The sequence below is a fragment of the Coloeus monedula genome, assembly GCF_965178545.1.
Source record: "Coloeus monedula genome assembly, chromosome: Z".
Classification (NCBI taxonomy): Eukaryota; Metazoa; Chordata; class Aves; order Passeriformes; family Corvidae; genus Coloeus; species Coloeus monedula.
In genome coordinates, this window is record NC_138822.1 from 71,202,098 (window position 1) to 71,346,276 (window position 144,179).

Here is a 144,179-nt window from a genome sequence, read left to right on the forward strand (position 1 = left end):
ATCAGACCTGATTAAACAAGACTCATAAGAGATTAAACTTGTCCCTTGTCTAGCAGATTCCTAACAGTTTTAGAGTCTGTGGTCAAAATTGTGTTTAAAGCTAACAAGGATGGTATCATGGGTGTTACTACAGATGTATTCAGCTAGTTTAAGCTTGAGTTTGTAGCAAATAAAGAAAGTATAACATGCTTCAGGTCCTGTAGAAACTGGCAGAAGTTATAAGACTGTATTTGGTACAGCATCTTAGAATGACACTGAATTACTATGATTTCAAAAATATATGCCCTTATTTTGCAAGCATGAATAATTAGTTGACGAGTATAGGAAGTGTAGGTTATAAAAATACTTGAGAGAAACTAAATTTATTAAAATGTGTTGCAGAATATTTGGTCTTCCACCTGTCTTTCATCACTGTATTGTTTGAGGTAGATATTTCTGCTCTTGAATATATGCAAAATAAATATTTGTATTTATGCTCAGAAAATATGAAACAGAGGTCTTTATTTATTGTATGTGAGCTTCATGCATTTGTTGTAGCTAATAATATCTGTAATAATATCTGATGGTCAACAGTATGGTAATCACCTGTCAGACATTCCTCAAGTTCAAAAGAGGAGATGTACGTTCTGCCTCTTTCACTTTGTCACTTTACAGTTACCAGGGAAGGGGAGTAAAACTGGAAATTATTCAGAGTAATGCTAAAACAGTGGAAAATAGTTACCAAAGATTTCCTTCTTGTCTGTGGGATTAAGGACTATGAAATGATTTCCAGAATCTAGAGTCATATGGAATAATGTCATGGCATTATTCATAATGTCATTATTCAGGACATTATATAGGACAGTATCAAATTCAGTCAGCCCTCTTAATATTAGGCTGTGTATTTACTCAGAAATGTATTGAGTTCAGAGCATTTGATATCCATGTTTTCAATGCCAAATGTAAATAAAGAGAATAAGTGTGATCTGTAATGGAATTTTAACTTTGTTGTCAATATATGTGAAATGTATTTATTTTGGAGAGGTATGTGAATGCCAATGATTAGTAGAAATTGCAGGTGTGTCATATTTCTGTTTGCCTGATCTTATATGGATGTTCTTTGTTCTACCTGCTTTCTACTTTGTTTATAGTTCAGGTGGTGCCCTGACAAAATATAAAACAGCTGCTTTCTTACAGCCTGCTACTGGCACAGCGTGGTACCAGAATCAAAATAGGTTCTGAACATAGAAGGTGATTCAGCAGTTTGATTTCTGGTTATTAAAGTGGCATTCACTGAACTTTGATGTTGGAACTGCTCTCTGCTAAAGTGATGTCCTTAGAGGAGGGAAGCATTAAAGACTGACTTACAGGAACTTCTTACTGTTTGAGGGAGATCTGAAGCAAGTTCTTTTCAAAAAGGAATAATAAACCTTCTGTACAATCTTCTATAAGTAATGAAATGGTTTACTTTCAACAGGCAAGGAAACCTGAGTTTTTCTATTACATGGTTAATGAACGAAGAATGGTGTGTACTCTGTATGCCTTCATCCAGGGGAATGCTGTGCCAGCCACATCATTTATTGGCTTCTATCAGTGTTGCTCTGGGAGAACTTGCATACATCAGTCTTCATCCTAGCCTCCAAATGTTACAGATCACTGCGTTTGTAATTTATGGTATTATTTCCCAACAACTTAAAGCAAACACAGAAGTAACGTTCTTTAGTCAAACAGACTCTTGTCAGTTACTGCATGTTCCCATCTTTAATTGTATTAATTCTAGAGTCATGTGCTAGTTTGGTGTGCAATGTCAGCTCACTTATTTGGCTGAATGCTGCCCGTTTCTTGCACAGACCTAGTATGCAGCTGAATCATCAAGCTGATCTGAATGCCTGTAAAATTATACTGTAGCTTCCTTCTGAAACTGTTCTGTGTAGTGCACCCTGAGAGAACCTTTATTTGGCTTTTACTGAAGTTTTTTTGCCTCTGTAAGAGGTTTTGTACAGTTAATTCCCTTGGATCATAGCAAAATTAAATCCACTAAGTGGGGTATTGTATTAACCTACATAGCACTTAGCATTAAAGTTTTTATTGCTCTTCTGGGGTTTGTCTTGAGGAAAAAAAAAAAGAACAACAAACCAACCAATCAACATTCTTGAAAAGATCATGCAATGGCTAAGAAAAAATGTGTACCTGAGGTATACACAAGACAGGTGTCATGCCTTAGTCTGGCAAGCATTACTCTTGGAAGAAAATTAGTTTAATCAGCTGCTCTGCTCTCTTGCCCCTTCTTCCTACTTTGAAGTTGTGCTTACATGATTGTATCTTTCACATGAATGTGGCTGGAAGGCTCATCTGTATTAAAAGCCTCCTTACCCTTTTTCCAGTACTGCAGTTGGATGTTCAGCCATGCAAATTGATGCACTGCTCTTGCTTGAGCAACAAGTCCCTGTTTGTTGTACGTTAAGTGTGGAGGAGGATGGGAAGTGTCTGTGGTGTTCTGGTTGGCTTGCTGGAAATCTGCTATTTGTAAGTGTGACTGCCAAGAGTACCCTCTTGAGCCTATGTTCAACTAAATACCCCATCTTTCGTAGTCATGAGAAAATAAATATAAAACTACTGATTTTGAAGACCTAATCTTGTCACAGGTAATTCCTCTGTTACAGTCCACAGCTGCTGAAGTGGCAAACTATGATAATGATAATCAAAGTTTTACCCTGTGAGGTAAATGAAAAATCCAATATTGTTGACAAATTTTCTGATTGCTGTTGAGCATAACTTGCAACCTAAGTGAAATTCTTCAAGTGCTTGCTTGAACTTATTAACAATATAAATGTGCTACGGGCACAAAGCATCATGTTTATCACTTGGATAAATGATCTAGTTATGTGAATTATACATTCTAAAATTAGGTGGGACTCTTGAGACCTTTTTGCCATTCCCATAGTAATTAGTTTCTATCCATTTTTGCTGGTTACCATTGCTACTTAATGTTCTCTATGCAAAACTTGGTACAGAGGTAGCACTTTATTGGGGCCTGCTAGTCTTAAGTGAGGACAGGCATTGGTGCTGAGAAGACAAATGTCAAAGACCTTGAAGCCGTTTGTGTTAGAGTTCAGCAGGATGTCACGGGGTGTCACCAACGCGCTCAGTACAGTGCAGCTTTTAACCAAGACGTCTCATGGAAGTGATGTCAGTGTGAAATGATTGTGTGTACTGAAGCTCTGCAAAACCTGAAAACCAGAGCATGGAAGTCTTCAGTGAGCAGTTACGGTATGGCTTCAGACTGCCTGAAACAAACTGTCAGGATCTCTGATGACATGTTTGGACATGGTGAAATTGAGAGCAAGAAACCCAAGAGCTTTGCAACAAGCAACTGTGTGCTTGTACATGCAGGAAATCTGCTGCTTAGTCTGAGCAGGCTTCAGAGCTCCTTCTGAGTGTGTATTTGTAGAACCAGTTTTAAAATCAGACAGATATACTTTACCAAAACCAGGAGATAGCTGAAAGAAAACATAATACTCTAAGACTAATGGATTCTAAGAGGCCTTTTAAAATGATGGAGGAGTGAATTGTAGGAGTTCATTTTAAATTACCTTCCAAAAAAAATTAACAGCAAAAGTTTCATATTTTGCCATATATCCTGTGTGAAAGTTGTTATATTCCTTACTAATTCTGTTAATTTGCTTGTTACTGAGAAATGAAATGTCACAGTAAAGGACTGTCTGCTTTTAGATGTGCAAGTTTTGGACTGTTGAGAATACTAAGCAAGCCATTGATGAGCTTCCCACTGTAAGGGGGAAGCTGTTCTGGACTCCAGACAGCTGCTCCTTCTGCAGTTGGATGGACCAAAAGAATCAGGCAAAAAAATTAGCATCCAAAGCAGATGGAAGATGGATGGCACTTGGTTTTGTCAGTGCATGCATAGAATTGTCTCCCTTGTCAGTAGATGATAAAGTAATTACAAGGGCTTAGATTACATGCATGAGTTTGAGTGCTAGATTCTTGCAGACAAAATGGTGCTTTCCAATTAAGCTCCACACCCATAAAGTAGATGGCAAAGTCCAAGTTTCAAAGAGGAAACCACAGTTGCAGGTGAAACCTGCCAACCAGGCAGGTGTTGCCTGTCTTCATTTACAGCTCTGGCAGCTTGGCCCTGTAGTCTTATTGTACAGCACTAGCGAGGTGTGGGATAGGCTGTGTGCATGTGAGCTATTTGCTGTGTACAGCCTCTGCAAAAGAATACCTGCATAATCTTACTAAGGCTCTGTATTTGTTTTTATATGTTGTGTATCAAACAGAAGGAATAAAATTGCTTTGGTAGCAGTTTTACAAAGTCTTCCTTGGTTCTGTTTTTATGGTACATTTTGTTGCTCTTGAGGTTTGTTTGAAGGAACCCACTGCAGCTTATTAATGTTTGCATTGCAGAATCCAGAAAAGCCTGTTACAGCAGTGCTACCAAACATGAATGGACTGGCCCTGTGACAGCTGCTCAGGATTCCTGTTTACAGTTTCTTGTTTCCGTAGCCACTTCTGCTATGTTTACCCTTACAGCACCATTGGTATGGAGTGTAAAAACCTCATTCTTTCAGTTTTACTAGAGGGTGTGGGGAAAAAGACTTTTCTGTTCTCTTGTGTTCTTGCAGCAGAAAATTCCTGGCAAATGTGAGGGGTTAGAGGGTAGTAGCATTTTCTGAATAGGAATTTATGCCATCCTCCATAAATATCAATACACAAACATATGGAACTTGTGCAGCTGATGTCTGCAAATATCTGCTGAATAAGCATTTTGGGTTTTCCTCAGTCCTGCTGTAAAGGAATGATAAGTCACTTATCCTTTCTCCAGAACTATTAGACATACCGACTGTCACTGTCAAAGGTTATTTCACTTAACTTATTCAGACAATATTAACATCAGTTACTAAATGAGGAATATATAAATGTGAATAGAAGTGCCAAGGATCATGCTGAGTAACAGACTTTGTGGTTCTACTTAAAGAAAAATGACACCTTAATTTTAAGTGCTGTATAATTAGACCTTGTAAATGCTGTGGTTTTGAATTGAGATGCAGCATTTGCAGTGGGGAGAAAGTTTGAAGTTTTGTCATTTTTTTTAAGACTACCAAATTGCAGTAACAACTCTTTATTTAACTGCTGCTATTTCAGTGGCTACTTCTCAAGTGCTGTCAAGGTTAATAATTTGCTGCGGTAACTTTAATTCTCGAATTTTGCCCAACTATAAAATATTCTGTGGCTTCTAAGAAGTTCTTCATAGTTGCTTGTCTTAGCTTGTAATAATGATATGATAGTCTGACAAGATATAGAAGCTTCTGTATAATTTATATGAAAGTAGGACATTCTACCTAAAATATGAGTCTAGTATAAGGAAAACTGGACAAGTACAAAACAAACAAAAAAAAGTCCCCTAAGATTGTTTTTCACAAACCTCATCCAGTTAGGGGGGTTTTTTGTTTGGTTGGTTTGGTTTAATTTTTTTTCAGTTTTATTTTAAATTTTTAAATTAAAAAAAAATCTTAATTAGATGAGCTCTAGTATTCTACTACAATATTCACTGTAACAAAAATGTTTGAGGACTTAATATCTGCTCAAGAAGTCCTTCAGGGATAAAGAACTGCTCTTGCCAAAGGGATGTTGGTTCTTCCTTATTATGTAGCTTCACTATCCTTTCAAAGTTTGGTATTCCTCTTTACTTTAAGATTAGGATTATAAAAGGAAAGTTAGCAAAGATATTCCTCAACAGGTCCAAGTGTTGTTTCCTTCAAAAACCTTGGCTCTGTGCTTCTCTCATTTGCTTTACATTTCCATAACCATCTAGAAAATGGCTTTTAGGGTTTGGGAGGTTTTGTTATTGCTTGTTTGTTTTCCAATTGAATTTTGCCTTTGGTGTTTTTATTTAATTATGTTTGAACTTTCATTTGTCAAATCCCTTCTGACTTTTAACATGTATAGTTTTAGTAAGACTTGTAAATATTAATTTTTCATTGTAATGACCTTCCTTTCTCTGAAATCTTGTTAATAAGTTGAAAATTTAAGTTTTAATGGCTTGCTAGTGTGATCATTAGTCATGTAGGTAGCAGCCCTTTTGTCTTCCCCTAGTTACTTACATATCCTGTAAGTGCTATGAATTGATCCTAAAATTGTTGAATGTATTGCACGGAGCTCATAAGTGTTTTCATATTCTCACCATATTTATAATTATTTAATGCCTTTAGATCAGTATCATAAATTTTATATCCTCCCTTTGTTCATTTTCCCTGTAGCACTCTATTGTCACAGGAATGTGAGGATGCCATGAAATAGTGCTTCAGTTTTCTTTGACTTGCCATCCCATATCAAGGGAATCAAGTTCATTGCACTTTTCAAAGATGAGTTGCAAGTGCTCTTAAATTAATAATATAAAAAATACTTTAGTATTTTGAGTAGTAATCAAAAGTACCGAACCACCAAACTCTTGTTTCAGAACTGGGACCTATTAACATGTTGAAGGTAAGTTTAGGTGGTGTCTCTGTGTTCTAGTTGCTGCATAGTTAAATGAGCTTTCCCTTCTCTGTGGCTCCATATATGGTTTTCATGCCTCACTAACTGAATTTTCCTGCCAAGTTCCAGTGGGTCTGAAAGAAAGGTAAATTTAGCTAAAGCCTAGGTCAAGTACAAATGAATTTAAGAAAAAAAATAATCTAGAAACAAAGTTCTTTACCTCAGAATTCCGGTTTCTGCCCCTTTGCAGGTAAATCGAACCTCCGAACTATCTGCTAACTCTTTGATGGCTTCTTTGGGCAATATTTTTTCACCATATTGGTGTGCTGACTTTGACATCTTATGCGTAGTAGTAGTATAAGTAAGCTGGTGTTATACAGTGTATATAATGATTAACCTGTAGTAGCTCCAGAATGTCTACCTGCTGACTTGTTTTGGGCACCAAGGGCTCAAAACTCTCCTCATTTGTAAACGCTGTTGACTTTGGAAAGTGTTTTGAGTCACATTTACTGCAGTCATGTGACTTACTTCGCTAAAGAAAATAAGATACTGAAAAAGTCTTGATCATTTTAGAGACTTGTTTCGCATTGGGTGCTTAGTTGTAGTTCTTGTTGTGTGAAGAGCTTTAAGACATGTTAAAGAAAAAGTTGATGATCTACTCTCCTTTCTAAGCTACTCCAGAACAAATTATTTTATCTACTCTTTCAGTCATGTTTGGAGCTTTTCTAAGCCAAAATAAAATGCTTGCAGTCCAAAGAATGTAAACTTTGCAATTTTTTAAAAAATTAGTTTTACATAATCTGTAGTACCTGGTGAGGAAAATTTAGTTCATAAACTAATTCATGTAAGTAGAATAACCAGTTTTGCATAATAGATGTTCCAAGGAAGTATTAGTACTCATCACTATACCTACTGCATGCAGTTAGCCGCCTTCCTTCAGTCTGCAAGAAGGAACACTATTGGAATCCCAAATAGTGCAAACTCTATGCAAAATAAGTGCTAGCTGGATATATAACAAATACTCAACACTGAACTCTTTGGTAAGTTCTAGAGTGCACACTGTTGGTTCAAAGAAAGATAACTTACTGAACTGAAGAGAATAAACTTTCTTTAGACAAGTTTTTCTTAAGGAATTTACTTGTTAATATGAAATTTAGGTAGAACCAAGGTTCAGAAATCCAGTCCTGTGAAACTTTTCTACTAATGCTTAGTCCTGGAAGAATACAAGCTTTTATTTTGGTTTTAGTTCATTATGCCCCTGTAATTTGTAGCTTTTTTCACTTGGAACTGCCCCAGACTTAACTGACTAGCTAAATATGGTGAATAACTAGAAAAAAAACCCCAAAACAACTGAAAACCTTCATGACAGTGAAGGTGTCCCCACCACACTTCACTGGTATCTGCAAGGTTTGCCTGTTACGTGAACTGTAAGTACAGGAACCAGCACCTTTTAAAATGGTCGTATAAGAGAATGGCATGCCACAGGCCACGGATCACCACCGGGTAGGCTCTGAATAAAATGGACAGGTTGTGCAAGAACACTTTGTAGACAAAGCAGCACAATCTGAAGGCCTTGCTTTCCTTGTAACTTATCCTTCTGCATGTTGATTACCACAATGGTAAGTTAGTGAGGCTGGCAGCTGCGTTGGAAACAGCCTGGAAACAAGACAAAGGTCAGCATGACCTGGCAGAAGTGTGACCTCCTGTCATGTGTGTGAGGAGAATTTCTCTTTTCCTGTCTCTAAACAGCTTCTCACATTTTTTCTGTGAATTCTTCTGTTGCATTGGGCATCGTTAGGGCATGCACTGATCATGTGGGGTATTTTTAGAAAGTGTAAATAATAGCAGAGGCATGCTTTGAATTTTCCTTCTGGCAGCAGCAGAAGGGCCAGCAGCTCACATCATGTGGCTGCTGCTTCAACAAGTATACATCTATTCTAGTAACATTTTCCCACCCAAACATAGCATCCCAGAGCTCTTTGGAGACCATGTGCTTACTGGAGTCTGGGTCACCCTGAGGACTATGCACTGGAAACTTAACCACTGAAAGCCTCTGCCTTTTCCTTAATTCCCGTGATGCTAGCCCTTGGTCACAAAGTGACAGCACAGAAATTTAAGCCACCTTAACTTCACAGGGGAAACAGGTGAGATTGCACATCTCAGTTGTCCATTTGTGGAAATCGTGGAAAGGAAAAGAGGGAAAAGGAAAGGAAAACAGGAACAGCTCTTGTTTTCTGAAGTGATTGTAGCATTGTAACACTGAAGCGCCGCTGATTGATACATTTTGCCCACCTGTGTTTTGCGCGGGTTCTGAGGGATTTTATGAACAAAACCGCTGACGATGGAGCGGGGTATCACTGGTAGCTATCAGTGGGGGCTGCTCCCTCCCGTGGGACAGCGCCCGGGACGGGCTGCGTGTGCTCGGCAGCCGCGGGGCGGCTGGACAGCTCTCCCCGGGCCCGGACAGGGCCGGTGGCCGAGGGGAGCCGAGAGCCGCTCAACCCTCCGGTCCCCCTGGGTTGGCGGCCCCGCCTCGGGCGCACCGACGTCAGCGCACGTCAGGGCCGAGCCCCTCGCCCTCCCTCCGCCCGCGGGATCCGCCGTCCCGCCGCTCCTGCTCCCCTCGTCCCGCGTTGGGCTCCCACAGCCGCCGCCCCGGCTCGGCCCGGCCCGCGACCCCGCTCCGCTCCCCGAGAGCCGCGCAGCGCGAAGATGGCGGCGTTCAAATTCCTCCTGGCGCCCCTCGGCCGCCGCATCCTCCTCCCCGCCGCGCGCAAGGCTGAGGTAAGGGCGAGGGGCGGCGGGGAAGGCGGGTCCGAGCCCCTCCGCCTGGCCTTGCCCACCGGGAGACCTTGGCGGGGAGCCCACTCGCGGCCGTCCGCGCCGGGATCGGCCTGTGTCGCGGGGGGTGACCGAGCCCCGGGTGGGCGGCCGCCCTGCGGCCCCGCGGGAGAGGCTTCCCGCCCCGCGGGGAAGCGATGGCTTTGTTCTCGAGGGGTTTGTCCCGCGGGAGTCCCGCGGGCGACGGGGGCGAGGAGGGAGGGCAGAGAGCGGCCCCGCTGCAGGCCCGGGCCCGGCGGCGGGTGGGGATGCGGTGACCTTGAGAGGCGGCATGGAGAGTTGACTATGAGGTTTTTTGTCTTGTTTTTATATATATATATATATATATTTTATTTATTTAGTTTCCCATCATTTCAGAAGGCGGCATAGTTACAGTGTGTTACTGTGTATTCCCATGTTGCTCTCACCGCCTCCTCGCCCGGAGGTGGGGAGCAGGTGTGCGGAGCTTGCTGGCAGCCCCGCCATCTACCGCTTTCCATAAACGTGTGCTGTGCAGCCGTGCAGCTCCCTCGCTCGCTTGCTTTGCCCTTCCTGTAGGAAGCTGCCGCCAAACCTCGCAGATTTAATGGTTTCCAGCCCACATGTAACCATAGCAAAGTTATTTTTTGTCACTTCGTCCAGAAGTGTCTCTGTGGCTTTTCTTAGTTTATTTTAGTTGAAAAAGCTCACCTTCTCTTGCCTGTGTTTGCTGCTTCTGATATCCTTACGTACAAATCTTAACACTTTCAGATTTTGTTTTACTAAGTCATATTTTTGCTTTTCCAGATAATTTACTTTAATTCTGTTGATTATTCTAGGAGCTCATCTGTCTCCATGTTACTTTCTTAAACCTACCAGAATTGCTGCCCATTCCTGAGATCTTAGCTTGCTGCTTTGGTGTGCAGGGAAGCATAGGTGATCCCTGGTGCCTCAGGTCCCCGAAAGCCCATTGCTCTCAAATGACAGGGTGGGTAGGAAAGGGACTGAGAGGAACATATTTAGGACAGAAGGGCAGATACACTCATTAGAGGCATCCAACCTGCGAATGCATGCTTTTGTAACACATGCTGCTCTGTTCACCAGTGCTGCACACGGGAAGATTAAAGAAAAGGTACCACGTGGCCTCTGGAATATTCTATGCATGGGTACAGGGACACAGCAGAGGCCTGGCCTCCCTCCAGCCCTGGCCCTCGAGCCTTCTTGCAGCCCTGTTGTACTGTGATTCCCAAGGCTGCCAGCACTTAACACTCCTCTGGACCTGCTCTAATAGGTCCATGTCTTTCCTGTTCAGAGGACCCCAGAGCTGGATGCAGTGCTCCAGGTGGGTCTCAGCAGTGTGAAGCAGAGTGGCACAATCCCCTCCCTCCCCTGCTGCCCACGGGGGGCTCTGGATGCAGCCCAGGACACATTTGGCTCTCATGGCTGTGAGTACTCATGGCTAGGTCATGTCCAGCCTCTCACCCACCACCAGCACCTATGAGTCAATGAGTTCTTCTCCCAGTCTGTACTCAGGCCTGTGATTTCCCTGATGCAGATGGAGCACCTTGCATTTGGCCTTGTGGAACCCTGTAAGATTCCTATGGGCTGACTTCTTGAGCTTGTCCAGGTCCCTCTGGATGGCTTCCTGCCCCTCAGGGTGTCAGCTGCTCTGGTTAGCTGGGTGTTACCTACAAACTGGCTGAGGGTGTACTTGATCTCTCTTTGTCATTGATGAAGATACTAAGCAGTTGCGGTCCCAGTACCAGTCCCTGAGGGACACCAGGCATCACCAGTATCCATCAGGACTCTGAGTCATTGACCACTCTGCTCTGGATGTGGCCATCCAACCAATTCCTCATCCACCAAATCCATGCAATCAAATTCATCTCTCTCCAAATTAGACAAAGATGTTGTGGGGAACCGTGTCAAAGGCTTTACAGAAGTGCAGATGAATCTGTAGCCCTTCTCTTGTCCACTGATGTGGTCACTCCCCCACAGAAGGTCACTAGGTTGGTCAGGCAGGACTTGCCCTCAGTGAAGCTGTGTTGGCTGTCCTAGATTACCTCTTTGTCCTCCATGTGCCTTAGCACAGCTTCTAGGAAGATCTGTTCCATGATCTTCCCAGGCACAGAGGTGAGGCTGACAGGTTGGTAATTCCTGGGATCCTCCTTTTACCCTTTTTAAAGATGGGCACAATGTTTCCCTCAGGGAAGTCTCAAGGGACTGCACCTGACTCCATGACTTTTTGAATGCCATGGATCAGTGGTGAAACATGCATAGTATAATTTAGCATGCAGAAGGCTGTTGTAGTTTTTCTCACATGACATTGTTTCTTATGACCCACATACTGACTTCTTATTGAGCGCATCAAAGCAGAGCAACATCAGTGTTTCCACTGGGAAGGAGGTAAGCTTCCATTCAGAAAGGTTTACTTAATATTCAGTATAAACTCTTGCAGGTTTAATTTTATAAAGAGGACAGCTTGTGTAATATTGAAACTGAGCCAAAGATTGTTGCCCTGATTGTAACTGTAGGTAATTCTTAAGGTAACTCTTCAGGGAAGAATTGGACTATTGTCTTTAAAATGTGTAGATTACCTTGCTGATTTATTAATTCTTCTCCCTCTTTCACAATATAAATTTTTCACTTTTGCTATCAAGCTAGAAGTTGAAACACCAGTAGGTAGTACTTTAGCTTCCAGATTTTCTGAATTTATTGAGACTGTTTCAACATAGTGACTTAAGTGTCAATTTTTCTTTTGGTGCCTGAACAAATGCTTGTGTAGTATTAATGCATTAATTATTAGTGGCAAATACTTAAAGAGAAAAAAAGGTAGCTGTGACCTAAGGACATCATGGTACATGCATAAGTTGTGATGACTACTGTGTAATGGCTTTGCACTGTAAGGTCCAGGTTTGGGGGTGGGATTTGTATTGATTTCCCTCTTGTCCTCCATAGTTCATGCATTCCTTGGAGTCTTCTTGATTCTGAGCTGTTCTTCAACAACACAGGGAGCTCTAAGACTGCATGAGGAAGCTGGGGGAGGGTTCACTGTGTGGAAGGGTGTCCCTGCTTACCATACTGCCAGTACAATGCTGTCCTTCCTGTTGTTCCTTGGCTTCCACTCAAATTTTGTGGCAGTGTTGTCGTTCTTTCAGCAGTTTATGTTTAGTGTCTGGATGTCTTTGAAGCTCATGTAGCAATGTATAGGTTTAAGAAGTCTGTGGATGGCTCCAACTCGTGCTGAGGAATTGCATTTGTAAATCTGTTCTCAGAAAGCCACAATTTGTCAGTAATTCGGGATGAAATTCTCTTGTTTTGGAGACCTGCACCGTATTTCCCTCCCTCCTCCCCACGGCTCCCCCCCTTCCCCCTCCGCTTAGTATTTACAGTAGCAGTATTTCTTTTTATCTGTTTCCTCCCCTATCTAGCTAGAGGAATGGTCTTCATTACAAAGCTACTGTATAATGCCTTTTGTTCATTCACTTGTTAATTTTATTGTTGTTGCAGATTTGTGGATGCTATTTTTCTACCAGCTGTCATCGCAACACCAAATTTTACACTGATCCTGTTGAAGCTGTAAAAGATATACCCAATGGGGCAACTATACTTGTTGGTGGTAAATATTTAAATTCTTTATGGAAGCAATCATGTTATATTAATAAGATGCTTTTTACTCATTTACCTTCTTTCTTTTACTATTAACTAATTTGAGAATCCATGGAATTCCATGTTTTTTTAAACAAGTGGTTTCCTACTCCGCTCATGAGGGGTATACTCTTTCAGTGAGAAAATTCAGGTTGTGTCACAGGGGAAGAAGCCTCAGAAAAATAATTAAGTTTTTTTTCCCCACTAGCAAAAATTGGACTCTATTTGTTTGAATCCAGAAAATGAGCTTGGGTATTTTCAAGATAACATTGTTATTTCACATGGTGAATAAATACAAGTTGGTTTGATTATTTTATGTTAGCATTTGCTATAGCCTTTGTCTGCCGCCTTTCTGGGTCCCTGTGACCTTGAACAAATTACCTAACCTGTTTCTGTGTTAGGAAGTGAAGATAATACTTACCTATGTTACACTTAATGCTTATGTGAGGCATTTCCAGAAGAGTCAAAAAGTTGTGTCATACTAACTTTCACTGTGACTTGAGCTTTTGGATATTGTAGATGCTTTCCACAATTTCATGCTGTTCAGTCTGCATTAAAAAAAAGTGATTTATCTATTTATTAGGTTGTTTTAATATTGCAGAAGTAATTAATTGTAAAACATGGGAAACTTCAATGGAGATATGTAATGAGGCAAAATTCCTTCTGCAGGAATTTTGAGTTTTTGTTTGTCTCTTTTTGTTGTTGTTATTGCTTGAAGAAAAGAAGATTTGAGGCCAAGGTAGGTTGGCCTTGATCTCAGGGGTCTTTTAGAACCTAATTGATTCAGTGGTTCTGTGAAAAGGTAGTGCTTGTAGTGTGACAGTGTTTCATTTTAGGTGTACTGGATTCTCACATAATAGAGTGTGGCAATTGTGCCTCTGTGGAGATCTAAATTACTGTGATTCCAGTTAGACATCTTCCCAAGGGTGTTCAGACTCCCAGATTTTTATCACCTAATTACAGGCTAAGGTGTATGGGATGTGCAGCAAAGATAGGAAGGTTAAGTTGGTAGAAAGAGAAGGAGGAATAATGAATACAGGGTTGAGGACACACATTAGGAGCGCTTCCCCAAAGGCCCACTCTGGTGGGTAAACAGCTTTCATCCAAATTGGGAAGTATCTGGTGAGTGGGAGATTTCAGTACTAGGGGTAACTCTTTCCAGAAATGCTGATTTATTTAATTGACTAAAGAGCTTATTCTACTCAGAAAGGATTTTTAATTCCCATACTTCTGAACTATCTGTGTTCTTTCAAACACTTGTTACATAATCAATTTTCTTGTATTTTGTGTAGGTTTTGGATTGTGTGGGATTCCTGAAAACCTCATTGGAGGTTTACTGAAGACTGGAGTAAAGGGAATAACAGCAGTCAGTAACAATGCAGGGTAGGTATTCATATGTCTGTGGTTTAATAAGTAGAGACTAAAGATTCCAGTTATGTGAAAATACTGATATATATGAAAAAAATCTTTCTTTTTACCATCATGATTTTCATATTAACAAGACAGCTTGGTTTGAAAGTGTTATTTTTGGAAGGAGCCCAGGAAGTTCAGTACTATATGATACTCAACTTTTTCAGGGACCAGTTGTCATGCTGTAGAGAGTCGCAATTATGTTACTATAAGTATTTATATTTAAATTTATATATATTTAACTGGTTGACTGCAACTGGAAAATCTAACTTAGATACTTTAAATGTAGTATCAATGATTTTGTGTGTATGTGTGTGTTTTTATGAAGTTCCAAATAGGGATATATTTTTTTAAACTCAGATTGGTGCTTTCTGACCCTCTTACTGTATTTCTGTTACTTTAAAAAAACTCCAGGCAACACAGAAACAGTGGAGAATATCTGCAATGAAAAAATGGAGAGTCTCTTTAATGGGTCTTGAAATTTTTGATTTTTTTTTTTTAATGTTTGCCTATTAAGAAATTCCTGTGGGATTGGCAGTGAGAATACTTCTTTCACGTATAATTTCTCAGCTTCTCATTCAGGCTAGTTTTTACACAAACTGTTCATAGTAAACTCTACAATACCTAATGATCTCCATATGGAGAAATAACTACAGCCACTTCCATTGAAGTGCATTGATAAAAATATAAATGAAATTGAAAGAAATATTAATATGCAAAATATGAATTGCACATTCATTGGATAACAGATGATTTGTAGTGGTATTTGGTACATACACAGTCAAACTTAAGCTCCTTAGAATCTTATGGGAAACAATTTCTGCTGGATGATAAAAAGGAGAAAGAAAGACAAATAATTTTGAGTGGAAAGATCAAGCACTAGAGTAGAGATCATTAACTTTCCTCATAGCCTTATTTTTGAATAACATGCATATATTTGCAGATAGAGAGATTGCAGAGGTGTTCCTGAGGGGGGGGCAAAAGTTTGAAAATGAGAAAAAGTGAAAAGAGGACCACTGTGGAATAGGATGAAAAAGAAGACATTTCCTATTGTATTCTGAGTATAGTTGGTGATGTTATAGGTTAGAATTAATTTTTATTGAAATAATGTTAGCTTTCCTGAAAGTTCTTTGGATTTTGAGGCTGAAGTGATTTCTGTAAAACTCCTGGTTGCTGGCAGAAAAGCAAAATTTAATTCCTGTTTTCTTGAAACTAGTTTTCCATGAACATTCATGAAAACCTGGAGAGTTCCTCACAGAACAGTGTAACAATTTGAAAATGCTTAAGGGCATCTAGAGTTTTTTTTCAAGTCTAGTTTGTAAAAATACAAGTTTTACTCTCCTGTTGAACACTATAATTTAGTTTGAAATTTAATTAACAATAAAATAACTGCTTCATCTATCTTTTTATTTACTGTATTACTACTGCTATAGTTTGGTAGTGTTTGGGAACCAGGTTAAAACACAGCTGTTGTCAGAAATAGAGTAAGAATTCTCATCACAGCAATTGATACCATTTCTAGTCTTCTAATCAGCATGTCAAAAAGCATGCTTTTCTAATACCATGCATCTTCTTAGCATCTTCTAATACCACGTCCAAAAGTATAGTGGTATTATCAAGTATTGCAGCACTAATAAATGCCTTTACGACTGAAGTAGCACAACAGCAATATACCCTGCAGCAGTCGTATTCAAAGGGTGAATTGTTCTTGTAACCTTGAGGTGTCAGGCTCTTTGTGGGATGAGTAATTTCCCACTTTCAAATTGCCATATGGTTTAGTGTGCTTTTCTTTGGTGACCTTGTGCTGGAGTTGATGCCTAGCTGTGTTTCAGCTTCTTCACTGCAGCTGCTTTCTTTTCTCCAGCTCTTCCAGCCAATAGGAGGTAATTGGTTGTGGTCAGGTTTTCTCATCCTGCAGTGGGGTTAGCTTGTAATTGGAGCAGGGAAGAGCCAAGTACATAGACAGACAGCCTACTCTGGACAGCAGTGCAGCTACATGGATTAAGTCACATGCCTTTCAATATGCAAGAACCACGGAATGTGCTACAGAGCTATCTGTTTATAACTAAAATAGCAGCAATGGAGACAGTGGTTCACTTACATCTAAGGGAAAGCAGTAATTAGGAAGTCCTGAAGCATTCTTGCCAACTTTTCTAGCTGGAAACAAGGTTCAGCAGAGCCTAGAAATGCTTAGCAGTGTCTGGAAATAACTTTAAAGGAGTAGGATGTTCACAAGTTCACATCCTACTTACTGTTCTGTGCTACAGTGTAATTGGGAGGAGATTCCTCCTTCAAAAACTTGTTCAAATCATGTCATTGCTGGCAGGTGAAGTCCTGTCTTTGGCCTTTCTAAGGCTTTTCAATGGCAGGTTGTACAGTAGTGTATGGGGTGCTCCTTGTCACACTGCTCAGCTTGCTGTCTGCTGCTGTGCTCATGCTGTGTGCTAGCCAGTGAAACAACAGCTTTAAGAGCAGTTACTCTTTTGCCAGGCCAAACAAGGCAAAGTGTTTGAAAGTGAAGCAATTCAAATATCCAGGCCCTGTGGTATTTACACAACTTGCTGCAGGGGAAACTGAAGCTTGTGAACCAGGGCAATAGTGAAAGATAACTGCGACAGATAGGTGTGCTTCTAAAATACAGCCTCTCACAGCTTCCCTTATAACTTGTTTTGCTTATATTGTTCATACTGTAAATACTTTCTTTACACTGTTTTTGTAAGCCCTTTAAATTGAGAGTATTCTCAGTAAGCTACCAAAATCCATTTTATTAAAGATTTTCTTCCTTCTTGTTTAAATTTGGTTTGTTCCACATTTGCCAGTATTAAAATTAATAAAAATATATAAAAATAATAAATAAATGAAAATGAATGAATGGATAAATAAATAAATAAAATTTTAAAAGCTTATTTTAAACATTGATTCAGTAAATTCCCGACATAGTTGTGATTAGTATACAGTACCTTTTTGGCTGTTTTTTCACCTCCATGTAACTTCATGGTATCTTGTTGCATACTGATTTCAAGTTACTTGGAACTTGAGACTTGGATGTTTTGGATCAGCCTATGCTAAGGCTTCCATAATGCAGGCTGTCAGACCTGTTGTTTCAGGACCTGTGTTGCAACGGAAGCTATCTTCTTGTCAGCACAGCCAAATATTTAAAATGAAAGTTAAAAAAAAGTGCATTAAATTATTATTTTTAATTAGTTGTGCTTAATAAAATGTATAAATAGTTTTGGCTATAATCACATTCTGAAATCAACATTTCATTCATTCAACCACACCAATAGGCTGAATTTGTGCAGAGTGAAAATGAAGCCCATTACTTGTGATAACTGTATGTGTGATCTGATTGCTTTATCAACTTTGGGCTTTGTCTGCTTTTGAGACTTAAAAATGCATCCTTTTGGAATGCAGTAGTCTTGAACAAAAGCCTTTCACTTACAGTAAAAATAGAGAAGTCACAGTTAAGATCTTAATTGCTTATCACCTGGGTGATCATCTGAAAGGAGATGGACAGCATATATCAGTTTATCACTGGTTCAGACTGTTCTTATGAGGCATTACCAGCTTTTTGAACCTTTGGTCTCTGTACCCTTTTTGAAGGTCTTTTAATGTTACAGTGTTATACATTAGGAAGGAGAAGATGACTTTGAGATAAGCATTTCCACTTCTAATCATGATACCTGAGTGTCATTACTTAGCTCTGTGAAGCATAATACCCTTGCTTTCCTAATGGGCTGGGCTATTTGTGGTTCCCAGATCTCCAAAAAGCAGTACTCTATGGGATCTGATGCAGTGGTAAACTTACTGCACCCCTTATTCTAAAGCACAAAAGGTATCTTTATATTAGCAATTAAATATTTTGAATTTAAGACAGGTTTGATAAATGTTATGTAAGTTAAAGGTTGTCTGATTTTTCAGTCATTTCTTTGAATGGTATGTTTCTGTTGAAACCAAAATGCCATCTTCGCCACAGATTCCCTGTTTTTTCTTGCATGTAACTCATTGGCTTAATTCCACTGTTATTGTTATTATAATATCTGTCTATCTATCTCTCTATCTATCTATCTATCCATCCATCCATCCATCCATCCATCCATCCATCCATCTAGCTATTTATCTATTTATCTGTCTTTGTATTACTTACACTTATTAAAAACATATTCAAATGTAAATGTGTATATACCATCATGTGGAAATCACATTCCAAATTCACAGAAGGTTGTGAAGTTTTTCTGTATAGTGTTAGGTATCAAGTGGTTTTAGTGGAGCAAATTTGATAATCTCTTGATTCAGAAAGTTAAAATGTAAGTGAAAATGTTTGAGGGACTGGCAAGGAGGCGGGTATGTGCACAAAGATGGGATCAAGGTGATGCTCAGAGTGTCTTACCTCATGTGTGTCATTTTTGTATATCCATAAGAAATTCAAGTATCTCAAATTAAATATACTTTCAGAAATGAAATACAAGGTCAGCAGTGACTCTTACCTCTCTTGGTAGAGAGAGAAGAGTGGAGTTATGTAAAATCCTGCACATGGCAAATTACCAAAATCAGGAGACAAGGTATATATTTTCAGTGAATTTAGTTATTTGACTTTGATTTTTTTATTTTTTATTGTCTGCATTCTTTATAAAGAATCTAATCAGATGCTTTGTTACAGCTGTTAAATTGGTGACACTGTGTGAACTGCAAATCCCTGAAAATCTGCCTAGGTCATCTAGCTAATTTTAGTGTGAAGGTTATTTAGGATTTTGGCAGGGAAAATTGTACTAACTTTGTACTATGTGGAACTATTGAGAAATCAGCTGTGGAGATAACTTTCTGGTTGTGATTGCAAATGAGAAAAAAATAGGTCTAGAACTCAACATGGTTGAGGAATTGGATATAGAACAGTGACAGTGAAAGTTAAACCTATCTTTCAGCTAGGTGACTTTTGAAGTATGATGGTTTCATGATCAAGTTAAAATATTTATCAGATTACTTCTATAACATATAACTTCTCTGTGAAGGAAAAATAAGGTACATTTTGAAAGTTCTGAATAGAGTTGTTTTACTTGTCATAAAAACACAGGATGCCATTTCGTACCAGAAAGGTATATGAAGAGAGGAGACCTTGCTGCTCATGTAACAGTGCAATGTACAGTATTTCTTCTCTTCAGAAATTATCTGCATGTATGGACTTGGCCTATCTGCCTGCACCCATCATTCTCAGATGAGAAGAGCATCATTTTTGGAGGAGGATGGTGGTGGAACAGTACTGCCGTTTTGCTGTGAGACTTGAGATGAAGTTATGAGAGCAGAGAGGACAGAGATCCCATGAGAAGACTTCGGTAGCAGAGGGACAAGGGTGCAGTGCACACTTCAGGGAAAGAGTAGAAGGAGATTAAGGCTCAGGCACACCAGTTTGCACACAGGGCTTTGTGATGTTCTACAACTGTGGCCTTCCTTCCTGCCTTCCTTCCTGTCTCCCTCCCTCCCTTCTTCCCTTCCTACTTTCCTCCCTCCCCTCCCTTTCTCGCTACCTTCATCTCTTTTTCTCCTGAACAGGACTGCCATAGCATATGGCAGCACCCATATTTTTCTCTTCCTCCTCTTTTCTCAGTCTTTAGAGAGCTTCAGCCTCTCTTTTTTGCTTTCCGTTAAGCAATTTGCAATCAGATATATGGCTATGTAAAGAAGGTGCCTGAAGACAGTGTCAAGACATTTGGCTAAGACAAGAAACAACAAGGCAAATAAGCATTATATCTCTGAATAATTTACCTTTCTGTGAGCTGAATCTGTTTTTCTGTCTCTGTTAGGTAACTCCTACTCCTCATCTTGTTCTCATTCTTTGTACCCTTATGGAAGTGGGGGACAGAGAAGGAGAAACAGAATATCATCTGAGCTGGCTCTTTAATAATCTTCCAGTGTAACACATGGAGAAAGTATTGTGGGACATAGTCTCGTTATGAGCCAGCTGTACGACTGGGGAAGATGAGTTATGAAGAGCTGTTATATGACTGGTTGTCTACATTAATTTTGCCCTGGGTATGCCTTCCCTTTAGTCCAGTGTCTTTTGGCAAACACCATCTAGTAGGCATTTACTCATTTTCTAACAAAGACTGTTAAGGATCTCTTTCTGGGGCTGCCAGGATTACACTTTATTTTTGTGGATCTAAGAATGTGTGTCCCTAAGAACTCAGGTGGTACCTCTATCCATATAACTTTCATGTTGGTAAAGTTTCATGTTATAGTCAGGCACCCCTGTGAGCCTGAAAGTTTAAGACTCTGCAACTAAGAAATGCCAAGCAGGTAGTGATTGATGCATTCCTTTTAGTTGGGAAGCATATCTACTCTTCCCTAGGAATTGTGGATCTGTCAGAAGACATAATTGCATGTAACTTGGAGCAAATCCTTTTGAAGACTGAAAAGCTGATGTTGCAAATAAAACCAGCCTCTCCTCTTCTATGTAGAGAATGTCAGAGGAAATGATTTCCTTTCCCCACTCCTAGCCTATTGCCAAGAAAATTTCTAGCTCTGGAACAGGTCCATTTGTTATCAAGTTTCATGCTTCGTTATGTAACACTTGGAGCTTATGAATGCCTAAAAAGACTGCTCGTCTCTCTCCAGAAGGTGACAGGTGCCTTTACATAAAACGTTTTCCAGGAGTAGGACCAGCTATTAATATGCATTTTTTTTCAGCAACAGCTAGCTGCAGAAACTTCAGCTTCTGCCTGAGGTGGAGCCTTGCCCCAGGATTCTTACTGGATTCTTTTCCTTCTCAGGGGTGATGTAGTTACCCCCTTATCTTTCCAGTCTCCATATTATGAGAGGAGAAAGATCAGGTGGTATATCATGTTAGCTCCTTGGCCAACGTTTTAATTCTCCAGATCTCAAGATATTCATGTTAATATTTCATAATCAAGACTTCTGGTCTTGTGTAATCTCCCAGGAATATCACCTTCTGGAGAATCTTTGGACAATGACTGTAGGGGAAGCTATCTCTTTAAGAAATCTAGAAGGAAACTCTCATTCTAATTGATGCTGCTTGCCATCCAGTAAGGGCAGCCAGTCTATTCTGACCACACCCACTTTTTTTAGAAACAAATAAATGTCTTTACAAAGGCAGAGAGAGAGGAAAGTTGTAATTGTCCTATAATGTCTCCTTTTACTCAGAAAACCCCCTAACGATAAGCCATTGTATGTTTTGTGCCAGACTGTGTGACATTCCAAGTATCCATTTTTTCTGCATGAGAATGCAAATTTCTATTTCCTGCCTCATCAGGCTGTGCAGGGCTTGTTGGTGTGTGAGGCTTTTACCAGCTTGGAAACTTAGGTAATCTCTTCTTCACTGTAATGCTGGATGCTAGAATGTGTTATGCTTGAGCCACCAAAGAAGAAGGTCTGAGAGCTTCAGATTGTTGTTTATCTGCAGTGAGATACTGAAATGTTGCCTTTGACTCCTTCCAGTATACTGGAGATGTGTGGGCTAGATCTGTCTAGGAGTCATCTTTGGCTAATTTTTTTGATTACAAAAGGCCGACATAGTTTTTGACAGGAAGGTTTTGTGGGTCTGGCAGGGACAAAACAATAGGAGGCAGTGTATTGCTAGACAGTCAGACCTCCTTAATTTTTCTTGTCTGCATCAATAATTTGGGGAACTTGGGTCACCTATGTCCTTGATGAATGCCTAGTTAGATCTCTTTTCCTATATATGTTTCATGTATTCTGTTGATTCACTTTTCATCCTAATACAGAATGGGGAAATTTCTAGACATCCAAACAATTCTGAGGGTAAAACAACACATTCACTGTCTAGCACTAATGTGCCAGCACACGGAACAACTGTGTCAACTTCTGTCACTCCTTCTTCCTTCCTATCTAGAGCAACATATTTTTATTGCATTTACCTTTCTTTTAGTTTTTAAAGGACTGAATCCAACTTTTGAAATAGGTGTACGGGATGTATTCTTTTCATGCACTCAGTAAAGGTTCTTTTTTTCTTTCTATGGTTGCTGTTTGACAGACAGAGTGTTGCCTACAACAATGCCTGCAGTATTTTAGGGGTAACATTTTGAGGGTAAACATAATTAAAGCTGAAAAGTTCAAAAAGCCCTTGTGCTTAAAACAACACAATCAAGAAAGCAACAAAATATGGAAAGGGAGAACAAGTAACTTAAAATTGCCATAGAATTGTTATATGGAAAGAATTTTCTGTAAACCAGAGGGTTTTGAAATTTGTAATCTGGGATAGAGACATCACATGAAAATCAAAGCGTAGGGGAAATAGGAGTGAGGACAGTGTTTTCTATGTGAAATGTTTGTTTCTTAGGGTATTCAGATATAAGAGAAAAACATAGGAAACAAAAAATAGGCTGAAGTGCTCAAAATGGGTGTTGGGACGGAGATGAAAACTGATGCGTGTGAGTGCAAAAGGGTTATTTTAGCTGGAAACGTGAAGATTGCAGATTGCACCCTCAAAAAAGATGGATGGCAGTCTATTTCTTTAAAGAAATTTACATCTAAAAAAAACGCATATGAGTAATGGCAACAGGATTTTGTGACATTGCTCTGAAGATTAAATGCACGTGGGAGTTGAAGTAATTTTGTGTTACCAGGCAGGCAGAGCCTCCTGGTACAATGACTTTTGAAAGGTGAAATTCCTGTTCTCATTGTGCTAGGGAAATAAGGTTGTATGTGACCTGTGTGCACAGTAACAGATCCTCACAGCAATTTTGTTTGTGAACAAATTGGCTGCATTTGAGGTGAAGAGAAAGAGTGACTTAAGAAGTGAAGAACAGCTTGGCATGACAAAATAACCTTTGACGTCTGAAGTGGCCACCTAAAACAGAGACTAGACAAGAATAAGGGAATAAAGGTAGGTATTTATTTGAAGGGCCTTCAAAGGTACACTGTGGGGAGCCCAGAGGCTGTTGCCAAAATGGACCCCAAGATGGACAACAGGTCACGAATTCTTCACGCTTTTATAAGTTTGGTTCATTAGCACATCAGGGTTAATTCTCCAATTAACGCTTCAGTTAATGATGTAGTTTCCCACAGCTTGCCCCCCTTAGAGGCTCTTTGGTTTACACATTTTGGGCCTACAATGGTCTGAGTGTCCTTGAAGAGCAGGCCTGGAGAGGCTTTGTTATGTCTACCTAGCATGAGAGAGCAGAAATTAAGAGGCTACAAGAAACTTCAGAGTTACACACTAAGCACTACAGGATTTGAAAAATATTAAAGTTAAAACCTAAGGCATCATCTTTGTGCAACTTTCTGTTTAATTTCTTCATAACTACTGAGTTTCTTTTGAGAGAACATTCCTCACAGCAGTAGATCAGGGAATCAAGTGTATCCACATGGAATCCTGCAGGATGATACACAAAGTCCCGTTAAGGACAATATGCTTCAGTAGCTGCTTCTGAGAATGTAGGAGGAAGGATTATGGATCTTAGTGAAATGAAGCAGAAATTCCTTTAACCATTACAAATCTGACCGTCTGTTGCCATCCTTTCTTAAGTGAATGCACACTCAGTATTTCATTGTTTGCATGCAGAAGTGCTTGTTTCTATTTGGTAACTTCCAAGATTTGTAATGATCAGAGCAGTGTTAACCACCTGAATGATACACAGAAATTGTAAACTCTGGCTTGCAAGCAGTTCAGGAAGCTTCCCCTTGTTCTTGCACTAGAAAGCACAGCAGAATTTTGTTTAAATTCTCTACTTTTGCCACACAGTGCTGTAGTTATACCAACCTGTTTAACAGCCATCAGATGTTGGCTGCCCTGTTACATTCGTTTACTACCTTTTATAATGAGAGGTCAGGGTTTGATGGTTTTCATGTGAGAGGAATTGCCTTGCTTTAAATTAACCTATACAGGAAATTCTGGCTTTTTTATTTTTATTCTATTTTGTAATCCCTTTTGCCCACAAGACTCCTCTTTCTTCTCTATTCTCAGCTCTTCTAGTTTCAAACTGCAGGATTTGTTTTCTTGCAGGGAATTAGAAACACAGGTTGTTTCTAGGCAGCGCACATTTTAGTCCCAAGGCTTTGGCACCACAGCTCTTTGGAAGTTGCATCACAGTTAGATTTTTAGGGTTTTTTTAGTAGGTCAGAGTTGGAGAGTAGAGCAAGCTTGTATAATAAGTCGCTTTCTTTGGTATCTAGAGAACATAGAATAAATTCAGAGAACCAGATGAGAGAAGCTTGTTTCACTTCCTCTCATCCAGTTTCCAAAATGCTTGAGTATGCACTGAAGTGAACCATCTTCTTAAAATAGGCCTAACCTTAAAATAGTGCTCATGATGCATGCAGTCGTGAAGGCATTGTGACTGCATGTCTGTCCATGCAACTCTTGGAGCATTGTGGTTGGAGATGAGGAACTGGTGCTGGTCCTGCTTGCTCAGCCCCTCTCCCTTCACCTGCAGCACTGCAGCCTGTGCTATGGCTGGCAAGCATTACTACTTTTATATTAGAAAATGGATACTGCATAATAGTAAAGTTGTTGAACCTGGTCCTTTTTTGGAGCTCTTCTTCAGGAATGGTGTTTTCAACAGGATTCATATATTGTAGGCATGTGTGTGTTAATTACAAAGTGCTGAATACTTGACATCTTAAAGGATTATTGTAATATTTTTCTATATTTCTTATCCTGAAATGTCAACCCGTTGTGTGGATAATTAAATAATATTGAATCGACCCAACTAATGGCAGATATACATCATTTTTTGTGAGGTTATTCTGGATCATGGCATCTTTTCTATAGAGGGACTGGAAGGTCTGAGCTCTCTGCTTATACGATGCAGAGACCAACATAAATGTGGAGGAGCTTCACACACGTACCACTGTACTGGCATGCTGCATAATGTGCTGGAAAAGTGAAAGAAACATGTCTTTATCATATCTATGTTTATTTCCATATTTATATATTAACCTTGTATTTCCTGGAATTGAAGTAGCATTTTTTACAGAGCATCTTGGTTGCAGGAACTCTTGAAAAATGTTCCTAATCTAATAGTACACAATATAGCATGACAAACATCACAAAGGATATCAGCATTTTAGAAGCCCTGGCACAAGAAAAGTGTTGTATAACATCTCTGGCATTCAGTGTCAGCTGACATGGACAAGAAAATCTTGTTTGTAGTGCCCAAACCCTTTGTTGGAGTAGGTGGTTATTTAGTAAGAAATTAAATTATTTACTATAATAACAAAATTTAAATACAAACATTCTCTTACCTCATACAGAAATTAGCATTATAAATAAAAATGTGCCTTTCTCCTTGGGCTGCTAAGCAATCACTTGCCTTTTTCCTGGTGAGCAGGAGTGTAAACAAAAATATATCTGTATTCACTCAAAGCCATGTCTGACTTTTTATTAATTTGGTAAGGCTTTTAAAAGGAGTAGATACGTAAAATAACGCCACTTGTCAAGCTGTTACTTTTAGCTGTTAACATGTGAAATGACTTTAAAGGGAAGTTTTGGACGTATTCCATATCTTGGAGGAGACGAGGTCTGAACACTGAAATCTTAGATTTTAATTGTAGCTTTGATGCTTTTCCCCCCTAAAAGCTGGAATTTGGTTTTTGTCTTCAATTCCTTATGTGTGGGGGAGATAACTTTGTTCTTTCTTGTTAAGTCATTACAGCTTATCAAGTGCTTTGTTAACAACAAAACTCTATTGTCTGATTTTTCTACACAGTGTTGACAATTTTGGACTTGGTCTTCTGCTTCAGACAAAGCAGATAAAGCGCATGGTGTCATCGTATGTTGGTGAGAACGCTGAATTTGAACGCCAGTATTTATCTGGTGAGCTTGAAGTTGAGCTTACACCACAGGTAAGGAGTGTCTCTAAGAGACTGATGATTTCTTTCCATCTAAAATACTGAGTAGAATAATGCTTAAGTGCTCTTATGAAATTGTTTTGCAATCCAAATGTTTTGCTTGTGTGCAGAAGGCACTTGCCATCTGTGGTAGGCTCACCCTGACTGGACTACAGGTGTCCACCAAAGCTGCACTCTCACTCCCCTCAGCTGAACAGGGGAAAGAAAATATAACAAAAGACTCATGAGTTAAGTAAAGGGAGAGATCCCTCACCAGTTATGATCATGGGCATCACAGACTCAGCTTGGGGAAATTAATTTAGTTTACACCAATCAAATCAGAGTAGGCTAAGAGAAGTAAAACCAAATCTTAACATGTCTTCCCACTACACACGCTTTGCCCCAACCCTCCCTTCTTCCCAGCTGTAACTTTATTCACAGTTTACTCTGCCTCCTCTCTGCTAGTGGCACCAGGGGGAGGAGGGAATAGTGGGTTGTGGTCAGTTCATGACACATTGTGCTGCTCTTTCCTGCTCAGGAGGACCCCTCATGCTCTTCCCCTGTTCCAGTGTGGGTCCCTTCCACAGGATACAGTCCTTCAGGAGCAGGCTGCTGCAACATGAGTCCCCTGTGGGGTCACAAGTCCTGACAGGAAACATGCTCCAGCGTGGGCTCCTCTTTCCATGGGGCCACAGGTCCTGCCAGGATCCTGCTCTGGCATGGGCTTCCCATAGGGTCTCAGCCTTCTTTCAGGCCTTTGCCTGCTTAGGCATTGGGTCCTCCAGTGGCTGCAGGTGGATTTGTGCTCCCATGTGGCCCACCATGGGCTGCAGGGGCACAGCTGCCTCACCATGGGCTGCAGGGTAATCTCAGCTCCAGCACCTGGTGCACTTCCTCTCCCTCCTCCCTTACTCACCTTGGTGCCTGCAGAGCTGTTCCTCTCACATATTCTCACTTCTCTCTACTCTTGGATGCACTTACATCTCTGTGAGAAGTTCTTTCTCCTTCAATATGCTGTCCCAGAGGTGCTAGCACTCTTGATAATGGACTCAGCCTTGGAACCAGCTGGCACTGGCTCTGTGGACATTGGGGGAAGCTTCTGGAATCTTCTCACAGAAGCCATCCCTCTAACTACCAAAACCTTGCAAACCCAATACACCATCTTAGGGTCCAGCATCTGTTAAGAACTGGCTGTCTGTGTAAATTCCTTTAATGGAATTAATTAATTAATAATAAATTATATTCATTTGAAGTTTTTATATATATATACACACTTATGTATATTTTATTGAAGATTGTAGAAGAAGGCATAAAGTATACTCAGCACTGTGGCCGCATATAAAGGGAAGGAAGTCAAGGAGCTGCTCTGTTCCCATCCTGGTGGCAGGTTTTGGGTATGTTGGGTGTGCAATGCCTGCCATCTAGTGGGCAGGAATCAAATTAGGAGATACCGTTCCTTGGGAGACAAAACCCTTTTTGGCTTGCTCATTAACTCTTAACGAAATTAATATTTGCATACTGTTATGAGCCAATTTACAACTTTACTTTTTAGCACCATATTTTTAATTATTTTAGCTCTGCTCAGCTACTCAAATAGCATGAATGCAATGAGATCTTAAAATCATCAGTATCAGTTATGTTCTATAGAGATCAACTTTTGTGAAGTTGGTGCTCTAACTTTGAAGCCTACAGCATGGTAGTGTGTAGCACTTTCAGAGGTGACACACAACCTTTGGGCTTTAAACAGCTATTCAAGTTTCTGGGAAAAACAACTGTGGTAAGTTTGTATTGAGAATAGTCTCGAGCTCCCTCTTTTGTGAATCACAGAATCACAGAATGGGTCAGGTTGGAAAGGGCCTACAGTGGGTCATCTAGTCCATCCTCCCTGCTCAAGCATCTGGTCCAACCTCCCTGCTCATCCCAGAGTACACGGCACAGGATTGTGTCCAGGTGGTGCTTGGGTATCTCCAGTGAGGGAGGCTCCGTGACCACCCTGGGTAACCTGTTCCAGTGTGTGGTCAGTGTCACAGTAAAGAAGTTCTTCCTCATGTTCAGGTGGATCTTCCTAATGCATCTGGTTTTGCCCATTGCCTCTTGTCCCATTGCTTGGCACCAATGGACAGGACCTGCTGCATCCTCTTGGCACCCCTTGTTCAGATACCTACAGGCATTGGTGAGGTTCCCTCTCAGTTGCCTCTTCTTGAGGCTGAACAGGCCCAGCTCCCTCAGCCTTTCCTTGTAAGAGGGATGCTCCAGTCCCTTGATCATCTTTGTTACCCTTCACTGGACCCACTCCAGGAGCTCCATGTCTCTCTTGTCGTGAGGAGCCCAGAACTAGGCATAGCAGCCCAGACACAGTCTCACCAGGGCTCAGTAGAGGGGCAGGGTCAGCTCCCACGACCTGTTGCAAATGCTCTTCCTGATGCACCCTGGGATACCACTGGGCTTGACCACAAGGACACGCTGCTGGCTCATGGCCAGCTTGTTGCCCACCAGGAGCCCTAGGTCGTTCTTCACCAACCTGCTGACCAGCAGGTCAGCCCCCAGCCTGTACTGGTGCATGGGATCATTCCTCCTCAGGTGCAGGACCCTGCATTTTCCCTTGCTGAATTTCAGATTGTTCTTCTCTGCCCATCTCTCTGACCTGTCGAGGTCCTTCCGAAGGGCTGCACAGCACTATGTGGTATTGGCTGCTCCTCCCAGCTTTGTGTCATCAGCAAACTCGTTGGGGAGGCATCTGCGCCTTCCTCCAAACCATTGGTGAATGAGTTAAACAAAAAAGGCCTCCAACTACACCCTGTGCCACTGATTGTGATGCTCTGGGATCAGCTGTTCAGCCAGTTCTCAGTCCACCTCACTGTCCTCTCATCGATTCCAGACTTCCTGAGCTTACCTATGAGGATGCTGTGAGAGAATGTTTGTTAGAATTCCACACCTGAATGGAAAAGTTTCTTTTATACCCAGTCAGCAGACCTGAAAATAGCCAGACACTTGTCATGTCTATGTTTCAAATGTCACAAATCTCACAATGCATTTTTTCCTTCCTATTTAATGTTCAGTACTTTCACCTAGAAGACCGTGAACTCCTTAGACGTGTAGTTGGCTTTGTGGACTACAGATAATCTATGTAGATCCAGCATTGAAATAATGGGTTTACACTGTGTAATGGTAAATGTAATTGCTTACTAGGAGATGTGGGGATTTGAAATATTTGTGTCAGAAAAAATAGTCTTTTGTAAAAAAGTTTGGTGTAACCTTAGGCAAAATTGGAGACTTTTGTATTATTGTTGCACCGTAAGGGAGATGTCATGGTGAGATCTTGAAATGCTAAGGCTTCTTAAAACACAGGACCCTGTATCATTGCATGGTTTGCATCTGCCTCTTCCCATCATTTTGAAAACCAACCAGAAGTCATCGTTCTTCTTGCAGGATAACTGGGGAAAATGCAAATGATGTTATAGAGGCTGTTAAGCTGGATAATTGACCATGATGGTCTTGTCTTGCTTTGAATACAGGAAAATATATTTAAAAAAAAAAATCCAGGAAATTACACTAATGAAAAGCAAACACACATTTGTGGCTCTAAGTCCAAAATTAAGGCAAATGAGGACTTTCTGCTGTTAGTATCTATGCTACAGCTGGACATAGAGAAGAGTGCAGACAGGGTGGTCAAACAGCATAAAAACTGCTCTGTTAGTTTTTTGGTATTCTTAGCACGGGCAACCCAGATCACTGGACTCCCTCTTCCTTTCTCAGTCTGCCATGCTTGGCTGTTTCAACTTGGAGTGGATTCTGAAGTTTTTCTTAGGATGTTGTAGAATGAACATCAACTGTTAGAGAAGAAAAACCTTCTAGGATATGTAGCCAGGTGGGAAAAAGAGCTCTGTACTATGCTCAAGAATAATGGGTTGGGAAACAAACTGAAGGAGAGGAGACACAGCCAAGTGCTGGGGCCTGGGATTTGGCAGGTAGTTGTATGACAGTGTCATCTCAAGCAATTTATGACTGTGTGACAAGCATTTCTTGCCATATCCAGTACCTGTCCCACATCGGGAAGCTAAAATGTGAGGAAGAAATAGATGATCCCATCTGTCTACTTAGTACAGAAGGAAAAGCTCCAAATGACATGATATCAAATAAAGTTAATTCAAGCCATTCATCGAAGTTTTATCTCTTGTTCCCAAATGATGAGTTTTTAAATATGTTTTTCTGTAGGGTACACTTGCTGAACGTATTAGAGCAGGAGGAGCAGGAATCCCAGCATTTTACACCAGTACTGGCTATGGGACTCTGGTGCAGGAAGGGGGTGCACCCATCAAGTACAACACAGATGGCACCATTGCCATTGCCAGCCAGCCAAGAGAGGTAAGAGGTCTGATTGCCATTAGGAAGCCTGCAGCTTTGAAAAACGAGTTTCTAACATATTTACAAGATAAACGGGAGTTTAAGAAGGTATTAAGTTTAACCTTACTGTATTCAATTAACTGGATGTCTGTGGTACCAGACACATTAGTTTTGCTCCCATTGCTTACTGCTGTCCTCTGTGATGTGTTCGAAAAGTTTTTAAAGAGTTAGAGTGATTTAGCATCAAGAACTGGTCCAAGTGAAAGCCTGCCATCCTGAGTTACTCTTCACTTGACTGTTCTCTGACCAGGTTCGTTGTGTATTCAAACAAATTTTGTACCAGGCCACTGCAGTGCATAGAGGTATTTGAGAACAATCTCCTGGGGGCAGGTGCTCTTCAGATACTGTGCCTTGCAGTAAGCAGCCCTGCAGCTGTACATGGAGCTTCAGCCTTACAAGAAATGGGACATTTTCCTGCTAAACTGGGAAGAGCTCAGTTGACACAAATTTCAGGAAATGCATTTCCCAATCTTTGAAATGCAATTTATTCTCAGTATTTAAAACTGCAAAGAAATAAAAAGACTGTATGTGGCTTTCAAGGGAGAAACAAGGGTTTCATTTTGAAATTGTATGTAGAATTTGGAGAAGGGAAGAGAGATCTGCCGTAATTTTTCTTGAAGAAATGGGTGGGACTAATATTGTGTGTTCCAATTAGGCTGCATACAACATTAAATTTCACCTCAAGAAATCTCTGCGGTAAAGGTAATTACGCCGTAACCCATGATTTTCATGTATGTTACACATGTCTATTTGCAGTATCTAGACATTGACATAGTCTTTTTTATTCCCTTAATTTTTATACTGTTTTACCATTTGGAGGAATATTTTGTTCATTAAATAGCTTATAATTTTAATAAATTTTTTCTTCCTTTGTTTTTCTTTTGACATTTGTGGGAAAATCTCCCTTACTCTCCTCAATCTAATAACTGAGGGGTGCTAATAACATGACTAGCATGATTAGTTCAATTCCATTCTCCACATCCATTTTGCACAGAAGTGTCATTTTATAATAGCTCAGATCTCCTTTTGTGGTACTGGAAGACTGACTTATGTACACTTTTCTCATACTTCCTCCCCCTTTCAGCAATTTTAAAAAGCTCTCAAGTAATATTTGTGTATACTCTCACCTTCTACATTGTTAAGAGTGGTGGATTCATCTCTCTCTGCAGGATCAAAAGACTAGCTGTGTCCCTGTTCCATATTTTGGCTTCAGGCACAGTATCATTCATTGCAAATATTGATCATAAATGCAGGGAAAACTAAATTAAATTCAGCCTGTCAGATGACATGATTCGAGTAGTCTGTCTCAAGCTGACTTAATTTTGGATTTGGGGTTTCTGATGGTGGACAGTGCTTATGAACTTTTTCAGTAGTTCTACTTTAGCACCTCAGTTTTTGGTTAGCTGGTAGATGTGCAGGACAAAGCACATCTAATTCCAGTAGATGGAGCAGGAGGAATATGGATTCTCATGCTGTTCAACTGGAGACACTATGATAAAACTGGGGTTTACAGCCTTTCCATGCTTCTCTGTTATTACACAGTTTTTCAGTTACAACTTTACATACTACAAAAAGAAGTCAAAATGTAAGTCTGCAAAACTGACCCTTAAAATAAGTATTACATGTGAAATCTGTTGGAAGAAACCTACATCTCAATTTTTTACTTTTCTCTGTAGGTGAGGGAGTTTGATGGCCGTCACTTTATTCTGGAGAAATCGATTACAGGAGATTTTGCTCTTGTGAAGGCATGGAAGGCTGATCGTGCAGGAAACATCATTTTCAGGTATGACTTGTTTACTGGTGGGAAAATATTGTTTTACAGTTTAGATAATGAGAAGGAGAATCCTGCCTCTTGTGTTATGGCAAAGTAATGTTCTACTGATTTCACATTCTTTCATACTGCCTTTCCCTACTGTCAAATTACACTGCTATAAACCACCAAAATTTAATTACTTTTTCTAATGAATTTTAAGAATTCAAACATAGCTATGCAATAAAACATTGGTAGTTAAAAATGGGACACAGCAGACCAAAGTTGTTACGATGACTGTTGAGAAATTTAGTGACATTCTCTTCTTTCAATTTTCATGTTAGTTTGGGTCCTTTTTCTTGAGCAATTAAAGGCTGACCCAAGAAGTGCAGGTTCATGTATGACAGAAGAGAAGGGAACTGAGTCAGTCTTCTTGCCAGCCAGTGATGGGAAAACTGATTCTGTCAAAAGAAAACTGTGTTAAAGTTGATTTGATCTCAGTGGTGTAGGGAAAGGCATCATATGAATTTAAACATCTTTTCAATGAAAAGTTTGATGTTGCACTACTGAGAAAATCTTTTATATGAGTTACTCTGTGTTCTGGTTTGTCCTGAACTGAAACAGAAGAGAGGTTTGCTTATGTTTAATGCCTGGTTTTTATTTGTTTGTCTTATGGCTACCAGATGAAAAGGTAAGTGTTGTAGTTATCCCTTGCAGTTTATTACAAGAAGATGCTGATTGAGAGTCTTTGTATGTATTAGAACAAACAAGGAGTTGGAAAAGCAACTGAAAAATATATGTAAAAACCAATACCCATAAAGTAATGCTTTTCTTTATGTATATATGTGTGTGTGTATATATATATATCTCCTCATAATTAATACTAAATTAAAATACTTGAAAATTAACAAACTAGTTTTTATTTTGCCCAACTCTTGACATCCTGACTTGCCCACTAGCAAGACAATATGGTTTCTGATTGAAAGCTGAACTTTTTTGTGTGTGTGCAGATGAATTTGATGGCTGCTAAACTGCTTTCCTTAGGCTCTGGTACATTGAATTCATGAAACAGTGTTCCCCCTTGGCCTTGGCTTTGATCCTGAGCCACTACTCTCTGTGCTTTTATCCTGTATCTATCTACTGATGCATAGTACATACCTCTGAAAAGTTCTTTCATTCTCCACAGAAACAGAGTAGTTGTGTTCTCCTTTTATGTCCTGTTATCCTCTATGCCTTTCCTTCTTCCGGTTCCTTCCAGAAGTCTTCGTATGTCTCCCACATTCACACAATACAACTGATACCAGGTACTGCTTCCATCTGGAGTGAAGACCTAAAAATCTTGATTCCTTCCTTCAACTGTAACTCATCAAAGATGGAAACAAATCATCACCTGGTGTCCTATTCCATACAGAATATTGCTAGCTCAAAGGAATTGGCTTATGATAAGCCGTGACCTATTCTGTTTCTGGATGAGACATGATTATCTGATGACATAAAGCAGAAACATAGGCTCGTCTTTTAACTTGCTGTCTGTTACCACTTTCACAGCAGTGTGGTACTATTCGTTGTGTGTTTCCTGTGACTCTGTGGAGCCAGTAACAATCGTGTAAGTCTCTGCCAAACTGTTAATCACCCTGGAGCTAAGAGCTTTCATAAATTTAAAGGATGGACTTTAGGTACACTTACTTGGACCGCAGGCTGGCATTAATTTTTTTGCTATTCTCATACATCAAGCTATACTGTTTTCTTGGAATCTAGAATGGCACCAACTTCTTTAGAAAGCTGTTTTTAAAACTGTTTGTTTTGGGTTTTTTTTTGAAGTGATACTTCATGGATCCTGGATCTTTTGTTCCATACAGCACGTTGTGGCTTCTTTCATTCCAGGCATCTTCATGCTGAGTGGACTATTCTGCACCACTTATCAGTGGTTATCTTTTGTCTAACAAAGGCCTATGTCTGACTCAGCAGGTAATAGCTTTTAGGTACAGTACACCACTAGCAAGACAAATAATCCAAGACTCCCTCAAACATTATGAAATAATCTCACCTTGTTCCTATGATAACTGAAAAGATACATGGGCATTTTGCTTTGTTAGTCTGATGCAGGTGCTAGTTCTACTTAGCTGAACAGAGTGTCTCCAGGTCTTAACCTCCCTTAAAGCTTTGCTCATTAGGGACAACATCAGGGAGTGCCACTGCTTCTGTTGATAGTCACCAAAGAATCCCAGAATGGCCTGGTTTGGAAGGGACCTTAAAGGTCATTCAGTTCCAGCCCTAGCTGTGGACAGGAATACCCTTCTCTGGGTTAGGTTGCTCAAAGATCCATCGAGCCTGGCCTTGAACACTTCTGGGGATGGGGGATCCACAACTTCTCTGGGCAACCTGTTTTAGTTCCTCACCGCCTTCAGTAAAGAATTTCTCCCCAATATAAAATCTAAACCTCCCCTCTCAGTTTGAAGCCATTCTCCTTTGTTTTGTCACCACATGCTCTTGTGAAAAGTCTCTTTCCGTTGGTCTTGAATACTCCCTTCAGGTCACCCTGAAGCCTTCTGTTTTCCAGGCTTAACAATTCAAATTCTCTCAACATTTCCTTGTAGGAGAGGTTCTCTATCTCTCTAATCATCTTGGTAGCCTCTGGACTGGCTCCAGCAGGTCCCTGTCCTTCCTGTGCAGGGACCCCAGAGCTGGATGCAGTGCTCCTGGTGGGTCTCAGCAGAGTGAAGCAGAGGGGCAGAATCCTCTCCCTCCCCTGCTGCCCACGGGGCTCTGGATGCAGCCCAGGACACGTTTGGCTCCTCAAGTCCTGCTGGGCAGGGCTGCTCTGGGTCTGTTCATGCCCAGCCTGTGCTGATACTGGGGGTTGTCCCTCCCCAGGTACAGCATCAGCACTCGGTCTTGTTAAACCTCATCAGATCCCCATGGGCCCCTTCTTGAGTTTGTCCAGGTCCCTCTGGATGGCATCCCATCCTTCAGGTGTGTCATCAGCACCACTCAGCTTGGTGTCATCTGCTAATATGCTGAGAGTGCACTTGATTCCTTCATCTATGTCATTAATGGAGATACTAAATAACACTGGTCCCAGTACAGACCCCTGAGGGATGTCACTTGTCACTGGCGTCCCCTGGGACTCTGAGCCATTGACCATTAACCTCTGGGTGTGACTGTTGAACCAATGCCTCATCTACCAAACAGCTTATGCAATCAAATCCATCTCTCTCCAAATTAGAGACAATGATGTTGTAGGGCTGTAAAGCCATTTCAAAGGTTTTACAGAAGTGCAGAAAAATGACATCTTTAGCCATTTCCTGTCCACTGATGTAGTTGCTCCATCACAGAAGGCCACTATATTGGTCAGGCAGGACTTGCCGTCAGTGAGGCTGTGCTGGCTGTCCTGAATCACCTTCCTTGTCCTCCCTGTGACTTAGTACAGCTTCTAGGACTATGCACCATGATCTTCCCAGGCACAGAGGTGAGGCAGAGGTCAGTAGTTCCTGGGGTCCTCCTCTATGCTTTTTTAAAAGGTGGGAGCCATCTTTCCCTGTTTCCAGTCACCTGGTATTTCACCTGACTGCCATTACTTTTCAAATATCATGGAGAATGACTTGTCTGCCTCCTTTGGTTCCCCTCCTTTTTCATCTGGTACCATTCTGCTTTGGAGTTGTTCTAGCCCAAAGTACTTTGACTTTCCAAGCAAACGTGTGGCTTGGTGGTGATGAAAACAGACTGTTGTCGAAGGAGCAGGAATGTTGAAGGGATAACCTGAGTCAGAGCCTCTGCTGTCAGTCATGTCTGGTCATCTCTTCGTGCTTCAACTGGTTCTGTAATACATAAATTCAGCTCATACCTGAGGTGTCTCTGCACTGTCATATCATTAGGTATGTAGTGGATGCAGTTTTTTGGTTTAGTCTAGTTTGCTGTCTTTTGCCTCCGGGAGAAAAGATGTTGTACCTTTAGGTCAGCTTAGAAATCCAGTGGAACAATGGAACTTTGTAGGCATTGCTGAATCTAGATGTCCAGAAAATGATCTTAAAATAAAAAGGCAACTTTGTCTAGCTAGTTTTTGAATTTCCTACTGCTAATTCTTTAACATTATTCTGTGCTGGAAAATAAATGTAGTGCTTCTGGTTTTTCTCCTTCTGGATGATGTGGTCTATAGAAATAAGGCCTTTGATCCCATAAAACTTCTGGGTGGTGTGTTGTTTAGAAATAAAGCCTTTGATCCTGTAAAAGACTGCTGCTTCTGAAACAACTTTACTAACTCAAGAAAAGTCTAAATGGTGGAAACTTTTATAAATTATATCAGATTAGAGCCCATTAGCTCTTCTTAATGTTAAATTAATATTGAAATGTTTTCTTGTAGTTTTTTCCCTATGTAAAAGTAATTTTATATCAGTTTCTTTTACTGGCAGAGTAGCCACTACAATCTGGAGAAAGTCTTTGGCTCAGAAAAGTAGTCACATGGGATGAAATACTGAACTGTTAGTTTTGTCATCTTCGTTCCCCCATCTGTACCCATTTCTCAGCTATTTTAATTCAGCTTTTGTAACTCCTTTTTTCTTGTCATTTGCTCCTTTACCTAGTTTATGGTAGTTTTTCCTGAAACACTGCTAACTAGTATTGTATTCATCTCTCAGAGGAGAATATAAATTCATGTGGGTTTTTTTCCTGTTGTTTCTTATTCTTACATCCTTCTTTTGAGCCACCAAGAAGACCCATGGGCAGAAGATATTAATAGAATCATAGCATGTGCTGAGTTGGAAGGGACCCACAAGGATCATCAAATCCAACTCCTGGCCCTGCACAGCACCATCCCCAAGAGTCACACCATGTGCCTGAGAGCATTGTCTCACATCATGAACTCTGTCAGGCTTAGTACTGTGACCACTGCCCTGGGGACCCTGTTCCAGTGCCCAACCACCCTCTGGGTGAAGAACCTTTTCCTGATACCCAACCTAAACCTCCCCTGACTCAGCTTCAGGCCATTCCCTCGGGTCCTGTCACTGTCACCATAGAGCAGAGATCAGTGTCTGCCCCTCCTCTTCCCTTCACAAAGAAGTTGTAACTGCAATGAGCTCTCTCCTCAGTCTCCTCCAGGCTGAACAGACCAAGTGACCTCAGCCACTCCTCATTCAGCTTCCTGTTAAGGCCCTTCATCATCCTTGTGACCCTCCTTTGGACACTCTCTAATAGTTTAATATCCTTTTTATGTTGTGGCACCCAAAACTGCCCCCAGGACTCAAGGTGAGAGTACCCCAGTGGAGAGCAGAGGGGACAATCCTCTCCCTTGTCCAGCTGGTGATGCTGTGCTTGATGCCCCCCAGGACACGCTTGGCCTTTTGTTAGAAGCTTCACAGCAGCTGTGTATTGCCAATAAAACAGCATTTCCCCGAGATACGTGCCTTCGGGTATAGCTTTGACAGTGTCGATACCTGCGCCGGAGGCCTGTGAGAGCGGCCTGTTGGTGTCGGGCTTTGGCCGTGTCCCTTCCCCGCCCGAAGGCACGAGGTGGCAGCAGCGCCCCGAGGCTCGGAACGGCGGCGGCAGCGCGCACGGGGCTGGCGCCAGGGGAGCGAGGGGGGGCAGGACGCCTTGCGGGGCAGCTGTTGGACTCGATCGTCTCAAGGGCTTTTTTTCCCAGCTTAAATGATTCTGTGATTCTATGAAATAAGGATGGTGAGGGCGGAAAAAGAAAGCTTCTGTGGAAAAACTGTGTGGAAAGGAGGTTTTAACTTGTTTTGAACCCTGGTTTCTTGGATTTTGATGAAAAAGTTTCAAGAATTATACTTTTTAACAGAGAAAAATGCTGAGAAGCTAGCAGTGGAGCACCACTAAAACCTCTGTAATTTTTATTAATTATTAAATGTGCCACATGGTTTTGTGGGGCTGACACAGGTCACTTGTTTCCTGTGTGCCTACTAGGATCTTGGTGCAGATCCCAACATAGGTCTACATGTCATGTGTTGCTTTTATTCTCCAGAGGTTCTTTTTCCTTGGTACAGAAATCGTGTATGGGAATACTTAAAATGAGTGCCAGAGTCACATTGGCACAGTGAGTGCCAAAACTGACACAGTTTTGGGTTTTTTTCATTAAGAGAATTGGATTACATTTACTGCTGGGTAAAGGGCTGTCCTAAGTCCTAGTCTGAGTTATGAAAGCATACTTGAGAGATTGTTAGGCCTGGTGCTGGTCCCCTGTGGAGATTAATTTCATTCTTTGTGCAGTGAAATAAAGGCATTGTACAAAGTCCAGCTTGCTGCTGCTTTTGGATCCAATAAATGAACATATCAGTAACATAACCAATTTCAATTAAACAGTGTGCTGATTGAAAGTCAAAAGAGCTGTAATGAATACTTTCTGACACAGAAAAATACGATTTCATTCCAGATGCATCTTACACAATTCCATAATACTTTTTCCTCCCTGTCCTTAGTTCTCCAGCTATTTGGCAAAAAGCTTTGTGATGCTTATAATACAGACATACTTGTAGTAGCTTATCTCTGAAAAGTCTTTCATTGTACTATTACAGCCGTTAATATTTATTAATTTTCTTTTTTTTTTTTCCCCAGGAAAACTGCAAGAAACTTCAACCAACCTATGTGCAAAGCTGCAAAGACAACTGTGGTAGAGGTAGGGAATTGAAACATAGTAAGCCCTATACTGGTATAGTCAATATAACCCTTTATTTTACGTGGTATTCTGGAGATCAGGTGGAGGGATTTCAGATAATTGCAGGGTTTCAAATCAGGGACAGTGGTCTAACCTCTCTCCTCGGATTGCCTGCTCCTGACACTATGCTCTGCTTCAGTGATTAATTCCTTAGTTGCTGTACCTTTGATCCTGACCAGGACTTCGTGTTCACTGTGACCAGCCTTTGAAAGGGAAACAAAGCAAGAACCTTAAAATTTGTAAAATAAAGTAATAGGTGGATGAAAGAGGAAAAGGATAGGCTTAGGCTGTGCTTGAGAAGATTCTCGAAGACTCTATGCAAAACTTCTTGAAAAAAAAAATCAGGTACATAACAACATAGATTAGGCAAACCATAGAGCTATCACAGTTGTGGTCTCTAAGATTTAATAAATTTCATAAATATCAGTCCACAGTGAGATACAGACATTTGGCTGTGTCTTGAGAAAGAGGATGGACTAGCTGATCTAGAAGTTTCTTCCAATCTTTTTGCCCTTTTTCTTTGTCTGAAATGATCATGTTTAAAAACATGAAGCAGCCTACACTGGAAAAATACTGGTGCCTGGAGAGTTGCTAAGGCGTAGCAATATGTAAAAGATAGACTGCTCTATTAGCTTTTTCTTCACTCTCTGGTAAGTTTTTTATATGCCTAATAAAAGCTAAATATGGTTTGGCAGTAAGATCAAGACAAACTCTTCTAGACTATTTCTAGTAAATGGTTTATGGAAGAGGCTGTTACTTCTTCAGGATTTTTGGTTTATTTTGTTTGGGAGTTGGTTTGGGTTTTTGTTTGTTTGTTTGTACGATGTTATTTGGAAAATATATTTGTTATATAAGCATCTCTGAATAATACATTTGGGAACTTCAGTTATTTCTTTGTGCCTTACAGAACTATGACAAAAAATACCATGGTATTTGCCACATGACTTACAGTGACAATGCAGCAAAACATTTTCATGTTTTGTTTTCAAGAAAGGTTTCAAGTATTTTTCTATTTAAAAATTAAATAAAGAATCTTTCCTTGTAGACAGTTGTCCTTCATACCTTGTTCAGTCTGGCATTTAAAGAATTTAAGTAGATCAAAGCCTTCCACCTACATTCCATCTTATTCTCTCTTTCTGCTCTTCTATCCACGTATGATAAGGTAGAATTTTCTTGTCAGTGAGCAACTGATGTGACATCGTTCTTGCTGTAATTCCACTTATCAGTTGTTAGTAGATCTGCTGTGAACTGTGTCCACTTTGAGTCTTACTGCATTTTCAATACCATTTATAAAACTGTCAATCTTTTTGCAAGATGGCATATTAATATTACTTTACAATTCTGGTTTTTATGGACAAATGAGATGAAAATGCAAACCCACAGATTTAGGACAAATATTTTGAACCATCCTCGACTTAACTTCTAAATGTCATTCTTTCAAAGTGGAATTCAGAATGTTGTGTTTGGGTTTAAAGTTCAAACCCAGGGAATCAGAAGGAAATATCTCAATATGGTGTCTAGTATATCCTCAGTACTGAGCACTATAAGCTGTCTTAGCTCATCACTAGGGAACAGGGGCAACTAAAAATTTGAGTTTTGCCTGACTCCTTAGTTAATGTTGTTCAAGGCCGAAGGGTGAAATTCTCAGTCCCATTTACAGGGAGAAGAAAAAGGTTTTTGTAGGGTAGTAATTCAGGTACTGTCTTGGCTGCAGGGATTTCTGAATTCTGGTGTTTGTTCCCAGCTTTGTTGCTATTTTTTATTGACTGAACATCTAACTGAATTTAAGCAGACAGTTCTAGTCTCTAGGAGTAAAGACTTGAAGCCAACCCTGCTCCTTTTCATCAAAATAGCTACAGGTCAGGCTTGTCTTCAAAGATGAAGTGATTACCGTCGGTTTTCAGGATTGTAGTTTCCCACTTTCCCAAGATTTACTTTAGTTTCTGATCATTGATAAAAATACAGAATTTGGCATAGTAAGATACCAATGAAATATAAACCACTGGAAATCCGATCTCAATGTATCTGTGAACTTGGGGAAAATAGGAAGTTAATTGAAAATCAATGACATTTTTTAACTTGTCCTGCTAAGTTAACCTGAGGAGCTGTGAAATCCAACATGCATACACAGTGAAAGACTTTTTTTTTCTTTACTTTATGCTGCTGTTCTCTACTTTTAGTTGGTGTGGTGTTTTACACATTCTTATCTGAAGTACAGACAGACACTGAAGATTTGTAACAATTAAGAGGCAGGCAAATTTTGTGGATGTGAAGGATAAGAGATAAACCCCACTTCTCAAACTCACAGACTGTGAGTGCTGTTGTTTGCTTAAAAATTTGCCTGTATTGTGAGGAGCAAGTTTGGCTGTGCATAAAGGCGTCTGAAGGAGGAAGTCAGCCTGTACTATTACCTGTTATGTTTGGGACACACAGTGAAGAATTACTAATTTTTAAAATGTCAGAATAAACTGTCTGACCTTCTCCCTTGTTTATATTGAATAGGGAAATGGTCAGAAGTAGCCATTTGGTACTCATTTTGGGATCAGAAATACATTGATTGTAAGCTTCTAATGAAATTCAACAAGTGCTTACTGATCTGCATGAATCTTTTGAACTGTTGCATGTGTATCTTTTGTTTATCTAAGTGAGAGGGAGTATAACCTGCTAATAAGGTTATTAGGATAATCAGGGTAATAAGGATGGGTTATCTGAGGAGCAGATAACTGTCTGTAAAAACCCAACTGTGCCAAGTCCAATGGAATTTCTACTTTAATTTGAAGGCGACCCATTATTGAAGGTCAAAAAAAAATTTCAACTGAAATGCATGATTCCTGTTATTTGGAAGTTAACCTTTGCAGAGACAAATGCTAAATAATATTGGCAGCATCAGTTAGTTTGGCTTTATCTATATATGAAAGCAAAATGATGCAGGGAGTTCATCTTCTTCTCACTTGAGCTTGCAGAACTTGCAGAAGTTAAGCATGCAGTCAGACCTGTAGCTTTGTTTGAACCTGAGCTCTCATGCCTACACTCAGCCTGAGGCTTTCAGTTGTTTTTCAGATCCATAAACACTTTTCTGCCCCTGTTGCAAAGATGGGAGAGTTGAGAAATTGGCTGATATAAAAGAAACCCAACGGTCAGAAGTTACATACAAGCCACCAGCTCCTGTAAAGGTTGAAAGGAACAGCATGGCATGTGACAGAACTTGAGAGGCTGTGTGGTGTTATAGATGTGGTAACACTTCCAACACTGTTGAACGAAGGTCATGCTGAATTGAGGAGGTGTCACTGCTGTCACGACCCTTAACAGAGCTGTTGAACTGTGTGATGAGAGATGAACTGCAAGGCAGCTTGGAGTTGCAGGGAGGCCTTTTGGAGACTCCTAAGGTGAGGGCTGTGTTAACAGAGTGTTTCTTAACATGTGCATCTCCCTGTAGAGACCTGTCTGAGCAGAGCCCCACTGGGGCTTTCGGTCATGACACCTCTTTTTTCTAGGGAGCTGTGGCTGCCCAAAGCCACAGGAGAAAACATGGTGTGACCTTGCCAGATGTGGGTGTCATGACAGCATGGGGAAGGGTAAATAGGCTCAAGCTTTTGCTTTCTGCTGCAGAAGAGTACAGAAATGTCTGTAAAGGTCCCAAATGACCCTGAGCTGTTATCTGCTTTCTTGTTATTCTCTGCTGTGAGACCTACTGAATATTTGTCCCTGGTGAAGTGCTTTTAAATCTCAGCCATTGCCACAGTGAAAGTGTTTGGTAGTGGTAATGGTCAATATGTTTAGAAATATTTATTGACTGACTGTTTGAATATCCAGTTTGAATAATTTTCTTGTTCAGATCACAGAAGATGACTAAATATATCTTCTTGGGTAAATAACATTTACACCTCAAATAATATCAGGGAAGGGAAAAAAAGAGAGTATACTTTCTCATAAAAATGCATTAAATAAAAATCATTAAGCCCTGCATTTTATCTCTGGTTGCCTAGTAACAACACAGCCACATCAGTGAGCACCATTTTCTCAGGTACAATGAACTGCGTCGCACTAAGGGATGGAATCAGACTGAAATAAGCTATTTGTATCCCGTTATCTGTGCTAAATCATGGCATTTGGTTTTATTGAGGAAACTGGAAATAAGCCTTTTTTGTGTGTGTCTATTCCTTCAAATGCTTTAACAAGGGCAAAACTTTCCTCATGTGCACAGCTCTGTTCTGAGGAATTCTTCAAGATTTTTGCACAGTGACAGTTTACTATAAAAAGCCTGTAAGTACCACTTTAAAGTGGAACAATAATCTGATAGAATCTTTTTTGTCAACTGGATGCCCCCAGCCATGGAACTCAAAACTGAACCCTGGTAGAGGATGGCTTTGGGATGGGCACAGACTTTACATTTCTGTGAAACCACAGACCATGATGAAGGATGTAGAATTGAGGTCCTTCTGTGCAAATGCTGTAACCACTGAGCTTTTGTGTTGCTACAGCCTTTTTTGATATTATTTAATTGCTCAGTGATGAGTCTGTGTGTGCTCAGGCAGTGGTTGTGAGGGAGTGTCCCGTGGATCTGCAGTGGGGGAAAGGCTTTGTTTGAGAATCCCATTTGTCACAGGATGGACACTGAGCTTCTTAGCCCTGATACATTACCAGCTACTTTTGGCACAAGTGACAGTAGAATTCTAGTTGCCATAATATGCTTGTGTAATAAATTTTGCATGTATATGTATATGTATAGAAATCTTTGCATATTGAATATGTAGGTGGTTAGTCAGGGCTTTTGACTGCAAAAGTGTATTTACGTGCCTAGGCCTTGGCTAAATCCTGAGTCAGAGATGCCTGTGGATCTGAATTTAGATAACCTATATATAGTGTATAGACATTACAATAACCTTTCCCAGAGGAACCTTAGTTGAAGGATTTGAGTGAACACTTGTGGGAGAGCAAGTTTGAAATGCATGCTCATGATCTTTAGAAAGTATAGGGAAAATAGCAAAATATGAGGAATGTCTCTTAGGAGTACTGATTTCATAAGCTCAAGGACTTGGACTGATGAAGCCTTCTGGGAGGTATAGCAAAGAAGAAATGAAGTTAGGGAAAGACTGTGTTAATGAGTTTGAGAATAAAATTTTCCAACATGGAGAAAGTATTGGAAGAGCAGTAGGAGTTTGACCTTGATCTCAATCATTGTAATCTCAAACACAGAGAAGGAACATGATAGAAAGTGAGGACTAGGGTCGGATGTCTGAGGCTAAGCATTACAAAGCAAAATAAACCAAAAAGCTTAAGCTTCTAAGAAATATCCAGCCCAGTGCAAAAAGAAAGACTACTTGAAAGTAGCAAGAAATCGTTTTAAGAATACATACATAGTGGGCTGGGAGACCAAGGATACTTCACTGCTCAGAAGTGAGTAAAATTATCAGTGCAGATTACGAGGAAGGCTGAAGTGTTTAATGGCTTTTCTCCTTCAATATTGAGCAAAGTTAACAACCAGTTTGGTGGCTATAGTGATGCCAGTCATAGAAAGTTAAAGAGCAAGTCAGAGAAGTACTGGAATTGAAATTCAGAGACTACTAGTATTGTTTTGGAAAAGCAGCTCCTAGAAACGTTTGCACGCCATTGCCACAGCAATTTTGATTTGCCAAAAAGAATCTCACCCCCAGACTCTTCTATCATGAGAATTTGAAAATTAATAGGATTTACAATACTATAAATTTAACTTTTCAGCTCTGCTTTGTAAGATGTGTAAATCAATTGACTTACCTGTCATTGCATTTAAAATCATGCATTATTGTAGTACTGAAAAGATGGGAGAATTTTAGGCATGAATCAAGGAATCTGCAAGTGTATATCCTAGTGTCTTAAAGCATTAGTTTGTTTTCTCTGCTATTAACATCTCTGATGGAGATTTCTAGTATAGGATGAGAAAGATTTGACATCCAAATTGAAAACCTTCCAAAAAAATTGCCTTCTGACATGAAGCAAGGGCATTTTTTCAGGTGGTCAAAATACTGAGATTTGAAAAGCTGCAGCCTCCTAACTTTTGCTGCAGTGAAAATTTTTGAGTAATTGAATCAGTTGCTCAGATTTTAGCAGCATCCTTTTAGCTCTTGCAGCATCCCTCCCCTGCAAATGCTATTGAATTACTCAGTAAAAAAAAGTGAATATTTGAAGAGAAGAAATGGGTTGAGATACCAAGACTGACTTGGCTTAAATAATGTTGATTTTTCAGGCTGCAGACAATGGCAAAAGAATGAACAAGGACAACAGAGTAGTTTTCCATTTCTGTGTCCCAAACAGTTGTCTAGTCTTCCTTTTTTTTTTTTCCTCCTCCCCAGATCTTTTATTAAATTCTGTTCTAGATAACTCGCACTCATGCTGTCCAGTGTGTGGAAATGCACTCCCATTTATATTCCCATGAATTAGATACTGAGATCCTTAGTTTGCCACTTCTGATTCTTCTGGAGAAAGCAATAACTAAATGAATCTTAAAACAACTTCAGGTTTGAACAGGTGTTCCTGGGTTTTTTATAATAGAGAAACAAGCACACCTCTCCTTTTTGTTAACCTTTGGAATAAGTCAAATGTATTTTATCAGTTTTCTTCTTATTGTTGAAAAAAGTGAAGAAAAGCAAAGATATGAGCAGATTGCCTCAGCTGGTCAGAGCATGGTGCTGCTAATGCCAAAGTTGTGAGTTTGATGCCCATATGGGTCACTCAGTTAAGAGTTGTATTCCATGATTTTTGTGGGTCCCTTCTGACTCAGATGATTCTGTGAAATAATCCTGATTAGAATGGGGGAAATATGTAGCCAGCTGGCTCGGTAAGCAGTGGGATAAGGAGCACTTTTGCTAATGACAATATTTCACCATTTCTAGTGAAATCAGAATTTTCTCATTAGGTTATGATAAGCAGAAAATTCTATTTTTATAGTTTGAAGGACTGATTTAAATGTTTCTGCCAGCTTCAAATAATAATTTTGGTTCTGTAAAGCACTTTTTTCTTGGGTTTTTTTAATTTACATCTGTGTCTAGTGCTCTCTTTTCCAGGCAGCTTTTAGGAAGGATAATGTTTACATGCAAGAAAACTTAAATTCTTCTTAAAATTTGTTACTGACAATCTCTTTATACACACATTTCTGTGGCCTGTTGAAAGTGTCTAAGCCACATCAATTGTTTTCGTTCTTTCAAACTTTTCCTTGAAAAGTACCCTGATTACCTTCTTCCTCAAAACTGCAGAGAAGTTTATTTGAGTATTTTAGGGAGTTGGGATATCTGCCATGATTCTGAAGGTGAAATGGACCACACTAACTTCTTGTTGAGAAACAAAGTGGTAGCATGTCAAGTAGTTTTAAGAAATCTTTGTAAATTACCACCGTCTATAATGAACATCTGAAATAAGGAGAACTAATAGATGTATGGGCAGAACATGCCATTTTGGGATGAAATTACCTTTTTGTTACCTTTATTGAAATGCGTGCAGGATTTCTTTTTCTTACCAGAGTGAACCAGCAGCATAATTGGCTATAAACCAGCTGCTAATATGTTGTTTTAATGGGATTACATTGCTATATGTCTTCTGCGGGGCATGCTCTGGTCTGATCCTTAGTTAGAGACATTCATTGAATCTGAGGGTGCTTTAGTTGCACTTAAGTAGACTGTAAAGTACCAAAGCCACTTTCTTGGATAATGCAGCTAAATCTCTGATTTATTTTTATACATTTATTTTATTTTACTACTTCTCCCTTCAGTATATAAATTCTATTTAGTTCATTTTTGAAAGTTAAGCTTATATTTATCTTCTGACCTTTAAGTTACATTTCTTGGAATGCGTAGGATTTGATAGCTCTTTTAGTCTTTTTTCATTTGTTATTTCTCTGATGTGAGTAAGAAAATAAAATCTTTTGTTGTGATTATGGTTGGGTTTTTTTGGAGGTTCAATTATTGCTGGTAAAATATGAATAATTTTAATTAGAAAGTCAGTTATTTATTTTTACCTTCTAATAAAGTTCAAGGGCTTTCATTCTAAAGTAATTTGAAAATAAGTAACAAAGTATAGCAATAATGTATTTAAAGCAACTTGTGTTTTGTTTGCAAAAATTTTTATAAATTATATTGCACTAGAGTTAATATTGCTATCAGCTATTCTGTTCCGGAGCAGTAGTATTTGGGATGTGGTCAGTCCCCTTATTTGGCAGAGTACAGATTAAACAGGTTCTTCTACTATTAACTAGCCCTTAGCAAATGAAGACCATATTCACTGATTGTGGGTTTTGTTTGTTGTCTTCTGGCTCTTCTCCCCTTATTTAATTCTATGATTGAAAAATAATTACTTCATGCAATCTAAAAAAATATTTTCCAAAATTGCCATCTCCAGATGTGAGAAGGTGATTTTGTATATATCCCACATGGATGGTTATGTTTTATTTTGAGTTAAGAACCTAGGTATTGAATACAAATTGGGTGCTTTATCACCTCATTTCATCAAGAAAGCAGAAATCACAAAATGTGATCACAGCCAGCAGGAGTTCACTGATGACTTACATCAGAGCAACCACAGGGTTTCGGAAGGAATCACTCCTTAGGTGTGCCTGCTGCAGGAGGCTGGTTTGATTGGTAATGCTGGGACTGCTAGACTGCTGGATCTTAAAGTGCTCTCTCATGCTTTCTATTCAGGTAATTTTACCATAGAATAATAGTGTAAAATCCAGAGGAATGAATTTAAGGAGATGAGAGAACAGCTATGTTCACTTTCACTTTTTTGTGGATACAGAATTATACAGTCATACTGGTGCAAGTCATCAAACAAGCAAGCCCATCAATTTAATGGAGGAACTTCTTTGAGAAATGTCAGTATCTTCACACTTTGAACATGTTCTTGGAACTTAAGACTATTATGTATCCTAGCTGTGCTAATATGTGACTCGCTTAAAAATTTCTGAAGTGTAGTTCTATGTGTATAGGAGAACCTCTTCAGAGACTGGTGGTTAAATTTTTGATATTCTTTCATGCATGCACACAGCTTTACATATACATAGCCTTTGCAGATAATCAGGTATGATTCCTCTTTTCTTTGTGGTGTTTATCCTGGAGCTGCTGTGTGTGAGTGCCTAGAGCAGGTAATTTGGTGCTGTCTGTTTTCTTCTCTGCTGTCAGCAGTACAGCATGGAGGAGGACGTCAAATGCATGGAACGGAAAGGGGCTGTTGGAGGAAACAGGCAGCAGGTGCGGAGAAGCGTGAGAGGAGATTAAGCCTGAGGCAACAACTACAAGTGGAGGTGGTAATTGAGGAGATTTAGAGCAGAGAAAACAAAGGTGAATTGAGTATATTCTAGCAGGGGCTCCTGATTTAGGAGGATATGTAGCCACATGACGAAAATGTAGGAGATTTATGTCAGTTTTGCTTCCCTAATGATCAGATATGACATACTGGCAACAGATCTCACTGTTTTTCTCTGTGGTGTTTACAGAGGATAACAGTCTACTAGAAAGAAGAAAAACACATAAAGGTACATAGGATCTTCAACAGCATGGAACAGACGAATAAAGAACTGCTGTGTGCTGTTCCTGTATGGTACAGAGAAGGGAGCACACAGTGAAATTACAAGAGGTAATAAGAAACTAGTTAAATTTAAGAAATGCATCAATAGAGTCTTTTGGGTTCTAAGAAAACTGTTAGTTCCTTGTCAGAAGCTATGAAGAAGGTGGTGTATGTCCAGCCTTTGACTGAGGACATCCTGCAGCTGGCACTTGCTAGCAGCTGGGAGAAGATAACCAGAAGTACCACACTCTCTTTTAAGATCCTGTTGCTAAGAAGGGCTACTTGGCTAAGTGGACCTTCAGTGTGACCCAGACCTGGCTCATTATGTGAAAAGTTGTCTAACAAATATGAACTTCACAGGTTTTTACTGTTCCCTGCCACTCAGTGTGCTTATGAAAACATTTATTTGAAGTCTGATGTGACCATAATGCGGTAATTATTGACCAAGATGTGCCTTTATCAGGCTATTTGGTAGTTGCTTGATTTTAAATATATAAAACTCTCTTTAAAGATATAAAACTCTCTCAATATCTTCTGGATATTGACTGGCTGTCATTCCACTACTGTAGAATTTTGACTGGAGTAGAAATTTCATAGTCTGTCTGATCTTAGAAAAGGAAGTAATTTAATTTAGAAGATCCTCTGTTTCATCTCCCTTCATGCAGGCGGAGCTCAGTAACCTGCTTTGCTTTTTTCTGTAGTTCAGTAAATTTTTATAGTGTGTTCTTAATTTCTAATGAACTGTTTTCAGAGTGTATTTCACAGTTTTAAAATATCAAAGCCTTTTGTGAAATGCAGTCTAAACAATTAACTTTTTTTCCCCCTCTTGTTTGTCATTAACCATCATGAATGGTTGATCACAGTTTCTGTGATCTTGAATGCAGACATACAAAATTTAGTCTTATAGCACTTATTATGTATTTTAAGGTTTTTAAAGTTTTATGATTTTATGAATGTTAGAATGAATTTTGCAGTGACATTCACACTCTTCCAGTAGTGAACTGAAGAAGTGTACTGATGAGTTTGTCTTAAGCGTCTAAGGGGCTAAATTTTATTTCATTCCTCTTGTTGTTTTGGACATTTAACCGATTGTAATGTTTTACGTTACTAATGTTCTGCTAGGAATGGTCACTATTTCAGTTTGAAGAACTGAAGTGTACTAAGATAGTGATAGAGAGATTTGATGAAGTAAGTGTAAAAATAAGCTACTTAAAAATGCATAGGTTTGTTAGGCTCTGACTCTCCCCCATCTCTTTCTTTCTTTCATATGCACATTTTAATTTTTTTTCTGTAATAAGAAATCATATTGTAATTTCTGGTTATAGCTTAGTTTTATGAAAGCTGAGATTTAAAACTAAACCTGCTGAAAACATGTAACATATCATAAAGTACATATTTAGGCTGTAGATGTAGGTAGATGGAACATACTCAAAACAAAGGCCTTTTTATTTTTGAGTGTTTTGGCATTAATAATTTGTCATTGTCATTTCCTTACCAATTTTTGGTCAGGAACCAGAGTTTTTTATTTTTCTTACTAGAAATCCGTAACTATCAAGGTTCCCTCTTTCTCTCTGGAAGCGTTCAGAAATTCCGAAATAAAACTAGAAGAACAGCTGGATTTCTGTAAAGGAAAGGAATTCAAATTGCTTTAAAAAGGAAAGTAGACGTAAATTAGAGAAGGAAGTGATATAGTGAAGCAAATGACCACTGCCTTTGTGAGTGCCGATATCAAAAGGAATGGCAGAAGGCTCTTGTGAATCAAACTGGAGAAGAGCTTCTCTGTTCTAGGTGTATTTACAGATAAACCAGTGCTCAGAAAGGACTGAATTCATTCATCCTCCTTCCACTGTCAGCAGTCAGAGATTTGCAAGAACACTATCTCCAGGAAGAAACCTCCAATACTATGAAACTCTTGGAACAACGAAGGGATTTTTGAATCAGGGATCAGAGCATTCCCAGAAAAGGGCAGTCAGCCCTGGTGGTCTCATGAAGTTCCTTTTTAGCTCTGCTGGTACAGCAAAGATGTAAACATTTTCAGTCTTTTTGCACATTGATGAAATGAAGATTTGAGATGATCAAGGCAATCTAAATGGTACCAGAGGATTTTGATTTTCTAATTACAAAGAGTACAGGAGGTGGTCTGCCCTGATTAGTTCCCTCTCTATGCTTTGCCACACTTGGTGCCTCTTGGGTGGGATGACACATAATAATTTTTGATGTTTACAAAGATTCTTCTGTATGTTACAAAATAAAGCCTGAGGCAGGGTGAATACAGAAAAGAAAGAACAGAAGCATAGGTAGGATGAGAGCAGAGCAGGAGAAAAACTCACACACATCCTTTGAATTATTAATATGAATGCACTCCTGCCTTTCTCCTTGAGGTTTCGGCTACAGGGGTGTTACAGAGCCAACTCATAAAGAAATATGAAGCCTGAAAGTGAAGTGAATTTTCCCAGTGATGGGACTACTAAATTTGCAGTGTTGTTCTTGTCTAGGAAGATACTTGGGCAATGCCTTGCGGTGGCCACAGGCACTAAGGTGCTAATTCCCATAGCCATCAGATTTCCTGGTGTCACTTCAGCTGGCACAGCTTCATCTCTGGCAATATTGATGGCAGGCAGCCCATGCACGGTGCTTCATCATTGAGTTCCCTGGGAGAGAGAGCTGGAGCACTCAGATGGCGTTTGTACTTCATCTGCGTGAATTCTCCCTTTTCCATGTAAACGTGCTGATTATTTCACTTGCAGAACTGGAAGACAGTTAATTTTTCATACATCACATGCAAATTCTTAATCCCTTTTCAAAATTCCATTTTACTACTGTGGAGATATTTAAACATATTTAATTTTAGTTACATTTGATGCTTATTCCACATAATGGTAGAACATGGAAAGGTGTTCCAGTCGTCAAGGTTCCTTAGGCTTATCTAAAATCCCTAGGACAAAATACAGTTCTCAGTGTTATGTTCATTTAGGATAATGTTTGGAAATAGTAGAGGAAAAGCTATCAGGCTGACTGCTGTGTCCCAAGAGACAAAATACAAACCAATTAGCAGAATGGCGTGACTGATAACAAAATCCAACAATTTATTGTTGGATGAATAATTTATTCTGTGTATTCTATGGGGGGAGAGACTCAGTGTGTCAAGTTTTCTGACAGCATAATTCTGTTGGAGTTTGCTGAATTGTGCCAAGATTTTGGTTTTATAATCTCAGCTGCTGCAGCAAATAAATGTAGTTATTCTGTGAGAAAGTTCAAATCAGGAGCAATTAGTATTCCCCAGGCCTAGTTTTCCATCTGATAAGTGAAGACAAATTTAATTAAAAAGGATGAATTTGGGAATTCTGCTGGTAGCAGATCATCTGCTTGCCTATTGCTTCATTTGAAAGCCTTGTCTCCTGCTTCTCCTCCTTTTTGAGCATTTTCTGACAGTAGTCACTGCACCAAAAGTGCATTGTGCTTCAGCTGTGTGCTTCAGGATTTTTTCATTTTACCCTGTCTTTGACTTGGTCTCCATATTAATCTTGAAATGTGTATATAAAATAAGATACTTCAAGTGAGATGGATGACACTGTAGCATTTTTTCATGAATACCAAAGTCAGAATTTTCATGATACTGATTTGATTGTCTCCTCCTTATCTTTGGTAAGGGCTTTCTGGATGTGGGCCTCTGCTCTCCATGAACACTAAGGCTGGTGTTGCGGTAGCTGTTCTTGTCTCTTGCTTAGGATGTTTTCATTGCAGATTTCACAGCACATCCTCTCTGTCTCTTTAATCCAGGGCTTTTTTTAGGGATCATCTGAACCTGATCCTGTGACCTTTAGTTTTTTAGTTTTTCTTCTCCCTCTCCTGCTTTTAGGGTGGATTAGTTGGTTTCTTTGTTTATTGTCACAGTTCAAGGCACAGCAGGAAGTTAATTGTCTATTGGATGTACTATAGATTTTAGTATTGATCATATTGTGCAATAGGATATCAGATTGAGTTTTAAACTCTTTAATGTTGCTTCACTGCTGATAGCTGTTAAGAGCTTTATCCTTACCATACCCCGGGTCTTTTTTTGGGGTCATTAGTGTTTGGACATCCCTAAGAGTTTAATAAATTGCTGGTGATAAAGCATTTTGGAAACTTTCTTTTAATCTTCGAGTACATTCTTATGTCCTGTGTAGTAGATTGTTGTCTGTTATCTTTGCCTGTTGCTCGAACATTACATGTTCTCCCTGTGGTTGGAGCACTGCAAACAACACTAAGTGTCTGTTTTGTGGCAGAGTGAGATGTACTCTGTGTGCCTCAGACTTGTCAGGGAAAGCACCAGCCATGGCTGAGGGTCTGTGCTGCAGGTATCTGTCTACAGCAGGGTCTCTAACTAGACCACCCCACAACTCAGACAGAGGAAGGAAACCCCGGTTGTCTATGGTGCTCCAGATAGGTGACATTTCAAATCTACTATGTGTGGATGAGTGTTATTTTGTGCTAAATCTGTTTCACTAGCTGTAAAGACTTCTAGATCTTCATCTTGCATATTCTTTCTTGCAATCCATTATTACAGTTCATATGTTTTCTATTTTATTTTTGAGTACACTATGAAAAACCTTTGATCCAGTTTCTGTGTTTGTATCCTCTAAAGTCATACTTCTGCATTATATTTTGATATTTTGTTACTAGCATATTGTTTTCCTCTCTTTGGGCAGGAATTACTTGTAGGTACAAACAACTCTGATGTAACTGTACATGGTATATTTCTTCAAGTTGGCCGTACAAATGGGCCCATTAAAACATAAATTACCTTCAATTTGTATGAAGAAATATGCTTTGAAAGAAGAGGACAGATAAGCGTCAAAGTCAACCTTTTTTAAAGACTATATCTATTTTGTCCCTTTCCTTAATTTTCTTGATGTGATCTGCTGTATATTAATATTTAATTTCAAAACTTCATTGGTAATAAAACCTCTCATTGAATATTTTTTTCTAAATATTTTCACTTTTCCTTTTCACTCTGTAGGTAGAAGAAATTGTTGATATAGGAGCATTTGCCCCAGAAGACATTCATGTTCCCAAAATCTATGTTGATCGTCTGTTACAAGGAGAGAAGTTTGAGAAAAGAATTGAAGTAAGTAGCTGAGCTTCTCAGTCACAACAGTTTTCAGCTTGGGATGTATTTAAAATTTGTATGATTTTTACTTTAGCCTCCAAGTCTTAGCGCTGCGAAAATAGTGTAAGAAAGACCCATCATGTTTTGCTAAGAACTGGAGCTTAGGTAGGTACTTATGTAGTTAGATGGTGGCCTGAGGATTGAGCCTTCTTTCTTACACCTCAGACTCTGTGGTTAAGTCCCGGAATAATTTAGAGCAACTGCCTGTAGCCCTGGATTAATTTACTGCAGTTGAAACTCTAGTGGAAAATGCTACTTCATTCTCCTTCCCTCTCTCAGTTCACCTGCTGTAGACACAACAAGAGGAACACCTAGACAAGGATCTGACTTTGACAAGTAGCTACTTTCTTTTCCACTGGAGAGCTTTTGATGTGGGCAGGTAGGGCCAGCCTCAGTCCCTTTTGTGCCATGTATTGAATTATGTTATGTTGCAAAGGTCCTGGAAACCTTTGTTCCTTTTTCTTTAATCAGGAACTTTTTTAGCTGGTGGCCTTTCTGGTCTGAATAAAATATGTCAATAACTATTAAAATTGCAGCAATAATATTCCACCACTGAAAACATCCAAGAAAATTACGATTATGTAATTGTTCTTTGTTGTTTCTGTGTCTTTGTCACACTCAGGCTATGTCCCTATATTCATTTGGTGACAATGGTTTTAAAGTGCAGTTGAAAATTCTGTATTTCTTCTGTGTCTTCATATTCTGGAGCTGGGACTTATTCAAAATGTTGTCAGAAAAGCTGGTAGAAGGGAAGATATATGACACAAGGAAAAAAAAGTCTGTGAGAAAAAAGTGCAGAAAGGAATTGTGATAATTAAACTTTTGTTATTAAAATCAAGTCACAAAGTCCTAGAAAGTCATACAGTGTCTTTTCCCTGAGCATTCTCTTTTGTGAATGCTAAGATTAAGAAGCTTTTTTTTTAATTCCATCTGTTCATTCTGCAAAAGCATATTGCATGTTGTTGAGTAATTGACTGCAAACAGATGTGTCAAACTTTTTTTTTTTCCCTCTGGTTATGTTAGGTTAGATTGCAATTAATGGCCTGTGTTCTTCTCCGGAATGGCTGCATTATCTCCCAGAAAAGCTTTTTACCTTTTATGACAGAAATCTTTTTTTCATTTATTAAACTATTGCTTCTACTGCATCTTGGTTGCATAAGTGAATACAGATTTAGTCAATACCTACTGAATGATGACTGTTGCATACCTACCCAGTCATCTGCCCCCTTCCCTATATGCTTCATAAAAAAAGTGGGGCAGGGGTGAGGGAGAAAGCTACTGTTAACTGCCAAGCAAAATTGTAACAGAGATTACGCAATTTTGTAATTCTGGCGGTGGCACCTCTCATTACTAGAGGTATAGGAAAGAAATGGCAGCTTTATTTACTCTTACGTTAAATTTTATATATGAACTGGCTGTACACAGAAAAGCACTGAGTAGGATAAGTGGTGAGAGAAGATGAGGAACATAAGAAATAAAAATAAGCTAGTCTGTCATAGTTCTTACTGGCTTTAAATAGCTGTTCTTGCCTAATACGGCTCAAAAGTGGTCTCTAGCACCAGCTATAATTTCTATCCAGCCTTCTCTTTGCTGTCTAGAAACCCTCTGTAATTGTTCTTACTTTATCCGTAATCCACAAGTCAAGCAATTCTAGGGAAAATAGCCAAGGCATAAAAAGGAAGTTGATGGGAAATTCAAGAGGATTGATACTGACTGTTTCTGACTGCCTAAGGGGAGAGTGACTCTGCAAAAATTCTTTTGTGGTGATGAAAAGTAACAGGATAATTTTTTCTGATGTGTTAATTGTAGCCTGAAGAAGGAGAGGGTATAAAGACATATGGGGGTGCAGGACATGATGTTGCCCAGAGGAATTTTTTATGCGTAGGAGAAATGTGAAAGAACATAATCTGTGTAGACAATAATTTAAAAGAAAGATGTTACAAATTTCTTGAATGTCTTGGCATTTTCACCTACATGTGATTTACAGAACATCAACTTGAGATGAGAAAATTTCAGGAAACAGCTTCATGGTGGTGTGCAAGATTATAGAGATTTATGTTTGAAAACTTTGTTTCTTAGCTCCCAGTTTCTTTAGATGAATGGCATTTGTCTGTCTCATCCTTATAAATCTAGAATAGCTCATTGAATTGAATGAATGCAGAAAGAGATCAGTATTTGTATTTTTGGCTGACATTTTATGAATCTATTTAGGTATCTCTGGGGTAATGAATCTCAGACTTGCTAGTATTTCCACTAATGCTTGGTGCCTTCTTCACCACTTCTCTATGTATCAGGCTTGGCAATACAGATGAAGAAATAATATTTTGCTCTAAGGCTGTCATTGGCGATATTTGATGACTCCATTCACTTAGATAAGCTTGAATGCATAAAATAAAAGGTAGTTTTTTGTAGAAGATGAATAAATAACTTTATTCTTAGAGCAAGTATCTCAGTGCAATCACAAATCAGGCTTTTGTGTCTTGAGAAGCAAGAATCTGGATTCTAATCTTTACTTACGATTACTTCTTATTTTGCAGCGCTTATCAATCCGAAAGCCTGAAGGCTCAAAAGCCCAACAAAAAACAGGAGACAATGTGAGGGAGAGGATCATCAAACGGGCTGCTTTAGAGTTTGAGGATGGCATGTATGGTATCCTTCAGTTGTGCCATAGGTTAAAGTGATTGCTGACTAGAATAACAAACCCAAATGGTTTGTTTAGAACGGGTTAATTAATATGCTTATTGTCTTTACCAGACCCTGGGATTCTCTCATTTTATTAATACCCAATTGAAATAGAAGGGATGCTAAGACATAAAATATGTGGAGTTTTTATTTCTGGTGGTTTTATTAGCAGTTAAATGTGTCACAAGAATTTCTTGAAAAACTTGGAAAAGAAGCTTTACTTGCACTGTTGGGCTTTTTTTGTCATGTAAAGGATTTGACAGAATGCAATTAGACAGTCAAATCGCAAAATAATTCATCACTAATATGAGATATCTAAGTAAAAACAAAAGTGCTTGTGAAGGGAATAGTTCTAATCAACTCATAGTACAATAGTAATTTTTAAAAATCTATTAGTTTACAATGAGTGTTTGTGCCTTAACCACTTCTTTTCAGCTAATCTGGGTATTGGAATCCCACTGTTGGCCAGTAACTTTATCAGTCCAGATATAACTGTTCACTTACAGAGTGAAAATGGAGTCCTGGGTTTGGTAAGAATATATCTTGGTCAGAATATATCTTATTATAGTGCTTGTATTTTCCTGTGGCTGTATTTTATTTCCTGCCCACCTCCAACTTGATTATTATATTACTAAAAAATTTTATTCAAATATGTGCTATATTACATCACCATAAAATTCTCATTGTGCTGCAGGGAAGTTTTTTAGGAAATGATCATTTTATGATTATGGCGCTACTTTGCTAAGGATGTCCTTAAGTATGTGATTTTCTGGACTCAGAATCATCAGGAGTTTGCAAGACTGAGCAGTGTAAACCTTATCAAACATAATTTTAAATAAAGCTTAAAGTGAATATTATTTTTACTGTCTTTACTACTAGTCACATGGCTTTATGAAGTTGCAGTTATGACCTTTTTTTGAAAAATGTCTGTCGCTTTGGTTAAGAACAAAAAAAAACCCCAAATCAAACAAACCTCTTACTTCAAGGTTGTTTAGTAACTCTAACATCCTTGAACAATATGTCCATCAGCCCTGATACATTACTTGATGTAAATCATGCCTTGTAACGTCAGGATTTTTTTCTGATAAAAAATAGAATTCTGATTAAAAAAAGATAAAAAACCGCATGTCTGCCATGATCTGTTTTCAGTAATAAGCATTAGAAATAATACGGCAATTATGGATTGTATTTTAAAGGTATTTTATTTTAAAGTTTGACATACATCTGTATTGTTATCAGGGTCCTTATCCACTTGAAAATGAAGTAGATCCAGATCTGATTAATGCAGGTAAGTATTTAAATTAAATTTAATTAATGGAAAGTGACTATTCATTGTTAATCTAAAAATTTTCTTTTGACACAGTATTTGAACCCAGCGTCCTGTTTTATTTGATAATAAATATTAATATATTTGTCTTTTAAGTGAAGGCTTCTTTTGATCAATGACAATGTTTAACATTCTAGTTAGAGCTCATGCTTTGATTCATTTCAGTAGCTACTGGGGGAGACTCTCTTCCAGACCAGTCAGTAAACGGTCAAATCATCCTTTCCAGAAGTGAGATTGTTTCGTGCAGCCTGTATGGGAATATGGGTTTGTTTTCCTGGTGCTTTTCACCTTGAGTCTTCTAGAAAATGGTTTTCAATGATTTATGCTTGGGACATGTTTTAAAACATCCTGTGTATAATGGCCTGGTTTATTCCCAGCCAAGAATAGAACTAATTTGCATTCAGAGAGGGAGTGGTACCCAAGGCAGTGGGAAAGAGCTGCCCAGCTGGGACCTGGCACACTGAGGGCGCTGCTGCAGGCAGCTGCTTTTGCCACTGTTAGCAGGGAATGGCAGTTCTCACATACTGTGGTTGCCCAGCTGTTTTGGGGCATTTCACCTCAGAAGCAGCTATGCAATGTAAAAATGTACATTTCTTATGATTTAGTGCACCTGTCTGATTTCTTTTTGTTTTCGTGTAAAAGTTGTGCCTGTGTACATTCTCTGTTTCCATGTAAAGATACACTTAAATATTGCATTGTGACAAACCTTGCTGCTGATGTTAATGCTGTAGGTGATAGAGCTGACATTTTAGTTGTTTTTTCATATGGAAAATATACACATTTAATATTTTTCATTCGAGTATACACATTTCATATTTTTTATTCAAATATACACATGCATACATACAAATACATGTATGAGTGTGTACATATGTATCTATACAGACAGTACCTTTCTCAATGGCTGTTAGCAAGTACAATTAAACTCTGAAAAGTCAAAGGAGATAAAACACTGTCATAAAATAATTTAAATTTAGTATCAGTCCAGCAATTGTTCATTGACTTGAAACATTTGCTGCCTGGCTCAACTAAATGATACTTATCATAGTGCTATGTAATTGCCCTGTTACTGTACTATATTTTAAATGTGGAGTTATTTGAGGCCATATTCTGGTTTGAAATAAAAAATTATTAAGAAATCTACTCCACCATTTCACCAGTATCTATGTAATTGTTTTGATACACTCTATGAAGGAATATGTCAGAGGTGTGGAAGGAAAAAAAAATACTTAGAAGAAAAAAAAATACTGTAAGTGTGAAATTATATGCATGCACATTAGAACTTAAGTTTTAATATGGGTGTGCATGAAAAATGAACATATTAACAGAGTAACAGTGAAAAAATATCCAAGAACTTCATAAATTCTCTGAAAAAGTTGTGCTGTAACGTGGGAGTCAAGATAATCTTGAATTGTTATTTACAGTTGATAAGCATTTTTTAAGAGTTAATCTAGAAGGGATGAACCTAAGAGGTCAGAATGCAACATGGAAATTAGATTATTCTAGTATTGGTAATTCGATGTTAAGCAGCTTCACATGTCCCTCTGAAGCTGCAGTAGACAGGACATGGGATAGACTAACCTCAGACCTACCACCAAAATAATTATTGCTATAATTGCTGAAACATTCACATGGTTGGATTAAGACCATTCTAGGTACTTTCCAGCCAAATTTTTAAAACCATGTTGTGCTGGTTTGGACAAATTTGGAGGAAAAATATCCTCTGATAGAAGGCAGGTCACAACCACCCCTCCCCCACCAGGTTTGGGAAAAAAGAAGTTTTCCTCAGAGGAAAGTGAAAGAGATAAGAAGTATTTATTTAACAAACAAACAGGAAAAGGATAATAATGCTAAATAATAAAACTTCTCGCTGTGGAGAGAAACCTGAGAAAATTTCAGAGTCCTTCTGTAGTCTCTCTCCCCCTCCGTGGAGCTGGGTTGTGGTGGGCCCACCTCTGGGGCCTTGATGAAAAATTTTCCTGATGTGTTCTGAAGTTGAAACAGTCCAAAAAAAGAAGAAGGGAAAAAACCAAAGTCCCACGAAAACAAAGTTCAATTCTCTGTCTCCCTCCAGATAAAAAAGAGCCACAAGCTGTCTGAAAAGCAAGCAGGGTGCTTCCTCCCCTCTCTACCGCAAGCAGGATGCAGAGGAGTGTGTATCTGTGTCCTTGAACAACCACTTTGAGAAGTTTCCTCAGTTTTTTTCCTCTCCCCCCTCTCAGGCTCAGTTTAAAGGCACAGAAAGGCACAGAATTAATTTCTGGGCATAGAGCAGCGATAAGGGATACACATCAGACGGTCACCCCAAGACAGAAAAAAACAGAAGCTACATGGCAGAGGAGTAGAAATTAATCCTGTTCTCATTCATTAACTGGAATGATCCAGTATCAGCTCCAAAGTCCAGTTTGAAGTCTTTTAAACATATACTTGATTTTGGCTGTTGCCAAATTTCTCTCTGCAAATGTAATTGTATTGCTCTGAAATATGTATGGGTTTTTCTGTTTGTCCCATTTTCTTAATGTCTCACATGAAGTATATCTTGACTGAAAGGTAGACTACTGTATTAGACACTACTGTATTACAGCAGAAATATTTAAAAGTACTGACCTCCTGAGAGCATTTTCAAGAGGTGGGTAATGTGGTGCTCTTTTTACATTATTCTGTGGTCCTAAGCCTGTGTGTCTTTCTTCTCATCATTACCTTACCTTGTCACTTTATCCCAGGCTTCTATCTCCATGTTGCTGCCTGCAAACCCTGTTTTCTCTCCCCACTGCATTGGATGGGTGCCCTGTAGGGAAAGATAATTCAGGCAGTCTCAGCAGGTCTGGGTGTTAGCATGGTGAATTCTTGAGAAGTGTGCAGGACCCACTTGTATGACCTTAATTCTATACTATTCTGTGTGTCAAAATTTAATTTCCATGCAAATGGCATAAAATATATATCAGATGAACTCAATAATTAAAGCACTTATCTTAGATCTCTGCTTCAAGTTTTATGGACTGTTCCTCTCCCTTTTCCCATTCTCTTAGTTAATCTCATTGGCTTTTTTCCTTTGTTTTCTGGGAACTGTTTAATGATGTCTTATTCCCCTTCCCCTTTGTTGTTACACTGTTTCTTCTCTATGTCACCTGTTGCTAAAATATTTCGGTTTGGTTTTTTTTCCTCTCAAGTTTACCATGCTGTTTTTGTAATTCCACCTTCATCTATATTTCTTCTGCCTTTTCAGAGGCACCCTGTGTAAATGTTTGTTGCCTAGACTGATTCAAAGCACAGGCAGAAGAGGAAGTAAAGGGGCCTGGACAGAGTCGAAATAAGACGCTGCCAGGTGTGCTCCATTGCTTGACTCAAGCGTTGTTCAGAGAACAGTACAACACACAGAAGCACATTTTCTTGTGCCCTTTAAAAAAGCAAGAATAGACTAGACCTGTCATTTATTTTTTTTGTATTTTTCATTATTAGCACTATAAGTTGTTCAATCTGATCTGCTTGCTTTTCTTTGCAGCCTTTCCGTGTCCTGAAGACTTTATCTTTCTCTGTTTCAAAAGACAGTTACTTCTCACTTTTTCTGTGAATGGAGCAGAAAGCTAAAGCCCATAGATATTTCTTACACTCCGGTGTTCATGATGGCTTGTCTGGAATTGCTGGTGGTCAAAGAGCAGGCAATCCGATCATTGGAAATTCTAACAAACTGCTTCACAATTCAATAGGATTGATTAGGTTTACATGTGACGTAGTAAGTGTAATCAGGTCCGTAGCTGTACTGAATCCAAAAGAATTTGATAAAAACCTCTTACTTGTTGGTAAATACCTGTGACTTCATTTGTCAAAGAGATAAAATGCATGCATACATACATACTGTAGCTTATTTCTTTTACAGGTAAGGAGACAGTCACTGTTCTTCCAGGTTCTTCCTATTTCTCTAGCGATGAATCATTTGCAATGATAAGAGGGTATGTAACAACACAAACCCTGATCTTTTTGAAACAGGAAAAGAATAAGCTCATTAGTATTTCTTTCAAATGTGGTTAGCATTTAACAACCTGTAAAATTGTCATGGACTTAATCAGTGGTGGTTTACAGAGGGTTAGGTCTAAGTATTGGAAATAAAAATCCACTGTAACTAATAGATACCATGGTGATGTTTGTGCCTACCACCACCTGGCCATATATAAACACATTTATAACTATGTTTTAGCAACTATTTTTTTGTCATTTCCAAGTATCTAATCTGTACTTGCACGCTGTATATTTTATGTGCTCAGCTTGCAACTGTGATCCTCATTCCACCTCCTTAATGGAAATTCAACGTTCGCACCTGTTTTTTGTTTGTTTTGCAGAAAGGAGGTTGGATGCAAACAAACACTAGATCCTAATGGCTCTGAAAAGATAATGAGTGCATGTAAATATGTTAAGGAGTGTACCAAAAAGCACAAGTTCAGAGTTGATTGACTGCGCAATCAATTAACCAAACCAGACAAATGTAGGAACATTTTTGAGACTCAGTAGGCATAAAGAGACATTTGCATCAGTGATACATCTAGGGGGAAAACCCCAACTACATCTGTGACGAATGGTTGCTACCTCTGTCATATGCCACCATTTTTAAATTGATGTAATGAGAATGAACAAGAGCTTAAGGTTTGTGGGCTGTTACTTTAACATGATATGCTAATTACACACTTTCTGTTGCCAGAGGCCATGTTGATTTGACAATGCTTGGAGCTATGCAGGTGTCTAAGTACGGTGACCTGGCCAACTGGATGATTCCTGTAAGTAGGTTTCTGAACTACTGTCAGTGTACTATGTTTAGGATAACATAAATGTAGCTGAGGATCAGGCAAAGGAGAAAAGGGCAGAATTAGAATGGGGGTTGTGAAGCTAAAAGCACTAAAATAAGAGGATATGTGTATTTTTCCTGTATACTGCTGGCACCAAGCAATCCATTATCAGAAGTCAGCCTTCTAAAATTATGCTTGCACATTGTGAAAAGCAAAACATTACTTATGCAAGCCTTTTTCCTGCCTGTTGTGTCCATGCCTTTCAGATATCATGGTTCTTTTGCTGAGGACTGATGCTTTTTCTTGACAGTGACAACTTTTGTATGGTTGTACTTGGAACAGTAAGTTGAAAGAAAGTGTAAAACAGCATGTAGCTCATTACAAACTTATTTTTAAAGTCTGCATTATTTTTCTGTGTTTCTGTCAAAAGATTGCAGCATTGCCCTTTCAAATACATTAAGAAAAAAGCAATAATGCTGTATTTAGCCAAACAGACCTTCAGGTTTCAATGATAGAAATATAAGCTTATCCCAGTATTATTTAAGCAGCTGATGACATTAAGCCATTCTTTGAACTTTATGTTTTAACATTAAACAGCATAAGTAACTTTCATACTGTTGACAAGTTTACTATTTTCAATGGCTTTCAGTATGATACTTTTTGATATGGTTTGTATCAGAGATGTCTAGAAGCAGATTTTCCTATTAACCTTGTTTAAAGTAATGAGGCATATTTCTATCTGCCTGAGCAGTGTTAAAGGGCTTGGGAAACCGAAAGATGATTATAGGAGGACAAAAACCCAAATGAATATCCTGTCTCTTGGAAAAGTGTTAGTTGAACCCAGCCATCTGTGACTTCTCCAGCAGACCTTTGAGCCTGGAAGTCATGGAGCAGTGGCTGGAGCATAAGGTGGTTTTATGGAGAGGGGACAGAGTCTGACATGGGAGAGATACAAGCAGGTGTGGGAGAAAGGGTTATGTGAAGGGCTATTCCAGGTGTCTGTGTGAGCAATTGTGGGGCATGGGAAGGGGTATGGCTAGGCTGAAATGTGCCTTTCAAGATCTGAACTGCCAAAAGATAAAGACAGCATTTTGTACTAGTAAAAAGATTTGTTTACACATACATTTCTTGAAGCATTGAAGCTAAGATTGATTGTAATCTTTCTCAAAAAAGTGCAGATTTACATGTTCTTCCCTCAGTGCTTTATGTTCTCTGAAAGATACTGAGTTTCGTTTTGCATTCATACATATTGCGAAGATTATTTTTTATATCTGGTATTCCTTATTTTACCTATGAAGTTGCCTCTCAGTTCTGTTCAACCCCAAATTTATGAATAACAAGTATGTTTTCAAAACAGGGAAGTATAAAATGCAACTTTCAATACTGTTTCACTTTTTGTTACCTTTGAGATGTATCTTCTTACTACATACTACAGTCTACATCAAATGGATCCTTGTAACTTTTTGCTGTCATAATTTTCCACTCTTACTAATCTTTGGCTGTTTGCAAATTTCCTCTGCAGTAATTTTGTATTAACTTTTGAGTAAATGTGCCCAATGATACTTCATAAATCCAACCAGTAGCCTTTCCAAGCAGCAATAATTTCTCTTTGGTTACTTTTATTGAGATCTGTTGGATGGATGTTTCTTAATCTACTTTATTGATGTGTTACTGCTATTCTACAGTACAGGTTTTTAAAATGGGATTAACCAACCCATAGATATTCAGATCTCCCTGCTTTTCCTGTAAATAAGATGATATATTATTGTCAGTTAAATTTAATTATGAGAAAGATGTGTTTCTTTTTTAGTCACAAGATTTGTGTGTGGGTGATACAAAGACTGACTTTGCTGAAAACTCATAGTGTAAGGCAACTTTAAGCTGTATTTTGTTCTAACACTTTTCACTTTGTTTTTCATTTAGTTTTGGTTAAATATTTCTTATACACTGTAGCTTTTGGATTCTTGTATTGATGATATTTGCCATTATTTCAGAGGCAAGTAATAACTCTGTATGTTTTGAGCAAGCACCATCATGAAGCAGTCTTTTCTGTCCCATAAGAGCTTGCTAACACTTGAACCGTAGCGTGTGCATGTATGTGTTTACTTGCACTTATTATTATGAACTGAGCTGAGGAAGTCTCACTGCAGTAATTACAGCCCTTTATCTTTGCTCTTATCTGCTGACTTTTAATGGAGAGAAAAATCCCATGAGTAAAGGAAGAAGAGGGTGTGAATATTTTAAGCACATGCAGTAAACAATGCTGTTTGCTTAGCAGAAGTTACTTCCTAAATACTGGCATTTATTGGTAATTTTATTCCATTAAGCACTACTACTTAATGGCTTTTTGTCTTCCTCACTTTGGTATTTCTCCAACTAACAAGAGGGTTTCTGAGGAGGGAAAGGAAGGAGGTGGCAAATTTCAGTGAATCCCCTGGAAACAGAGTGCAGCTGGGAGAAGGTGGCCAAGAGAGGCTGAAGAGAAGCACTGAGGTCATGGTTATGGTGTAGGGCAGATAGGCCAGAACAGATAGCCCGTAGCTGCTGGTTGCTACTGGATGGATACTACCTTTCATTTCATGAGTGCAGAACACAGTATCTGACCTGTCTGTGTCTCAAGCTAATGTCAGATATTGTCAGAATAGCAGGGCAGCTTCCCAGCATGTACAGAGCAGCAGCATTAATTGTCTCACATGGGTTTTTAAAAGTTGGGGGATTGACTGCACAAATCCCTGCATGTACTTGCTTTGTTTGAGTTCCTTTCTACCAGTGTCTTTTTGAAACCCTTGGAATAAAAACGTTTATGAAACAGTTTCTGCTGCCCTTCTGCAAGGGCAGAAGCTTACTACAAAGTACTACAGCTTCAGCTTGCGCAAAGTACTGCTTTATTTTCCCCATTCTTCCTGAGGGAAGGCACATAACTATGATTGCTGTTGTGATGTGTATCAGAGGCTGGACATAGGTCAGAACAAAACACCAGAACTTCTGCCATGTTCCCATGTGACACCAAGGCTTCTGTCTTTTTAATACACATTTCTGAGCATCCCATAACATTAAACAACCCTAATATGACTACTGATACAGCTAACGTGCTGTACTAGGAGAAAAAATACTGAAACAATAGTGGAGGATCCCTGCAGCTGGAATTTGATGGATCTGAAAGCACAAAATGGATGAAATGTCCATGACATCAGATTTCACTACGCAGAAACTTCTTACAGAGGAAAAATATAACTATGCAGTAAATCATTAATGAGAAGGTAGCATACTCAGGAGGACTACAAGGATGTCATGAGGTTATGTAGGGAGAGTATTAGAAGAGCCAAAGTCCAACTTAATTTGGCTATTGCCATTGGAGATAGTAAAAAGTGCTTCTGTAAATACATTAATAACAAAAAAAGGGCTAAGGAGGTTCTCCATCCTTCATTGGATGCAGGGTGAAACATAGTGGCAAAAGACATGGAAAAGGCTGAGGAACCTAATACCTTCTTTGCCCTAGTCTTTTATGGTAAGACCTTAAAAGGCCAGTTTTCCCCCAGGTACTGAGCCCCCTGAACTAGAAAATAGGGGCAGGAAGCAGAATAAAGCCTCCACAATCTGGAGGAAGCGGTCAGGGACCAGTCACACTACTTAGACACACACACATCTATGGGACCAGATGGGAGCCACCCCAAGGTACTGAGGGTACTGGTGAATGTGCTCACTGAGACATTTTCCATCATTTACCAACAGTCCTCGTTAACCTGGGAGGTCCAGGTGACTGGAGGTTGGCAGGTGTGACACCTGTCTACAGAAGGGCCAGAAGAATGATCGAGGGAACTGCAGGTCTGTCAGCCTGCACTTAGTGTTAGGGAAGGTCATGGAATAGATCCTCCTGAGTGCTGTCATGCAGGGCATACAGGACAACCAGGGGAGCAGCCAGATGGCTTTAGGAAAGTTAAGTCCTGCTTGAGAACCTGATCTTTTTCTATGACAGGGTGACAGGCTTAGTGGATGATGGAAAGGCTGTGGATATTGTCTACCTAGACTTCAGTAAAACTTTTGATATCATTTCCCACAACATTCTTCTGGACAAACTGGCTGCTCATGGCTTGGATGGGAGGACAGTTGGATGGGTAAAGAACTGTGGGTGGCCGGTCCGAGGGAGTGGTGGTGAATGGAGTTACATCCATCTGTGGCTGGTCACTAGTAGAGTTCCGCAGGGCTCAGTATTGGGGCCAGCCCTGACTAATATCAGTCAGTTTGCTGGTGACACCACATTGGGCAGGAGTGTTGATCTGCTGGAGGGCAGGAAGGCCCTGCAGAGAGGTCTGGACTGGCTGGATCCATGGGCTGAGGCCAATGGTGTGAGGTTCAACAAGGCCAAGTGCTGGGTCCTGATCGTGAGTCACAACAACCCCAGGCAGCGCCACAGGCTGGGGTAGAGTGGCTGGAAAGCCACCCAGTTCTGGAAAGACATTGAGGTGCTGGAGCGTGTCCACAGAAGGCAACAAAACCGGTGAAGGGTCTGGAGCACAAGTTCTGTGAGGAGCAGCTGAGGGAGCTGGAGGTGTTTAGCCTGTGGAAAAGAAGGCTCAGGGAAGACCTTACCGCTGTCTACAATTCCCTGAAAGGAGGTCATAGCCAGGTGGGGGTTAGCCTTGTCTCCCAGCAACTGATAGTACAAGAGGAAATGGCCTTAAGTGTTTTCAGGGCAGGTTTAGATTCAATATTAGGAACATTTTCCTCACCAAAAAGGTTGTCAAGCATTGGACCAAATTCTCCAGGGAGGTGATGGAGTCAGCATCCCTGGAGGTATTTAGATGTGTAGATATGGCACTTAGTACCAACCATAAAGAGGACTGTGGACTGATTAACAAACTGGATTTGTGTAAGTTCACAAGGGCAGACAGGATACATCCAGAGGTGCAAAAGAAGCTGGCCATTTCCTAAGGCAACAGGCTCAAATTCTAGTGGCTGGAAGTTAACAAGCAGCAGCCTCAGAGATGATACAGGGCCTGACCCTATTTAGCATCTCTGTTCTCTACAAACAGCACAAACCAAGAGAATAAACCCTAGCTTTGTATATTCTTCAACTGGAGTCTAAAATTTATGTTTTGATAGTAGTAGTAGTAGTGCAGTTAGTTAGCACGAAGAGAAGAGAGTGATGTAATTTGTGCAGGAGGTGCAGTTTGGATACATAAATCTGTATCATTCTTGGGAAGAAAAAAATCCTTAAATTTTAGAATCAGCAGCCTGAGATTTTAATGCTCTAGCTTGGACTAGCCAAACCTAGAGGATTAAAACATTAAGAATTAAATAAAATTACACAAAAATTCTAAGCTTTATCAGAGAAGATTATCTGAAAAAAAGAAATGAGAAAACCTAATTCAAATTCAATAATAAATCTTTTAATTTACAGTCTGTAGAAGTTAGTATAACCTAAGGCTTTAGGAATATAATTTTATTCATTATTGGTAGTTTTTCTACAGAGCTTCAAAGTACATATTTTGCACAGTTTTGGGAGCTTTGACCATGAAGTGAATTTCATTAGTAAAGACATTCTTAAAATAAAAGTTAACTGACAGAGACCAGCCTGCTCTGTGTCTGCATGATGGTTTTTTGGTTTCATTTTTGCCTTTAGCTACTATTTGTTGTGCCAAGCCTGGGAACAGAGGGCTCCACACCAAGAGTTTTTCTTATGTAAAATTATCATTTTTAATGATGGAAGAAAGGACAGGTATCCCAGAATGCATCCCTGAATGCCTGAGAGCACTGTAGGTCTTCTTTGAGGAGCCCTATTGCAGCCTGTTTGTCACTCTGCTTGAGTAGGAGTGTCTTTGCACAAGGCATATTTTCATTTTTAATCCAAGCCTATTGTCTAGTTACTCTCCTAGTTCTCCTAATATATCTGTGGCACTGAATGCAGCTCTGTTTTGTTTCAAGCTGTACAGCATTGCAAGAAAGGCATTTTATATATTAACTATAAAATGGGCTAAAATAGGTATGAGTAGAAAATACACAGGTTAATTATGCTCAATGACTGGGTTTCTCTCAGTAGTAATATGAAGTTGTCTGATGTCTAGGACATGAGTAAGGCTACATCAGTTGTTGAACAAAGGAGAAGGATGGGACTTGTGGTTACCCAGAGTCTCCTTGGAAATCTACTTTTCAGCGGGATATTAGTTTAGTATGAAGATGTATTAGGCTTTTGCAGACACATCTTGAAATTAAGCCTACAGTAATATATCAGCTTACTGCTTATCTCCCAACAAACATGTGCGTGAAAGCCCTGCAGAGCCTTTGCAACACATAATTATCACTCTTGCAAGAGTCCTGCAGCCAAAAAGGAGAAACTGAGTGTATTGTGTTGGCTCTACCTCTTCCACCTTTTTGAGGGCTTTTTCTATCAATTTTCTTCATGTTTATTTCTCTTCAGACTGTATGGAAGGAATGTAGGAGCTCCCTATTGGTATTTTATTCATACTCTTAAATTTTCAATGTGGGAAGTGGCAGCTCTGTGTAATGAGAGCAGCTGAAGAAATTCTGCCTGTCTCAAAAATACAAGCATATGTCAAAAGACTTCTGATCTGTGGGTTAGTGGTGAGAATTGTTACTACGATATGGAGCCATCACTTTCGATTGAGACTAGTATTATGTTGGCAGTAAAATTTAATTATTGCATGCCATGCCGTGTGTTTTGGAAGTGGTATGCAAAGGTAAATGGACAGCTTAATTGTCCCATTACACTGAAATAACATTCATCACTGTAAAGCAAATCCATTTCAATGAAGCATGTCACAGACTGTTTTGCATTGCTCCTGAGATGCAGTTTCTCAGTGTATTCATTTGAATTTTACTCTGTCATTCAAATATGTTGCCAATGGTTATTTCAAGTTAGGTTTATGGGACAACAAAGGAATAAAATTTGTCCAGCTTTCTTTGCACATATTTTATGCACCCCTAATTTTCTGATCATGGAAGATAAGAATATAAATATAGTTAGTGCACATATTTTTGTATGTTAAAAGTTAGGGAAGAGTTATTATTACATTTTGCCAAAAAAAGAAGTAATTCAAGAACTTATGCTCCATTCTTTCAGAAATTAGATTTACTTTTTAGTTTTGCTTTTCACTATGTGTTTGTGTGTGTGTTAGGCGATATCTGGATAACATTCTTCAAAATCAGGCCATTTCTTATATGGCTAAGCCATACAACTAGGTTTTTTTGTATCTTTAAAAAAAATACATTTACCCTGTTGTGAATGTAGTGTGTGTTCAGTTTTGTTGTATTCAGCCTGTATTAGCTTTTTGTTGTGTTGTTGCATTACCCACTCTACTGATTGAAAAATCCTGTTAATAACTTCCGTTTTTTTTCTCAGAGTAAAATCTAATCTAGCTCTCCTAGTTGGCAGTGTAATTACAATAATTCTGTAAGTGGGACATATAAGGACATAGAATCAGTGTAAAATAGAACAAGGAAGTATAGTTCACAACACTTGAGCTTTATCCATCTTTTTGATACAATCTTCATCCAGTCTTTTTTCACTGGAAAAGTAGAAAGTGAAATCGGGAAGAGTTGTGACTTTCCATTTTAGAATCAACTACAAATATAACTTTAATATATCCTTTAAATACAGGACAGGGCTGTTAGCAACAGGCAAAGGAGACATCTACATTTTTATGAAGTTAGAGTAGATATGTGCACATATTTTTTTTTTAATATTACCTTCTGATTGTTAGTTTGGGTTTTTTTAATAAAACAAAGGTTTGAGCTAATACGCACTTTCCCAAACCAACCAGGTGTAACCCCACAAACAATTGAGATAGTTATGTATGGCTCTGATGACCTCCTTCCCAGTGCTGTGCTGTTTCATGCTGACACGTCTGTGCTGGCAGGCAGTATTTATACAGAGCGAGAGCTGTGTGTCTTACGTGTGTTAGCAATACTGCAGAGAGGGACAGAGCAGAGACCTTTGAAGGGGCCTTCAGTTTATCCTTTTGACTGCAGCATTAGCACAACTGATGGTCGTGATGGCAGTATCTTGTATCCACTGCATTACCTTAATTTCTGCTTTTCTCTGTGAAGTTCATACTGTTCCAGTTGCTCTGAATTTTAGTGCTTATCCCTGGCATGATACAATCATTTCCTTTCATAAGGACAGCTTTCATACCTTTTTTCCTTTCATACCTGACACCTCGTCTGTGTCTGTGGCCATGAGAGACAATGCTGACATCTTTAAATTCTTTGCTCTCTCATCCTAGGAATCTTGTTCATGATGTTCAGGGGGATGCCTGAAAATTGAGGTTGAATGGGAAGTTTGCAGTTTAAACTAGAAGCACTGGTTATCTTACCATAAGACTTTTTGAAACAGCAGTTTCGCTGACTTTGAGCATAGTGTGAGGCATGTCTATTCTGTTATCTCATGGAAGCAAAGAGAAATTTCAGACTGAATGCTATTTGTTTAATACAATATTAGGGCAGCTGGCAACATGGTCAAGGAATCTTAAGAGGGAAGTGGCTTGGTTCTGTTCCAAACAGGTGTACATTTTCACCTTGCATGTGTTTTGATATTCAGTTTTAAAGGGAATTATTCGAGATGCATTTACCACTGACAAGTTTTCCTTGTTTCTTAAAGTCATCATGAGCATCTGCTCTGCTGTGCTGTTGGTGCAATACCTGTTTGTCTCAAAAGATTGTGTTATTTTAACTTAAGTACAACAGTTCAGGTGCATTTTGTCATACAATATTAGGAGTAGGTATAAAATTCAGTTACAGAAGAAAAGTTCTTCCCCCTGGGAATATAGAGGAAGGTTTTAAAACACCAGCATGGATTCAAGACCTTAATAGTGTTAGAGGGCTGCTGAATTTTTCTCTTTTCTCTCAACTATCTCTTCTTTATCTATCTGCTTGAATTTTCTTATAAATTGTTTCCTGCTTGCTATAGCACCTTCCTAGCTTGCTGAAATATCATTTAGGCAAAACTTCGCATTCTCTTGAAAAATATCTTGACTGTCTTGCCCACATTGGAGTACTCACAAGTTTCCACTAGAATGCCAGGTTGTCTTGGGTGCCACATGTGACCAAACAAACACGAAGGTTTCTGTTTAGGAATTGCTATTAGGCTAAATTAATTCCTCAGACTCTTTCAGGTATTTTGACTACTCAAGTAATGTTCCGATATAAACGCATTAGATGAGAAAATATGTACCCTTCTCTCATATTTTCTTAATGATGTCCCATCACCACAATAACAAAACAGTTTATTTTGCAGTAAGTAGGCATTATAAGAATTTGCACTAATACTGTGTAGGTTCATGGCCTACACAAAGAAGCAGAAGAGCTGATGATCTCAGTTAAAAAACCCAAAGCATCAGGTCCAAAATTTCCATGTCTTGCACTCCAGTATTATTTGGACTGAGACTTAGAAAAAACTGCTGATGCAAGCACAATGGGAAAAGCAGAATTCCCACCTTGTATTGTAACTGAGAAGCTGCAAGGAAATTGTCAGCTTGTGTCTGTTCTCCACCCAACCCTCTGTATAAATACTGCCAACATTGGACCTCCCAGGAAGTGCATGGCTAATTCAAAAATCTTTTATTCTTACTTCAAGATCTTTCTGATGAAATGGTTTTATAACAGTGCTTCAAATTACCAGTATTTTACTGCTGCACTGTCTTTCCTTCTGAAAGGTTTCTGAAGCTAGCAGTACCAATGTAATTGAGAACTAACAAAAATAATCTTAAATAAATAAATGGAGGGAGCAGGGTGGGGCAAAAATGAGCAAAGTGTCTTTTTGGAATCGCCTTTTAGTCTCGAATATTTTAATTCAAATTTAGCATGCAGGTGTCCCCTTTTCCAGTATGGTGTGGGGGAAAGTGCTAGTTGTGGTAGTTTGGTAGATGCACTGAGAGCAATACAAATCTCTTATGCTTTGGATATTCCTCAAAATAAAAGCATGGAATTGGCTAGTTGCATTTAGTGCTGAATTGATTTGCATTACCAGGCACCACCCAATAGCATTGAATATGTTTTCTAAAGAGAAAGAGCAGATGAAGCAATTTAAAATCCCTAAGTTCTTCTCTTCAGCTTGCATTTTTCTCTTTCTTCATGCACAGTGGGATGATGTCTCTTCTCTCAGTTCTGGATGACAGCTTCTCCACCAGTACATTTGTTGTTGACCTTCATCAGCACTTAGTTCCTCAGGAATTTACTTGTTGCTGTGGGTCTTTTGTAGTTAATAGAACTAAAAGGCCTGGAAATGAGGTAATGGCATTGTCAGGACAGTTATATTGATACCATAATCCTCAGTGCAAACAGATTCTGAGTTACTGGGGAGATAATATGTCATCTTCAGCTACTCTGCATTATCTTGTCATGGAGCCTCTGGTAGGCAGGTAAGAGGTCACTGTAAGAGCTCTGTATTTCCTGGCAGGATGGAGAATAATCCAAGCAGTGCCAGGAAGTTAAGGACAGAGGTAAATCCTTTTCACATTTGTATTTGCTAAGAAATATTTAGTAGTAATGATAATTTATGTGATAAATATTAAATATTAGTCTGACTGAACAGTTCCAAAAGGTTTGTTTATAGATTTAGGAAGATGTGATTTATTCTTCACTGTGCCAACAGTAGGTAAATAAGAAATTTTTTTGGGTGGGGTGGGATGTGGGGTGTGAATACTGGCTTCGTTACATAAGAGACCATAATGATCAAGAGAATAACTAGTAGCTGGCCTGGCAGTTTGAGATAAGTCTCTTCCTTATATTTTTTATGATGGACCATAGGTACTCATACTTGTAAGGTATTGAATCACATTGCTGATAAAAGGAAGCATAAGAGAAAAGCTTTGTACTAGGAAGTTTTCCAGGCATTTAATCATAAACTTTTAGGGTTTGTATCCATAACAGTATATGGTATATTACTGTCCCTATAACCTGTCAAAAACAAATGGAAACCATTTGAGACAGAAGTTAATTTATTTTAATCTGTAAAATTGACAGATTTTGACAGAATCAGAATATTCTGAGTTTGAAGGAACCCACAAGGATCATCAAAGTCCAACTCCTGGCCCTGCACAGCACCGTCCCCAAGAGTCACACCACGTGCCTGAGGGCATTGTCCAAATGCTACTTGAGCTCTGTCGGGCTTGGTGCTGTGACCACTTCCCTCAGGAGCCTGTTCCAGTGCCCAGCCACCCTCTGGGTGAAGAACCCTTTTCTGATATCCGGCCTAAACCACCCCTGACACAACTTAAGGCCACGGCCTCGGGTCCTGTCACTGATCACCACAGAGATCAGTGTCTGTCTCTCCTCTTCCCCTCATGAGGAAATTGTAACTGCAGTGAGGTCTCCCCTCAGTCTCCTCTTCCCCAGGCTGACCTGACCGCAGCCACTCCTCATATGGCTTCCCCTCAAGGCCCTTCACCATCCTCATTGCTCTCCTTGTGTCACATTTCCTACTAGCCTCTCCTATCATGCGGGTGTTCCACTCCCCTTTCTTTCCTCCTCAGCAACTCTGGATTGGTATGTGAGATTGTTGCCATCTTTGATTATTGGAGTCTAGTGCTTGTTCAAAAACAATTGCTCTGCTCATACTCATAGAACTTTGTACTTTTAATCATTTCCTGTCAGTAGTGTGTTGTGTCTGGATCTCTTTCCCTTCCAAGATCAGATGTATCCAGTTTTAGGTGATGGAAGCAGGCAGGGTTGAGTGCCATAGCATTATGGAAAGTAAAAATAGAGGTAGCTGAACACCAAGCCATAAGACACCTGCCGTGATAACACGTGCAATTCTAACACACTTTGAGAGAGGAATGAGTCCAGAGGCTGAAAACACTGCTTGGTTTGAGGGACAAGCAGAAGTGAGTACTGAGGCACATTTATGTATTTGCTCATACTCTGAAATGACCTCTACAGACATCTGGAATAGAACAAAAACAATTGGTTTGTGCTGATATAGTGGTACAAGGCATGGCTTTCTGAAGTGGCAAGAGACTTTCCAAACTGTCAGGTGGACGTGCAGTGCTCAGATGTTCTTGTTGCTGCATTTCATAAGTAGGGATTTCTTTTGAGGAAGTAATGACATTTCCATCAACAGGAAGATGTACACTTTGCTTTTCAAGTGACAGAATCATTGGAACTAAATTCATTGCTCCTCAGCGTCAGTGCTTCCACTAAGCCAAGGATACTACTCAGATTTAGGTTACACCCCAGGGCACCAGCCATGGCAGTGGATCTCTTTATTCTACTCATCATTCTTCTCCTATTTTCATCATATAGAGCCTAGAATGAGACAGCTCCTTTCACTCTGTTGGTGTTTGAATACTGTGGTTATGAAATAGGTGGGTGTTGATGCAGGAAAAGGTGACTATCTTGTGCTGCCACTTGCAGCCACAATATTATCTTCTTTTTTTTTTTAATAATAATAATAATAGTAATAATAAATAATATTACATTTCCATTAAAATTTTAATTTTAGGGTAAGATGGTGAAAGGAATGGGGGGTGCCATGGACCTGGTATCCAGCGCACAGACCAAAGTGGTTGTCACCATGGAGCACTCAGCCAAGGTAAGGCTCTGCTGCTTCTTTCTAAATTAGTGGTTTTTGCTGCACCAAAAAAAAAGGAAGTAAACAGGAAAAAAAGCACTTTTTCGTTCTGCTACTCTGTGAGGATTTGACAGTTTTGCTGTTATTTATTATGGTGGTGCAACTGGAGGGTAGGTTAGTATGGTTCCACTCTTGTAAGTGAACCATTCACCATGGGAAAAAAAATGAAATATTAACTTGATGTTTAAAAGCTGCACACATTTTTTTAGCTACTTCATGCAAATTTAATAGGGGTAGCCATTGCCAAAGCTACAGTAGATGCTACTCTACTCTTTTCCTCAGAATAATTTGAAAAATTAGGTTTCCCACGGTTAAATACTTGTTATGATGGAAAGTTATTTACCTTTGAAATTGCCAGTCAAATTGGTACTAACAGCTTAATAGAATATATTTTTTGGCATGATGAGATGCAGGCTACCTTGCATCATTATGTGTAAGTGGTTAATCTAGAGACTTCTTTGTGGGGGTAGTGATAAAGGTATATGCTATAGATATAAATCCCCCCCAAAGATCATAGGAAACTTTTCATTTGAAACTTCTAACACAGGAGAAAAAATGTACTGAAGGAGAAAAATCTCTATCCCAAATGTTTAAAAATTTGCTTTTTGTTTAATTTTTTTTTCTGTTATTCCAAATTTGTTATATGTCTGCAACAAGGATTAGTTTTGTATTGTTCAAAATAATATCTCTTGTCAGAATTTGTGTAGTAAGCTATAGTAAATATGGAAATATGAGAGTAAATATATTAACAGTTGTGTTTTTAATGAGATTTGAAGAATTAATTTTCACTTGAAAATAAAAAAGAATTGAATAATATAGTAGTTTCACAATTTCTACTAAATTGTGATCTTAAGGGGCACATTTCGAGTAACAGGGCTGAGTTTAACCCAATAGTTTTCATGTTCATATGCATAAATAAGTAAATGAGAGTATAAAACAAATTTGTCTCTATGACTTGCATCACTATCACACAGCCTCCCAAAAATTGCAGTAACATATGTAGTTATCTGTTTGCTCAGACACACACTTCAGGTATTAATGTGGTCTGAATAAATATTTATGCTAAATGTCTACATACTGTGGAATTTGGTTAAGGCTTAGAGTCCACACACACTAAAATGATTCAAACCAGTTTTTCTCTTAAAGGTACTATTGCTAAAATATTTTTCCAAAACAGTGTTCGGAAATTGTTTGCTGGGTTGTTTTTGTTATGTCTGTAGGAGTACTGGAACAGGAAAAGAGTGAGAACAGAGATAGGTTCACTGTTAGGGACAGGTCAGGCATAGAAGTATTTATCTTGGCATAGGTATACCTACTTTGGGCACCTTTGTGCATGGTGTGCCTGGTGTGCACTTCTGGAGAGCCAGTTACAGGTTTTCATAAATTATTTCTTCTGCTTTTGTGAGAAGGCACTGCCAAATTAAACAGTATGCATCATTTTTATTTTATTCTTATGTTTAAATGGCACTCTTTCCTCTTACCTAGCTTCTTTCTGGGGTCTTCATATCAATGCTTCTTGCTTGCTCAAATGTGAAGATGATGAAATATATATATCTAGTATTTAGAGATCAATGCTGCTGTTAGAGTTTTCAGGTGCTCTTCCTTTTGTTCCTTTTTTTTTTTTTTTTAATTAGTAGGCAAGTAAATATAGCACCCATGAGGCCAATTCTGAAAGTCAGACGCCTTTTGTTGGGGCTGACTGCTTCTCACAGAGCTGATTTTCTATTTATGGCTTTTTAATTCTTTACACCAAATACTTTCTCAAAAACTTACTGCATATGAATCTCTGCATCAGAGGAGCAATCCTTCGTCCTGCTCAAAGCCCTGTGTATGCTACTGAGTGAAAGAAATGTCTGCATGTAGTGAGACAGTCTGTTGTGTCTACTGTCTCTTTAGTAAAGGGGTGTTTTTGTAATCTTATTCTCCAAATAAATAAGAAATCTACCATCAGACATGAAAGTTTCCTGTAAATCAGCAGCAGTCAAGATTTGATGAATGGAAATACAGTGGCAGACATGGGATATAGGCAGTGCCTTCAGTGGGCGTGTTCAAGAGGTGCTGCAATAGGTAGTTCTTATGCTAGTTTTGTTTGATACGTGATCTTGTGAAGGATCTTCTAATCCTTTTCAAGTTTGGTTGTTTGCTTTTTTTAATAATAATGATGGCTTGTTAAACATTAAAGTAAGTTTTCTAAGAGTTTAATAGCCCTTCTCCTTTCAGGACACATATTGCACTTTTTAAACATAGAAATAGGCTGGGTCCTTGCAGCACAGGCAGAATATAATTTACACTAAATTATGATGGTGGAACTAGTAACTTGTCTTACCACTCAAGCAATTTTACTCTTTTAAAACTCTGATCTGCAGTATGTTACAAATACAAATAAATATGCTCAGTCCCAAGTTAATGACACTTCTAATTACTTAAGTTTTTATATGTAATGAAAGCAAAAATGTACAGAAGATAGATGAGACAACATGAAATCAGCTTCGTAGAAGAGTCTTCAGCTTAAGAAATGCTATTGAGGAAGGGTAACGAAGTACACAAAATAAAGAGGGAATGGAGAAGGTAGATGCAGAATTGCCACTGCCTTATAAACAAAATAGGGATAACTAACTGAAATTAATTGAAACAGGAAGAAACACTTTCCACAGCCAGCTAATGAAGTTGTGGACGATAGCAGAATGATGCAAAATCTCAAGGAATTAAATCTATGTAAAAGGGACTAAACTATTTTATGAGATTGAGTTCATCAATGACAGTTAAATACCACTGCCTGGAAGCAGTCTCTGCAGAGAAAATCTGTTCATTACATCATATCAGGAACCAAGAGGGCATACTGCAGAAGGGTATTTCAATTTTTGTTCCATATGCTTAGGCCACTGTGAGACACTTGTCAAATAGACCTTAAGTCAAATTCATTAGTTTTTCTTAGTGTAGTTTTTGATAAATTACCTCTTCTTTTATAGCTATGAAGAAAAGAGTAATAGAATATAAGCTTGTTATTTAATGTCTAAACAGTCCCTGTGCATCTGTGTCTAATTTGCTAAATACTGCCTGAGAGAATTAGAAGTCAAGTTCTTCCCCCCATACCATCATTGACATGTTTTGCAAAGCATGGCAAAGTAATGGCTGGTAATTGTTCCATGTTGTGAAATGAGTTGTCTACATTGTTCAGCAAAATAGAATGGAGACTGGTTTTAAGCGCTTGATTTGGGCATGACTGAAACATGGAGCACTGAATTGAAAACTCCTTTCTCATACTGTGAAAAGTTCTGATTTTAATATGTTGTGGAAGACTAAGGACATTTTTGTTCTTCAACAACAGAATTTTTTATTTAAAGCAGACTGGAACACCTAAGGTGTTATGTATCTCTACAATAGTCTTTTCCTTTAGCTGAACAAATATCTAAATCTGAATAAATTCAGATGGTAAAAATCATGCAGTTCCATTTAAATTGCTCTTCTTATACTGTCCTGACAGATGTCTTCCAAAAGTCACAGAATCATTTAGATTGAAAAAGATCATAGAGTCCAACCTTTGAAAAGATCAGGAAATGCATTACATCTTTAAGGCTAACTGGTTAATACAATAATCTTCAGCTCAAGTGTTAAGAAGCTCAAATGTATCAGTTCTCAGGGTTACAGAAGCCATTCAAGCTGTCACCTCTGTAAGTCCATGCATTTCAATCTCAATTAGGTACCAGGAGGAGACACTTAATTTCACAGGGCTGAAAAGTATATCTGATATGTTACTGAAGATATTATAAATAGCACAGATTAATCTTGGCTCTTAGGCAAATTGCACAAGGACATTCTCAAGATGGACAGGATATAAGCAGATCAATTGAAAGTAACTAGAATGAAGAAATAGTTCCTCACAGAGAAAGATAAATTCAAAAGCACATGGATTGCTCATTTTGTTATCATGCAGGAGTCAAACAGGCTGTGAGATGGCTCCTGATTAAGCCTTAAGGTAAACTGATGATTCTAAATTATGTAAGTATTGCATCCAGATGGTTAAATGAGACATATTATACTCTGAGTAATTTGAAATGCATAACCAAAAATTGATAATTAGACAAAAAAATAAAAGCATAGGGTAAGGGGAGAAGTGTTCACTTAATGCTACTTCTGTAAAACACTTAAAAATACTGACCAAAAAATGTAATGATCCATTTGCCTTATATCCATTCAGAGCTCTTGCAGCCTACATTAACTAAGTGTGATCTAGAGCCATTTGTGAACTCTTTTTGCATTTTTAAAAAATGAAAGGAAAAAAAGACAGGGACTTTCCCAGAGACAAAGTGGGAATGGGAATTCAGTGTGGGTAAATAAACTGGATTTACTGTTTTGAGAGTATGAGTGTGCACTTGAAGTCTGGGGATTTGAATTTCCTCTGTGTATGGCTGATCCTGCACATACCATTTGTGATAAAGGGTAACACAGGGAAATACGTTGTCCATAATGTTGTTTCCTAATTTTTGTCCTTCATGTGTCATCATTGAGGTTCCATGTATCTCTTGACCTCACATTGTAGCAGGAAGGGCAGATTATTAAGAAGCAGTGTGCAGAACTTTTAAACTCAGGAGTCCACTCAGTAGTACAGTAAAATTCTTACTAGTCTGCCATAGAAGTGAGTTTGAAGAGTGTTCTGAGTACACTGAATGTTTAAATAACACTGAATGGCTACAGTTGTGATTTCCATGAGCATGTTTGAGTTTTTTAAAAACAGATGTTTGCATATTGTTAAACACAGGGCAATGTCCATAAAATCCTGGAAAAATGCAGTTTGCCACTTACTGGGAAACAATGTGTGAACCGCATCATTACAGAGAAGGTAAAGTACTTTTCTTTACTTCTTATTAATAATTTTCTCCTCTATCCCTAATAACAGTAGCAAATCTTAGTAAAAAATGAAGAATATTTTCAGCATCTGTTGCCACTGAAGGGGAAAGATGGCCTTGGAGTTCAGGTCCAGACGTCTTGGGGCTCGTATTTTTCCTTTTAAAACTTTGACATCTAGCATACTGAACTGTACCCTTAGATTCCTTCAGAACAAAGATGCCTCCTATGACAAGCATGAAAAGTGTGTATCTCCTTATTTTTCCCAAAGTATTTCTGAAAATTTGCTGTGAGATGCAATTTTCGAATGCGGCTGTATCACAGCTTGGGAGGCAAAGGGGCATTGTTGTTTGGTTTTGGTAGGGTTTTTGTCCTTTTGTTTTGTTGGGGTTTTTTTTCCCGGCAGAGCACCTATAGGTTGGACAATTGGCATCTTCTTTCATGTATACAGGTTTCAGAGAAACCTGTGGCTGTAGCAGAGCTTTAGTTCTCTTGTCCTTACTTGATTCCATTTGTGAAGCAATTTATTCTCCGGTAAAAGTACATATGAGCATCTGATTCTGCTGCTGCTCAAAGTACATTAGTGGATCTTTTAAGCAAAGGATAAGTGACTTAAGGTTTCTTGCTGTAATCATACTCCTTTTATTATCAGTGTCTACATTTTTAAGGACTTACAGTAGTCCCTCTGTGAGCCATCCATCATGCCAAGTAGAATGCATCAAGGATGCTGATGTAGAATTTGCTTTCTCATGGTGGGATATCGCTACATCTAAAGGATTTTTCTTCACAAAATAAGGAAAAATATATCAAAATGTGGAAGTTTTAGAAATATCTGTAATATTCATCAATTACCAGATCTTGTGGCTTTATCAGGAGATGACACAAATGTACGACAACATTTGGATAGTGTTGCAAATTCTTTTCCACACTAGCATCTTCGTGTGTATGTTCTTTATGCCCAGCTTCTCTTTTAAGACTTAGAGAAGCTGTCCTTTTTCAGTCCCATAAAAAGCAGTTTCATGTGCCCAGAGGACAGCTAGACTTCAGTATACTTCTGTGATGAACTTAAGACTTCACTTTCATTTCAAGTTCAAGCTTCACTGGTCTTTTGCTACTAAACTTTTATTTTTAAGGAAAATTACTTTAGACCTTACGGTTTCCTTGGCAACTAGTGTGCAACCTGTGTATCTCCCTCTGGTACGCACTATTAAAGTGCACATTGTTTTACAGGTGTTTTTATTTGATGCACTTGCAGGTCTCAGAAGTAGAGTGCGTATCTTATGAAGACATCAGACAGAGCAGCCTTTGCTCCTTCAGCCTCTTCCTCTCAGGCTTTCTTTTAAAAAATGCTGCAGAAAATATTGTCTTTCACGCCTAGCTTCTCAAAATTCTAGCATTTGCATTGGGTGTGCAGTAGCTGTTGGAGAAACTTATAGTCAGACAAAGGTGATCTCACTACTGGCCTTGAAATAAAAGAATGATGGAGACATTCTCTTCCCTTGTTTCTTTTGTCGTCTTTTGGTGGACATTGTCTTTCAGCAAAGAGCATGTCAGCCCTTTCCTTTGAGCCTCCCATTCTCACCAGAGCAGCAGGCATGGTCCTCATTTCCTGCAGTGATGAACAGCTGTACTTTTTACTCAGAAAACTAACACATACTAGATTCTAGATATTCTAATGCAGTCTAGATTCTTTTTCTCGGTACAAATAAATGTAGCAGAAATCTTTATCGGTCAGTCATGAAAGTGGAAAGTGGCATCTTTTGTTACTGAAGGAATGCTATCTACTTCAGCGCACCATTTTGTACAATGTTACTGCATTTACATCCTCATTTTCTCCTTTATTAATAAAAAATAATTATGTGCTTTTTGAACTTAATAGGCAGTGTTTGATGTGGACAAGAAGAAGGGATTGACCCTCATAGAAATCTGGGAAGGACTGACCGTAGATGATATCAAGAAAAGCACTGGCTGTGACTTTGCAGTAAGTAATTTTACAAACCAGTACAATTTGGAGTCAGAACAAATATTCTCCACAAATACTTACCACATGAAGACTGGTAGTTGAAGTAAGTTTTGTCTTTATAGGTGAGGACTGAATAGATTACCTGTGAGATTTACAATGAAAGATAATTTGCGGTTAATATAGTGTGATGATGTTGGAAGCATCAGAAGCTAGGAAGGCCAGGAGAGATGGAGAAATGACTAAGAGTAAAAAGACACGTGGAAAGTAAACTTCTGTGCTTTGAAGATGGGAGGTGATTACTCTCTGAGAGATGGAAAAATATGTGATTTTTTTCACTGTATAAGTTTACCTAACTCTCTGTAGCTAAGTTTCCATGCTATCTTTAGGTGAAGTTGTGAATCTTATTGACAGGAGTGACTACTGTTGTCCCCTCTGTGTTAGTAGTGCCAATCAGTGAACTGCTCTAAGACTGCCTTGTATGAATGGAATTTATGCTCTTCATTAATCTAGAAAGCCCCTGCCTTTTGACATTCACATTCATTCTTAAGTCTCACTTAATGCAAACACAAAACTGGCTTATTAATGGACAGCTGTAGCACTCTAGAGTGTAACTGAATGCATGAGTGGTTGATAATACAGTTTCTTCATGGCCTGTCCCTACATGAACATTACAAAATCTTTTCTTCTGTGTTGTGAAGTCTTTTGGGGCAGTTCAGCCCTCCTTTGGCAAGGGCAGCAAGTATGACAGTGTACAAACTGTGCTGTAAAAGTAGTTCAGGAATATTTAGTAGTGAAGTAAAATACTCCTGTTTGCAGAGTTCATGGCATGGCTATGGCGCCTAATTCACAAGCTGCAGAGCATTTAGTATGTGCAAGGGTTTTTTATTAAGGCTTTGAGCATATTCTTGGTAGAAACTTCCTGAGCAATGAACCTGTGAAATTTAATTTATTTCTTGTGTCCATAGGAGAGCATTTCTGATAACTAAATATGACTGTGTACGTTTCTTCTTGGATATTTTAAATAAAGATCTTTCACTGCTGAAAATACCTTAAATTATCTGAGAAAAAGATTTTGGATTAAAGACTAGTGGCCTGCAACTGCAAAGTGCAGGAAGCTGCTACAGAATCGCTTTGCTAGGTTACTAATTTTCCATATAATATTTTAGGGAAGTCATTATTATATTTTAATTTAAAGTGGAAGCAACCTTCCTTATACAGCAGATCTGTGTGGAAATGAAATGATTCCTTCAGCTTCTGACTTTGATCTTTGAAAAAATTACCAAATTTTTTAAACTTTGGTAATGTCAAGACTTCCTTTTCTTCAGCTGATCTGCCTGTCAAGCAGCTAGCATCCAGAACTAAAATATAGAAATGAACTTTTTAGGTTTGTATCTATTGCAATCAGTCACTTTGTTTTGTTCTTTTGTATTTAATTGAGGAGTAACTTCATGATGAATTTGAAGGTGCACTGTTTAATAAGCACTTAAATAGATGTAAACTACAGAAAAGGACTTCTGTTTTCAGAAGACACTGAAGACACTCCTTAATTGTTCCAAACCTGCTTGTTGGAAGGATTTTGGGTTTTTTTTGGTTGAGATGACCAACAGATACATATTCAGTTAAGTGTGTTTTTCTCAAAGTAAAGTCCAGCTGCCTATGCTCAAGGCAGTGAAAGCAGAAGCAAACAAAAAATTCAGAGAAATAAGTGATAAGGTTAAAATGATGGGCTATGAGATTAAGCTCTGCAGCAGGTATGATAGGGCAAGACAATTAGGTCCAAAGAAAAGATGAACACCACCCACTGTTCCTTGGTGCTTTCCTGGAAATGTCACAAAGGAATGATTTAAACTTCAAATCTTTAGTGTAGCCTGAAGTTAGGAGTTGATGAGAGGTATTGGAACAATGCACTGTCTGGGTCCCTGGGATATGTCTCTCTAAGATTAGGAAGGGACCCTTCACAGGAACCATTTCCTAGTTCTCCAGAAGGCAGGCTCCAGTACAGTCTGCTTTGTTCTGTTGCTGCAGTCATGCATGAAATCATGAGCTGTGGGCATGAAAAATGTAGATGCTTCTTGGTTTATGCATTTACATGTACTTACCTTGAAAGCAGTGGCTTGCATAAATGCTTGCAAAGCAATGCTTGTTTGCAGAGTGTGTACCTCTGCCAGAGTACGTGCAGGTGTCACTGACGTACTGATGGGTCCTTGCAAAAGTGCCTGAAATCACTACAGCACTGCAGGTTAAAAGCATGACATGAACCTGTGGCATGGAAGTGCACTAGCCCTCCCTTCCTTCCTCCCTCCCTTCCTTCCTCCCTCCCTTCCTTCCTCCCTCCCTTCCTTCCTTCCTCCCTCCCTCCCTCCCTCCCTTCCTCCCTTCCTCCCTTCCTCCCTTCCTCCCTTCCTCCCTTCCTCCCTTCCTCCCTTCCTTCCGAATTCCTTCCTTCCGAATTCCTTCCTTCCGAATTCCTTCCTTCCGAATTCCTTCCTTCCGAATTCCTTCCTTCCTTCCTTCCTTCCTTCCTTCCTTCCTTCCTTCCTTCCTTCCTTCCTTCCTTCCTTCCTTCCTTCCTTCCTTCCTTCCTTCCTTCCTTCCTTCCTTCCTTCCTTCCTTCCTTCCTTCCTTCCTTCCTTCCTTCCGAATTCCTTCCGAATTCCTTCCGAATTCCTTCCTTCCTTCCAAATTCCTTCCTTCCTTCCAAATTCCTTCCTTCCAAATTCCTTCCTTCCTTCCGAATTCCTTCCTTCCTTCCGAATTCCTTCCGAATTCCTTCCTTCCTTCCTTCCTTCCTTCCGAATTCCTTCCTTCCTTCCTTCCTTCCTTCCTTCCTTCCTTCCTTCCTTCCTTCCTTCCTTCCTTCCTTCCTTCCTTCCTTCCTTCCTTCCTTCCTTCCTTCCTTCCTTCCTTCCTTCCTTCCTTCCTTCCGAATTCCTTCCGAATTCCTTCCTTCCTTCCTTCCTTCCTTCCTTCCTTCCTTCTGAATTCCTTCCGAATTCCTTCCGAATTCCTTCCTTCCGAATTCCTTCTGAATTCCTTCCGAATTCCTTCCGAATTCCTTCCCTTTCCCCCCATCCTGTAATTTCCTGAATTTCATATATAGCAAACAACTACAGGTTCTTTGCTTACTTTTGAATTTCAGAGAATAGGAATTTGAGCATAGTGATAGGCATTTATTCAGACTGCAGCATCCTTGGTCCTTTTTCTCCACATTTCAAAACTCTGCCTCAGGCTTTCTTGCAAGAGTAACAGTTGTGCTTGTGATTATTTATGTTCACTGAATGAGATATCTTGGGTTTATTTATATCAGTGACAGGAGCTTTAGTGATACTGTATTGCCACAGTAAAAGCAGGATCATATATTTTCCTGGTTTGAAACAGAACTAATCAGGGGAAAATGAGCAGCTGACCCCTTTTTCTAGCAGCTTTTTTTCAGTAGATCCAGTGTATGAACTGAACTAAAACAAATACCTCTCTAGGTTCCCTAGAAATGAGATTTTAACAGATAGCTGTATCTTTATATGTAACTGCCTCACCCCATGTAGACTACTCCTGTTTGGAGAGGAGAATTTCATGGTCTATATGGCCATATTTGAGACACGTTTGACTATACAATTCCATTTCACAGCCTACTTACTTACTTGGAAAAACATCTCCTAAAGAACATTTGCAACAACAAAATGTCAAAGGAAACATGATTTAGAGTCAACAATCTTCATCATAGACTGGCATAATTTAAAAAATAAACAATTCACCCTCAATTTTACTGTACTGTGAAGACAAAATGTTAGCTTATCTCGCATGCTTAAATAAGATTTGCTGTAGCCTAGCATATAGATCACCTTGGCAGGCAATCTGTTTGGGCTTGTACTGCCTTCTGCCATTGATGAGATTGTGGCAGAACGTACTTTTGCAGATGTATTTAATTATAAAAATAATCAGGATAAGTCACAAATCCCCACCACGTTTTTTTTCCCCCTTAATTTTAGAGCTTGTTTTTTCAAAATGTTCTTAAAAGATAGCATGAAGTATAGAAAAGGCATCTGCCAAGCCTAGTGTATGTTTGAAAAGGAATTGTGTCTCCAAGTCATTGAGTTCAAAATGATATGGGATATAGATTTTATTTTCTGGAAGTACATTTTCCTTTGAGGAACATTTTCTTTCGAGGTTCCTGCAAGACTGAGTTGATTTTTAAATTAATAGTGTGGGGATTTTTCTTGATCAATCACCTGTGCTGCAAAAACCATTAAGAAGAGATTTTTGTATCACATATACATATGATGTTAGAATTCCAGTTTGCATTTATCTGAAATTAAACAATAGGTGTTAATAAGAGACAGACAACTTTTATTAACTTAACAAATATGCTAGCTTTTTTTTTTTTTTTGAGGGGCTTATTTTAAATTTTTGAACAGTAACTTGCTGTTGCATGCTTGTTGAGGTCAATAGAACTTAACAGGATTCAGCATTATTCAGAATCAGAACCTGAAGGAATGCTTGCTACATAGGAATTCAATGAAATAAGCGTAGGGCTGTTTGTGTAGCTGAAAAGGGTATTTTGGGTTTGGGAATCAGAGATTCAGCAGGCTTGAATTGCAGCAAGGCCCAGAGCCCATATTTCTCTTACCACTTGAGAGGCCACGTACTGGACTGCACAGGCCAACTCCTCCCAGAACACCTACCTGTCCAACATTAGCAAGGTATTTGAAGCTTCCAAGATAAGATGTTCTTCCTGTAATTGAATACTATTAAGAACATGTTGCTTAGGAGGTACTGTGAGAAAGTAGGAGCTCTGAAACTGCACACTGTGAATACAGTCTTCATTAAGACCCTTTAGCCCTTACCAAGTACTGTGCTCTTGGCACAAGGTGATACTGGATTGACTGTCTCTACTGGGATTTAAAGCAGTGGACTCTGCCCTTTCTGCATTTCTGCATTACTCCCTGTTTTCCAACCACAAACCATCCCTTTTGTTACACTGGCATTTTTCTGCTTATTTAATCACATTTTAGTAGGCGCAAAAGTTGCATTTGGGTCCAGTTCTGAGTGGTGCTGGGCTCTCACCACCTCCATTATCTTGAGCAGACATTATGGCACATCACACTCACGGGCATCAGACCCTTCTGAAGTGGATTGTGGTACACACAAATGACAGCTGTTAGCATCAGATGCACAGACATCACATTTAATGTAATGCGCTCATCAAATGTAAAATGCTTGATGTTTTGATGGTATTGAAATCTACAACATCAGAGAAAACAGTAATCTCTCCAGTAATTGCCTTTGTCATTGTTTGCAGAATACAGATTTTAGTGGTTCTATCTTTGTCCTCCAGTGTTTACCTTTACTTAATGGAACCACCCCTGGCTGCGGTAGAAATAGGCCCAAATAAAGTGAGGCACATGGTAACTTGGACTCTGAAATGTTGAAACATTTCTGGAGTGAATCCAGGAATGCTGATGCATTGTACCTATTACATCTATTTATTATCCTAGTTCACGCACAACTTTGAAAAAATCAATGAATGGTTGCCATCCACTGAAACATTTCATTAGCATTTGATAGAGTAAACACATTCTTCATGAACTAAGTTTTCCTCAGTGGCTATTCTCATAAGGTTATAAATGATGATACATAGTGGCTGGAGGAAAGATTACATGGAAATCTAAGTGGTACAGAAAATACAGCTCTGTACCTCTAAAAGAAAGAGGCTTTAATGCTTGAAAAGGCACTTATATATTATTCTTTCATGAGTTAGCTTCTTGAGTACCGTTAACTGAAAAAGATGGGTTAAGGAGGCAGGAGGATGCAGTAGGTGATGCTTCCATGGGGCACATTAATCAACTAAGAGCCAGATTATCCATGGATTTGTTTTTCATCCTGAAAAAGTAAGATCACAGGAGTTATTTCTGATCTTCATTCTGGGACATCTCTTTAAATAGGGCTGGGAACAGGAGATAATTAAAGAGGCTTGGATCTTCTGGGGAGACCTATTCCTCAGGGTTTTGTGTAGACCTGGAGTGAGAGTTCACGCAAATGTTAACTATGCTGCTCTACAAAGTCTTCTCTGTATTGTTCCTATTAACACCTTCTTTCCTCATCTAACTTCCTATGTAGGCTTACTATGCTTTATTTTTGGTCTGCTGTACATCTTATAATATCACTAATTGAATTTTGTGAGTGAATGAATTAAAACAATAGAATACATAAATGTGTCCTTACACAAAAATGAATGTGAATGGGAAAAGGCAAGGTTTTTTTTTAAAAAAGCAAAATTAGCATTATTAAACCATAATTAAACAAATTGAATGTGAATGGAAGAAGGACATTTAAAAAAAATGGGAAATATAAATTTGATATTGTATTATATTATCATCAAACAAATAATCACATCAAATGTATCCATATACAGTAGTTGCAGAGTGTTTATCATATATGTATACCTTTGATTGTATATCCCCTGCTAACATGCATATTCCAAAACTCAGTTGACTGTTTCTGCACAGAAGACTGTGCAGGGGGCAAGTACAGGTTCATCTGGCCAAGCTCAATATGCTTGCTTCTTATACCAATGACCTATCTCAAAACAAATGAAGTTGGGGGTCTGGATACTAGCACCACACATACCTTACATTCTTACCTCAGAAAATTTAGTTGTGGTAGTGTTTATCTCTGACATACTGCAAATACAGCAGTTTAAATAAGTGCAGGGTCTCTAGTACAAATGGTACATAGTTGATACGGGTGGAAGTGAATGGTGGGTTGTACTGCTACATATCTGTATCTGTATGACAACTGTTGTGGGTTTTTTCCCTCCTTTTTGCTAGGTTTCACCGAAACTAATACCAATGAGGCAGATTTAAATGTGAAATACAGACTGGGCTTAACACGCAAGAAAGCTTGTTTCCAAATGGAAGAAATTGATGACTGTCTTGCAATTTTACTTTTTTTTTCCTTTTCTTTTTTTGTTTTTTAAGGGCTATGTAAGTAGTTTTCAGGTAGTTAAACTCAGCCTGTGACTATAAGCCTAAATTGTATTCTGCTTTCATAACATTACCAATTTTAATGGAATGGTGAATATATTCTCTAAGTTTTGAATCATGCTATAGTAAAATGTTAATGATCATTGTAAAAAAGAAAAAAAAAAAAAATAAGCCTTGTAGTCTCTCTGCCAAATACTAGGGTTTTTTACACAGAAGTAGAAAACAGCCATGCAAAACTTATGATTGCCTCTGTGTTTCCTGATATCTGTTGCTCTGGAACTACAGCACTTATCATATCCATTCTCCTGTGAAGGTGTGGGTTTTTCTTTTCTGGAGTGGTCTATAACAAATATATGTATCTGTACAGAGATATTGGGAATATGGACGTTCCTTTTCCTGAACTTTTTCATCAGTCTGTAACAAAATTGTTTAAATCTGTGGAAATAACTGGGATCTAAATATATCTACTGTTTCCACAGTGTGTGTCTGTTGGTATTGAGAGGCCCACGCCTCCCAACCCTTTAAATTTCAATCATACAAACTAGAACGGAGCTAGTGTGAAGGAGGTAGATTAAAAAGTGTCCATCCTCATGCAGACAGCTAGTAGCTGCACAATTTCCCACATGAACTGCTCTTATTCTCCAGATATAATGCTTCTCCCCAGCTACCAGTCAAAGGCAAATGAATATTGTTTCTGGAGCCAGGTCTGTCCTTCCAGTGTTGCATAAAGAAACAGGGGAAGAGAAGGTTGTGAACACCTTTAAGATTCTTCTGAAGGGAATACAGATGGTCAAGGGTAAAAGAAATATGCACCACTTGTCAGTCAAGGCATCAGCAAAATCTAAAGAGTTTGGAACCCAATTTCATGATAACTTGAGACAATCAAAATTAAAAGACATTATCTCAGAATCATTTTTATGGATGTCTTCTTTTCCCTCTTACTTACAAAATAATTTTTGTATTTTGCTACCTTTGCCAGCAGGTAATATGACAGCTTTGGATCTCACATACCAAATCAGTACCATATGTCTTTATTATACAGAGCATGGATTGACTAGAAATCAACATTTACTAAAATACAGTGTTCTCTCTAACATAATGGTTTCTGTCATTTCTATCATTGGTATAAATAGGAGCACACAAAACACTTCACTTAAAATAATTCCTGACATCATGTTTGACATCAGGACTGTAGCATATTAAGTGACTGAAAGACAAGAAAATGTAGATGCACAAGAAAAAGTGTACGTAATGCCTATCATACATGTAATAAGCATGTTAAGCACATGACATAGAAAGATCTTCTAACACTAAGTGAATAAGGGATTCACCACAGTCAATGTGTGTTGTAGAAGGAATGTAACACATTTCTTGGGGAGCCAGATAGAAAAACCATACAATGTTTAGCTCTTGTACTAGCCTTTGTACAGAATTTTTCCATTCTAAAATAAGAAATGCTTCTCCTTCGTGGAAGAGTTACAAAATTTGTCTTGATCCACATGTAGGTTTTACAGCAGTAAAACTGCTTTGATTTGAGGTATTATTTTGTATAGTTGCACTTACCCTAAACAATTCTTTGTTAATCTCTTCTCTATACCACAACAGGCTACCCTTCATCCCAGAAAGAAATAAACAAAATGCCTTTGTAAACACCATTATGCCAGTACAAAAGTATTCCCATAAGACTAAGCTGTGACTTGAACTTGTGGCTGCTAGTGGGTGGTAGGCCATAGTGTAGCCTGAATCTGTAGGCAAGAGCTGATGCTGAGCCCATGGGAAAGAAATGTTTTGTACAAAGACCAGTGCTAATTTCATGATTATCATATACAAGTGATTTGGTTGATAGGTAATTTGCATCGAAGACTTGAAACTATATTATCATAGTGCTCCAATACATCTTAACACAGCATGTTAGTCTTAACATGTTTTCTCTATTTAGGTGTATTCCCTGTGTTACTTGCTGATTCCTCACAAGTTGTTTGGTCATTTTTATTGCTGTGGAGGTGGTTCAAGTTCTGCTCACAGAGATTTTGCAGATTAAAAATCTGTATGTAATAAAACCTGACTATTTTAGCTCACTGTAAACAGTTTCACTTTTGGATAGAGCAGCCCAGAGGCCTCTTCCCTAACGCATGGAGACTCTTCAGTGACGATTCTAACCCTTGTGGTGCTGTACACAGGAAAAGGTGCCTGTCTCTGCCCTCAGGGCCAGAGATGGGTGAAGAGGTACTCTGAGGGGATGGGTATAGTCACTGAAGGTGTTTTGTTCATCTTCACTCAAAGCTCTTGTAGAGAGTACCCAAAATGAATGCTGGGTTTAGGGGAGGATTATAGAAACTATTATACAGGGGAAGGCAGTTACTATTAACTTATCCAGAGGAAAAATAAACCCACAAAAACGGAACAGAAAGACCAAAGAACACAAGCATTTAAATAGATGGCAAGTCTTAAAGAAATCTATAAATTAAAATGTTGATATATTGCAATTACCTAAGCTACATTAGTTATAGGACTGATTAGTTAATTACCGTGAACATTTACACATCTATGAAGTACAGGAGAAGTGTCTGAGGGCAGGATCAGGTGTACACTGCTTCTGCCATAGAACTTCACTTTGCTGGCACACGCACAGAAGCCATTGTTGTCATTAACACATGGCTATAAAAAGACTAATGACCTGGTAATGTCTGGGAGTTTAGCACCTTGGTTTCTGAATCAAAGAATTAGGACCCAAGAACTCCTGATTTCCAGCTTTTCTGGTTCTCCACTTACTGCCTTGTGAAACGACAGCTGTGTTCTCTGCCTTGTCTCCTGTTGCTGGAAAAGGGGATGTTTTTCTTCCTACCTCACAGGGATGTTGTGAGGAATAAGAAGCTAAGGTCTGTGCAAGAGGTTAGTTGTTTCTCTTCAACTTGGGGATCACACTTGATCAAGGGTGTGGAAGAGTATTTGAAGATTGTCATACGTGCTGTACATTCAAGTTCTGTGTCTTATTTGTGTCAGTGTTAGTGCAAGAGAGCAAAAGTACATGGTGCTGAAAACTGGGGATAAAAGGAGAACAGGCTCTCTCCATATACAGCAATGATGCTGTAGCAACAGGAGACAAGATATGTATGTCAAATGTGAATTTTTTTTATCTTGAGGACAAAAGATTATGGTAAAATATTGGTATTGTTACGAAAATGTCATGAGTCCGCACAAGCTAATTGCAGCAAGCTTTGAATCCACTCTTTAAATTCATTTGTTGAGCAGGAATAAAAACTAAAGCACTCCTAAGTATTTCCCTCTCTGTGGACACAAGTGCGGTTCATAGGTAAGGTATACTCTGAGCAGTAGTTGCCATAGTCGGTATTGCAGGGATGAAGGTTTACTGGGACTGAAATCACTCCCTGCTTAACAGCACTTCACAAGACAAGGACAGCTGATACTCTTTGTCCTGAAGAAGGTGATAATTCTACTGTATTATCATATTGGACTTCACTTTATATTTTATTGATTTTTTGTCCCTGAAAAAAGAAAAAAATATAGAAATTGTAGTTGTACTGTAAACTCTGCAAACTAAACATCAAAGTCCTTTAATGTATCTGCAAAACAATCAATAAAGTAAAAATTCAAAATCGCAAGTTTTGTCTATTGTTATCAATTTTTGTGGTGTTCTGTTCTGCTTTTAGGACAAGTAGAAGTTTAGTTTGTGTTCACATCAGCATGTCACACCTCAGCACACGACAAAACCTCAGGGTCTTGTCTGAATGTGGATGGGTTTGATAAACAGAAATAATGACGCTCGAAAATCAGTTAACAGCTGGATTCTACATGTTCTCTCTTCTCACTGATGTCTCTGTTGGGTCAATCCCAAACATAATTATCACATTCATTTTTGAAATGACTTGTTTTTTCAATCAAGTTAAATAATGGACTGCATATGTAGTCCTTAGAGAAGTGATTTTTTACCTTTTGATTAAAACTGCTGTAGAACTGATCACATTTGAGATGTTAATCATTGATGTTAGCATGTGGCTGCACTCTGAAAATTGTAGTAGATGACACATGAAGACAAATTCCATTAGCCACCTACTGAATGATAAAGTAGATGATTGCAAAGGGATGAAAATGTCTGTGTGTAGTGGGGTCATCCTTCCATACCTGTCATAAGGTCATGCATAAATGTGTCATAGAATCATTTTCTCTTCAGTATCCTCAGAAAGCAGGTTGATAAATGTGAAAAAAAAAATGTTTAGAGTCATTTAAAAAAACCCTGATGTTTTGTTCTGAAATGAAACTCTTCAGTAATTTATATGTGTGGTCAAAATCCAACACCCCTGTAAAGGGGTCTACAAGGTAAGTGTTAAACCCCCTGAGATAATACAGCAGCCTTGCATCTCTAAAATCCACTCATACAAATGTGGAAGGTTACATTTTCCTCTGACAAGAGAAGAAAGCTGGTTGCAGGCATATCTGAGAGGTTTTGTGGTCCCTTGTGTGTCTTCTGTTGCTGCCTATGGTGCTGGTTTGGGCTTGGGTAGAGTTAATTCACAGTAGCTCGTATGGGGCTGTGTTTGCATTTGTGCTGAACACAGGGTTGATAACACAGAGATGTGTTCCTTATCCTGAGTAGTGCTTGCACAGAGCCAAGGCCCTTTCTGCTCCCCATCCCACCCCACCAGTGAGGAGGCTGGGGATCACAGGAGCTGGGAGGGGACTTGGCCAGGACATAATTTCTTTGCTGTACAGCAGTACTCTGAACCCCTCTTCTGCACCTATCCATCTTCTCCTGGAGACCAGGGATCAGTTCTTGACATACCTACACCACAGTGTGTTTGGCAGCTTTAAATGGAAGAATTTCAGAGAACACCAGGATGGGGAAGGAATTTCTTTTCTAAATGTATTTACCTAACATCAGGTTTTGAGCATCCAGCAAAAATAAAAGTAGCTATTATGTCTGTTATGAAAACTTGCTCTGCCTGGTTCACATCTTTATGTACATATTTAGAAGAACTAAGGACATGGGAGAAGTCCTTGCCTTCAAGGCAATTGGGTTCTTCATCTGCCTCCCATGATACTTTGATTTTATTGATTGTATTTTATTGGTGTAATGGCTTTCAAAAGCAAGCAGAACATTACTTATTGGTGGGAGCAGTAGAGTCTAAAACTAGAATTTTTATTTCCATGTCCTTAAAACTGTCCCCTGAGCATGCAATCCAGAGAAAAACTGTTTAATTTGTGTAAAGCTTTGATAGATGATTAGACTGCAGGTGCTGCAGTGCTTTTGGGCACTGCCCCTGCTGCTATTGTACAGGTGAGAAATGCTGTGTTTGATGCAGTTCAGATCATCACGCTTGTGTCAAACCTGTGTCTGTACGAGGTTGACAAGCTGGTGTCCACCCACCTGGCTGCTGAAGGGTCTCACCATGTATGTAGATTTATGCTGTTTTCAACACAGAAGTGGCACAGCCCTAGCTCCTTTGAAAAATTGTCACGATGTTTCTTTCCCTGTATTAACTCAGCAGAGAGAGTTGTTGTGAAGGTTCTGCTCCTAACCCTGTCCAGTAAGCTTCAAAGCACATCTTGCTGGTCCCAGGAAAACACCTAACCAGCCATGCTGCCCGGGGAGCTGGGTGAGAGAGCTGCTCTAGTGAATAATGTCTTACTTTGCAGAAAGGATAGTAAAAGCCACAAGGCTGTGAAGGAAGTCAAGAAGGAGTAGATGTTCATCTAGTGTGTAAGTAATTCACCAAGCAGTGGCAAGCCTTGAATTATCTTTCAGAGAATGGCTCTTCTTTTATTAACATGCACTTTTAAATGTGTAAGCAACTCACTTCCCCTCTTTTCTGGCTCTCCCATGTGTAGGCACCTACCTGCATTAACTCGGGTGTTTCAGGGCAAGCACACAACAAAACTGTGAAGTCTCTTACAGAACTGGCAGGTCAAGCGATGTAGTGCTACAGCACCTCAGCACAGCACAGAGAGGGATTTTCCCTTTTAAGATTAGATTGTCTAAATGAATCAAACTTGTTTGTAGGTGCCCATGCCAATTACTTTTATTGTTTGGATAAATTCGTAAATATTCTCTTTGGTTCTGTCGCTGGAAAGTACATAATACATAGGTAGAAAAGGGAACTGAAAACTTCTGTAAATGCAGGGAAAACCTGTTTCTAGATGAGCAAAAACTGCAGCCAGGAGGAGAATTAGTTTGCAGAAACTGAACAAAAGCAACATGAAAAGCAAACTTATATGTTACCACCGAACAAAGGCAAGCCACAGAAGCAACACATTGGTGCCACTTAAGAAAGGATACAGTAATTTTAAGACAAATTCAATCTCATCTTTTAAGCAGCAAGTGAATAAAGACTATTAATTGGATCTGATGCCTATATCCTACAAAATCACGTTTCCCCCACCCCCTTGGAAAATTTGGCTGTATGAGCAATTAACACTTTCACTCAGATTTGTCCAAAAATGAGGCAAGCTATGTGATACTATAGCAGGCAAGGCTGTCTTGTCCAATAAATATCCCTAAAAATATAAAATTTAATCAGACACTCTGGCTTGCCAGTCATTCCTGTCTAGTTCCATCTTGCATTTGCTCCAATAAAATCCATCACCTGTGCTTTCCTCTTTCTGGCACCCTACTAATCCTAAACAAGTAGCTCCCTCTGCCCAAGGAAGACTACTCAAACTTCATCAGTTTTCCTGCTTGCCTGGGCTTGTTCTTACGGGGAGGAGAGGAAGTAGAATTGTGTGTGCCTGTGTTCAGCTGAGCCATGCCAGCAGGGGAACTGAGACCAGAATAGCAGAGCGGACATCGTGGGCAGAGATGGTGCTGGGCAAAGGTGTTAGAGAGCTACTGCTGAGCATCAGCACCTCTGGTGTGCTGGCCAGCTTCTAATGCACTTCCACTCACACATCTCTTGTCAGAAAATCCCAGAAGCACGGTATGTTCTTCTGACTGTTTTAAATTTTATTTCAACTTGGAGATCACATAAATGCTTTGTCTGAAAAATTAAAATAATGAACTCTAGTGAAGAGGATGAATCAGAGTGAAGAGCCAGGGGCTTGGCTACCCAAGCCCTGGGCATTTTCCTGACTGCAGTGCCCACTGGGGCAAGAAGGAAGACATCAGGCTTGGACATGGCTCTTCTCAGATCCTGGATGCTTGTCCTGTGGGCTGTGCTTATACAGTGGTGGGGGACAGGGCTGAGAATGGCTCAGGACTTCTTTGGAACAGAAGGCAGGAGCTCAGATCTGGGACTGATAAGGCACAAAACCATTTTTCTGTCCTGCATGGCAGAACTGCTGCTGGAACTCTCAGTTCCACCAGGGGATGCTTCTCATGGTATTGCTAATACTTCTTCAGGATTTTGGGCTGGTATTGCTGATCTTCTGCTGCTGTATTGATTAATACTGAGATTTTCAGATTTTCCTCTTTTTCAGGCAACCTTTGGCCTGGAAAAGGAAAAAAACAGAAAAGCCAACTGCATAAATCTGCTAGCTATACACCTGAAGGATGGTGAAATTATTCTGCAACAGCATATCCATGTTCTCATTAAGAGCAATTCAGCATTTTTAGGACATGTTAACTGCTGCAGCAAGAAGAAGCTGCAGATCAATATAAAATAAACCACAGCCTCACAAAAGCCAATTTATAATTTCCAAAGTACTTTTCCTCAGTTGTGCAGGAAAGTCATCGCTGGTACACCAGTGGGGCAAAGTTACAGAGAAAGCCTCAGACCACTTTGGATGTGGAGTTGCAAAACTCATCCAATCTGAAAAAAAATCTCCATATTGTAATGACAAAAACCTGGAGGTAATCTGTCCCAGAAAAACTGAGAGAGGGGAATGATCACTGATTACTTCACTTCAAAAGTGGAGAGGTCATGGCTAGTAATTAATTATCCAAATCACCCTGTGTATATCTCCACCAAAGAAGCTATCTGACCTTCTGCAAAACAATCCCTCTGAGAACGCAGCAGCCGGAGACCTTTCTTCCATGGGATTTTAATTGTGCAGCAGATTATTTTCACAGTGGAGCTGAAAGCGGTAGAGCAACCAGGGAGCAGCACTATCATCTCATGGCACTGCTCGTCCTGGGGCAGCAAACCCAGCCACCAGGGCCATGGCTCCTGGCTCTTGATTTGGAGGGGATCCTCTTTGGGGTGATCTCTACAAGTGCATGTGTTATTTAAACATATCTTCAAATCTAATCAGATTTAAGTGTGCCCTTGGGGTCCTCCAGAAGCACCTCGAGGAGTGTGAGCTCAGAGGTCAAGGTTAGAGGAAGTCAGAAACCAGGCATTGTGACCTTTGAGGGCTTTTTGGCTCCAGCAGAGCATGGGCAGGCAGGACCTGCCAGCAGATGGAGATCTGCAGTGTATGCCAGAAATGCTGCTATCCCAGAGGTGGTGAGATGGGAAAGCTGGGAAGTGCTGTGTCTCTGAGTCTGGTCGAGGCTGTGCAGAGCTGCGTGACAAGGGCAGACCCTTCAGTGGGCTTTGCAGAGATTTTGTATCTTTTCCCAGAGATGCTGAGTGCTGAACCCTGGCTTGGATGGGCACATCTGAAGGCTTTCTGTATACAGAACAGCACTTCTGACATGACAAATTTTGGCAGTACCTGACAATTTTACCCCAAAGGGAGACCAGTTCTTAGTACAAAACAATATGCACAGCATGATGCTTCAGCTGGGGTAGGTGCATGGGGAAACTGTATGTGGAGGTTGCCCAGAGCAATTTTAGCTACTTAAGCATTAACTACTAAACGTGTATCAATTTAGTGAGATTTGGCCTAAGGATCCCAGGATTACTGCTCCCCGGTGTGGGCTTTCATCTTTGAGTACACAGTAAATATTTTAAGTACTTGGCTTTCAAATATTAAGAAGGGTTGCACTAAAATCTAGAAATAATCTAATAATAATATAATCTGAAACAATCTAATAATAACAGTATAATACGAAACTAAATTTAATGCAGCAGGTTGTAGCGAGTTGGGTTTGTAACCGGGCGGAAACACCAATTTCGTGTAGTGGTTTGGTCCAAAATACTCATTACTGTTTACCTTCTGTGAGATAAGAATTAGGAGAAACGCAAAGCAGGCACCAAACTTGAAAGAATATAAAGAAGCTTATTAACAGACCTAAAAGAAGGAAAAAAATTATACCACACCTTCAGAACTCTTCTCCTTCCCCCACCTTCCTCCCTTCTCCCACTGACAATGTAAAAAGACAACCCTTGAGATGTTCAGTCTGTTTACCACTTCCATAATAACCTTGTTCAGTCCATTTAGGAAGAGGAGTCTCTCTTGCTCGTGCTATGAACACAGTATCACAACGAGACAGCCGCCCACTTCCAAATATTGTTCAGTCCATTTAGGAAGAGGAGTCTCTCTGCTTGCATGTGAGTCCCTTCCCCCAACTTGCAGCTTTTCCCACAACTGCTTTCGAGGGTCCAGTCTTGAAGTTTTTTGGGGTACAATTTTAAGTTTGAGCTGTTTAGAAACAAAAGTTCTCTTCACCCATCTCTGGGAGCATTTCATGTCTAAGAACAGAGGCCCTTCTCCTTCCCTGGGAGCAAAGGGTCCTCCTCATCTTCATCTCCAGGACTATCTCTGGGAGCATCTCTAGGAACTGAGGTTTTCTCCTTTCCCATTTGGAGCAAAAGTCCTCATTGCTTCCATCTCTCCCTGTACAAACTTCTCATGAAATTACAGCTGCATCAGCATCTGCCTATCTCAGCGCAGCTGCTTTTGCTAACAAGCACGAGTTGAACACTCCACCCCCCATATCTTCATGAAATTACAACGGGTACTCTGATATATCATAGCTTCACAACAGAATTTCAGCTTTAAGCATCTCCTCTTTCTCTTCCGTCAGGTTTTCAGCTCTTCATAGCACTAAAAGGGTTAATCTCACCTAGGCCTTCCAGCTGGAATGTGGCTTATCACAGTGGAGAGGAGAGGTTGGGGAGCTGAGCCGCTCTGGCTGCCAATAGCAGGGCTGAGGGCAGGGAGGGGGGGGTTCCATGGCTGGAACAGGTCCATGGCTCCAGGATGGCCGTGGCCCGGCCCAGCCTGGCCAGAGCAGGGCCTGGCCTGGGCCCGTTGGCCCCCACACGGGGCCCGCAGCCACCTGTCCCAGCACCGGAAACGAGAGAGCCTCTGCCTCAGGGTTTCTATTCTTAAGTGTAGATCACAGAGGCGGTCACAACTTTAAGTGGCTCAAAGAATTGTCCGTATTCAAACTGTCCAGCTGATAGGTCCTATCAGGTCACAGAGGAAGCTGTAAGCACCCCCCTGCAAGGACATCACTTCTGGGACTATGCTTTGCCAACCCATGACAAACAGGTTCTGTAAAAATGTAGTAAATGAAGAGGGTAGAAAGAGAACAGCTTTCCTGTGACTTTCTTGCCACTTATCACTCCAAATTTTGTATATTCACACAGTGCTTCACAGTTTAAGAGAACTTTGGCAAATCAAACCCAGCAGCAGACATTCATCTTCATAATTATTGGGGCCAGAGAAGAGGAAGCAAGCTCTAATTTCACCACCACTATTCGCAGGTGAAGCCTTCAGTAATAAAAATGAATACAGCTGCAATCCCACTAGTTATACAGAATCTTAAAGGTGGGAAATGAAAAAAGATAACTGGATTCACTGAAAAAATCAGCATGCCATCCCTGTTGGGGAATGAGATTACCTGTGTTACAGCTGGAGGAAGTCAGTGTTCTGCACTCAGGCTCTGTGCAATTACCCAGGGGAGTGATGGGGGAGCTGCAGAGACAGCTGGAAATGGTGCACTCAGCACAAGGATACTACTCAAATGCACTGAAATGACAGGAGGAAAGGTCAATTCTTAACTGTTTTCTGGCACTAAAGCCAGGACCACATAGAAGGAAAGCTGCTATGTTCTCTTGGGTGAATTAAGTTGGTGGTCTAACATGAGTATTGATTCCTCCCCAGAGCATGATGTGCTGGGGTGGTGTGAGGGTTTGGTTGCTGCCTCAGCTGTGAGGCTCTGGGTGGCAGGGTGCCAGCCAGCCCCCAGCAGCGCCTTCTGCCAGCTTTGTTGCTGTTACTAATTTTTGAGGCATCACAGAACATTAGAGGACCTTAAGCATGACATGGAGCTGTGGCTGAGATATTATTCAAAGAAGAGGGCTTTAATTGCTATTTGAGTGGTTCACAGTAAGATTGCAGAGGTATTTGCTAATCCTAGTAAACAAAAAAATCCCTGCAGCTAAGAACGATCTCCAGAAAGCACAGGCGAGGTTGGCTCTCCCACGTTGTTCCTCTACTGTTTTTCTTTCCCCTCAGTCATGTACAAACACAGTATTTTTCACCCTTTTCCCTGTGTGGGGAAAAAAATTAAAACTTTTTCTTACGACAAGAGATTTTTTTAAATACCTCTTCTTCCACATGATCCTAACAGGATCCTCAGCATGTGTACATCTGTATGAGTGAAAGATAAAGGGGGAGAAGATAGTAGGCAAACGTGTTGCAATGATATTAAGTGGCGTGGGATTAGAAATGTCACAGGATAATTTAGGGATAACTTAAAATCTCTTTGGCCAAGTCACTGTCTTGTTGCTAGTCTGAGAAGAGCCATTGTGCATCTTATTAAAAGCTGTACTGCCTAAAAATCCTGTGGCCACTTAAAATGAGGGATGAATGAGACAGCAAGCAGGTGAAAGTTCAGCTTTCAGAGTTTCAGAGCTTTTTAGATAACTGAAGAGCATGAAGTTTACCAATTCGTATTTTGGACAGTGTTAGAACTGACAAAGCACATGAATTGCTGACAGGGCAAGATCTGACCTCAGTAGTGGAGATGTGTATTACTTCCCATGGATTATTATATTACTTCCCATGGATTATTGTATTACTTCCCATTATTTTTGGATTATTTTTGGACAAGTGAAAACAAATATTTCTGATTACAAAATGGGGAATGTATGTGATGCCAGAGCCAGGGTACTGATGTGAGCCTGAGGCTGCCCTTGGAGCAGCCGAGCCTCCAGGCAAGGACCTGCTGGGGGCCAGAGCTTGGGGTAAAGGTGCTCTGTGTGTGCTCAGTTTGGACTCTGGCTTTTAGTCAGGCTGTGGAATAGTCCCCAGAGGACCTTGCTACAATGAAAGACAAAGGAAAATGTAAGACTATCTAGAAGAACCAGCTCACTTTAAAATTCACAAGCTTTGGAGAGGAGCAGTTGCTGTACTCCCAAGCACAGGAGAATTTGTTCCTTGCCTATGACCCCTGGCTGGGAAAAGTCTTGTGAAACTTCTTTTAAACAGAAACTTTTGGTCCATAGTAGTAGTTTGTCTCTTACCAGAAAAGTTATTATTTTTCCTGCCATCTGACAGCATCATTAAAAGTTCATCCTTTCCCTTCATGTCAGCTGTTACTGAGTATGAAGTAGGTTTGACCATCTGTATGTTCTCCCTATTAAATGCCCTTTCCGTAATTAATTATACAGTAACTCTCCCAGGGTGGTAAGCCTGGCAAATAATGGTGTATTCCAATGCAAACATTCTTTTGATGAGGATATATGTGCTCCAAGAGAGCAGGCACAAGGGACAATGCAACCTTCACCCATGTCCCTACAATGGGGTCGTTTCTCTGGTGTTTGTGGCTAAAGGGACTTACAGGATACTGTTCAAGACAATTTCCCAGGTTGTTGCTGCCTTTTCCGAGCTTCCCCTCCCCTTCCCCAAGACAAGCCAGGACTTGCCTCTGCCATGTGTTCTGAGCTCCTTTGTTCCAAGTGCGGGCAAAACCAAATGTAACTCAAACTCTTCAGCAGTGTCTGATTGGCCGGTCACCCCGGGTCTGCCCCCAGCCCTCCCCTTTCCCCTTCTCCGAGTAGAAGAAAGGACTAAGGCGGACCCGCCCTCTTTGGCTTGCACCCTTTCTGCGAACATCTTGTCTTCTGTTTCTGTTTGAAAGCTTCTAATTGCAGGAATTGGGCAAACCGAAGGCTATATTTCTCCCTCTTTGCTTCTGCTGGTGATATCAGCTTTGCAGCTACTATTGCTGCTTTTAGAGCTACTGAAATGCTGGATTGCCCGTGCTACCTCTCTAGGCTGCCCGAGGCTTTCTAAGGCATTGAACTATGAGCCTAGCCGGTAAAAAGCTGTGAGTATCTGCACACCAAGTTGCTCACCATGGAAGTCCTCAAGTAACCCTGGAAAAAGATGAGGATATTACTTGACTATTTCATGGGATTTATCATGCTGTGTAGAGTATTGTGGGGCCACAGGGAAGTGCTGCATAAAACATGGAGAGAGGCGTGTGTTCCCGAATTATCAGCAGGGCAGGTTTCCTGCTCTGCCACAAGATACCATGAGAGGAAAGTGCTCTAGTCTGGCAAACGAGACTGCTCTCAGCAGGAAATGCAAAAAAATCACGTTTTTTTTCTCTTATCAAGGCTGAAAGCCTTCAGCCCTGCCGAAGCTGTGCTGCCTGGTTTTGGGCACCCACCCGCCACAGCATGCCTGGAGACCCTCCACTGTGGCATCTCATACCACTCTAGCCGACACTTCAGCAAAAGAAATGTTCCTCCTCAGGGAAACTGCAACCCTGCCAAAAGCCTGGAAACAAGAACTGAAGGCAAACAAATGGGATTTCAGACCATTTTTTTCCCTTTAAGTAAGGGTCACTGGAGTGGCTGAGCACCCTCCCACCAGCTTTCAGAGCAGCTGGTCCAGGACCCTCCTCCGTCACCCTCCGCAGGGCTTCACCCCTGTTCACTTCCGTGGTCGTGCTTCAATGGTGGTGGTTTCAATTTTTTCTCTTGGCAGCCTTTCATGAAATTATATTATTTATAGTCCTGTGTCCATTCCCATCATCATTACTCTCTAACAATAAACTTAATAATGCCATTGCAAGCCTTTGTTATTTGCTGAATGCTGTGGGGTACTGTGTTTCGGAGCTATCATGCACTTTACAGAGCCTATGATTTGTCTCTTGGGTATGTTATCTTGCTATTAGCTGTAAATAGGGATCTAGATAATGTTTTACATCTGTGCCATTAAGAAACAACAAATTAGACTCTTCCCTAGCCTCTTCTGCTAGCTCACTAATCTTTGTTAACTTCAAGAAAAATGGAATAAAAAAAAAAAATCACTGTTTGTAAAGATACTGAGAAATCTGCACAATTCCTATGCTTGAGACTATAACAATTGAGATTTTTAACCAGATATGGTTGAAATTCAATACTCCTTTTTCCTGGGAAAGCCCCAGATTGTTGCTATTTGTTTTTGTAGCAACATGGAAAGTAAGCCCAAAGCATGAAATCTCCTTTACAAAATGAGATAAATATTAATTTTAAATCCACTATTTAGAACATTTTATTTCAATGAAATGCAAAATAAAACAGTTCAGAATAAAAATCCACTTGAAAAAAAAGATAAAAATGTTCCCTCTTAGTGCAACAGAAGCATTTATTTTCAATGTATTTGCAAAATAAAATAAGCAGCTTCTAGGTATTCTCTGGGAAGTTGTTTTCAAAGGCTGACCAGACAGCAGCTTTCAAGTTGCAGATAACTGAGCAAAAATGCTCCCTCCCCAGTGCTGGAGAGGTTTTGATCAACTCCTACAAGGCAGAGGAACAAATACTTTTAAAAAAGTTTCTTTCCACATTGACAAATAACCAGCCTTTTGAGTTTTTTAAAGTAGTGATGCAGTAGCTGAGGCTTTGAAGCAAAGAGCAGCTTAGTTTTGAACAAAGGGGCTTTCCAGATGGATAGCCTGTGCTGGACAGTGTGCTGAGGTGGTAGAACAGACAAACTGCTTGGATCCCCGCTGGCCCCTCACCCTCCTGCCTGCTTTGCCTGGACTCTCTTTAAAGGGTGCATCCCACTCAGTACAACATTTCCAAAAGTGATGTGTTCAGAGGTTTGAGGTCGAATACTCTGAAACATGTTTAAACACCTTGGCTAGTGTTTAGACACCCAAAGGGGTCAACATCATGTCATTGCCTGGACACCAGAAATCTCCCCACAGGCAGTTGCTTGCCTTTTTCTTACACACTAGATTTTTCATCTTAAGTTTTTCCTTCCTGGGAGCACTGACAGCAGCTGATACTAATGGAACAGAACTTGGGAATTCACTGCCAACCCAACTCATGAGGAGACCATTGGAGCACACAAGATATGCTATTTCTTCATCAAACTCATGTTTGTCAACCTCTTAGCATATTAGCCAGCTTCATGAGCCAGTCTCTCTGCTTACAGAAACAGAGTGATTTGTTTTGTTGGAAACCATCACCAGGATGGAGAGTGGACCTGTCCACAGCTGATCAGACACTGGTGCCTGTGGTGTTTGGAGTAAAGGGAAATCTTTTTATCACAGGATCAGTGAAATGATGTGAGCAGGGCCATGATTGCCTGAAGGAGGTTAGAGCACTTTCACAAGATCAAGGTAGCACAACTTAAGACTTGGAGGAAGCTGGAGTTTGGGAAGGATGTAACTGCTGATGGGCACCACAGGACGTAAAACTCTGCAAAACAATATTCTCCTGATTTCTCATGTGAAGGTATATGGGGTTCAGCACAGCTTATCAGCACCTCACAGTGGTAGGCACTGTCCTGCTGTAATGCATTTACAGCCAGAGCACAAAAATTGTCATCTGGTGACGTGTAGGATGGCACTGTAACAATGACCGATGGAAGCAAATGAAAGCTGTATGGAACATTCATGGCTTTCTTAGCTGCTCCCTTTCTACCTTGAAGTGATCTCCTGACACACTGAACTAATTTTGCAGTGTTGGTTTCACCCCCTTCGAGTTCTCACTGCTGAATTTCACCTGCTCTTTTCTCTGACTCCACAGCTGGACACTGATCCTGGCCCCAGGGTATGACCTCCCAGGCACTTGGTGAAGGGAACTGGCTGCTTCTCACTGAATATTTGCTAAGGGAGACTCATGCCCACTTCAGGGCTTTAATTCACTTACTTGCTGCCTCTTGCTGCCGTGTGCTCCAGCACAGGTTTCCCTTTATTTACTTCTGCTGTGCACTGTGCAATTAAGAAAAAAACCCCAAGGGATGTATTTTCAGGCCCTCTTCTATAAATTCTCAATCTTCATTTATCTCTGGGGTAATGGGTGATTTCTACTACTTGATTTTCAGTTCATAAAGGCCAGCAGTTGGAAGGGTTGTCTGTGATTTCACTCCCTTCATGTACTCAGAAATGTTTTTGAAGAAGCAATCTAACATTGTGGTATTGCATATCTGCAGCAATAAGAAAAAAAATTGATTTTTCTTCACAGAAATATGGGCTTATATAGATCCACAAGGTGAGTTACTGCATAGTAAGAGACTGCTGTGGCACCAAGTTTGCAAATGTGGAAACCGAAACCGTAAGTTTTGTATCCTAGAGGAACTCAAGCCCAGCTCTGGATGTCAGCCTGTAATTGCTGGATGTGTAAGACCAGGAGGGACTGGGAAAATGCTTCCTTTATTTTAATACATCCAAACAGCCTTCTTCAAAGGCATGCCATAGAACATCTCAAAGAAACTGGACAGGTACATGCATAACTTGAGGGTCAGGTACTGTGTTGTTCTGGTATATTCAAATTAAGGGACATAAATTCTTCCTGTCCTTTGTCTTTTTGTGTGTCCCACCCTGCCACTTTTACTCTTCACCCCACCTGGTAAGGAATTAAAACATCCCTGAGAGATCAGGGGAGCAAGTAACACCATAGTGAGCGTTAAGGCATCAGCTGGAGGCTGAAGTGTGCTGGGATCTAACAGAGGTGCTGGGCTTGCCTCAGCCTCAGCCTCAGTGGCCTGTGATGAGAGAGGCAAACTGTCCCAGAAGTCACTGCTCCCCACCAGCCTCTACACCCCAGTCTCTGGAAGAGACTGCTTGGCAAGCCAAAACAGCAGGAGGTACCCCAGGGAAACTGTTATGTCCAGGTCTTGCAGGGGTCCCTTGCAGAAGGCATATGTCCTCCATGACAGGCAGAAGAGAGATCCTTCTTTAAACTTATATCTAAACCTCAGCAACTTTATTCTCCAAATCAGAAGTTACACACTCCTGTACATCCAGGTGTGCCAAGGCCATGCCAGCGCATGGTGAAACAGCAAGGAGATGGTGCTCTCTCCTAGTGCACCCTTAAAGGGGCTCACAGTGACACCCAGGCACATAGACAGTGTTTTTAGGGAAATAAATTAACTCCAAAGAGGATTTCAAGCAGACCAGCTGTATAATATAAGGGTAGTGATGACACTGAGTGGGTGCAGCAGGGCTGATGTTGTTGGAAAGGCCCCAGGGGGAGGTGTAGAAAGATGAATGGCTCAAGCCCTGCTGTACTTCCTGCAGGCATCCCTTCATCTGCAGGTGAAAAAGCCAAGGGAAAGAGAAGCAAAGACTAGCCTAAACTCACATCTGAGGCCTTGCCTTTACTGGACAGCACACACTGGCAGGGCCATGCCCAGACTCTGCATTGACATCTGGGCTGCTAAATTCCCAGACTGCTCCATCCAAGCAGCTGCTCCCAAGGGCTGGGCTGACTGGTGGGGATGTGGCACAATGGCAGGTACCTGCTGGGAACAGCGTTAGATACCTTTCCCAGTGTTTGGGGTAGTGCTGCTGCAGCAAACTGTGAAATCTCAACCAGTGGTTCCCCATGAGGCTGCTCTGTGTGCCACCAGGGATGGTGGGGTGCAGTGGGGAAGCTGACAGGCTTTGCTCCACTGCAGGCACAGATTTATCGGGGAGGGCAGTGAGGCTGCAGCCATCAAGCATACTGCCAGCAATGGCAGTGGAATGGAACAGTGCTTGAATGTTCCTGCTAGCCCCTGGGGTGGAAAGGCAGCCTGCAGTGGAGGTGAGGTGGTTCTCCATGGTTGGTGTCATGAAGCGTGTTTGCTGGTGTTCAAGTCTCGTTGTAGGATAATTCGCAGAGGCGTTAATATTGGAAAGAGCAAGCTTGAGCAAAAGACAAGGTGTTGTGTATATAGTCTGCTAATAAACCTACAAGCAGAATCTCAGCTGGTCAGGATGACATGGCTCAGGCACTGCAGAGCCTGCACACACAAAGGCAGCCTTCCCTTCTTGCTCTGGGGCCTGACACAGGCATCAAACACTGCTGAAAAAACCTTCATGCAAGAGGAATTTTGGATTGCTCACAGCAACTGGCACTTTCTAGTTCTTTGTATTCTTTCATCCATGTCTCTTACAGTTGGACTTGATGAACTTAAAGGTCTTTTCCAAGCTAAATGTTTCTCTGATTCACTAATTTCGTGGGAAATATATTTGACTGGACACATCTGAAGTTGGTGGAAACTGACTTTTATAGTTGTGCTAAGCATGAGCTGAGAGAGACGAAAGCTACTTTCTACACTGCCACATGTTAGAAAAGCTGAAACTGAAATACTTGTGATGGTGACATCAGGCCTATCAGCTCCTTCTTCATGCCTTGGGCAGCCCAGAGAGGGTGTGCAGTCTCCATCCCTGAGGATATTCAAAACTTGAGTGGATGCTGCTCTGAGCAACCTGCCCTTGAGCCCCCTGCCCTTGAGCCCCCTTGAGCAAGGGCTTTAGACAAGATGACCTCCAAAGATGCTTTTTCAAGTCACACGGCCTGTAATATTGCAAATCACGAGCTTTTAGAACGTTTTGTATTCTTTCTACTTCTTAAGCTCATATTGCCTTTGAATGAAAACGGAATGGTCCGTGGATAGATCCCCTTTTCTTGATGGGCCTTCAGCCAGTCCCAGCTCTGAGGGCAGCTGCAGCACCACTCCCTTGCCACGGTTGCCAAGGACACCAAAAGGCTTTGAACCCCAGGGCCTGAGCAGCAAACTGAAAAATTGATGAAAAACCTCAAAGTGAAACAGAATAGAAATGAGGGTTTAAAAGAAAGAAACAACCAAACAAAACCCCCACCAAAATCCTGTTGGTCCCTGCTGCACCCTGCAGTCTGGTCCTTTCTTCCAAGACTTTGCTCAGTCTGTAGTGGCTTTACTGGTTTTCCACAACCTCCTGTGCTCCTCAGTGAGTGATGGCCACATCCCCCAAATGTGGTCTGCCCTCCCCTTTGATGTGATGTGCTCAGCTTTACAAGAACATTTCTACTGAGGACAGGACTGTCTGCAGATAAATTCAGGTTTTTGGAAGTGGGAAAAGCTGGAGTTGTATTCCTGTCTGGCAGGGTGTGTGCCTTTGCATGTGGACCGCAGGGAAGCTATTTCCACTAATCACTTTTCTGTCTCTCACCCACAGCTCGCAGGCATGTTCATGCGCAGGTGCTGCACGACGGTGCTCATGACAGGAGACCTATAAAAGCCGGGGAAAGGGGCAAAGGAGACCTGCCTTCTGGAGCAGCATTAGCTGCAAAAACCAGGCTATCCTATCTAGGGGCTTATCTGATTTAAAAAGAAAACAAAAATCTTAAGAGAATAGATGCATTAAAGACTGAAATATTGACAGTAGGGAAGATTGGCCTTCAGTCCTTCAGACAAAAGAAATGTAACAATTTCACTCTGCCTTGCTTTAATATTGTTTTAAATCACCTACTTGGAAAATAAATTTATGTATTGCAATTTCCCCACAGTGTGGGGCACTGCTGGAAAAATTCTTTGCTGAAGGAAAGGATGTCATTAATGTGTAGTGAGAAAACAGTTTGACTGATTTTTCCTAGAGCCTGTTTTAGCATGTCTAAATTACAGTGTTTTCTGGTCATTTCTGTCATTTCTTAGATGAAAACCATCACTGAAATTTTTAATCATTGATTTTTTCACCTAAGCTGCCTGCTTATGAAAATCCTGCTTTTCGCTGGAATTGGCTGGAATAATGTGAAGTTTTAGCCTGTTTTCTCTAAGTTAGGTATCAACATTCTTCTTGACATCATCACATGAGGGAATTCCTCTGTTGTAGCACCTCTCTCAGATAAATCCCTTTTTGGCTGAATAAAAAGCAGATAATCTTTTAGCTACTCCAGGATATTTCCTCAGGGATTCAGAAGCTGTATAAAATTACAAGCTCTTCCATCTGCAAGGTCTTCATTGGCCCTTCCTGCTGCTGTTGGGTTCTTTTTCAGCAGGAGTGAAGGGGATGAGAATCATCCTCAGTCACACAGTAAATGGTGCATGTGAAACTCTTGCACATGTTTGTGCACTGTGTCTGGCAGACTTGGGCTGCTCCTGTTGTGACGAGGAGTTGGGAGGCTGCACAGGGCTGTGATCATGACCTGTTGACCTGGTGGTGTTCAGTGGTTGGAGCTACATATGCTTATGAAACCTGGGTCCACATTTAAAAATCCTGAAATGGAAAATATTATTCAATGCCAACAGTAAAAGCGAGGCAAATGGAAGAAAGGAGTTGTTGCCTTTTAGAAAACAATTTCTGTTCTTCATTTGTTAGCTTATCTTTGACCTGCCATTTGAATTTTTAATGCATTAATTGTGCTGTGTATATTGTTGGAGACTTCTGAAAATGTCAGTGAAATTAAATTAGGATTTGAAGAGAACATAAAGGCTAATTTAATTTAAAGTCATATCATCTTCAAACTGAAGTCCTGTGTCCTGGTTATATCCTGTTACTATTTATTGCTTATACTGTCAAGGTGCCTTGGAGCCCAAATCCTCCCTATGTGAAGAACTTTGGGAAAATGGTCCTCTCTGCCTTTTTCTTCTCATCTCTTCCTCCAAGGACCTGTGCTTTTCTTTTGCCTATGCATGATTTGTGGGCAAGACAGATATCTCATCAGCTGGAGGCAGGATTAATCCAGTGAGGAAAGAGCTGCAGGAATGTATCCCACAACAAAGAGGCTGAAAGATTTGGGGGTTTTCAGCCTGGAGAAGAAAAGGCTCTGGGGAGACTGTATAGCATCTTCCTGTATCTATGGGGGTGTTCTACAAGGAAGCTGGAGAAGGACTTTTTACACGGGCTTGTAGTGACAGGACACATGGAATGGCTTTAAACTCAAAGGAGCTAAGTTTAGATATTAGGAAGGAATCCTTCACTGTGAGTTTGGTGAGGCACTGGAACAGGTTGCCCAGAGAAGCTCTGGGTGCTCCATCCCTTGAAATGTCCAAATCATGCTGGATGGGGTTCTGAGAAACCTGGTCAGGTGGAAGGTTCCCTGCCCATGGCAAGTGAGTTGGAACTAGATAATCTTTAAGATTCCCTTCCAAACCAGATTATTCAGTGAGTCTATGATAAATGACCTAAGCCTGGTCGTGGCATGTCCTCCTGGACAGCTCTAGTACAAATTGCCTGGGGTGGCCCCTTCCCAGGAGTGGTGGCGCACATCAGCTTGGGCAACGTGCTACAGTGAGCCACCTCCACTTATCTGCACAGCACCCTTCAGCCATGTGGTGACATTTGCATCTTCATCTATCACTCAGTAAATGAAAATACAAGCATTTGTTTTGCTGCAACACTTGTCTTCCATGAATGTCTTGACATTTACATACCACCAAGAGACACTACATTATGCCAGGATTTTATTCTTGTGGCATTATCTACACTAATTAAAGCTGTCACTACATGGCTGAAGCAAGTAAGAAAGTCATGAAGTTGCTTGAATTTCTGACTCTACTGCAGTTGCAACAAAGGAGGCAGCTGATGCCATTGGGATGGGCACTACATCCCTACAGTCTGTCTTGGCTCCTGCACAATGCCTTGGCACACAGCAAAGTGCTCCAACCCAAAGCGTTCAGAGCAAACCTGTGTCCTCAGCTCTGGCTGACACCAAGGCTCCAGCACTGGAAGGGGCACTATTCCTGAGAACATATGCATCTCTTTCATTGATCAGCTACTATAAATCAAAAGAATCATGCTTTCTGGAAAGCTAGGAAATACCAGGCTTCAATCATGCTGAGCAACACGAAAAGCACTTGCCACACAGATGAGTGCAGGCAGTGTCCATGAGTATACAAGCCTTTTTTTCCCTGCCCTGTCTCCGTTTTCTGGAGTGCAGCCTGGGCAGGCAGTGGGGCAGGTAATAGATGAGGCAGCTCTGGGGTGATAGCCAAGGCTCTTGTGTGATTCAAGTGTCTCAGTACCTCCTGCAGACAGCCCAAATGTCATCTGGAGCCATTTGCTCACCTCCATCTTCTGCCAGGAACTCTAAGGTGTGTGCTCTCTTGTAACCTCCATGAGATGTACCAGGACAGGCCCATAAGGCCATGTGCAGGATGTAAACTGTGTGGTTTGCCACAAGAGAGATGTAGCATCCCATTATCATGTTTTTGCTCATGGATGAAAATGTAACAGTTTGTTAAAAATGTACTACAGATGAGGAAGAGAAATAATCTCCTACAGCTTTTACAAGCTTTATCAGACTGCAGGGCAAAGACATTTTTCTTCCTCTATGCAAATGGAAGCAGTTTGTCTAGCATTTATAGAAGAAACTTTGTCCTGGCTTTGACTGGGATAATTTCTTTGTAGTTGGTACAGTGCTGTGTTGTGGATTCAGTATGAGAATCCTGTTGGAGGTGCACTGGTGTTTTGATTGTTGCTAATTAGTGCTTACCCCGTGTCAAGGACATTTCAGTGTCTTGTGCTCTGCCAGTCAGCAGGTGCACAAAGGCTGTGGGAGAATGGCCAGGAGAGCTGACCTGACCTGGCCAAGGGATATTCCATACACAGATCGACATGGCCAGGACATAAACTGGGGGAATTACCTGAAAAGGGGTCAGTTGGATACTGGGGACAGGGTTTGGCATTGGTCAGTGGGTGGTGAGCAATTTATTGTACATCACTTGTTTTCTTCTTGAGTTTTATCTTGTTGTATTATTATTGTTATATTTTGCTCTTTTTTAGTTATCTCATCTTACATGTTTTACTTTTGATTCTGCTTCCCATTCCAGCAGGGTGGGGCTGGGTTGTGGAGGGTAAGCGAGTGGCTGTGTGGTGCTTAGTTGCCAGGTGGGCTTAACCTGGCAGGTTCTTACACAGACACGTATTATCTGTCTACATATAACACATTTCTTGGACACACAGAGATGTTCTAAGACTCACCATGATTTCAGCACAGTGAGAGAAAGAGAGGGTAGAGTGTTCAGCAGCTGATTAATCCTTCTTGCTAGAGTGGGTTTGTATTAGTGATGTGCCCCTCACCTCTGCAGGGCTCCAATTTGAACAAGGAGGCAAATGCCTCAAGGGTGCCCTTCTGGGTCCTCTCTTCCCAGGCCCTGGTGAGTAGTGCCATGTCTCAGCCACAGCTTCATGTCCAGTTAGTTCAGCCACTGGCTTCTTGGAGGAGACTGTCATTAAAATCACAAGCTTTTTTTCTGCTATTCTTTCTTGGAAATGAGGTGTTTGGCATATGGACTGCTTCTGGTTTAATGGCAGGCCCCTTCCCCACTGTGGGGTCAGATTTTGCAGTTAATTTTTAGCTGCCGTACAACTTCTGACATGTCAAAGGAAAAACCTAAGTGTCTTAAAATCACAACTTGGATAAAGAAAAGAACCCAGGGGTTGCTTTTTTTCAAAAAAGCTTGAAAAGAGACTTGATTGGATATGAAGGCAAGTGGGTCTAATGGTGTATGCCATTGGAAAACAAATTCACTAATAACCTGTGTAACAGTGCTCCTCGGCACAGCCAGCGTTCTTCCTCCTGCCACAGCTCCTGCACTCCCTGCCTGTGCTGTGGCTGGAGGCGCCTCCTGAGATCCACGCTGGCAAAGACCAGAAGACATGCAAAGAGCTGTTCCAGCTGGAGGCTGGCTGGATGCTGGACAGGTTTCATATTGTGGAGTGTAAAGTGAATTATCCTTATCTTTAGTAGAAGACTTGTTCATTTCTGTGTCTCGTGGGGAAACACGTATTTGGGAAATTAATGACTGTCTCCAGCTAAAATCTCTAAGGCACCTTCCCATTTTAATTGTTACTGCTGAAGTCCTCTGACTTTGTAGTCTCTCTATTCTCTCTTGTTAGCAGAACTGGTAATTGTATTTTAAAATAATTACAACATTTCCTCTGATGAGCTTAGCTCCTTTAGCCAGGTCGAACAAAGGTCAGAGGAGATATAATATCTCTTAATAAATATGTTGGGTAGTAAATGCTGAGGAGAAGAAGAAAAGCTTTTTGAGCTGAAACATAATATTAGCTCAGGATCAAATGACTATGTGTTGGTTATGGATAAATTTATACTTTCATATAGAAGACAATTTCTGGGTATCTGAAGAGGCAAGTTGAGAAGAGGTCCTTTGGTCATGGAAATGGAGGGCTTGCACTTGTTTTAAGATGGAGCATCATGACCCCATGTGAAGAGCAGAACAGGTAAAGGGAGGAATTCTTGGAGAAAAGGGATGAGGTTTGTGCCTCAGGTAACACAGGTTTTGTACTGTCATTACTTGTGGTCAAGCTCTCTGGGGTTCTGGGAAGGACATTTCTCTTTGACTTCACCCAAGGCAGTGACCAGTGAACCAGGGCAGTGGTAACATGCACTGCTACTGCTGGGGCATCCAAAGGAGTCTCAGTGCATGCTCCTTGTCTTGCTCTGCTTAAACCTCTGTGATGGTTTAAACACCAGCAGGAAATAGCGAAAGCTGCAATAGCACATCAATTTGCAGTTACTGGAGAGCCCATGATGTCCCCAGTCTCTCCTGTTCTCTTCCTGTGGGTGAATCTTGTTTTATCATCATAGGCTCTGAGTTTGCTGCAGAGGTGGATGCTCTGTGGCCTGAGAATTTCTTGGCAGATGGGTGGATGTCCTGAGGTCCCTCTAAATGTGACACTTGCTGCCTGGCAGTCTGTCATCACGACAGTGCCCCTAGCTTGGCAATCCTATCTATGCTGAGTACCACTGCCCATTGCCCTGCTAATACCTCTGAAAATCAGGAGAGAATACTTTATAAGTTTTTTATCCCAGGCTGAATTTCCACAAAAGTATCATCATTAAAATTACTCTCCTGTATCCATCTGCTGTGCGCTTTTTTCCAGCCTTCGTATATGAAACCATAAAGTTCTTTAAGTGAAGTTTTTTTGCTTAGAATAAACCTTCTCTTCAAACATGCTAACTCTTATCAATTGGGCCTGTGATAGCTCGAAATATAACATCCACCAAGTGGGAATTGTTTGCAAAAAAGCTGCTTGTTTAACTGTCTCTCTGACCTTCAGTGGTGTGTTGTCTTTGCCTGGGACAGAATTCTGGGGTTGAGACTTCTCCCACAGTAAATCATGGAACCTGCTGTAGCATTAACTGTGGAAACTCAGTCCTTGGGAACAGAAAAACAAGTTTTAGCTATCTTCTTCTGTTATATTCTTCAAGGGTAGGCAAATGTCACTGAATAAACAATTTTGCTAAAAAAGAAATTTGGTAATTTTGGCAGGATGGTATGTATACAAAATGAAACAATACTGAATTTTTTGAGATTAAGGGTTTCCGGGAGAATGTGATACAGCATTGTCTAAGAGTATGGTCTGCCCTAAAAAACATTTTTGTATTCTTCTGCACTAACTGTTTGAATCTCTTCTGAAAACTTCATAAATAACCCACTACAGACTGAGAGTCAAATCTCAACAGGGGTGCAGCACTTACAACTTCCAGGACTATGAAGGAAGGTAAATGAGGCAGCATGTCCATTTTTCTGCAACTCATGCTGCTGCTGCATATGCTTTGCTTGCTCTGCATGGAAAGCAGACACAGGCAAGCTGTGAAGCTTCCCATGTGGCATCAACAGCATGCAACCCTGCTGGTTTTTTGCTTTTTGTTTGTTTTTTTTTTTGGTTTTTTGGTTTTTTTTTTTGTTTGTTTGTTTTTTTTTGTTTTTTTGTTTTTTGGGGGTTTTTGTGCATGGTAGGAGGATGAAAAAAAAGTTTGACTGTGAGGAAAAATACTGTGAAAGCATTGATTCAGTATCTGAATCTCACATCAGTCAATAGGTCTTCAGCTCCTCACTGCCTCACTTCCTCCTCTGTTGCAGCAGGGTACTCTAGTGATCAGTTTTGGTGAATAGAAAAGGAAAGACCAAACTAGTTCCTCTGTCAGGGAGATTTCTTTTGGAAATGCCAACAGGGTCAGACAGAAAGTGAGAGCAATGGCCCAGCAAGGAGACAAGTCTCTGGGCAATTCCAAAGCCCGGAACTGAACAGACATGTCTGTGTATGTGCAGGCAGGTAGATACAGTGTGTCAGTGGCAGCAACTGTCCTTTTTCAGAATAATATTTCCTTTTTATCTTTCAGTAGGGATTTTTTGTTTGTTAGTTTGAAAAACACAGCTTGGAAATAAATGTATTTACTTTACATTACAATCTTGGTTTTAAACATTTTACTATGGGTGATCTATTAAAATTATCACGGCTAACTTAATAAAGAAATCCAATAGGTCAATAAATTGTTCATAATTGTCAATAATTGTTCATAATAGGTCAATAATTGTTCATGGCTAATAATTATCTATAATCATAGATGCACATAGGACCATCTCTAATGGTAGACATGGGAGCCTGTCACATTGTTTAGGGATCCTTTACAAAGAGTCTGCATAGAAATTGTGACCAAGGATTATGAAAAGCTGCCCATTTCACAACCTGCCACCTCCCTAAATGAGAAGCATGTGGATCTGTAACATCAGCATCTTCTGCAGGGGTGTACCTTCACTTTCATGTGTTCGTGGGACTCTTGTGTCTTGAAACAGCAGAAGTTGCTGTGCTAGGTGAGGTTTTCTGGACAGCTTTGTCGTTGTCCATAAGCAAAATCAAACCAGTCTGAATTGTTAGGAATATTTTTGTCACTCTTCCCAGTCTGCAGGAATCCTGCACGTTCATTCCCTGCAAGAGGAATAATTGCCTTGTCCTTTGAGGACATCCTTTCATTACACAGGAGCTAGGGTAGGTATGCTAGTAACTCTCAAGATGTAATTCCCTGTTTCTACTCAGAATGTGCAGCAGTCATGCTGGTGGTGAAGAACACGATCAGTGCCATCACTCAAAGTGAAAAGTGAAGGCTTCTCTGGACTATCCAGGCATGAATGCACCCAAGGTTACTTGTTTATTCTTCAAAATCGTGCAGTGTTCATGGATGTTTAGTCTCTCACTAGTCATGCATGAATGTGTGTACTCTCTGCTGCTGATGATTTTAAACCCTAGAGACCATGGCTGAGCAACAGCTTTCTCACTTGTTATAAAGACCCAGGTTTTGCTGGTCCCATTGAACACCCCAACTCTTTGTGGACACCAATGCAGCAAAATCCACATACCAGTACTGCACCAAAGCAGGCTGTGGGAATGGTGCTGTGAAACACCAGCAGGCTCCTCCAGTGATGTCGTTGCAAGGATATTTCAAAAAGCCCTTGAGTCTACAGAGTTGGACTGCTTTATACAAGAAACAGCGGGCTTGTAATTCATTCTTTTATATTATTAATGACATTAAACAATCTTTTCCCAGATGATCTGAACAGAGATTGTTTTTTCTTTTACCACATTTAGATTTACACCAAAGAATAAACTTTAGAAGGCACTACATAAAGCAATTCACAACGTGCCCCTGCAGAGGCTCTAATGCATAGTAACAATGTCTCCCTTCTGTGTACACATTTCTAATCAGGATTGTACAGATTTTATACAGGCTTTTACAGAACCCCCATCAGTGTAGTATCTAAAGGGTTTCCATGGTGCTTCAGTCAGGTATGGGTCATTCTGTAGTATGCCTTCAGAGAGAAAAATGTAGTTGTGTAGAAGAGCATTTTACTTTGTTTAGATTTGAACCATTTTGAGTTTTGGGTTCTATTAATGGCTACAGTTCTGGTGGCCTTAATAAAAAGCTGTGAAACTGGGGCTGAGTTGCATGTGATGACGGGAATGAACATCTTGCAGAGACAGCAAGGATAAAAACACTGTTCATTGATGCCACCCAGCATCAGCACCATGAAAAACAAAGCAAACTTCAGACTGAACTTTGTCTGCCTGCAGATGCGCAAATAGAAGTCAAGCCTTCCTGAGCTATCAAATACAGTCTCCCACTATCCCTGTCTGTCACTTCTTGTTTTTCTATTCACATGTCTACCAAGCCCACTTCTGCATGTCATCTTGCCTGTTGTCCAGGCTGAGGGACTGCTCCCTCCCAGAGGCTCTGCTGGCTTACTACTGTCCACTCCCATCCTGACACTATTATTGGCAGTTTGCACCTTTTGCTGTAGTGCCAAACACACTTCTTAGCCTAAAAAGTTCCTCTTTCTGTTGTTTAGTTTATCCATACTTTATTTCCAGAGAAAAATTCCACTGCTCTTTGCCAATGGCTAACTGCTTCTGATGCCTTAGGTTTTAACTTTAATATTTTTCAAATCCTGTAGTGCTTAGTGTGTAACTCTGAAGTTTCTTGTAGCCTCTTAATTTCTGCTCTCTCATGCTAGGCAGACATAACAAAGCCTCTGTGGGCCTGCTCTTCAAGGACGCTCAGACTGTCCTAGGCCCAAAACATGTAAATCAAAAGCCTCTGAAAGGGGGAGCAAGCCTGGGGAAACTACATCATTAACTGAAGCTTTAATTGGAGAATTAACCCTGATAAGCAAATGAACCAGACTTATAAAAGCGTGAAGAACTAGTGACTTGTTGTCCATCTTGGGGTCCATTTTGGCAACAGCCTCTGGGCTCCCCAGGGTGTACCTTTGAAGGCCCTTCAAATAAATACCTACCTTTATTCCCTTATTCTTGTCTAGTCTCTGTTTTAGGTGGCCACTTCAGGCATCACTCCAGGATGTTTCATGCCATCACAGGGACCAGCCACACATTTTGTTGTGTGCCTACTCTAATCCACATTAATTTGTACTGCAGACAAATGCCTTTTTTGTAAGACATTACATTTAAATTCAGATTATATTAGCAACAGATTTTTCTATTTTGTTATGGTGTTGTTTAAAGTTAGCCCCTGGATGAGGTAAGGCCATAAACCGATGGATGTGAGCTCTGACCACACTTCCAAGCGTGGTCACACTCACCCTCTCTCCACCCTCAGGAGTATTTCATTACCCTTTACAAAGTGGTGCCCCAGGAGAGCCCATAGCTGATGATTTGGGCACTCAGGCAGGTGCTGTGTGCTCACACCCTTCTAGGTGAGGTTTCCTAATGTTATGGGGATCTGGGCCCTTGGGGTCCACAAGGTCTTTATAGCTGACAGCAGGGACACAGAGTGCTGATGACGAAATGTGGCAGGTGAGGAGGGAATCACAGGGTTTAAACTGGTGACTGCATCCTGGAATGACAACTGGGAAGTTTTAGGGCTCCAGTGATGCAGTATGCCTTGAGCCATTTCTGGGGCTCCTGGACAACAGGCCAGCCGTAGTGACCACAGCATCATCACCCACCACTTCTGCAGGGTGCAGGGAGCTCAATCTGTGGCTCCCTGACATGGAATGGACAATCTCTGGTTAAAAGGCATGGATGTCAGGGTAAGGATTTTTGTTGCACCATTGCCATCAGGAGGGGGAATATCACTGAAATAGGATGAGCAAGTGGTTTGATGTTACCTGGAATATTTTTGTAGAAACCATGGAAACAGACTTTCTCAAAATTAACAGCAGCTTTGCTGTCTGGGAGCTCATTCTGCACCTGCTTAAGCTGTTACTGGTTGCTAATCCCTTTCCTGTGGTAAGGTTGCCTGAGCAGGTGAAGCCAAGCTACTGAGTACTTATCTGTTTGGTAATTCCACCACTGTGGCTTCAGAGTAACAGCAATTTTGTCAGTGAAATCTCTGTGTATACTATGAGCGTGTGTGTAATTTCCAACCAGATAATTTTAATTTATTCATGTATAAAAGCTCTCACAGTTTGCTGTTTGTCCTGCATTGTTCTCATACATGGACAAATTGCTCTTCAGTGCTGTGTCAGAAACAATTATTTATGGCCTGGTGAAGGTCTCATTTTTCATTATATTTTATAATTCTGCTTCTTACTAATTGCAAACTGGAACTGTTTATTTACTCAAACCACAGGGACTCAGCAGTATTGCTAGGTACTCTGCATGGCAATGTGAAAGGCAAAGAAGAGAGTTCCTCTTTGAGTGCGCTCGTTTTCCCCATGCACAGGGCTGCCAGCATTACAGATGCGTGGCGGAACCCACACTTCACTTATTCTGCCAACCTGTGTATTAGTGCTATTTAATATTCACTGTGAGGAGGGTATTTTGGAGGACTTCTAGGGATCAGTTTCATCTCAGAGCTGTTTTATTTTTTTTTATGGGGTTGGTAAATATCATCTTATCAGAAGCTCTTTCAAGAGCTTCTCTTGTTGTACCCCAGGGCTGCTTTGTACCTTGTGGGCTGTGGCAGAGCATATGCTGCTGCGTGGTGCTGCCAGGCAGATGTGTGGGGGGTGGTGGGAAGTGCTGTGACAGCTCCTGTGCTTGTCACCCAGCTTGCACAGCAGGACCAAGTGCAAGGGGAAGCCACCGGGTAAGAGGCTATGATGCTTCCTCCCTACTTTGCTGCAACTTCCCAGAAAGCTGGTCTGCTCTGCTAGCCTGAGGGTGAATAACAGTAATTGTCATAATATGACACTTTTTCCAGAGATTTCTGAACCATACTATCATAATCAAATGGAGGAATAATTAATTAAATAAAAAAATCCCAGCATTGAAGGCCTATGCTTCTTGAGGATTTTTTTTATTAACATGAATCACTGAACACTGTTATTAAAATAAAAACCATTGTCCTAGTTGCTGCAAACAGAGCCAATGTTTTATGGTGGAAGTTCTTTTAGCTGCAGCTGCGCAGAGCCTGATGCTTTTTATTGAGCCATAGAGAGAAAGAATTTGAACAATACATTGGAGCAAAAGGGAAATCTCATAATTTTGTAGCTTGATATGGTGATCCATCTGTAATTCAATATCATTCATATATCAGATGGTAATAAAATCACTGTGAGACAAGGTACAAATCTGATGGTTATTTTTTTAAACTGAATGGAGGCCTTTTCAGCCTTTTTTAAGGGGCTCTCCCTGCTAAGAGTACAGAAATTGCTTTTACTTGATCCAATTTCACATTACTACAAAAGTAAATTTCATGCTACATTTCATTTTCAGATGTAGGATATAAAATCATGAGCTACAAAAGAAAGTCGCGTACTGCTCCTATCCCTTGTCTCATAATAAAACCAAAAAACAAACAAAAAAGCATGGAGAGAAACAGAGAGTTTCCTAAGGAAAAAAGCCCCACCACACAGGGGCAAAATCAGGATCCTGTGTACCTTGCTATATAATATGTTATGGCTTTATTTATTTAAGGGGCAGTGATTTGCACAGTGGAAGGTCAGGAGTTCACATGCCCTACCTGCCTCGGTTCCTGCCTGTGGTTCTCACTGAATGCATGATCTGTCATTCATTCCTCTGGTCAGCTGACTAATCAATAGAAATGCTGGAAGACACCTTTAATTACTTAGTCTGACCCACATGCCACATGCTATAAAGCTTCACCCTCACTCATTGATCTCTGTATGATTTATCTTCCAGAAAAATACCCAGGCTTGATTTAGAGAGACCAAATGACAGCTGAACGTCAGTGTCTCTTGGTGCTTTGTTCCAGCTGTCAGCATCCTCACCTGCCAGGCTTGGTGTCTTCATCTCTCTAAGGTGGAGAAGTCTGCCATCTATTCTTGTTACTCTTGTTATTCTTGTTACTTGTCTGTGACAGAGAAGGCTTGTCTTTAATGGTGGTTGTATTTCAGCAGGTGGCAAAAGGAGTCCTTATTCACCTTCTGTGCTCTATAGTTCTACAAAGCCCTACATTGTTTTATCTAACCCAAAATACATAGCAGTTTTTAAATTATATAATTAATATATTACGCTAAGACAATCTAGCTGTGATCAGAAGTTTGCCCCTTATTTTTGGCTGAAGATTAAACCTCAGAAGCATATCTATGACCTAGTAAATGACAAATCAGGTAATTGACCTTTTATTTGAAAGTCTTGAGACAGTACTTTGCAGGAAAAACATCATCTGAGAATTTTCAAAAAATGCAGAAGAAAATTCACTACCAGAGAGATTATCATGTTGATACACTGACGAAATACCACAGAACCATGTCAGATCAAACCTAGCTGCATTTCTTCATGTATCGTTTTTGCATGGCCTGGTTTTTGTAGCAGCGGCAGCTACAGGGGTGGTTTCTGTGAGAAGCTGCTAGAAGCTTCTACCGTGTCTGGCAGAACCAGTCCCTGGTGGCTCCAAAGATGGACGTGCTGCTGGCCAAGGCTGGGCTGATTGGAAACAGTGGTAACGCCTCTGTGAGAATGTTTTTAAAAAGAAATCAAAAGTTGTACAGTTTTAATTCTGGCCAGAGCAGAGCGGGGTGAGAACACACGAGGGGAACAGTCCTGCAGACACCAAGGAGGCAGAGGAGGAGCTGCTCCAGGGGCCAGTTCCTCTGCAGCCCCTGGTGCAACCCATGGTGAGGCAGCTGTGCCCCTGCAGCCCAGGGAGGTCCAGTGTCCTGGGGTTACAGATATCCATCTGCAGCCCCTGGAGAAGCCCCACACTGGAGCAGGTGGGTGCCTGAGAGGAGGCTGTGGTCCTGTGGGAGACCCGTGGGAAGAGGGCCCAGCTCCCAGGCTGGAGCAGCCTGTCCTTGAAGGACTGCACCACAGGGAACAGTGACCCACTGCTGCAGCAGTGTGAGGGGCACTGGTGCCCATGGGATGGACTCACATTGCAGCAGTTCGCAGGGAGCTGTTGCTCATGGGATGGAACCATGCTGGAGAAATTCATGGAGAACTGTCTCCAGTGGGAGGGACCCCACAGTGCAGCAGGGGAATGACTCCTCTCCCTCAGCTGTGAGAGAAGCCCTGGGTGATGAACTGACCACAACCCTCATTCCCTGTCTCCTTGCACTGCTGGGGTAGCAGGTAGAGCTGGGAAGGAGGGAACAGGGTGGGAAAGCTGTTTCTAAGGGCTTATGTTACTTCTCATTTTCCTTCTCTGATCTGGTTAGTAATAAAATCACTTCATATCTCTAAATTGAGCCTGTTTTGCCTGTGATGGTATTTGGTGAGTGATCTCTCCTAGTCCATATCTCAAACCATGAACCCTTCATTAAATTTCCTCTCCCCTGTCCAGCTGTGGAGCGGAGTGGGAGAGTGACTTTGGTGGAGGCCTGGCATCTGCCCAGGTTAATCCACTACACTTCAATGGCCCCACAATTCTTCATTGTTCTGGGATAAGTATATAAAAAGTAGGAGGCAAAAACCACTGGAGATCACCATCCCTGAAGAAAACTCATTCTGACTCAAAGTAAGCACAGCTGAAAACTCTTGATGTCTTTCTGTGTTGCCATTGCAACAGTTATATAAATAATCTCTCAGGCACAACTCTATCAAGCAAATCCTAACTACTGTAACAGCTCTGTGTGGCACACAGGTGATTAGTCCTGCCTGACAGTTATGCTTTCAGGGTTCTCTTCTTCTTTCTAAGGCAAAATTATAGTGATTTTTGCTTAGAGATAACAAACTCAAGAAATGGCCATACTGAAACTTAGATCTGCCCTCTCCCAACAGAAATGCAGAAGGCTGTTCATGGTCTGCTGAATCTCTGTCCATAGCATGGGAGATCAAGAGTACCTACACCTCCATGGAAAGCTGTGCCTGACTCACCATCTGCAGACCTCTAATACCAAGGTGTGTTGTAGACTTTATGTGAGGACTTGAAGATCTCCATGCACAGAGAGAAAACTTTCTGGGTGCTGGTTAGACAGACGCTTCTGGCTATGTAGGTCTGTGGTGGCCAGTCTGTATGTTACTGAGTCACCCAGGCTCTATTTTCCCCACTTTATTCCCTTCCCTCCCACTGTGCATCCTCAGGGATGTGAAGCAAGATATTTATGCCATACTTCTGTAGAGATGACAAATAGGTTTCCTTCCCTTCCTTTTGGCAGGAACCCCAGAGCCTGGAAATTCTAAACCTATGAGATGATACGCAGTTGATGGAGCTGTTACCCAGACAAGACATACATAAGCATTAATAGTTTTGTACCAGTATTAGGAAGCACTTAAGGATCCAAACTCATCTTTTAGTCTCACCAGCATTTTGAGCACTTCAAAGCAGGCTACCAAAGTAAGTATAGCATTGTGTTCACGTTTTGGTCAGGAAATTTTCAGGTAGTCCAGAAATTTTCTTCTTATCTTGTTTTTCCAGCAAAGAAACATGTCTATTGATCCTTATTCCTGTCATGTCTAGTACATGTTCTCACAACTGCTTTTTCCTCTGTCTTACTATGAGTGCTGTGAGAAGCCTGTGATTGTACAACATGCAGCTAACGTGTCTCAAAAACAATGATGGCCAATGTGAGCATTTCAATTTCATATCAGATTTCCAAAATCCTCATCTTCATTGATGAAGTCACTGCCAGAATAATGACAAGCTTTCTGCTTGAGGGACTTCTCCATCATCCAGAAAATTCCATGCTCCAGGGAAGATAATACTTCTGGGACAGGTTCTTGAGATGCACAGGGAATCTTCAGTTGAGTATCCCTGTAAAAGAGGGAGGAGTGGGCTGAGCATAAGCCTTGCTGTGAAGTGTATAGCACATTCTTCTTTAAGACCAGGGATTGGTACTAAAACCAATACCATGGCAGAGGGGTTGAAACTACATAATCTCTGAGATTGCTTCCAACCAAAACCATTCTGTGATTCTAACACATGCAAAAAAAAACCCCAAACCCCAAAACAATAAAACAAAACCAAAATAAACAAGAGCCAAACCTCCTTCTATATATGTTCACACCCTGCAGTAGGGCAACGAAACAGGCCAGGCAGGCAGGAAGCAGATCTTATGATCAAGTTGCTGTCCCCAGGCTTTACCTCTAGGATTTCCTTGTTCATTTTTTAAATCTTTCTGGACCTTGCTATCTCATTTGTAAAATTATGGCTTGAAATATTGCTTTTGTCTTTTATTCACATAACATTAAATTATGTCAATGAATGATTGTTAGGGACTGGCATAACATAATCATGGGAAAAATACTACTAGCTTTTGAATCTACAGTCCAATCAGATAAAATCAAACTTAATGTGTGAATATCAAAGATTGTTTTCTAAAATTACAAATGTTGGACAAATTCAAGATATGTTTAATTAAACCCCTTGGAGCATCTTGGGTGAAAGTCACCCTACAATTGTTTGTTCTCATATTTCTATACTGGATTAGGGAGTAGCAGGTTTCCCATTTTTCTCATTCAGCCTTTCTTGAGAAGGCATGTTCAATGCTTTGATACTGTCTCTTTTGTAAATGGTAAGATCATTGTTTCTAAGAAATGACACAAGCCCAGAGCACATGTTCCACTTGTGTTTGTCTGAAAGGTTACCACGATGGTGCCACACTGTGCTGACAAATGTGACCAAGCCATTGCTGCCAGTAACAGTCCATGCCTTGGTTAAACCTCTGGTAATAACTGCTGCTGAAAAATGCAGAGCTGAAGAAACCATATGATAAAGCTACTTGTCAAGAAACAAGCCATTAGCTCTAGTTTTACATGTAATAGCACTAGCAATGTATTTCAGGTCTGGGTATATGTTTAGCACCTTTTATTTTTTCTTGGAAAACCATGTTGTAAGAAATTACTTAGTCTAGCTGAGATTTAACAAAGCAGTTCTATTACATTTTATGTTGTGGAAAATGATGTTGAAAGAAAAACATATTCAACAGGAAAGAGGCTGTGCCCTTTCCTAATGGTTGTTTCCCTCGGGAAAGAGGCTGTTGACTGCAAGAACTTGCCATTCCGCAGCTCTCCAGGAACTTTGGGATCATGGTTCTAGTTGCTGTTAATTAATGGGAGACACTCAGCTGTATGAAAGCAAGTCCTGCTGAGAGCAGGAAAAATTCAGCTAATTCCTTTTTTTCTCTTTCCTTCTTCAAAGTTTTTTCAATTTTGTGAATGATTGCAATTACTATTTTGAAATCAGTAAGCAAAAAAGATTTCAGGTTTCATATAGACCACTGTTATTAAAAGGAAAAAAAAAGGCTGTAATAAGTACAGTGGTGTGAAACGAAATCAGTCATGTTACTACTGGAAAATGTGTTGCGATTATCAAGCAACTAGAATGTCTGGGGATTATTTTCAATTAATTTGACATACATGACATTTGACATACACGACATTCATTCCCTTTGCTGTACACACAGCTATTTCCACAGTAGCCAATAAAATTAAGCTGTCCATACACCTTCAGGCTCTGCTCTCATATGCAGTTTAATTTGCCAATAAGAATAACGCAGCTTCCTGAGGATAAATGACTCAGGGCTTGCTGGCTCAAGGTGTGCACAGACAAAATCACCCCCTTCTGGTCATTACTTGCTGGGATCAGCATGTTCTGATTATTGCTGTGTAATTAGCTAATAAGGCCCCTTTCAAAGTGGAAGAGAACTGCTTTCTCTGAGCACAATGTGCACTGCATCTATCATGGGTTTATTCATTCCGGATGAATCTGATTCCCATTTAAGAAGATGTATTCTGGGAACATAATATCTCTATTGTAATGTTTCTCTTGTTTCCAACACTTCAAAAATAAAAGATGGTGACAATTATCAATTACTTTAATCTGAAGCAAATTTTTAAGAAGTAACATACATTGGGCCCAGTGTTTTGGCTTGACTATAAAATAGTAGAGGTGAAGGAGGAAACTGGTATTTCAGAGTAATAGATTTACATGTGGGACTTGGAGAAGATGACATATATTCTTAACAACATATTTTCGCTTTCTGTTGTCCAGAAATTGAGATATCTTTGATTTTGTGTCTACTATTACATTCCTATTTACTGCTAAATGTATTTTTGAAATAATTGCTTTTAGGAGTAGCTAGTCCTGAAAAGTAACTATCTTGAGTTGTGTTAATTTAATGCATATGTTGCACGGCTTTTAAGTCTAAGTTGCCAGGCCAAGGGTTTTGTAACTCCAAGCACCTTAACATTAATTCTTTCCTTGTCAGACCATAGACTAAATTAATTGAACAGAATATTCACAAATATTGTATTCCTAAATAAAAAGAGACCCCATTGTGATCACGTGAAATTATTGTACAATCATAAATGAATATTCACAGATAGGATGGTGGTGGTGGTGGTTGGTTTTAGTTGTTTCTTTCGTTTTGTTGGGGTTTTTTCTCTTTAGCAGTATTTGGCCCAGATTAACTGATCAACTTCTCAAGTTAGAAAACATATCCTACTCATTACTCTGAAAAAGTTCAATGAATTTATGCTCTGTCCAGCCAAAATTGCCTCAATCCATAATTAGTAGCAGCCTGACCTTTTTCATTATTAAAAGGTCTTTTACAAGATACTAAGACCAACAACTGTCAGCATCCTGAAATGGAACTTCTGACTCCCTTACTGATATTTTCTGACCAATGGAGCTGTTACAGGTTTGTATAAGCAATGAACACAGTATCTCTCTCCTAATACCGTCAGATCAACACTAGTCTATTTTAAATTATAAATCTCTGAAATTAATGGGAGCACCTTTTTGGCCTTTTGTGGAATAACAAAACCTGAAGAAGAGGTTGAGCAGGGAGAGTGAGCCTGGCAAGGGGAGCCTGACAGACTGGACTGCTTCTGCCTGAGGAAGGGAAGGCACCTCAGAGCCCCCTTCTGTCTCTGGGCAGGTCACTGAGAAGATGGAGCCATGCTTTCCAGAACAGTGCAAGGCAGCAGGATGAGAGAGTGTATGTCTAAGTTGAAACAGGAGGAACCCACATTATATACAATGTGAAGCTTTTTTCCCTGCAGGGACAGTCCTGTGTAGAGCAGGTTGCTAAGAGAGGCAGTGGGGTCTGTGTTCTTGGAGCTTTTCAGGATTGGTCTGGAGAAAGCCCCAGGCCACGTGATCTGACATTCTTGCTGCTGCTGTTTTGAGTGGATGGCTGCATTGGGTACCTCCTGCCATCTCTTCCAGACTGGGTTACAAAAGCCCTTTAGAAAAGAGACCAGGACACCTCTGTGCCATGACTATTTGCTTAAAGCCATGGAGTCTCTTCCAGTCCTAGACATGTAAGATTCTTTTCTATTTATTCACTCTGGTTTTTAAACCAATTTATAGTTTGAAAACCTTGCTAGCCCATTTTACACTCAATGTCTGACTCATGCTGTGACACACTCATGTCATACTTTTCAGTATCTCAAAACTTCCTTAACAACCAGTTCTCTTGCAAAAGCTAAGAAACGCAAGATGTTTTATGAGGTACTGCAAACAGTCTTTCTTTTTACATACATACATATATATATATATATATACACACACACATATATATATATACACACACATATAAAAATACACACACACACACACATATACACACACCTCACTGACTAACTATTCAACATGTTCTGCTTGCTTTATATGCATTGGAGTGATCAGCCTTTAAAAGTCAACTGCATCCCTGGGTGCCACAGAGGTTGGTGTGAGGTTGGTGTAAAGTTGGTGCAGTATGTATTTGCATTTGTAGTTAGGGCAAAAGAGTTTTTCTTCTATGATTGAATTTTCACAGCCTGGGGATTACCTCAGTGAGGATTCTGCTGTGCATTTCTGCTCTCTGCTGATTTCTCAAATGCACTGTATCTTGTTTACAGTCTTCTGCTGCTATCATGCAAACTTACTCTGTAATTGAGTCTGTTTCATGTTTTAGCTCATTGCTTAGGTTACAAGCAAGCTGCTGTGCACTGGAGCTCTAGCAGCTACAGCCGATGATAGATTTTTAGATTTCAGGCAACATTTTTCCCTATTATCTTATAAGAAACATTCCAACACATTAGCCAGCACTTCGAAGATATTTTAGTGCACTCATTTTTCAGTTGCGACTTTGCAAAGAAGAGCCAAGTACAATTTACCACCACCATTCAAGACTTCAAGTTATCTTTACCTTCTGCCACTCAGTAATTAAATCCACTGTCTGGCAGAACTTGTTTTCCAAGTTCAATGGATAACCTGTTTCTCCAGCTACAACTAAAGAGCATTGACTCTGGAAAATGGAAGGAGAGAACGGAGCATGGAGAATACAGAAAGCTGGGGGTAATGCCACAAAGACCTTAACCTTTCAGATTAGCTGTATATTCTTGTTGTCTGCAAAGCAAAAAAACTTCGCTAAGCATTTGGGCAGATTAAAGAACAGCAGTGGCAGATGTGTTGCCATGGTAGGTTCAAGATGGCTCATTTTCTGTCGGCTGAATCTCCTACAATTGATTATTTGATTTTCCACTATTTTGCCTGAGATTGCTATCAAATTAAGCCACCATCTGTCATTCTGTTTGCTCTGGCTGAAGTGTGGACAATGTTGCAGCTCTTCCAGGCATCAGACATTTTCTCTGGCCTCTGATAGAATCTATTTTCTATATAAAATCAACTGTCTAGAACATTCCACAGAAAATTTACTTCATGACTTGGGAAAAAGTTACCTGCCCTGTTGTCTCAGGTGTTTATCCACTACAAGCTTAGTGTGCTTCATCTTCTGCTGGCCTGGGAATCATTTCATCTTTGTCAGGAAAATACTTCAAGTACCTCATCTTGCCTTTTTCCAGATAAAAAGTAGTAAATTATTCTATAAAGGTTGCTCCTAATGAGAGAGAAAGACTGTTCATTAAAATCTGTTCATTAAACAGATGCCCTTCTTGATTTCGCTCTTCTCTTTTCTTTTCTTAAAACATTTAAATGAAGTTGTTTTGTTCTTTGCCCAGCCTGCCATAAATCTTTATGTAACGTATTAACTTCTCTTATTACACCTTTCTATACTCTGAGCTAGACAACGCATTAAATTTACCTATTCCTCCTTGTTTCTTTTTTGTTTATATAGCTTCTATCTGGTCTGTGTTTATTTAACAGGACCGTTTAAGCAAAAAAATTTCTCTGCCTCGATTGTAGCTTTTCGACTATCTAAAACTTTTCTCAAAGAATGACAATATCCATTCTTGTTCTTTCTCTTTTATCTGGGCCTTTCTTTCAAATGAAGCTGCCTAAAACTATCCTCATATGCAATAGAAGAACTGTCTCCTTTTTATCACTGTCACTAATCCATGAATCTTGCCTTACACGATTCAGAAAGAACTGGAACAGGTAAAACTGTTAGACTTTGAAGACCTCCAAGTGGGAATGTATACAATGAAACTTTGGGGAGAAGAAAACCAACTTTTTTTCAATTATCTTTTAACACAAAATAAAGTGTGTGAACATTTACAGAAAGCTTGACCACCACCACCACCCCACCAAAAAAAAGCCAACCACAAAAAACCCCCCAAACAAACAAACAAACAAAAAAACCAGAGGAAACTAGCTAGCAGTCTGAAGGGGTGAACAGATGTGATAGGAACAGAACAGACAGGATCAAGCAGCATCAGGTAGCATTCAAGTCAAAGATGCAAATTTCATAATAGCAACCTAAGACAACAGTCTTACTGTCTACCTCTATACTCTTCTCATTGGTTTACAATGGTCAATCTACTCATATGTGTCAAACATGGAAAAAAAAGAGAGCTAAAAAAGGAAAACCAAACCAGTTCAAAGGTGATATAACTAATGTTCAGTCCTTTTGTGTGTGTGTGTGTGTGCGCTCTGGACGGTAGTTCAAAGTCTCTACGGTGAGCAGCAGTTCCTGTGACACATGCTGTAATTGTTCCATCTGTGTTATACCTGTTTTATTTCTCTCAACCAGGTTAAAAGCAATGCTTTTAACATTCTAGACATGCAATTCCTCCCACTAGTAGTCTGTAATGTCAATTATATTGTATCTTCTTTAAAATAAGAAATTTCCAATTCTTTTTGCATCTTGCTGCAATTTCTACCAATTGGAATGCTAGTTCTTTGCACTTTTTCTATCATTGTAGGTCAATTTATTTATGATTTGCTGAGTTAACATTGATGTTATATTTGTCTCATTTTCATACTCCCTTCTATTTTTAAACCACTGCCTTCCTTAGTGCTCCACTTCCCTTCATTCCCAATAATTACTGCTGCAACACAGGAAATACTGGTCACCCAGTCTTTAAAAAAATCCTTCTGTTTAAGGCTCTGGGAAAACCCATTTTGCTCTACTAATATGACTAATGATGTGTCTCCATTATTTCTATCCCGTTCCTGTCTCACTCTTGGGGCCAGAAAACGTGGAGCCATTTCTCTCCCATCTGTCTGGTTTGATATTGTATTGGTCACAGAGTAGACCAACACTAGCAGTGTTTTTCTGGATGTTTTCATAATACTGTCTAGTTTCAGGAGTTCAAGTAAAAGGGTCAGCATTTGTGCTTTTCTCCTCCAAAGAGACTGCATACACTATCCTATTCTTGAGCCATTGAGACGTAAGGATGCCCATTAGGTAATGTCCTGAGCTGCTAACTGAGTTTTGCTTCTTCACCGACAAGTTTCTTGGCAGCTGACTTACCAACAACCTGGTAACCACATGATTTCTCCAGCTGTATTCAAAACTGTTTCTCCTTCTCATCTTTTCTAGCAGTCTCCAGTCTAGACCATACATGAGTATGAGTACTGGGACGTGTCAGAGAATAGTGTGGTTTTCATCCAGTCTTGTGGAAATTTCTGAATATCACCAAGAACTTGAAGTAATTTTATTCTGATATTTAAATCAATCGGTTTTTGAAAGTGTTATTTGATCTGGACCAACACTGCTATCTGCCAGCTTTGTAGAGTGAAGGATTCTTTAAGACCAATAAAGGTCTCAGCTGAAGCTCCCTCAGTTGTATGGTTGAGGACAAGAAGGTCACAATGTTTTCCTACAGCTTGAGAAACATAAGGTGCCAGTGGGGTTCCCCGTATGAAACTGCAGAGCACATATTTGTTATTTATGCATAAGCAAACACAGAGATGCTAGCAGAACTAAAAATCAAACCATATGACGCTATAGGGATATTTTTTCTTAATATTTTGTTCTTGATGGGGATAAAACAGTGCAATCAAAGGTAATAGAAATGTTGGGAGTTCCTACATTTGGACAATGACTGATAAATAACCTTCAGAGAAAATACTTCCTTCAGATGAAGGGACTTCAATTATTGCTTTTAAGATCCATGCAGGGCAATTTTGATTTTACTTAATCTGATCACGCCTTCGTTGAACTCTGAGCTGCATCTGGGTTTATGAGAAAAGGCTGGAACCATGATTATTTTGTAAGCAAATGATGATGTTGCAGCATTATTTATGAGGCGTGGTCTTGAGCAGCAGAGAAGTGAAAGGGAAGAAATTGAGCATAAATGAGTATAAAACAGGAAGAGCCCAAAATTACACTGTGAAGTTACATTTCAAATGTGCAAGTCTGTGCCATGTATTTTGAGTGATAGCCTGTGTCCCCTTTCACACAGAGGAAGGCAGTATGTACACCTGATGCTGTAACTACTCTAAACTCAGTATCTTCTTGAGCTACACTGCTGCTCCGCCAGCTTCAAAGTTCCCAAAAGTTTTTTGGGAAAATGGAGGAAAGATGAGAGGAGAGGGACGAAGAGAAGGAAGAGAAGAGGAGGGGGCAAAGATACAGGAACTCTCTAAGAGATTGAAGCTTATCCCGAAACTCTGGTGTGAAGACTTCCTCAGGTGCTTGCTCAGGAACAGATCACAAAGCAGCCTCTGCCCGGCCCGGGGTCCCTCCTGGACCTCAAAGCTGAAGTGAGTCACATCGCACCGAGCAAGCCGAGCTTTCCTACCTGGCAAGCCCTCGATACTAGAGCAGAGACAGGCGCCCTAGCGGGACGCAGTCTCCATGGCGCAGAGGGGCTCTGACCACCCAGGGACCGCGCCACCCCCACTCGCACCAACACCGCCGGGGCGCGGAACAGCGGGGTCAGAGGGCGTGCAGGGCTCCGGCACTGAGCTCGGGCGGTGCTCAAGCACCGCCTAAGGAGCTCAGGCTTGGTTTCCACTCGTCAAAAGTCCACGAGTCCAAACTCGTCCCCTTTCCAAAAGTCACATCCGCTGCGCGCGCCAGAAAGGATGCGGCGACCCCGAGCGAGCGCCCGCGAACGTGTGCACGGGTCCCGGTCGCGGTGCAGGGAGTGCCAGAGCCTGGCGCTGCTCAGAAGAGCAAAAAGCGCCGGAGCCTGGCGGCTGCAGAAACACCAGCTGTGTGAGGTACGACCAGGGGGGCGATCTGCTCAGCCTGGTAGCAGAACTGAGGGAAGAAGTAGAAAGGCCAAGAAGTATAAAGGGAGTCTGAGAAGGAGACTGGCTGATGGAGCCTTACTGTGCCATCCCCTAGACAGGCACACCCACCATCCACACCTCAAGAAGCAATGGGTCTCATACCCCCTCAGCACCAAGCTGAAGGAAGGGAACTCAGAGAAATTTATTGGTTCTAAACTTTTGGAAGACACAGTCACCAGGAACAATCTGTTCAGTTCATAATATTTCATAATAAATCAGTTTTTAATGAAGAATATGATTTGATAAGCTATTTTTTCCTTTGTGCCCAGCAAATTCAAGGTAATTTATCAGATAAAACTAGTCTTAAATTCTACTACATGTAATTTATCTGATTCCCATTTCCATTTAAATGTTGCTTTGATGTAGCACAAATACGAAGTTTCTTAGAGACAGGGCACACAGTGTTTACATTTGTGTAGTCAGCTATTGAACTAGTTTAGCATAGTTAAGCGGCCTTATTTAATCTTGTGAAGACATTGTATTCATCCTTCTGTTAGCAAGAATTATAAAATCTAGTGACGAAACTAGAGACATGAAAGACCTATAGGAGATGAAAATTCCCATCTAGTTATAGCTTCACAAGGTAAATCAATTTTTCATTAGCAAAATAAAAAGAGAACAAGATTAAAATGCATGACAACATGAGTGAATACTTCTTTAGTGGTGTTGGTATGGTATTTTACATCAATTCATCCTGAACATACCATGTAGATCAGGCTTTTGACTTGGTCCGGTGTAATTTGAGCATTATGGAATGTTATATACAATAAAACTGGTACGGTGGGGTGTGTATTTGCCTTTGCTAAGTTAAATGCACTTAACACTTCTAAGCAGCCAGAACACAGCAGGAGAAACAAACATTGGTAGTTGAGGGAAGAAAGGCGCTAATGGAGCTTGAGTGCATGTCCATTTTTACGAGGACGTCCCACATCAGGGAGCTGCCCCTCCCACTCCAGCGCAGCAAGCGCAGGGCTTGCAGCCGTGCAGCAGTGGGTCGTGGTGCAGACCGGTGTGCACAACCCCTGAGCAGCGTTGGGTTAATGGCTGTGCTGAAAAACACTCCAGGTCAGAACCCACAATGATACCAAATTGCTTGAAACAAGCTGTTCTAAAACTGAAGAAACTTTAACCTTCATCTCTGATTAAGCCAGTTCTGAGAAAGTATGGATGTAAAAGTAGCTGTTACCCTGATTGTGGTCAGAGTCCATGCAGCCCCCAGCAGTGATGCAGAGGGTGAGCCAACAGCAGCACTGCCCTTGCCTTCCTTTGAATTTTAACACCACAGGACTGACCTGGGCCAGGGAACAGCACCAGGAATGCTCTAACATATACAGCTTGTAATGTTTCTAACACAGAGTGTTCTCTGATTGCTCTTGTTTCATCTGGGGAGTTGGATGTAAGTGGCTTAACTCTGGAGTCTTTGGCATTAAAGCTGTCTCTCACTCCAGGGAAAACTCCTGCTTCCAGAAGGTTGGGTTTCTGGCCTTCTCTGACATTAAAGCACTGCTCCTATTGCAACAGGACAGTCCTGATTCTGATTAGTTACCTATAGTAATATCAGCAGTAATGAAAACAGAGTACAGTATAGGGGAGAAAAGGAAAAGAAAGAAAACCTATCAGAGTTTCTACCATTATATTTTCCCTGTCTTTATCAATTTAAAGCACTATGGCTTTCCAGCAAGGTTACCAGGTGAAAGCAGGAGCCTGGCACTCAGTTTGGTAGTTAGCATTGAGGGCTATGCCATGCTGTGGGGCAGTTCAGTGTTGCATCATGACATCTGTTTGTTAATGCCTGACAGGTATTCAAGAAATGAGGGGAATCATGGGTCACATGCTAGGTGGCAAATGTCTTCACTCAGCCTCTTCATGGCCGGAGATAATCACAGGTAGGATGTCTGCCCCTGAATCTCTTCAGTGAAATGTTGTAGCATTAAAGCATGAGAATATTGCACTTCAGACTTAACTCTTCTTTAATGACAAAAATCCCCAGTGAATCTGTTCAGACTTAAGCAGAAACATCCAATGAACAGTGTGTTACAGAAACATATTGAAAATATATTTGCATGCATTTTCTGTCTTCCTTTTCATCCATTTTCCTTTCCAAACCCAGAGTGAAAAGAGCATTTCCCCTATATTGTGAAAGCACAATAGCCCTATGCTGCAAGACAAACAGTGCTAGGACACTATTTGATATAACTATTTTAGAGATGCTCTTTGCTTCTGCTTTTGGGTGGATTGAAGAACAGGTGTTTTGAGGCAGGGATCAGTGCCTACATTTAGGCTGCTGGTGAAGGTTGTAGAGAGGGACAATGCAGAGAGGGATGTCTTGAGATAAGCTATGCAGAGAACAAAGTGGCTTGCCTCTTTTCAGTTTTTGAAAAAGAAACACAAAAAGAAGTTTCTTAATTATATGAGTAAGGATATGCATATTCATAAGTGCATAAATAAAAGTCTTGAAACATTCTTAAAAACTCTTTTCAGGGAAGAAGAACTTAACTGGAAGATATTGGAAATTAAGAGGAAGAAAAGTTACACAGGCTGCTTAAAATCTTAAATCTCATTTATGGCCTCTTTTAAAATAGGCTGATTGAATATGTGAATGTTCCTCATAATAAATAGATGTATTTTGTTGTGCTGTCAGATTATCTCATGGGAAAGATACCAGAATCTTAAAAGCAATCACAATCTGGTTATCAGTTGCAAACGCTATTGATTTATTTTTAAAATGAAAATGTAACTGGGAAGGTACAATATTTGCTTTTAAAGGACGACAATTTTACTGTCTTGTGTGGGCTGAGAATAAAAGAGGAAGCTGATGGAAAGTCTGCAAATCTGATTGAAGAATCAAACAGAAAATTATTCCTGCATGAGCTGAAGCACAGACAGATAGCCCAGTTTGCTGTGTTTATGATGGCTGTTAGTTGATCTGGGACCAGAGAGGGAGCAGGGATTAATAATGTTTTATTGCTGTTTAGGGAAATTTTAAATGGAGCCATTGTGATCCTTTACTGGTTAAAGCTTCATCAGGGAATGAGAAATGACTCTTTTAGATACTGAGATACTGAGTAAAGAAGGAAGAGCTTGCAGATGGGTTTTGCATGTCAACTGGGAATTGGTACCTCTAGGGCTAGCCTCTAGTGTTTATGGTGCAGACTCTGAAGACTATTTCATTAGGCAATTTTTCAAGTCACATAGACTGGAGAAAAATGTTCAGGAAAGAATGTGTATGTCATTGAAAAAAATTCGCAAATCTGCAGCACAGTTCAATGGATGTTACAGAAAAATAAAAAACCAAGACAAGCCAACCCAAAACCTTTCTCCCCTCCCCTCCCCCCCCAAACTGCCAGATACATGCTTAACTTCTGCTAGAAGAGCTGGAAACTCATCTCAGAAATGTCAAGCACAGACATTTTGCAGATGCTTTTTCATTTCTATGACAATGAGAAAGGAAGGAAAAGCAGAAAGTGTAGATTTTGGGACATAAAGAGTCCAATGTTGAGCTGCCTTGAAGGGTTCAGAAGCACAGACTGTTCGCTGTTTCTTTCCTGAGGTGTACTGAGTATCTCTGGGAGGGGGAGTGTTTCTCTGCCATGATCCCATCTGACCGCTTTTTGGTCCAACAAACAGAGGGGACTTAGGACAGTGCACTTCTCTTGACCTCTCCCCTCACGACAAGCTTTGTGGATTTACAACGAGGGGAGGTGCCTGGTGGACCTTAGGTTTGCTTCAGGAGTTTTGAGGAGAGGAGAGGGAGGGATACAGAGAACGTGTATTTTAGAGTGGGCATCCACCATTCTGGAGTTGCTGGCTGGTGCTTGGGTCCCCTGATGCTACTGTCCAGCCCTGTGGGCCACAATTTCCATACAAACCTTGTGGCTGTGTCTGGGTTGCTTTAAAATCTTCCTCCCAAGCTTCTCAGATGGTGGATTTAGTCATTACTGTTTTGCATCAGCTCGCTCCTAGAACTGAGGTGGTATTGCAGCATTTTGTTGGAAAAGACTACCTCCAGCTCTTCTAAGAGAACTGCAACATGCAGACGTGCTGATAGCCTGTTTCATTGCTAAATTTAATTAGTTCTACAAGGACTGGTATAAGGCAGTGCCGAAATCAGTCTTTTATTATCCTGTTACAGTGCAGATACTGCAACACGATGTATCAGACAATGAGGCCCGTGGTAAAGAAATATATACGGACCGATTCTTGATAGATGTTTCAGAGATGTTTATTTCCCCAGCCGCATGGCCGGGATCTGCTGAGGAACTGCTCAATCACGGGACCCGAGGGTCCTTCCCTGCGCAGGGGAACACAAACCAACCAACGGGGAATGAGGCTGACCAGGGGCAGGGATACCCCGTGCCTCCCCTCAGGGCCCCTCTCACAGGGCTACATGGCAGGGGGGAGAGACCCCAACATTTCACCCGTTTATTTCTAACAAAAAGAGATTTAAAACTTAACATTGAAAACAACTGGATAAACATGAGATAACGAGGACAGTTTCAAAACAAAACAAGCCACCGTCCTGAGTCTCTAAATGTCCAAACAGATTCTCTGGAACATCTTAAGGCTGACAGAAGGGAGACAGGACTCTCCAGGCATGCTTTGTGGGGAAACTGAGGCAGGAGAGGCTTTAATTTCTTCCCTCCCCCTTTTCATCTCCCCCTCGGCATTGGAGAGGAGTTGTAGGGAAAGGGAATTGTACAAGGAAGCCATGGGGTGAAAAATGGATTAGGAATAAACCGGGGATGGGGTAAACTTAGGAAGGGGTTCATATTGGGTGTAGGGTAAAAGGGGAAAGTAGGTTGTGAGTAGGGAAGTTGCTGGGATGGATATTGTTTATAATTTTGTGCATAACGGCTGCCTTTGACGAGAATACCCCCAGGCCCAGTAACATTTGCTGCTTGTAAGCCTTTTCTACGTTGCACAATTTTGAACTCCACCACCTCTCTATCTCCCAAGCTTGGGATGCATTTTTCAGGGTTATTCTTTTTAATAGCAGTTCTATGAACGAATATGTCTTCTTGGTTGTCATATCTTGTTACAAAACCATAATTTTGTTTAACATTATACCATTTTACTATTCCTAAAACTTTAGCTATGGTGACTTTTTCCTTTTTCCGAGTGGCTGTTGTTTTCTGTCTCGCTGCATTCCTGGTTTCTCTTTCATTTTTGCTCGCTCCCGCATTTGGAGCCGTTGGGGCTGCTCGTGCCTGCGCGCTCTTCCCAGGGTCACATTCGGGGCCGCGCGTGCAGGGCCGGGCTGCGCCGCTCAGCTCCCTGCGCACCCTCTCCTCGGCTCTCAGCTGCGCTGCCGCTGCCAGGCGCTGCACCCACGTCTCGGCCGGGCCCCTGAGCGGCGGCCCCCCCGTGCCCTGCTCCAGCGTCTCGGCTGGGCGCAGCTCTGCTCCACCGCCATCGCCGCCAGCCGCGGCCCCTCTCGGTCGGGCGTTCCCGGGGCTCGCTCCACCACGCGCTGTGTGGGGCCGGGCGGGCACCGCCGGGTCCCGCCGCTCCCGCCGCGCCTCGCTCCGCCACCGACACTGCGGCTCGCACGGCTCCGCCCGCACGCGGGAACTGCCTCGCTGCTGCTCGCAGAGCGCTCGGTGCACGTGGCCTGGGCCGCACGGTCCCTGCGCCAGGCTTCCCTTCGCCAGGACACAGCTGACATTGCTCAACAGTCTCGGTAGTTAAATAATATTCACGAAAATATTCTTCCATCGGCATGTATTTTTACTCAAAAATTAACTGTGTCCAAACAGTATTCCAAAAGTCTTTGGTAAGAATTAAATCCCAAGAAACATAGAAAAAGTTCTTAAACAATCGTGCCAGGAAGTGTTTCAGTTCCTTTTGAGCTTGAATTAAGCTAAAATTTACAAATCGTTTTTCAAGAATCTTTTCAAGTTTAAGATAAATGTCCATATGCAGCTCTGAGAGCCAAGAGTCTTTCGATGGTTCCTCCATAATTTAGAGATGGAATAGCAAAACAAAAACAAGAAGAGGAATACAGAGTTTACTCACAAATCAGTCGCTGTAGGGATCAGTGTCTTGCCCACATTACCACCATTTGTTACAGTGCAGATACTGCAACACGATGTATCAGACAGCGAGGCCCGTGGAAAGAAATATATATGGACCGATTCTTGATAGATGTTTCAGAGATGTTTATTTCCCCAGCCGCATGGCCGGGATCTGCTGAGGAACTGCTCCATCACAGGACCCGAGGGTCCTTCCCCATGCAGGGGAACACAAAACAACCAACGGGGAATGAGGCTGACCAGGGGCAGGGAAACACCGTGCCTGTGCCCTCAGGGCCCCTCTGCCAGGACCCCATGGCAGGGGGATGGCCCCGACATTATCCCATAGTCAGACTTCCGGATATGCAGCACTAAACATAGACTGAAAAGCCTCACTAGGACACTGAAGAAATTGGTATTTATGAACAAACTAAAGGGTAAAAGATTAAGATAAAAACTTAGTTCTAACAATGTCAGGCTGGTTTTTTTAATTAAAATAATGAACAAAACCAAAAGCATGCAATTCAAAATTAGCTTCCTAGAAGCAAACAAGTGCACATGAGACATAATGGCTCATGAAAAAGATAGTCTGCTGCTGAATAATAAAAATTTTGACACTTCTAGCTTATCCTTTAAATATTCCGGCAGGAGGGATTATCAAAGCAAAAAAAAACCCAACCACCCAAACCAAAAGTTTGGTGCCTTGAAGCACTTTTTTCATTCTTTTAAGTATAAGAAGCTGCAGTTGAGGGAAAGCATAAAAGAGGGGTTTACTTCCATTGTGATACTCCTAAACTTCATATTTTTACAATTTTGTAAAAATACAGATACAAATAATAGGCACATAAGTATTAAAACCACTGAAATGGGTTTGTGTTTTCCACAGGTCTGGTTCTCCTTTAGCAGAGGTTTTATACCAGAAAACCTTATTAATGTCCATGTATTTACACATACAAGAGAGACATTCACATTTTTCACTTTTCTTGAAGGACCTAAAGACACTTTGGGGACCATTTGGGAGACCCAGATAGCTTTTCCTTGTGTTTTAGAGAGAATTAACTTCTCAATTTTTTTACCTTGTGCTATTTTACAACAGGAAGCAGCCTGCCTCACCACAGAGAGTAGGAGACAGGTGCATGCTATAAAACTGAATCAGAATTTGCATCTCAAATTAAAGGAAAAGGTATTTGAGCTTGTTGACAGCACCAGATGTGAAGGTAGTCCCACATATTTGGTGATACTATACATAGGATTAAAATTCTTCTGTAGCTCATAAAATAAATTAGACGCATGTTTACTATTTTGTAGTGATAGGGCCAGTTAGCATTTCTTGAAGCTCCTAGGGATTGCTTTTTGATGTAAAATTCTATGTTTGATTGCATTGGGTAAAAAAAGTAAATGGGAGAACAAGCATGATTTTGGTACTGTATCGGGTCTCAAAGATGTAGTGTATTTTCTTTTTGAATATTGAAACTTGCAGTGAGACCTGATCTACAGAAGCAGTGTCAATGGGAGTGTGTATGTGCAGACAGCTAGAAAATCCTTACGGTCTTTTTATCCAATATTAAACATAAATCCAGGCTTATACTGCTGCAACAATTTATCACTTCAGGTCACAATGTCATTAAAAAAAATCAACATTATGCGTTACAGCTTTATGCTCTTTTTAAATTAAGGAACAGCTGCCAGATAATGAGAATTTTGGTAGAGTACCATAAAAATACTTCAGTGAGAGTTCTCCTGGAGAAGGTCTACAGAAACATGACATTTAAATTCAGGACAAATATATGAAGTAAAGGTGGATGGTCTAAAAGGTAGGAAATATTCCTCAGTAAGACTGCTGCTCCTTTTCCGAAATGATGAGGCCCAAAGACAAGAAAAAGAAAAAGAAAAAAAAAAAAAAGAAAAAGGAGGAGGAAAACCATTTAGCACAAACATATTGAAAAAAACCCCAAGCAATTTTCACAAGTACAAGGCAAGGCAGCTCTTGCCTAATGTGCCGAAATTAGGCAGGTTGGCTTCAGAGCACAGCTGCTCAGGCAGAAGCCCAGGAATTGAAGACTTCAAAGTTTGAAGAATGATGGCAAATTGATTTCTGCCTGGGAAAGGCAGAAGCTGTGTTTAATTGGTTACCAGGCTGGGATGAACCCTCACCAGCGCTGCCAGTAGTGATACAACCAGGCCTCAGAAACCCAGCTCTCAAGAGACCTTCATGCACCCACACTATTGCTGCCATTTTAAAGATGATCCCTAAAAATGAGGACTGGTCTAGTGGTCTTTACAATAGCAAGCCACAGATGCCAGTGTTGCATCCAAGCCACATAAGTGGGAGGCTGTGGCCTGTGGATATTTTCCATTTCACAAAGACCAAAAGAAAACACAGTAAGTTCACACTGATGCTGACACAGCAGGGAAATGCCAGGGAGAGGTGCTGATCTCTGCTCAATCTTCCTCTGTGTCGGGGCAGGCATGGGAAGCATGTGCTCAGAGGTGTGACACATGGGTGCACTGCTTCCAGCACCGGGGAGATTCCAGCATTTCAGAGTTTTATGGATTTCCAGTATGAGTAAGATAGCAGTAGGGATGAAATGTTTACATGAGGGAGGGTTGCTTGCTTTCTCTCTTTCACCCACAGGTCTTAGCTCTGCACCTGAAAAGAACCTAAAAGGTATTGGCTTGGGTGGGGGGGGGGGGGGGGGCGCTGATGCATAAACTGCAGCTTTTGCTCATAAAACCTCAGATTCCAAAGTAAATTTCACCTTAACAGAAACTGCAAATTTTTTTCAGGAAAATAGTGCTGTCATGATTGCATTTGGCAAGCCTCACTAGCTTTAAAGTTGTTATTTAGAGACACAGTGTTTGCCAACACGATACAATTGTAGATGCAAGCCTCTTGACTTCAAAGAGGAAACAGCTTTGAAATGGCAAATTAAGTTTGGCAAATTTTGGCAACTACTTTAACAGTGAATTATTACTGATTTTTTTTTTTATGCAATTACTCTGTTTTTCACAAGAGCTCCTGCTGTGCAGAGCCTCTGAGAACTCTCCTCTGAGCTCAGATACAGCAAACACAGTGGTACCACTTTCACAAGCGCAGGCAAAACCTTGGAAAAATGTTAAGACACATCCACAGCTGTCTCCTAAATGCTGACTGATTTAAAATAGTCTACTCTTTGCATACTGAGCATTTGTCAGGCTGAACTGATATGTTTAGAATATTCGATTTATTTCTTTTTCTAGGAAAACTCCATGCCTGTTCAGTTTTACCTCCTGCTTGATGCCAGGGATAGGTTTTTGGGCTCCAAAGTTTTCTCTCAGCCCCCTCCATACATTGTACCTACAAGAGTTGGCACTGCAGCTTGTTTTGTTGCTTGGAGACAGCTGCAGGAACACACAGTGGCATAAATCACACCTGACTCTGTTGCTAAGGAAATAAAACCATCTCCTGTTTTTTCTTCAGACCTAGTAGTAAGTGAGGAAAGCAAAATTTATATTCAGGATATTTAAAATATTGCTTTAATTTAACAAAAGGAAAAAAGGAAACTACGTAATGCATCTCTGTAACAGCTTCCCTGGGGAACAAATACTGAATTTTCATTTTTCTAGAGGTGATCACTGGAAGCATAGAATTTGAACAGGTTGTGTAATAGAGGACAATAATTAGACACAATCTGGATATGGGGCATAAAAACTCCATGAACTTTTTTGAGGGCTTTTAAAGTTGCAGAGCAGTGCCTGCTGCTCACCCTAATGTTTATGGAGTTTCAAAGGAAAGAAAAAAGCAGGATTTGCTACAAAAACCTTGACTTTGGTAAAAATTAAACTTGAAACAGTTGTAATGCATGGGGTTCACTGACTAGCCCCCTGGACGGATCTTCATCTACTGTGAAGACATCTACTACGTCTACTATGCCTGGCCCTCAAGTTCCAGAGCCTCATTCCAATTGTTTTGGAAAGGCAAGAAAGGCTGGTAGGGATTTATCTGTCACTCTGAGACCTGTTTCCATTCCCCCCAGCAGCAGCACGATCCATGACTAAAGTCAGTCTCTCTCTTGCTCCGGTGAATGGTAGTGTGGTCACCTCTTGCCTCTGTGGTTACAAACAGAGATATATTATGCTCCAATTATAAATTGAAGGAAATTTTTAGTCAGTTATCTGATTTAATTTTTTTTTAAGACCTTGTGGAATGTGATAGAACACTATTATGACAGAGAGGAGATGCATGCAATAGTGCTAGTATGCAAACTCTAACATACAGAACAGTATTTAATAATAAGCTTAACATGACAGAAAACAATAAAATTATTGATAATGTGCAACATTATATTTAGAATTCCTGCTGTTGGCGGTGACCAACTGAACAAAATGTCCCACCAGTGATGTTATCCATCTTTCTTCATTCTTTCCAAGGCATGGTGTATCTCTTCCATACCAGGATGAATGGTGATTAAGTTCTGTGTCCATTGCTTCAGGTTGTCATACTGTAGTTGTTTTTTAACGAGTTCAAGGTTCATTCCAGTGGGGGTGGGCAGTAAATCTTGACCAGAAGTGTAGCTAGATTGCAGCAAATCGTGGGTTGTGACAGAATAATCTAATTTAGGTAAAATTACAAACGCAGATGTTTGCTTATTTCTGTAGAGATGTAGTCTCTCAATACGGAATCAGGAATAATTCTCATACAAACACATCCCTTTCCAATGTATACATGCACAGTTCCAAGGATTTCATCAGGATGTATTATTTCAAACTGACAAACATTTTGTTCAATGTCAAGACAAATGTCTTGGGCCTTAACGGTGTTGTTTTCACCAATAAATCCTTGTTGTTCCCATGCAATGCATGCATCAACATGGACGGGTTGTTATTTGTTCCCATTTTGCTGGACCCATACTCTGTGCTATATCAGATAGGGAATAATTCCACAACGATTTAACCCCAGGACCATCACTGGTTATGCATGTTGAAGCATTGTATATTATTAGAATAAAACCTTTACTAGCTGGTAGGGTCATAGGTGAAGTTAACTGGATGCTACCAAGATGGAAATTCTCTTTGAAATTTATTTGCATTATCTCAGATTACTTCACAAATTTCAGTGGGCAAGGTACATTGCCTTCCCTTATAATTGCTGCTGCAGGAACTTGTATCCACAATTGAGTTTGGATACAACTAACAGGTATTGGTACAGGCTGTACTTAGAATAGTCATTATATAAGTTGACAATCCTTTTCATCAATCCTTTCCCATTGAGGTAATATACCTGATAAGAGCAATTGGTTTCAATTGGTATAAAACACTTGGTACTGAGTTTATTTTGTTTACTAGGACTTCAGCATTCATGCTCTCTAACAGCCCTAATGCTGTCCCCAGGATACCAGTTGCATCTCCCCTTGATCATTTCAGAGAGGTGAGGGTCAGTCCACAGAACAATGATAACCATCCTGTGTAAAATGTGCTCAGGAATGACAAGTAGACAGGTTTAATTGCAGATATTAATCTGCACTGATAATTCCACTTGTTTGAGGGACCACAAAGGACTAAATAACACTTTCTTTCAGCCTTTATATTTGATCACACAGGGTTCAATTTTGAAAATTGTGGACATAAGGTTTCAGCACTCTTAAAGGGAGTCTTGAAAATTTTTACTTTCAAGTAAGATAGGTATGAAGAAGAGCTTTGTCAAAAGATAGAGGTGATCCAAAAAATTAATTACTGGACCACGGCAAACTGTATTCAATATTTGCATTGAACTACAGTCATCCTCAACTCTGTACTCTCTTTGTGTCACTCCATGACTAGGACTGTCACAGAGCAGAAGGATTAAGATGCTGTCATCAAGGAATTCACATTAGGATCAAGTTTCTCACTCACAGCACTGACATACAGCAAGTTGAATTAATTGTAAACTGTGACTTGACAAGCACTGGGTAAAACTATGGTCACATGCAACACATGCTGTGAAAACATACCAGTATCTTTGGGGAGATATTTAACTCTATAGAGCCCTCATGCTTTCAATCTGCTTGTTAGTGCAGTCACTGATAAAGCCCTCAGAAGCAAAAAGTCACAGATTCATGGATGATTGACTTCTACGAGGCCAACATGACTCTTCATGAGCATAAAGAAGCATTGAAATCTTCGGAACCCTGACGTGCTTTCTTAGCTTGCACAAGTGTGCTTTGAGTCATAGAATCACCTCAGGCTGAGGTGAAAAAGGACCTCTAGAGGTCAACTGGTCCAACCTCCCCTGCTCAAGCAGAGCCACTGAGAGATGGTGGCTAAGGACCACCATCACACAGCTTCTGCATTTCTCTGAGGAAG

At 40.4% G+C, this 144,179-nt stretch overlaps 1 protein-coding gene across 1 annotated transcript; it reads left to right on the forward strand.

The window, feature by feature from the left end:
- The first annotated feature begins 8,971 nt into the window (after positions 1-8,971).
- Positions 8,972-92,418, forward strand: OXCT1 (3-oxoacid CoA-transferase 1). The gene is made up of 17 exons (XM_082301490.1): positions 8,972-9,258; positions 12,784-12,892; positions 14,214-14,304; positions 26,013-26,148; positions 30,349-30,498; positions 32,214-32,320; positions 38,855-38,915; positions 53,485-53,592; positions 56,172-56,283; positions 56,752-56,846; positions 57,556-57,604; positions 61,521-61,593; positions 62,337-62,412; positions 74,879-74,968; positions 79,767-79,847; positions 81,732-81,833; positions 88,640-92,418. Exons 1-17 carry the CDS (start codon positions 9,187-9,189, stop codon positions 88,673-88,675), a joined length of 1,548 nt encoding a protein of 515 aa, XP_082157616.1. The 5' UTR covers positions 8,972-9,186; the 3' UTR covers positions 88,676-92,418.
- The last annotated feature ends 51,761 nt before the right edge of the window (positions 92,419-144,179 follow it).

What these genes read in the sequence shown, in the direction of transcription:
- OXCT1 (XM_082301490.1), top strand. Translation starts at nt 9,187, where the DNA reads ATGGCGGCGTTCAAATTCCTCCTGGCGCCCCTCGGCCGCCGCATCCTC. An exon ending in GGCAACTATACTTGTTGGTG is followed by an intron (nt 12,893 to 14,213) that starts GTAAATATTTAA and finishes TATTTTGTGTAG; the next exon opens with GTTTTGGATTGTGTGGGATT. An exon ending in GCACTGGCTGTGACTTTGCA is followed by an intron (nt 81,834 to 88,639) that starts GTAAGTAATTTT and finishes CCTTTTTGCTAG; the next exon opens with GTTTCACCGAAACTAATACC.